Below are 144,179 nucleotides of genomic sequence, written 5' to 3'. Positions count from 1 at the left end.
ACTCTTATTGTGCTGCATACTTTTTAATAATTTGTTAACATAATTTCTGTTCCATTCAACTTTATTTTTTGTTTGTTTGTTTGTTTTTCCCAGACATGGTTTCACTGTGTAGCTCAGGCTCTTCTGGAACCTGCATTGTAGACTGGGGCTCTCAAATTCACAGAGACTCCCCCTACCTCTGCCTCCCATTTCTGGAATAAAAGGCGTGTACCATCCACCCTGCATTAACTTGGTTCTTTAAAGCTTTATTAGATCCTTAACACTGTGTCAAAATATTGACTTTTATTTCACCTTTTATTTTAATTGGAGAATTTGAATTTTTTTCTTATAGGCAAAATATCACAGATGTATTATTGAATAGATCATATATGGTAAACCCACTTAATCAAAATTCCTCTGAATAAAACACAAATCTACAGCTTTATTTTAGGACTAACTCAATCCTCACTTGTATAGATAAATTAGAAGTTATTCTAACTTTCAGAAATTGCATGTTACTAACTAACATTTAATTCAAAGTTGAAAAATAAAGGCAGCACTCAACTCTTTGTCTCAATAGTTATCCAATGACAATGTGTCCTTTGAAATTATCTGTATTTTTTTTTTAATTTTTAATTCCTTTTATAGATTCATGTCATATTGTCTAAAACCTTTAGGATTGTTTCTACTGGATATCCAAGAGTGGGGATGCTGTGGAGGAGGACCACCATGCCTTCTGATCCCAAGTAAACCCTGTTTTTTTATTTCTCCAATGGAAAATAATTCATGCTGAAGTTTATCTATGTGTTCTGGTAAGTAAAGTTGTTAAGTGTGTACACCCTTAGTACTAAAGCATTAACTTAGTAGAGTGTTGCTGACAAAGGGTTGCCTCTAATATTAGAATTTTTAAGTAATATAAGTAATGACCAACCATTTCACCCCAAGTTCCTCATCTTCTGTTCAAGAGTTCTCGGGTCATATTCTTCCTGAGATAAGTAGAGGCCTTTCTAGAAACTACTATCACCATTATTCAGTCTGTAACAATTAGTTGTATTAGACATTAGAACAACAAATGGGAAACATTAATTATGCCTTTCTTGGACTCCTCAATAGTGGGTTTTTTGGGAACTGACTAGAACCTGTTAATACTAAGACCAGTATTTGTTATTTTCCCCCAGAGTATTGTCCTTCCTTCTATGTGACTAGCTTGGCTATCTCACTCTCAGTTTAAACTCTGATTGTTTACTTTCACAGTATACCTGACATTCTATTTTAATTCTAATATCCATGTTAAACATATCTGTTTTAACCATTAATATTAAAATATCTTAACATAACTTTAGGGTCCAAATAAAGTTCTTACAATTCAATCCTGTCAATGTCTCGTATACTTAGACCTATATCCACTATTACCTTAACACTGAGTTGTCTCACATGATTGAGACCAGTGTTGTTACTTTATGGTTATACATCAGATAGACATTGACTAAAGATGAGTATAAAGATGACCCAAGGAGCTGGTTAATGATATTGTAAAATTCATTATAGCCAGCGATGTTCTTTGTTATAATGTAAGCACAATAACAGAATAAAAAGTGAATCATGGTGACAATGAAAGGTTTACTACTTGGAAACCTCTTGAAAGAATTCTAACTTTAGGTTGATGAAGCAAAATCAATATTAACAACCACAAACCCCTTATCTGGTGCTACTTCCAAATAATGCACCGTCCTTCATAAAATACTGAGGCATAAAATCTGTCACTGCTATAATGCTTCCTAATTAAAAGGAACAATTCTATTCAACTTTATAGAAACAATGAAAGCTAGAGTGTTCTGTAAAGACTGGGAGAAACTGCTTCTGTTCTCATAATACTGAGATGAAGTAATTGAACACATTCATTTATTTCTGATGATATATTCTTATTTCCCCTCTCCGAGTGATGTCATGTGAGAAAACAAATATTTTTGCCAGGGGTTAAAATTCTTCGTTCACAGTTATATGTGAATAAATCAGTGACTCTAATATCAGTGTGCAGTAAATAGTTATACTTGGAAGTGCTAAGTGGTGAAACACAGGACAGTTTAAAACAAGACAAAATTAAAAACAATATATGTCAAGTATACCACAAGAATTTAATACTGATTATTAGGAATTCCAAAGGAAAATGTAATAAATTATTGTCTACTGAAACTCAGGTCTTTTTATGCTTTATATAGCTATCTCTGAAGCAAGTAGAAAAGTGATACTGCTAATGTATACTGAGAAGGACCAGTGTATGAAGTTGGTTAGTAAGTAGAGATTGAAGTAAAGGCTACATTTGATATGGTCAGAATGTTGTGGTCGAAGACATTTTCAGAAAGCCAACAATCATGCAAAGGATTACTTGCATCAATGTGTTTCTTGGTGAAAACATTTGTGCCAAATAGTACACAGACAAGCAACATAGATCACCCTTGATATTTTCCTCTGGTATTTTTGATGTTTCAGGCTCTTAAATATATCTCTCTTCTGTAATATAAGTACAGGACTAAACCATTTCTTGTAAGAACCCAGGTCTATAGACTGTCACTAGATACAGGGCTTGGAGTGATATAACAGTGATGGAATAACAGTTTAGTTGGGACACAGAACTTCAAATTCTATGGTTTAACCCACAGGTCTTGAAGTAAAATGTACCTTGCAAATGAGTGGCATTTCCCTATGTTTTCTGTTCTGTTTTTCTGTAAATACAAATAAGAATTAGGAAGGGTGGGGAATATAGCATTCATTGTTTGCACTAATTTGTAATACAAGATACAATTTTAAATAGAGAAGGCGAGACTTCAAGTGATCTAAGGCTTACTTTAGCCAGCCAAGGCAATGCTTTTAAGTGGCATCTTCTGCAGAATCAGACCTTCATGAAACAAAACCTCTCTGGAAATCTCTAGAGAGAAGGGATACTCACTTCTTCTCTGGATGCTCCTATTGAGTTATTGCTTGAAAATGATGGAAGGATAGATTGATTTTATTCATTCCATGGGTCTATTTCTCTGTTTCTAGAATCTATGGGTAAGGATGAAAAAGAGAAATCAAGAGCACAGCTATTATTCAATGCAAACTATCTTATGTGCTTTTGCCATCTGCTTAATCTTTAAGAATTTACAGTGGATTATGCTCACAGAAGATGAATGTGTCTAATCTCAGTTGCCAGTGCTGACCCTCCAAAAGTCACAATCTCATTGCAGGAACAACCAGCTTCCCTGAAGAGAGACAATACCTCCTTCAAAGTAGATTTGCACAGCCTTAGTTCAAATGCCCATTCAAACATCAAGGATCCTATAGAGAAGAATCTGAAAGGGGGGGGCGATAACTAAATTTCTTCCCTGCACCTGTTTGCCCATGGCTTTCCCATAGAAATTAAACTAAGAATTCATGCCATAAGACTAAAGCTAAAGTTTAAATGTATGCAATTTTGAAATGTACTGAGAATATGAAGTGTTTTTCTTTTTTTTCCAATTTCCGTTTCACTAAAAGGTTTTTTATTATTTCTGAATAATGGTGGTAGTATCCCCTGGGGAAATGCTATTATGAACCTCTTTGAGATCTGTCAAAAACCACACTGGAAAAATTTACTGATTTGTTATTCAATGTGCAAAAAAAGTACATGTATTATTACTCTTGTGATATTGGAGTAATGAGGTTGTTGGGGGTTTAACACTGTGCAAGACAAATGTTGGGGGCCTTCTAGAAATGACTGAAGTATAATTCTCAACCCAAAATATTCTTAATGTTGAATAAAAATCATGTGTGCATGTGAACTTGTGTGATGATTTCATCAGCCTGGCTATATTTTAGATGAACTCTTTGCTGTGAACCAGAAAGTGAGACAGGAATTTGCCAGAGGTGCTTACATTTGATTATTCTCAAGAGGCAAAGAGGAATGAGATAAGAGCAGAAAGAAGCCAATTCAAAGATGCTTTATTGAAGTCATTGCCTCCCATGGGTAACCAGGGATTTATACTAAGACACTGGAATATCTATGTAAAATATGTGCCTCAGCATTGTTGCAGCAAGAGAAGAGAGGAAAAGATTGTTCATTCACTGGCTATTGTCTCTTTAAAGACATCACATCAACTGTTCACTTCCTTTCACTTCTTTTTAATGTATTAGAAAATTTGAGAGGCTCTTTGGAGACATTTTCTGAAGGGACACTGAGTGCAATGCCTAAATAAAGGAAACATAGTACAACTGGTATGAGTTAGTTTTAGGATATGTTGGTATATCATATTGTCTCAACAATACCTTAAGTCCGGGGAGATCCGATCTGACATATAGCACCAGATCAGTCCCAAAGTCTAGACAGATAAAGTATGGTGTAAAGGGGACAGAATGCTTTGGGGTTTCCATTTATAAAGCTTTGATGTGGATTAATATGGAGACCATGCTAACAGTTTTAACAGAATCCCTTGAAAATGGCAGTGTTGATGAATAAGCAGCTTTAAATCCATCTAGAAAAGTGCTGGTCATTTAGAAAAAAAATAAATTCCCAACAGTCAGTAACAAGGCTGGCTGAAATAAAGATGAGAGGCAAGGGATTTTCCACCTCTATGGGGATTTTTCAATCACTAATACTATAACCCAAGATGACATAGAGAATGTCTCAACTGGTCTTCCAATGTGCAAGCCTGCTGAAGCAGTGAGTAAGTAAAAGAGGGTGGAGAGTAGACCCAGTGATGTAAACTAGAGTTCTCTATCACAGTGTTTCAATGAAGATGTTTAACTGAACACCAATGTCAATCTTTAATGATCTTGATGAATGCTACAGACAGGAAGTTTCATGCCATTAAGCATGGCTTTAGAACTCTAGAACATCTTTCAGGTTTTCTTTAGCATTTAAAGAAATGAAAGTTTTGCCGTATAATGAAGTTTATTCCATTTTGGCTTTGAACTCATAATCCTCCTGATTCTGCTTTTTTTCAGTAAATGTTACTGGTGCATGAGCCACCATTGCAGAACTTGGAAGAGTGGGTCCTACACCTAGCCTAGGCAGTACAGTTGAGCTGATTCTGCATACAGGAGCATTGGTAAACTGCCCCTAGAGTGTGAGCTTGGGAGATATTTCCTCCCTTTATTCACTATCTCTTGACATCTCTAGCAGCTGGAAAGGCTGGTGCTGAAGTCATTAAAGCTGAAGAGCTGTTCTTGCCCTGCATCAGCTGCAGCTCTTGAAAGAATGGCCTCTATATCTCCTCTGGGATATACAGTAGAGCTGGCTCTAGTGTAGGTATGGGTGGGCTGGCCTCGAGGGCATGAATACAGTGGAACCAGGATTTATCCCTAGTACACAAAAGGACTTTGGGAGCACATTCCCTATGGTGGGATACTCCCTTAGCCTAGAGGCAGGAGGGAGGGTCTAGACCCTACTCCAAATGACTTGACAGGTTTTGATGTTCCTTCCTGGAAGGCATCACCCTCCCTCTGGAGTGAGAGGGTATGGGATGGGATAGGAGGTTGGGGAACATGGGAGGGAGAGGGAACTGGGATCAATATGTAAAAAAAATAATAAATAATAAATATATAAAAAAGAAACAGGGTATGGTTGATTAAGATATTGTATTGTGGATAAGGCCTATGTTTAAAGTCCTTCTCTTGTGTATTAAAAAGCCCACATGAAAATATACTGTTAAAGTTTCATTCCCTCTACTTGCAAAAACATTAACTTATTTTTTTCTCCCAACCCTCTAGTACATTCTTACAAACCTTCTATCCCCCAAAATATAGCAGCTGCCCAGAATGGAATTTTTAGGCAGCTGCTGGGGATGCCTTTCAACCACAGAGAAATTTAGGTTGAAAAGTTCACAGCAAAAGTTTTCCCATTCTCAAAAATTGGGAATTGTTATATTTATGATAGTCATAAACAGATGATTTTGGTCCTTTTAAATAAAATTATTTTAATTTTGAGTATTGTTTCCTGGGTCCATATAGATTATTGTTGCCAGCCATTTGTTGGAGTCAGGATTTTGCTAATATTTAAGCCCATTCTTCTTTTGTAAAATAATCATAGTTTGATTTAATCTATTGTAGCGAGTACGGTTTTTCTGCCTGCCGCTGGTCTGGTCCCGCCACCATGCCAGCCCCAATTAACACACTGAGACTCTGTATTTTATATAATGCTGTTGGCCTGTTACTTGTTTCTTATCGGCTAGCTCTGTCTTAAGTATTAACCCATTTCTGTTAATCTAATATTTCCACGTGGTCTTCTTACCAGGGAAAGGGGCCAGAGACTTGTCTCCCCAGTCTCTCCATCTTGACCCCTCCTTCTTACTTCCTCTTTCCTTCTTGTCTCCTAGTCCCGCCTATCTTGCTTTCCTATTAGCCAACAGTGCTTTATTCATTAAACCAGTATGAGAAACATATACAGAATGACATCTCCCATCATCTCCTCTTTTCTGTCTAAATAAAAAGAAGGGTTTTAACCTTAACATAGCAAATTATATCACACAACAGTTATCAAATAAGAATCACAGTTAACAATATTTAGTCCATTAATTTTAGCAAGATTAAAAGAAACTATTCTATCATCTATCCTATATTTGTGAGTCTAAAGTCCTATATGTAACTTATCTTTAATCCTAAATAAGGAAAACTATAACTATCTGTCTTCAACTCCTTCAAAGACTACAGAAGGATATTATATAAACTCTAGAAATGACAGAGATATCTTGCCTGATCAGTCACCTGAAGTTCTTCTGTAATCTTCCATCTTCAGCCCATAGACCATAGTATGTCTGGCAGACTCTTCAGCAAAGCAGGAAACTTTAAACTGTCTTATTGTATTGGAAGTTTGTCAATCACTTTTTTCTGTGTCCTGTAGACTGTCTGGCAGACTCTTCCATGAAGCAGGAACTCTATAGCAATGTCCATCTTGAATAATCAATCACTTTTATGTGGGTCCTGCATGTCCAGTTTATATAGCACAAAGTCAAACAGTCCAGACAAGAGCAGTATCTTGTCCAAATGGCTAGTCTTGCCCTATTGGAAGTAAACTCCATAATGAGTTTCTTCAATGTCCATCTTCATCTTCCTTTCTGACTCAGGTGGTGTTGCCAGGAGCAATTGTGCCTCACTGTCAAGAAAAACCCTAAAACATTTTAAATGCCATATTCTGTAGGTCTTTGAAAGGTTTGAAGAATGCCTATCTATCTCAAATACATCTCTGTGTATCTTGAAAAACCTAACTAAACTCTAAGCTTTGACTATCATAGGTAATTATCTATAATATGTACTACATTATACATTATATTTCTGAGCTCAATAAACACAATACCTAAACAAGAGAAGAAATATACAATCTATCTTTTAAAAACTGTTTTGCCTCTATATTTTGGTACATATTTTTTCCATGAGAGGCTGTGCTCATGGTGCTTTGTCATAACCATAAAAAGGTAACCACGACACCAAGATTTCTAAATAATGTGTGGAAAAATGAGATCTTCGTCAATGTATTTTGTTGTTGCTAAAAGGGGAAAAGAGAGAAATAAGGGGAAAGTAGGAGCAAAAAAGAAGGGAAGAAGGCAGGGAAGCAAACAATGGAAAGGAAGAAGAAAACAGGTTAAGGTAGATCAGCAATTGAGTGTATATTTCAGCAGAGGACATTAGTTACATATTCAGCACCTATGTCTAGTGGGCCATAACTGCTTATAATGCCTGTTCCAGGTGTTTTATGGCTCTGACTTTCAGACACACACACACACACACACACACACACACACACACACACACACAGAGAGAGAGAGAGAGAGAGAGGAGAGAGAGAGAGAGAGAGAGAGAGAGATTCCAGGAGTATAGTTTCTAGTATCAACACATCTAGTTATAACAATATTAGGTCCATTTATTCCCAGTAGTGGGAAAGTATGACCTTTCCTTATTTGAAGAGTCATTCAGCTCTCTTCCCTCTGGGATTCTTTATATTGGAAACCTTCCTACCTCACCCCCAAGCACCCTTTTACACACACAGCCACACTCAACAAGTTAAAGCTCAGTTCATCTTTCAGGGCTGGCTGGCTGCCAATGCTGCTTTGAACTGTGGAAACTCTGGGAAGTGATTGCTCATTTTTTATATAGCTGGGTTTGATAGCAAAAACTCTTGAGTGTAGATGTTAAGGCAACAAAGCTGCAGCTCACAAAGAATGAAAAATAATAGTAAAAGAAGTCCCCATAGATTAGGAGTGAATAATCTGTGAAATGCTCAGAAGAATTTTCCTATTGTTATTCAGTGAGTTACACAGAATGTCTGATTAATTAAGGTTCAGGACCAAAAAGCAAATCTGTCATCAAGCTGTCATTCATCTTGTGTGCCTTACAAATTGCTCCCATAAACCATCTCCAAATCTCATCATCTCCCACTTTCCTTCTCAAGTGAGTTTACACACTGGTTTGTTCCATTAGCCTGTAGTTCTTCTTTGAGGGGAGAAAAAAAATGGTTTAGGCTTCAATTTTCATGTATCTATGAAAGCCGGCTTTGATAGATAATTAACTAAGACCTATGACCATGTTTTTAAGTTAATAGGTTTGTTATTGTTGTTGTATGATCTTGAGTAGGAAGAGAGACAGAAGGAAAGAAAGGGACCTGCCCAAGTTTGTACAATAAACATCTATCAATTCTTATTGATTAAGATAATTTCTCTCCAGAAGCTGCTAACACAAAACAGGCTATGTCCTCCCATCATCAAAAATCATATCTTCTGCATAGCCTCAGCATTTGTTCCATGCCTGTTTACTTCACACAAAGCATCCTTAAAGTGAAGTGGGGAGCACAGGTGAGTATAAATAAATGGAATTATACCAAATAGCTTAGAAAATTCATTTGTCTTTAGGACTTTAAAGAAATAGAAGAAGGTTCATACAGCCAAGTTTACACAGCATAGAACAATGGCAATACACAATAATTGGAGTTTATCGACACAATCTAAATAAAAAGACAAGGTCCTTTTTTAAATGTTTATTTTTTTAAAATGTTTTCTTATTTTACATATTGATCCCAGTTCCCTCTCCCTCCCTCCCAGCACCCCCCCAGTCCAAATTCCCAACCTCCCATCCCATTCTGCCCCCACTCCAGGGAGGGGAATACCTTCCAGGAAGGATCAACAAAATCTGTCATGTCATTTGGAGTAGGGACTAGGCCCTCCCTCCTGCCTCTAAGTTAGAGGAGTATCACTCCATGGGGAATGTGCTCCCAAAGTCCTTTTGTGCACCAGGGATACATCCTGGTTCCACTGCCAGAGGTCCTTTAGACTGCCCAGGCCTTCTAACCGAAACCTATGTTCAGGGGTCTGATTTGGTCTAATGCTGTTTTCCCGGCTATCAGTGTGTGGGTCCATTAGCTCCCCCTTGTTCAGGTCAGCTGTTTCTGGTTTTCTGTACCCTGGTCTTTTCCCCATTTTCTTATTACTCCTCCCTCTCTGCACCTGAATTCCAATTCGGCTCAGTGTTTACCTATAGGTGTCTTCTTCTGTTTTCATCAGCTCCTAGATGAGGGCTCTATAGGAGTAGATAAGTTAGTCATCAATCTCATTTTCTGGGAAGGGAATTTAAGGTAGCCTTTCCACTGTTGCTCAGATGGTTTAATTGGGATCATCCTTGGAGGTCTCTGGAAATTTCTCTAGAGTTAGTTTTCTCTTCAAACTTACAATGGCTCCCTCTTTTATGGTCTCTCTCTCTCTCTCTCTCTCTCTCTCTCTCTCTCTCTCTCTCTCTCGCTCTTGTCTATTCCTCCCCTGATTCAACTCAATCTTCTTACTCCCACATGATTTCCTCTCTTCCCCTTTTCTTTCTCCTAGCTCCCTCTCCACTCATTGACCCTCCCCCCACTCTCAATATGCTCAGGAGATCTTGTTCCTTTCCCCTTCTGTGAGGGACCTTGTATGAATCTCTTAGGTTCCTCCTTGTATTCTAGTTTCTCTGGCAGTGTGATGTGTAAGCTGCTAATCCTTTGCTCTAAGTCTAAAATCCATATATGAATGAGTATATACCAAGTTCTTGTCTTTGTGACTGGGTTTCCTCACTCAAGATGACCCTTTTTTAACCTGTCCTATAGTTTTACTTTTGATTTCAAGAATCCTTTCAAATTCTGTAAATTCAGAATCTTACCAGGTTGATTTTGAAAACTGGATTCCTCTGTGTTCCTTGAGTTTTGACTCTGCAGCAGCACCCATATTGCCCATGTATTTTCAGAGAATCAATATCTCTTTGCTTAGTTTTGTTTTTTTCTGGAACTTTTCGGATCATTTTTCATCTTTCTGTGGCTGAACGGTAGGATTGGAGAGGTAGTGGCTAATCAAATAATTTGGTTTTCATGACATGTATGGGTCATAATGTTTCCCTCCCTTGATTTGTATATTCAATCTGAGAACGATTATTTGCTTCACAACTTCACTATTCATAAACATCATATTTTATAGAGAATCAAATAAAGGGAGTTCATCAGTGTGGACTGTAGTGCAAATTCCCAGAGGTCTATACAAAGTGTGAAAATTTGAATATAGGCATGTGTAAAGAGGAAATTATATTAACTATAAGTCAGTTAGGAGAAGTCTTCCCTCACTACTCTCTGAAGTAAGCAAATCAGCTACCTCTTGAGCTTTGGTTTCTGTTCCCCAGTTCTGTGGATAATAACCTCTTCTCAAGGTTACCCAAATTGGATAAGTTTTTAAAAATCATCCTGGAAAACCTATGCATTTAGTTATTGAGTCCCCAGAAATTCTGGAGAAGATAGTTTCTTATCTCTGGAGCAGACTCAGCTTATTTAAATACTATGTAAAAATAATCATACCCATCCAATCTATTTTGAAGACAGTGGCAAAATAGCCCATGACTATAGAGAAGGGTATAAGCTAATGCAAATATATATATATATATATATATATGTACACACGTACACACACACACACACGTACACACACACACACACGTACACACACACACATACACACACACACACATACACACACACACACACACACCATATATATGAATGTCACATTTGGTTGATGCAATATTTACCATATTACTACATAAGTGTATAGGGTTTGATTGAGACATCATAAAAATACATACAGTTTTCAGAATGTTATCAAGATAGTCCACGAGGAAAAATAAAGATCTCAAACAGAGATTAAATGATTTCAGAAAAATATTAGTTCAGAACTCTGGCCCACACCCATAATCCAGCATTTGGAGACTGAAAAAAATGCATGCCTGCTTAGTGAGTATGAAGTCAAACATGAATACTTGGCTTTCTCAGAACAAATCAAAACAGAAAATAGTATTTCCAGAAGATTCAAACTTTGAAGAACAGCAGAAAGTTATCATGAATGTTACTTGAACCATACTTGCTTTACTGAGTTACAGTCCTATATTCTAACCTGCACATTTATCAAATTTATATTTAATAGCATTAAGTTTCCTGGGGCCTAAATTCCAAGGATACCAATGTTGTGTTTACACTCACTGAAATTCATAGCCATTCTTGTGGCTTCTACTGTTTGATATTTGGTGAATGGACAAACTTTCCACAGGGAAAGGATCATGTGTCAGATAATTATTTCCTTTTTTTTTTTTTTTTTTTTTTTTGAGGGGGTTTGTTTTTGGTTTTGTTTTTGTTTTGAGATGGGTACCTCATACATCTTAGGCTAGCTTGGAACTAACGGTGTAACTGAGGCTAGACTTGAACTTGCTTGTTTCTACTTAATAAGTTCTAGGATTTCAGGCATCATTGTGCTCCCACATTTTTACTGTAAGTGAGAATCATACAAGAGCAGAAACAGGTGCATCACGTATGGATAGAAAGGCACAACAGGGATAGTAGAGGGGTTGTAAGTAAACAAGTAAAAATTATTTAAATCTGTAACCATGGATTTCATCAGGTTTATCTTTCCATAAAAGTATGTTTTGTCCTATAGCCTCAAAAATATTCTACATCTCTCTAAATATCAATTATAGATAGTTCACAGACATTGTTGTAGACAGACTAAAATTCTAAAATTTCCTTACTTAGAATGTTTGGACATTTTATGTTCTGTGTTTCTTGATGTGTGATATAATATTTAAAAAGAAAGCAGTATTTTAATGCCTTAAAAATTTATAAAAACAACATATAATCCATATATTCATGAGGAAGTCCTTATATATTTAAGAACTGAATATTATTTTAAACATTTTGGGCAGTGGCATAATCTACTAAACAACAATATGTTATAAAGCAAGATTCTTCTGTGTTATATCCTTGGAAAACATACATAATAGCCTGTAAAGTAGTATAACATGCTAGAGATTAATCCAAGGCCACCTAATTTTAGAAAAAGAAGCTGACTGGAGATGCATCCACACAATTTCAAGAAGATGACCCTCACATTTTTTTCTTGAATCTAAAAGGAGCCTTATTACAGAGGAGGTTAGAGACATCTCTGCTCAAAGGTAAAATGTTGTAGCTCAATACTACTCCTCCCTGATTTCAGTTTAATTTCCTGACTTTGGTTCTCAACCCACTTGCCAATACTGAAACAGCTTGAATGCTTTCAACTGTCATGTTAACTCAGCCAAACTGTCATTTGATGAACCTTTGCAAATTCACTTTGTATTGAGCTGGTAACATCTGACTAATTTCTGCTAATATTGCAGAGCTGATACAACCATGTCTGCGGAGCATATTAGCTTTGTTTAACTGGCATCATAAATAATAAATTCAAACTGCTGGGAACTGACTTATATTCTATATTGTGTTGGGACATGTTTTTGGAACCAGGTACATCATTTCACACTAATGATTCTGCTAAACCCACAGGCTTTTGTCTGTTATTTTTATACCTCCAGAAAACACTTTAAAGAAATAATGCATAAGATGCTCTTTTTCCCATAATCTCTATCTTCCAAATTTTCGTCTTAGGAAAAATTGTATGATTAAGGAACAGCTCTTTGGCAGGTCATGTGCATCAAGCATCTTCAATCCTTACCAGCTGTACCTCATAAGTCTTGACATTGAGGTACAGGAATTTCACAGTTGGATCAAGAAACAAAATAAAGACAGAGATTAATGGAGGCCACAAAAACAAATTGCATCCAACAATTTGTTAACTCTGAACTTACCTACTTACTGAAGCATGGAAGGAAAGCCTATTGACTTTGGTTTTGGGATGTAGAGGGACAGGGGAAATTAGGAACCAGCCTCTTGAAATGGCTGCAGGATAAGAATAATTAGTGTTCTGTAGTTTTCTTTCTTACTTGTGTCTTTGTGAGGCTTGGGTACCAAGGTTATTGTGGCCTCATAAAATCGATGCAAAAATACTCAATAAAATACTGGCCAACCAAATTCAAGAATACATCAGAGAAATCATCCACCATGACCAAGTAGGCTTCATCCCTAGAATGCAAGGATGGTTTAACATACGAAAATCTATCAATGTGATCCACCATATAAACAAACAGAAAAAGAAAACCATATGATTATCTCCCTAGATACAGAAAAATCCTTCGACAAAATTCAACTCCCTTTCATGATGAAGGTCTTGGAGAGGTAAGGGATAACAGGAACATACCTAAACATAATAAGAGCAATATACAGCAAACCAACTGCCAACATCAAACTGAATGGAGAGAAACTTAAGCCAATTCCTCTAAAACCAGAAACAAGACAAGGCTGCCACCTCTTTCCATATCTCTTCAATATTGTACTAGAAGTCCTAGCTAATGCTATAAAACAACAAAAGGAGATCAAGGGAATCCAAATTTGGAAGGAAGAAGTCAATCTCTCTCTATTTGCAGATGATATGATAGTTTACATAAGCGACCCAATAAACTCTACTAGGGAACTCCTACAGCTGATAAACACCTTCAGCAAACTAGCAGGATACAAGATAAACTAAAAAAAAAAATCAATAGCCCTACTTTTTTCAGACGAAAAAGAGACAGAGAAAGAAATCAGAGAAACATCACCCTTTACAATAGCCACAAGCAACATAAAGTATCTTGGTGTAACGCTTACCAAACAAGTAAAAGACCTATATAATAAGAACATTGTGGCGCTAAAGAAAGAAATTAAAGAAGATACCAGAAAATGGAAAGATCTCCCATGCTCTTGGATAGGTAGGATAAACATAGTAAAAATGGCAATCTTGCCAAAAGCAATCTACAGATTCAATGCAATCCCCATTAAAATCCCACCACAATTTTTCACCGACCTTGAAAGGATAATAATCAACTCTATATGGAAAAACAAAAGACCCAGGATAGCCAAATCAACCCTATACAATAAAAGAACTTCAGGAGGCATCACCATTCCTGACTTTAAGCTCTACAACAGAGCTATAGTTCTTAAAACAGCCTGGTATTGGCATAAAAATAGACAGGTAGACCAATGGAATCGAATTGGAAATCCTGATATTTACCCCCACACTTATGAACACCTGATTTTTGACAAAACAGCTAAAATTATACAATGGGGCAAAGACAGCATCTTCAACAAATGGTGCTGGCACAATTGGATGAGGGTGTGAAGAAGACTGCAGCTAGACCATGTCTGTTGCCATGCACAAAACTCAAGTCCAAATGGATCAAAGACCTCAACATCAATCCAGCCACATTGAACCTCTTAGAAGACAAAGTAGGAGGTACCCTTGAACAAATTGGTATAGGAGACCGCTTCCTGTACATAAGTCCAGGGGCACAGACACTGAGAGAAACAATTCATAAATGGGACTTCTTCAAAATTCGTAGCTTCTGTAAAGCAAAGGACACAGTCGACCAGACCAAACGGCAGCCCAAAGACTGGGAAAAGATTTTCACCAATCCTATATCTGATAAAGGGCTGATCTCCAAAATATACAAAGAACTCAAGAAACTAGTCAACAAAACACCAAAAAAAACCCTAAAAATGTACCCTAAAAAATAGGGTACAGAACTGAAGAAAGAATTCTCAATAGAGGAAATCAAAAAGGCTGAAAGATACTTAAGAAAATGCTCCACATCCTTAGCTATCAGGGAAATGCAAATCAAAATAACTTTGAGATACATCTTACTCCTGCCAGAATGGCTAAAATTAGAAACACCAATGATGACTCATGTTGGAGAGGCTGTGGAGAAAGGGGAACACTCCTTCACTGCTGGTGGGAGTGCAAAATCGTATTGCCATTTTGGATATCAGTATGGTGGTTCCTCAGGAAAATGGGAATTAGTTTACCACAGGACCTGACAATCCCCCTCTTAGGCATGTACCCAAAGGATTCACATCCATGCAACAAACACATCTGTTCAAGATGTTCATAGCAGCACTATTTGTAATAGCAAGAACCTGGAAGCCACCTAGATGCCCCTCAATTGAAGAATGGTTAATGAAGATGTGGCACATCTACACAATGGAATACTACTCTGCAGAAAAAAATAATGGTATCTTGCAATTCGCAGGCAAGTGGATGGCACTTGAAGAAATCATCCTGAATGAGGTAACCCCATCACAAATAGAGGAACACAGTATGTACTCACTCATATATGGATTTTAGACCTAGATCAAAGGATCACCAGCCTATAATTCACACCACCAGAGGAACTAGGATACAAGGTGTATTCTAATAGATTCATATAAAGTCCCTCACAGAACTGGTAAGGGACAAGTCCCCCAGAGCTCAGGGGAAGGGGGGCAGTGAATGGAGAGAGAAGTAGGAGAAAATGAGGGGGAGGAAAGGAAAACATGTGTGACCAGGAAGATTGAGTCTGTTTAGGAATAGAAGACAGGAAAGAGAGAGAGAGAGAGAGAGAGAGAGAGAGAGAGAGAGAGAGAGAGAGAACATAAAAGAGGGAGCCATTATTGGTTTGAAGATAAAATTGAATATAACGAAAGGTCTAGAGAACTACAAGACTGCTCTCAACTTACAATTTGAGCTTCCATGGAAAGGCTATCATAAATGCCCTTGCCTGTGAGTGAGATCAACAACTAACTTATCCATGGAGCCCTCAAGTAATGCCTGTTGGAAACAGGAGCAAACACCCATACATAAACACTGAGTCGAAGTAGAATTCAGAGGCAGATGGAGAAGTCAAGACCAGGTGCCAGAAACACATAGAGACAGCTTACCTGAACAAGGAGGATCTAAAGGGCTACAGACTGATAGCTGGGAAGCCAGCATGGGACTGACGAAAGACCCCCTGAATATGGGTCTCAGCCAGAAGGACTGAGCAGTCTAAGGGACCTCAGAATTTCTGACTTGCTGATTCTGTTTTTGTTATAAGTTACCTGACAAGGAATTATGTAAGGGTTGGAATCACCTGTACTCCCAATAGCTACTCCATCTCCTGTCTGCAGACAGGGTGCTATGTGTGTCTGAATTGAGGCATTCTCACTCTTCCACATTCAGCTTCCGGAGTGCTTAAACAGGAACTAAACAAGGCTAACACCAATAGACAAACAGATGTGAAAGGAGCAAAGCATGGTATGCTTCAACACTCAAAAAACTACTGTAATATAAGGAATTCTGAGAGGTGGCGAAACAGTCTTCACACAGAGGAGCATACTAATTGATAACCCAATATCAAAATGAGCAGTGAAACCATACATAAATATAACATATGTACTAAGCAGATTACATTTTACATTTATATATTCAAGAGTGTATATGTGTAACATAAGTAACAAACACACATACACACACACACACACAGAGAGAAAAGTTGAAGGACAAAAAATTGTGGTCATGTAAATGGGAGAGTTTGGAGAAAGAAGGGGAAAGATCAAATGATGTAATTACTTTATAATGTCAAAAGAGTTAAAAAAATATTTTTAGGTCATTTATACACTTCATAAGAGTTAATTATATAAAGAGATATCTCACCATATCTATAATCTTACATAAAACTCATTTTTAAAAATAAAAATAAATTACTTGGATGAATTTCTACTCATGTGCATTTCACATTCATTGTCTTATTTCTATACCTTACAATAAATAATATTTGCAGAGGAAAAAGCTTATCACATTGTAGTATTTGGAAACATTTCAGACACATTTACTCCTTTGGTGTTCAAATAACATTTACAATCCATCTGAATGTCCATGAATTTGTGTGAGGTTGACCAGAATTACAATGATCTGTGTAGACAGAATTGTGGTTCATAGTGTGTAAGATGGCAAGGTTTGTTCATTGGATCATGATATTTTGACAAAAAAAAAATCATATCCTTATGCCCAGATATAGTTTCTATTTTAGACTTGGCTGCATCAATATAACAGGGCAGGAACAGAAGGTGCTATTCCCTTCTGTGGCACCAAGAAATCTGAGGATGGGGTAGAATATAACATGGAGAATCCTTCCAAACTCTCAATCCCACCCTATGGTGAAAGGTGTGCTCAACTGATCTAAGCTGATATGCATGAGCTTAAGCACGCATATGAAAACAAAACCAAAGTCAGTTCAACTGACAACATCATCTTTGTCAGCATAGAACAAGCCCAAGAGGAGGTAGCTCCTTTCCATGTTCAAATATTATATACCTCAGCTTCTCCTTTGCTAAAGGTGTCTAGTATTCATGTACAGACATACCTGTATGCCCAATCAATATTACTAATTATTCACAAGAAAAACTTAAAAGTTAAAAAAGACTAGAGAAGAGTCTTCAAATAACACAGATACCTTAAGCAATTTTACCACCACTTCATGAAATTCTTGAGATTAAGATTCTATATGATATTTGAGGTTTCTGACCATTGAGCACAGCTACAAAATTGTTGCCTTAAGAAAATCAGTGAAAAAACAAACAAACAAAAAAAAAAAAAAAAAAAAACCAGAAGGGGTCTATATGGGATGGCCAGGTAAGCAGAGTTTAGAAATTAGAGTGGGTATGCCAGTACAATGTAGATAAGGCCAGTCCATCTGGTCAGGCATCGCTGATAAAGAGTGTCTAAATTGGTTGGATGTAAAACCACAAGAAAGAAGTTTATGACTCTGGGTACTCGGGTAAATTTAAAACTAAGGATAGACTAAGAGAATTTATGACCCCGTCCAGACTCCAATTTAAGAACCTGATGGCAAATGAATCCCACACAAAGAGCAAGCTGACCCAGTTCAAGTAAAGGTGTGTCCAAAAGAAGAAAGAAAGAAAGATAAGGACACAAGTATGCTGCCTACAAGAAGCCTACATTTCACATAAAGATATATAGGTTAAAATATAAGTTTGAGAAATAATATTCCTCAGAGTTTGCTCAAAGGAAGAAAATTGATATGTCAAAAGACACGACTTGGGGAGGGGAAGTGATACTCCCAATAAAAAGTTACAGAACATAATAGAGAGAGAACTACACCCTTACTAAATATGCATGTTCTTTAGAGCAAAGCTTTAAAACAACAATAACAATTTAACTAGAGCAAATCCACATTACAGAAACTTGCACTTTTTTCTTAGTAATTCATGAAAAAAGTAAGAGAAAAAAATCATTAAAGCATGTATAATACTCATCTAGCAGCATGAGCTAATTTTACATAGACAACTTTACAAACATCATAAAATAGAAGTACATTCCAGTGTATTTTGCATATTACCAAGGGTTATGTCTGGATCTGAGATCCTGTTGCAGCTGGGGTCTGCTTGATATCTGTAGTACCAGCTACTGCTGAAAGTCAAGTTAAAGTTTGTGGGCTGTGCTATGTCAGAAGGCATACTGATCTTAATGTTCTGAGGTGCCTTCTATGGCCTTATTTGGGTCCTTGGTCCTGCTGCAGCTGGGGGGGGGGACTTGTTTTTGGTCTGTGATGCTGCCAAAATCCATGTGGTAGCCCACCATCATGTCCCTGCTAACTGCAAAGAGCAAGGTGCTGTTTTTGCAGTGATAGCTATACATGCAGGTGTACATTTGAGAAAGAGGGACATGGAAGGCTTGTGTAATACCGCACTTCCCCAACCCCACCAAGGAAATGTAACAGTCTAAACAGGAATTCATTGAAGAGAACTTTTTGAAAATGTGATAAGGATGGTAAAATGTATCTCTCTATAATTGATGGCCTCCAGCATGGGAATAGGAGAAAAGCACTTGGTCCTATTTAAGGTAGAGGCCATATAGATATATAGAGAACACAAATTATATGTTTTTCTATTTGTTATATTTGTTTTTAAGTTTGTTTGTGTTTTGGAGGGGAGATCATAATAAAGGGGTGGGGCAGAAATGGAAGGACTAGGAAGTGAGTGTGGTCTTTTGTGGTTCATGATGTGGAATTCTCAAAACATCAGGAAAAATATTATGTTATAGGAATATGTTAAAAGACACTAGTGCATTTAAAAAGACTGTAACATTTGAAATCCTGTAATCTTTCTTATAGTGTAACATAACTCATTGAAAATATCAATGGTTAAAGAAAGAGAGAGAAAATCTCCAAATATGTGTTATCTGAACAGGAAAGTATGGTAGTCACAAGCATTTTGAGCTGAATGTAAATAAAACCAAAATGGAGTATAACATGCATTACAGACATGCTTAGGAGGCAATAGAAGCAGAAAATTGGTATGCATTAGAAAGAGAAATACTAAAAATCAGAACCTGAACTTCCAACTGATGAAAAAAATCAAAAAAACAAAAAACAGGAATATAATCTTAAAGGAACAATGTGGAAGGAAATAATCACAATAAAAATATAAACAAGAAAAAAAATTGAATACATGAGATAATCAAGAGACAAATGATAGCCAGAGAACTTATCCAGGGAATCATCCATGAAGCATTGTAAAAGTGAGGAGTTAAAAAGACAAAATTTTAAATGAGATCCAAGTTCAGAGGGTCTAAGTTGGTCCTATGCTGGAGTCCATGTGCTCCCCCTTGTTCAGGGCAGCTGTCTCTGAGGGTTTCTGCAGCCTGGTCTGGATCCCTGTGCTCATCACTCCTCCTTCTCTGCAACTGGATTCCAGGAGTTCAACTCAGTGTTTAGCTGTGGTGTCTGCTTCTGTTTCCATCAGCTAATAGGTAAAGATTCTAGGATGGCATATAAGGTAGTCATCAATCTCATTATCAGGAAAGGGCATTGTTATTTGGAGTTATTCTTGTAGGTCTCCAGATATTTCCCTAGTGCCAAATTTCTCTTCACACCTATAATGGCTCCCTCTATTATGGTATTTTTTTTTTTGTTCTCCTCTATTCCTCTCCTGACTCAATCATCCTGCTCCTTCATGTTCTTCTTTACCCTCTTCTTTCTCCTAACTCCCTCTCCACTCATTGCTTCCCTACAATATACTCAGGAGATCTTGTCCCTTTCTCTGTCTGTGGGGGACCATGCTTGTCTCTTTTAGGATTCTCTTTGTTTCCTAGCTTCTCTGGCAGTGTGAATTGTAGGATCAACCCAGACCCCTTGCACATGGGTCTCAGTTAGAAGGCTTGGGCAGTCTATGGAACATCTGACAGTGGAACCAGAATGTATCCCTTATGCATGAAAGAACTTCGGAAGCACATTCCCCATGGAAGGATACTTCCTTAGCCTGGAGACACAAGGGAAGGCCTAGGCCCTACCCCAAAGGATTTGACAGGTTTTGATGATCCCTCCTGGAAGGCTTCACCTTCCCTGGGGAATGGATAGGGAATGGGAGAGGGTGAGGTAGGTCAGGGGGGTTAAAGGGTGGCAGGGAGAGTGGGATCCATATGCAAAATAAGAAAAGTAATTTAAAAAGGCAAAACTTTTAGGAAAAAAAAATAAAGTATGAGAAGGCCCAAAAGCTAAGAAAAATGTAATTCTAAGCCTAATTAATTCTGACCTCACTGTGATCCTATAAACATCTTCAGTAGAATTTATACTCTCAGCTTATGCTCCCTCCTGGAAAGGATGCAATTTCAATGCTATGCTTCACATACTTAAGATTGTGTTGGGTTGGACACAGAACAGATACAGTGACTATTAAAAGATCTGGGCACTTTCTACTGCAATATGATTTATCTCATTTTTGTAGGTGGAAAATAATATTTGAAGGATATCATATTACTGTACTACAGGTCACATGTCTTTCTACTTCACATTTCAAAACAAAACTTGCAGGTTGAGTCCTGGCTGTGTTATTTCTTCACCTGTCTTCGCAGGTGAATAATGGGTGGTCATGTTGATTCCACACCTATTGTTATTCCCTGCACTTATTGTATTGATCATAATCTATTAAGAACAAATATGTGCTTTTCCTAAACCAAATGACATCTACCCATGCCAGTGCTTAGTTCTCTCCATAATGTATCTTCATTCCTTTCCTAGGACTATTTTCCCACACATTCCATGTCCAGGCTATTGACAAATCTATTACTTTTAACTTCTTCCCAAAGTGATATTGTAGTGAGATACACATTCTGCTCACACCTCTTGTACTGACCGCACCCACCCAAAGGGTTTGGGACAGGAGTGGGCATGACCAGTGGAGTCTAGGTCTGGTTCCTGATGATCTTACTTACTTCTGGGTTGGAAAGTAGAGGTCTTGGAGGACATCCTTGGAGCTGGAACCCACAGTGGTTGTCTGTTTCTCATGTAAGTGAATTCTCCCTGAATAAACCTTAATCAGCCTGTATTGTGTCCAAGAATCTTATTACCCTCTGTTTTTTGTTTGTATGTTTGTTTGTTTTGTTTTGTTTGTTTCTAAAATCCCCTTTTTAGCTTTTGTTAAATTTTAAGTGGAATTTCTTACTACTCATATTGCAGGCAACATTTTGTTACAAGCATTTTCCTGCCAACCTGGTTCCAGAGCTATGTCATCCACAAATAACACACAGAGACCCTCTATTAATTATGAAACTGTTGGCCAATTACTAGCATTTCTTATTGGCCATCTCTGTCTTAAATATTAACCCATCCCTAACAATCAAAGTATTTCTATGTGGTCTTTGCTTACCAAGAATGTCAGACCTGCATCTATTTGCCTGCTACATCTCTGCAAAGAGCAAGATTCCTGCTTGTCCCTGCTTATATTCTGTTTGTGCCCAGCTACATCACTTCCTGCCTGTCTGTACAGACCTCCAGACTCATATGGTTAGCTAGAGCAGCATTTACCATGCTATGTAACTTTCTGCCTGGCCAAATAGTGTTTTATTCATCAACCAATAAGACAAACATATATACAGAAGAACATTCCCAATCATGATATCCTTTGCCTATGTTTCACATGCCTGGGGAAATCATATTTGAATATTTAATCAATTTGTGTTAAGACAAAAAGTTTAATTATAGCACCATTGAGTTTTAATTAGGTAATTATTTTCTATGTAGAACATTCTTATAATCTGCTTGATTTTTAGCTTTGTCCTTTTCCTATATTCAACTGTCATAAAAAGTATTATCTCTGGACATCAGAAAATAATTCCTGGAGACTTTAATAGCTTCACTTGAAAATTATCCCTCTAGACCATGACTTACTTTGTATTTTATGTTGATTGACACATGAATATGGTGTGTGTGTGTGTGTGTGTGTGTGTGTGTGTGTGTGTGCTTGTGATACAACCCAGTGATCAGGTCAGAAGATGACTTATGAGAATCAGTTTACTTCTTCCATGAAGTGGTATCAAACTCAAGCTACCAGCATCAAGTACTTTTATCTACTGTGATATCTCACTAGACTGATACTGACTTCTTAATTTTTTTTCTTTTTTTTTTTTTTCTTGGTATCCTGAGGCAGGGTTTCTCTGTGTAGCCTTAGAGCCTCTCCTGGCACTTGCTCAGTAGACAAGGCTGCCCTTGAACTCATGGAGATCCACCTGCTTCTGTCTCACAAGTGCTGGGATTAAAGCTGTGCAGCACCTATGCATGACAACTGTTTATTAAAGAGAAGAACTTTCTATGATGATGGAAATAATCTTTATCTTCTTGATATATATTAATATTAAGTTCTAGAAATGAAGTTATTGGGACATAACACCAAATAATTAATTACATTTAGTTATGACTAATGATGTTGGAAAAACCAAAGCTATTATTTTTTAGACCTGTAAGAATTTATAATAATCCCTATAATTTTCCTCTGAAATTTATTTTAAAATTTATTTCTCAGCTAGTTGATTTCTGGAAAGAGGGCACTGCTACATAATCCAGAATGGCCTGGAACCACTATGTGGATAGAGTAGCCTTTGACTCATGCCAATCTTTCTATTTCTGCATTCCAAGGTCTAGGATGATATACATGAGTCATCACCCTCAATTCTTTTTATTTTTATTTTATGTGTACAGATGTTTTGCCAGCATTTACAGCTGTGTATCATGTGTATGTAGTGTCTCTAGAGCTCCGGAGGGGGAGCCAACCTTGGAATTGGAGCATGTGGAGGTATTGGGAATCAAAGCCAGAACTTCATTAAGAAGAGAGAATACTTTTGATTATTGAGCCATTTCTCACATCTCTTCCCAACCAGAATTCTTTTTTGTACATGAAATATCTTATGGTATGATGATAAAATAAACTCATTATAGAACCTTGGCTAACAATATAATTAATACTGACACCCTTTAATTAATTTTAATATACAAGTATTTTTATTGCATTGTTCAAATCCAATTTCACTCTTTTTAAAGTATTTAATATTTTTTCCTGGTATGAGAACTGGTCCAAGTGCTTCTACACTTCTATAATTAGTATACTGAATAGTTTTGTTCTAAATACATGTGCTTAGACTCTGACTCCACATAGGCAATGAGGTGGTATACATTTGTTCTCATGTTGGTACATGAGACTCTCTGTGCTTCTTTTCATTTTCAACATTTTTCTAAGTGCCTACCTGGGATATTTTTCTGGCTGATTACTGCTAATTTTAAATTCTATGCTATGTGCAACCTTTGTAGATGGCATTATCACATTATCAATTGCATGTTGATTTGACAATTTATGTTACTTTTATATTTACATTTTACCTTCTATAGAATTGAGTATTAAAAATTACAAAAATTAACCAACCAAACAAATCAATAAAATACCTTTAAAGTTTAAACTTCCAGGATAAATATATCTCAATTTGTACTCTTTTCCAGAAACACACAAGATCTACTCAAGTAAATTTAATGAGAGAACAATGAAAAAATCACTTTCTTTATACTTTTAATAATAATATTTTTGTTACTTGTAAAATAACCTTAGGTTTCTAATAAAATGCTTTTGGTATTAATTGAAACATGAGCTAGGAATTATAAAGAAATACCTTAGAAGGTCAGTATCAATGAATAGTAGAACTAAATTATTAAGAAAGCTATTTTGCTTCTTAAGCAGATTGTTCTGGTTTGTGAACCAAGAAGCCATTAAAATCAACTTGTATTTCCAAAATATTGAAATATACTACCAATTCAGAGCTTACGGTGTTTGTCATTAGTAACATGGAATTGGTCTAGTAGTTTTAAATTTCATTTTGATTAGTAAACACTCACTCTTCATTTTGACCCCCAGGTATATTTTTCATCTGAAAGCAGTAATAGAACCTTATCATATCAATTAAATTCGATACTTACTTCACTATAATTGAATGTACAAATATTTTCTCTTAAGCTGGACTATGGTTTTTCCAATCCCTTTTGGTCAATTACAGATTTAAGCAGCCATTATAGTTATGAAAAACTAAATAAGTATTAATCCTCTGTGTGTGTATATAGCACATATTTCCAAATTCCCATTGTCATTATGCTTTTTAAAGTCAACAAAGCCATTTTAAGATAATGCTATTTTAATTATAATCATTTGCTTACTTGTATTAATACATATTTCTTTGAATAAGTGTGTTGCTTACAATTAAAAATCACAGTATGTAAATGATTACAGATTGTGGAATAGATTTCTATGTTTTCTCAGATTTCTGTGTGCTCATGTTGCCCAAGGAAAATCAATTTAAATGAATATATTATGTGACAATGCTTAAAATTTGGAAGAAACATTTCTGTGGATGAGTTATTAACTGAGGAATCTTCAGTTCAGTTGCATTTTATCAGATTGGTATACTGCTTGATATCTAGTATTTTAAAAAGCACTTCCAGAGTGCTTGCTGAGATCACAGGGGATGGAACAGTCCTGGACCAGAATCAGTGTGTATCTCAGATCACGTCAGAATAATTTCTCTGTTCAGTTGACTATGATTAAAAGAGTAACTCACAACCAGTTGAAAGGAGGTGGGGTGGTAAGAAACAGTATAATGCTCAGTCACAAACAGGACATAGGTCACTTCCATCTACCAGCCCTCACAATTGAGGGACCATTAATTGCCATGGTGTAAAAGATACCAAGAGTCAGATATCAGGAAGTACTTGGGTGAAATATGTCTTCTGGATATATAAGGACCACTAACTTACTGTACATGTTATGATTTCTATAAGACCTGTATAATATAAAGCCATCCCATCAACATTTAAATATAAAAGAGGTTCACAGCCCATTTATCCCCAACTGAGGAGATAAGAACACTGAACAGATTTTGGATAGGGAGAGCAAATTTTCTTCAAGTTATGTACATAAATTCATTCATCTTCATAATACTGAAATTCTGTCTTTATTTGTATTAGAAACTGAGAGCTTGATAGTTTTGTTCTGTTTGTTTTTTGAGACAGGGTTTCTCTGTGTAGCCCAGGCTGTCCTGAAACTTAATATCAGGACCAGGTTGACCTTGAACTTTGAGATCTGCCTACCTCTGTCTCCCAAGGACTGAATTAAAGTCATTTAATAACTTAAAAATACAGCAAATGTTCTTAGATTTCTAGAAAACTGGAACAAACATGAAAGATGCATCTTAACATCCATGATAAAATTAGACATTATGAATTACAAAGGAGTTTGAACATTGACATTGCTAGTAATCTTTTCCCTTCATTGAAGCCAGAATTTTTAAAGATGTGGCTTCTTGTAGGTTGACCATGCTCTGGGAGATGTCCTCATACCTAGGAATACATGCACAGTAGAAACGGGCTTCTTAAAATTTCTTTTTTAATAAAGAGGAAATGAAGCTGTAGGGTGGATCAAGAAGGAGTTCAAAGTAGAAATGGAAGATTATTATGATCAAATAAATTGTAAAAAGTTTGAAAGAATTAATATAACCATGGAAAATAATACCTCTGAAAACACATTAAAGACTCCGGCTTTGCTTCTTTGTTTAAATTGACGTATTTTTCTCTTTTTATTTTTCACATGTTTTTAGAATTGGAAATGTCTGGAATACAAAGGCATTCAAATTTCAGCTTAAATAAATACCAAATCATGTTCAACAGTGTACATTTTTCTTCTCTGATACTTAGATTGTCAAAACACTTTCCTACTACCTCTTTGATATTCATGGTAGTTGTTTTCTTATTTTGTCTTGTAAGTCATGGGATTTTTTTCTTTGGGAGGCGGAAATGATACTCCTCCAACAATCTACAGAACATAGTTCTCTCAGATTCTTATTAAAGGTTACAAATGAACTCTCCATCCACCTTCTTCCCAGTTTGATGAGATACTTTCACACTCTTGTATGCCAAAGGCAGGCTCCACTCAGGGTAACTATTGATTTAAACAGCAATATGGAAGCATTTTTTTTTAATTTAACTTGTGACAATGGATGATAGGTTAATGGTTGTAATTGTTCACCATTTTGCAAAGAAAAGAATTTGCTCAGTAAATAGGAGTCTTTGTTTCCAGCCTAATTTAATGGAAACACAGAAGGTATACGAAAGTAATGTGCCAACTGACACTGGAAATAAAATAAGGCATTCCAGAGACTTTTGTGCAAACGTCCATCAGCAGACATCTGTCAAAGCAAATGCATGGGAAGGCTTCAGAGCATATCCATTTATCAGCAGCAAACATTTGGTAGTTTCACTCTCAGAGGAACAGACTGTTAGTTTGTTTTGCTGCATAAACTTTTTGAAATAATCCACTCTTTGCACCCCCACTCCCAAACTGCTGTGTAAATTCTATGAGGCCTACTTAAATAGGGATAGGAACAGACTTTTATACATATGGATACTGCTCCTTTGGACTAGCTGAGAGGAGATGAGAGCAAATAAGAGGGAGTCAGTCACATGATACAGCAATTTTTTAAATTGTAGACTGGAAAGTGACTGTAAGGCCTAAAATTTATTCCTTCCACTAAATACATAAACTTAAATGGATACCAAGCTGCCTGCAATTTACTAGAGTATCTAGTTGGTTTATGGTTTTATGGCTGAACTAATTTCCATTGCACTTTCTATATGCATCAAAGTATAGAATATAAAAGTACAAAAATTAAGGCTTGCATGCCGTCTCTAAGAATAGAGAATGTGCCTCAAGTGTAATCACCGAATTTCAGATCCACAAAGTGCACATGTATGCCCAAGTGGACATGGCAGCCATTTGTAATCCTATACTCTAAGAATTAGAGATGAGGGCTCTCAGGGATAATTTAGCTAGCTGGACTAAGCAACTCTGAAAACCCATTTGTCAGCAGGAAAAACTGCCATAGTGAATGCAGTATAACTTGATGGAAAAAAAATTCTGATGCCATCCAATGTATTTACCACAAACATCTACAAATATGGATGCATACATGCATATATCTAATAAGGCCTCTATGATCAAACAAGACAAAGATCATAGATATTGAACAATTTTCAATTATTTTATTATTGTGTGTGGTGTGTGTGAGAGTAAGAAATCAAGAGATAAAGAGAGAAAAAGAGAAAGTGAGAGAGAGAGAGAAAAAAAACCACACTAGGGTCAGTATCTCATGCATGGGCGTGAGAGGACCTTTCAAGGATTGGTTCGCTCTTTACACCAAAAGACCCAAGAACCAAAGGCAGTTTTTTAGGTTTTTACAGCAAGCCGTTTTATCCTCTGGGTTATCTTCACAACTCTATACTCAATGAATTTTGGGTACCCCTCAAAAAGTGAGAAGAACATGATTTGGTGAGATTATATCTATATTTATTATTCATCATTTATGATTATGGATCTATGGAAAAATATCACATAGGAATCAAACGTGCTATATTATTAATGATTAACTAAGTAGCTAAACTAAGTAGCTAACCTCAACTCTTGTTCTGCTCTTATCCAGGCCAATATTATGCTCTGACCTTGAGGCACTGTTTCAAATGCAAATGTCTATAGTATAACATTTGCAAATACATCAACTGTATAGCAGCCAATGAAATTTAATATTTATTGAATTTTAACAATTAAGTTTTTTATATTATAAATTTTGATAACATATGCTCCCATGTAAATTTACAATAACATGTGGTTCTTAAAAGAAATGGTCTTAAATGTACAAAAGTGTTTATATGTATTTCAGAGACACACAAGAAAAGACATTAGCTCCGTTTACAGAGAGGAATTGCTTTGATAGTGAAATGAATAGGGATGATAAAAGAAAAAGAAAAAAAAAGAAAACATGATGGCTAATCTAGTTATATATCACAAATGGATAATTCCTAAGTAAAAACATTTAAAAACTAATTCTAGTGGCTGGAGAGATGGCTCCATGGTTAAGAACACTCCTTGTTCTTACAGAGTGGCCCGGTTTGATTTCCAGTTCCCACCATGTCAGCTCACAGCTGACACCCACCTCTGACCTCTGTTATCACTAGGAATATACATGGTACACAAATATTCATGCAAGCAATGCACTCACCCACAAAAAATAAATGAATGGTTCTAAAACTACAAAATAAAAACTTACAAACAAGAGTTTATTTCAGGAGTTAAGGAGCAAAGGATAGATCTGTATATTGGTATATGAGCATATTACCTGAAGGAATGAAAATATTTCATTGTCTCAGTGGACATAACACACTTTACTCTCAGTATCTAAGCTGGAATACAGAGCCCAAAGCAGGGGTAACAAAGTTAATTGTTTGAAAAGTACTAGTCCCATCAGGGAATGTAAGGAAAATGGGGGAATAGATGGCAAAGAGACATGTGAAGTAATTATGTTGCTGTATTGACCTTCACTTCCAAATAAGTAGCAAAGCTACATATATACAATCATTTTCCCACAGCTAATAAAAATACCTCCAAAAAGTAAAACTCTTGTATTGGTTACATCTCATAGCACAGAGACATCAGGCTTTTTATATCTGGAAGTGTGTGTGTTTCTGTTGCTATATGTCACCTGTGACTAGGTGTCTATGGAGGCCAGCATAGGATGCTAGATTACCTAAAGCTGGAATAAGAGGTTGTTGTGAGATACCTGAAATGAATGCTTACAACCAAATCTGGTCCTATGAAAGAGCAGAAATTATTCTTTTTCACCAAATAGTATCTCAAGTCTTCATTTCTTTCTTTTTTTTTTCTTTTGGTTTTTCAATGGCACAGGGTTTCTTTTTGTTGCTTTGGGGCCTGTCCTGGAAGTAGCTCTATATACCAGGCTGGCCTGGGACTCACTGAAATTTTCTTGTCTCTGCCTTATAAGTGCTGGGATTAAAGGCATGTGCCACCAATGCCCAGCTACAATTCCACTGCTTTAAATGGTTCTTTACATTATTACCTCAGGAATATGATATATATATATATATATATATGTGTGTGTGTGTGTGTGTGTGTGTGTGTGTGTGTGTGTGTGTGTGTATCCCATATTACCAGCATTTTCAAAACTATGCAATTTCTGTCTTGGCAAGTATTATGTTATATTCATTGTTTAAATAACAATGGCCAATTTGATTGAACCTCAAAATGAGAGGTCAAATACAAAATTATTTAGTGTTTTGAAATAGAGTTACAATGATGTTCTGGTATGCTTGGCATTGCTAATATGTAGACCAAAGTATTAGTGGCCCAAACTCTTTTATTCTATATTTTTCAAATATTCACATGTTCTTATTTGAATTTAATTTCTGTAAGTACAGACAAAATAGTAAAGCTAGTGCAAAACAACATTTTTCAAGTATACATGTTTCTTGGCTTGTTTGCTATTCCAGGTTAATGAGTCATCTACTCCTTCAGAAACACCAGTGCCCAAGGAGTGACCCAGCATGAAAACAACAATCTCCCTTGGGGGAACCATTTGAGTTTTATTTATTGAAAATCATTACTAGTTAAGCAAACAGTCACCATTGATTTAATGCCACTTTTCTGGATATCAGGCTTAAAGTGTTTAATGCATCTACTTTAATAAGAGAAAGGTATTTTGATTTTGCTAATTTGTATGTTTTCTCTCTGTTTTTTGGTTATTTTGGATAGAGGTATGCCTATCTTTTTGATTTTCTAGAAGAACCATCTCTTTGTTACATTTATTCTTTGTATTTTTTTATTTGTTTCTACTTTATTGATTACCCCCCCCCAAAATAATTACTTTCTGGCATGTACTCATCAGTGGTGAGTTTACTTCTTTTAATTCCAGAGCTTTCAGTTGTGCTGTTAATTGCCTAATGTGACTATTTTCCAGTTTCTTCATATGGAGACTTAGTGCTATCAACTTTTTTTGTTAGCACTGCTTTCAAAGTGTCCCATAAGTTTGAGTACGCTATGTCTTCATTGTCATTCAATTCTAGGAAGTCTTTAATTTTTTTTTTACTTTCTTTTTTGAACCAGGAATGGAGTGTCGATGAGTTTATAGGGCTTCTGCAATTTGTGTTGTTGCTGTATATTAACTTTAAAACATGGTGGTCAGAAAAGATATAGGGGATTATTCCAAATTTTTTGAATCTATTGAGATTTGCTGTGTTGCCATGTATGTGGTCAATTTTAGAGAAATTTACAAGTGGAGCTAAGAAGAAGGTATATTCTTTTGTGTTTGGATGGAAAGTTCTATAGGTATGTGTTAAACTCAACTAAGTCATAACTCCTGTTAGTTTTTTGTTTCCTCAAGAAAATGGAAATAAGTCTACCACAAGATATAGCAATTCCACTCTTAGGCATATATCCACACAAAGCACATACATGCAACAAAGACATCTGTTTAACAGCAGGATTATTTGTAATAGCCAGAACCTGGAAGCAACCAAGATGCCCCTCAACTGAAGAAGAATAGATAAAGAAAATGTGGTTCATTTATACAATGAAGTTCTCCTCAGTGGAAAAATAAATCATCAGACTCTTAAAATTTGCAGCCAAATTGATAAGAAACCATCCTGATTGAGGTGACCCAGTCATAAAAAGACAAACATTGAATATACTTACTTGTATATGGAGTTTTAGATGTAAAACAAAGGATCACCACCCTATAACTGATAATGCCAGAGAAGCTAGGATAAAAGGAGGACCTTAAGAAAGACATACATGGTTCCCCTCAGAAGGGGAAAGTAACAAGATCTCCTAAGCAAATTAGAAGCATAGGGAGAGGGGAGAGGGAGTTAGAAGAAACAGAAAGGAAGAAGAGGAGAGGCTCAGGAGAACATGAGCAAACAGAAAAATTGAGTCAGGGAAAGGATATAGGAGAGCAAGAAAAGATATACCATAATAGAGGGAGATACTATAGGTTTAAAAAGAAATATGGCACTAGGGAAATGTCTAAAGTCCGACAAGGATGACTCCAACTAACAATCTAATCAATAGTGGAGAGGCTACCTTAAATTCCCTTCTCTCATAATGAGAGTGATGGCTACCTTATATGCCATCCTAGAGCCTTCATCCCGTAGCTAAAGGAAACAGAGGCAGACACCCATAGGTAAACACTGAGCCAAACTCCTGGAATCCAGTTGCAAAGAGGAAGAACTGATTAGCAAATGGGTCAAGAGCATACTGGAGAAACTCACAGAAACATCTGACCTGAACAAGAGGGAATGATAACTATGAAGCCCGCATAGGTATGACCAAATCCCCCTGAATGTGGGCCTCATTAGTTGGCCTGGGTAGTCTATGGAACCTCTGGCAGTGGAACCAGAATGTATTCCTAGTGCAGGAATGGACTTTAGGAGCTCATTCCCCATAGAGGGATACTCCACTTAAGGAGTAAGGTTTTTCTGCCCGCCGCAGGTCTTGTCCCGCCGCCACGCCAGCCACAAATAATGCAAAGAGACTGTGTATTTGATATAATGCTGTTAGCCAGGTACTAGTTTCTAATCGGCTAGCTCTGTCCTAATTATTAAACCAGTTCTATGTATTTCTACATGGTCTTATCTTACTGGGGAGAGGCCAACCGGCATTCTGCTCTCTCTGTCTTCCATCTTGACTACTCCTTACTCTACTTCCTCTTTCCTCCTTGACTCATAGTCCCTCCTCTCTTCTTTTCCTATTGGCCAATAGAACTTTATTCATTAACCAGTATGAGAAACATATTTACAGAATGACATCTCCCATCATCTCTTCTTTTCCATCTAAATAAAAAGAAGGGTTTTAACCTTAACAAAGCAAAATATATAACACAACACTTATCAAGTAAGAATCACAGTTAACAATATTTATTCCATTAACATTTAGGAAGATTTAAGAAAATATTCCATCATTTATTCTATTTTTGTGAGTCTAAAGTCCTATATGTAACTTATCTTTAAGCCTAAATAAGGAAAACTATAACCATATCTTTCTGTCTTCAACTCTACCAAAGACCACAGAAGAATATATATAAACTCTATAAATGATAGAGAAATCTTGCTTTGTCAGTCACCTGAAGTTCTTCTGTAATCTCCCATCTTCAGCCCATAGGCCATAGTGTGTCTGACAGTCTCCTCAGCAAAGCAGGAAAGTTTAATCTGTATTCTTGTATTGAAGTTTATCAGTCACTTTTTTCTGTGTCCTGCAGACTGTCTGGCAGACTCTTCCATGAAGCAGGAACCCTGTAGCAATGTCCATCTTGAATCAGCAGTCACTTTTCTATGGGTCCTGCAAGTCCAGTTTATACAGCATAAAGTCAAACAGTCCAGACCAGAGCAGTATCATGTCCAAATGGCTAGTCTTGCCCTATTGGAAGTAAACTCCATAACGAGTTTCTTCAATATCCATCTTCCTTTTTGATTCAGGTGGTGTTGCCAAGAGCAATTGTGCCTCATTGTCAAGAAAAAAACCTAAACCATTTTAAATGCCATATTCTGTAGGTCTTTGAAAGGTTTGAAGAATGCCTATTTATCTCAAATACATCTCTATATATTTAGAAAACCAAAGTAACACTATAAATATTGACTATTAGGTAATTATAATCTGTACTAAATTATACATTACATTCCTAAATGAGCTATATAAACACAATACCTAAACAAAAGAAATATAGATATCACAAAATTGACCTTACATTGTATCAATAAATGAAAATACATTCTGAAACAAAGTATTCATATCTATACCACAATTACCTTTTCACCTTTAAAAGAGATTGGTTGTGGTCATTAACCATTTATAACCAACCCCATTTAAATGAAAACAAACATTTATAAACAATATTTGGGAATTTGGGAATTGTTCTTTCCAAACTACTTCCTGCTGATTGGGGGCGCTGTCATGGGGATCCTAAGAAGACAGAAATCCTGGCTGTAGTCTGCAAGGCTGCCTTGTCCCAGTTGTTTTGAATGTTGGATCACCTGGCATTCTGTTTCAGGGGGTCTGGCTTGATCAAACCGAATTAGTCTGGAAGGAATCCACAGCTTTTAATTTTCTGTGGAAACAAAAATAGAAATCCTTTTCCCCAGTAACTTGTCCTTAGATTTAAATTTTGGAGTCAAACATTTTTAAAATATATAAATTGAATTAATCCAGCAGTATTTATTTTATCAGTTGTTATTTCCTCAGCAGGCAAATAATTTTAAGACAACAGAATAGCATATAGTTTCCACAATTTCCTTGTGCTTTTTATCTATATGTGCTTTTTTTATTACTCTGTTTTTTTACTTTTTATTTTTTTTTTTTTTATTTTTTTTGAGACAGGGCTTCTCTGTGTAACTCATATCTGTCCTGGAATTTACTCTGTATACCAGGTTTACTTTGCAATGACAGAGATCTGCTTGCCTCTGTCTCCCAAGTGCTGGGATTAAAGGAGTGTGCCACCACACTGAACTCCTCTTTGTCTATTTAAAACCATTTTATTTCTTTTCTCTCCCAAGCCTACATATATTTTAGAACACACTGTAAACCTTTAGTGCTTTTTCTTAAAGTGAATTTGTCTTTACTGCAAATCTTTATCTTTTTGTGGCCATGAGTCTTTTTTCTGGTAAACAACAAAAAATTGCTAAAACGGAAGTCATAGCTGCATCTGCAGCGGTTTATCAAAGATGGCGGCTGGTAACTTTACTGCCAGCATTAAGACTGTGCTAACCACCTTGGTCTATGCTGCATCCAGCAGCATGCTGCTGGCTTGGTGATGTGGTCACTGCCATTGCCAGCTTTCATACACACCAATAAATTTTTAGCAGTGCTTCTTAAAAGCCTTGCATTTTTTTTTGCTGCTTATGCTGAGTAAGGGACCTTCTTATAAAGGAACCATGGAAATATTTGCCTGTCTCTTGCAAATCAGAGTACAACCAAGAAAAATGCTGTTACTAAGAAACCTTGTTTGTAAGCTTTTCTTACATTTTAAGTGGAAGTTCTTATTAGTCACGTGGGCGCCATATGTAAGGAGTAAGCTATGACTTTCATTTTAGCAGTGTTGTTGCTTATCAGATATAAGACACATGGCCACAAAAAGATAAAGATTCATAGTAAAGATAAATTCACTGGGTGTACCAACGTTGCCTTGAGACCTTGGGTGACTGTCCAGGTAGCTTGATATTTCTCTTTGCTGCACCTTTTGGAAGTTGCCCATCTGCACTTCCTGTCTATCCTAGTATCATTATTTTCCTTCTCAAGTCTTGATGAGGTTGAAGATTAAACTATCACAGCTATTATTTTCTCTTCCTAGTTAGATATACTAGGTACTAGGCTTACGTTTTTCAGCTTTGGACAACTCTATTGTAAACTTTGTTATGCCTTCACCCTAGGACTAGATGTGTAGGTTGTTTTGTTCTCGATTTTCCTTTTCTTAGAGCACACTTGTTATTCACTGTTTTGTATATAGATTTGTATCAAGCCTAAATCTTTTCTTCAGACTAAAAGGAAAATTATAGTGGGATATTCACTTTATCTCCTTCTGTAGCACTGACCATGCCCATTGGGGGGGTGGAGCAAGGAGTGGAAATGACCTGTGGATGAGGTCTGAGGAGGAGCCTGGGAAAGCTCTCTGGCTGGCAGGACACAAAAGGGAGAGCATCCGGTGGAACTTGCTGGTGTTCATCTGTCTAGGTTGTAAGTTATTTCTCCCTGAATAAACATCTATTCAGCCTATTTGTTTATCCTGATCCTTATTTTACCGCAAAACTCCCTTAGCATAGAGACGCATAGAGAAAGACCTAAGCCCTATCCCAAATAACTTGATAGATTTGAATGATTCCCTCATGGAGGGCTTCACTCTCCCTGGGGAGTGGATGGGGGATGGGATTGGGTGATCGGTGGACAGGATGGGAAGATGGGAGGGAGAGGTAACTGGGATTGATATGTAAAATAAAAACATATTAAATTTAGAAAATGAGAATCTATTAGAGGTAATTGGATGGTTGCGTTGGGTGTCAAGGATGATTGTTATTCCATAATAATTTTATAGAGTTTCAAAAAACATAATGTAAGACCTTAAAGAGTTTCTTCCTCTATATGCTTCAACTTCAGTAGTGCCCATTTTATACATCAATTTTTGAATTGTTGATAAGGAGTAACAGTGAACTTTTTCAGATTTAAAGGGCAACCATATAAACTTGCAAACCACCTCAAATATATGTACAGTTTCTCACTTTCAAATTAATTTTACTCCTGCATCAAAGTCATTAGGTTGAGATAGACTATACATTAGTATGTACATAACAGTTTACAAGGTACTTAAATATGTGTTATTTCATTTATTTCTTACCATCCAGCTATGTTTTATGGCAAGGATTACAATGCAAATGCAAGTCTTATGTTGAATGAAACTCTCATTGATTTTTTTTAACATAGTCAAAATTATGTGCTTTCTGTAAAAGCAGATCCTAACTTCTGAGTTTCCTGAAAATCTCAAACATCTTTTTTTCATAAGGTTGTTTTCGAATCCTGCCCCCTGAAATATATAATAAACATTTTATCTTAAAATCTGATATTGAATTTTTCTGAAAAGTTCATACTAAATATTTCTTCACTAAAGTAGTTTCTATTGAATAAGTTTAGTACTTTTCTTGAGGGCTGCTATATTGTAATAATTGATTCCAATTTATTAGCATAGATTGGTGGATATGGAAATATAGATTGAAGTGCCCCCATTAATCTATCTGTTGTTCCTAAACTAAGAAGTTTTGGAGATATTGTATTCTATGTCCATGACCATTTATCTAATGAGTTGATTTTCTCATTAGCTGTTAAACATGTGAATAAAAGCTGAGTTCAATTCTGAGTTGTGTGTAGGAGCTATCTTAACACTCTCTATTATGAATATGGTAGTTGGACAATACTAAAAATAGTAGAACGTGACACCTTCTTTTATTAGGGTACTTGAACACAGAAGTGGTATATATTATGAAGGAGATGCTGAACCAATTAAGTGTATTTTTGATATGATGATTTCTGTTGTTGAGTCTTAGTTCTTTTCACAAACTTCACTGTTATTCATGCAAAGTTCATGATTCATCATGATATTTAAATCAATTTTTGAGCTAGCTGCTTATGAACAATGCTGAAAGTGGATTCCTGGTGAAGAACTAGTTTTACTTATGGAGCATGCACATTTTACTTTTTTGTTTATTTTCTGTAGTAGGGATTAACTCTAAACAGTTACAAATGTTAGAAAATATCACAGCATACAACTCTACACCAAACCCTGTTTTTATGAAGGTGTAAGATTCTAAAGATGTGAAATACATATGTGATCAATTAATAAATTAGAGAAATCTGACATATCAGTTTAGGGCTAATCTATGTGAATTCTTACTAAAATTTATGGTGGTATTCATTCTGAATCCAGGCCAGAATGGTTAACTATAGAATCAAAATACATTCTGATCAGAAAACATTCTACCTTGGAAAGGTAGATGTAACATTTTGAGATATATGCAAATTTCAAAATCACATTAAAAAATTATAGTTTCAAACCATGATATTAAGCTTTATCCAAAGCTACATATTTAAATTTATTTTTGATTTCTGACTTTTTGAAATTATATCTGCAATGTAACAGAGTTTTTTAAGTTTTTATTATTAATAAAAAAGTAGTCTAGTATAATATTCATCATGAATTGGTGATTTACTGCATGACATATTTCTGAACTTTATTTTTGATATTTCTACTCTAGTCATAAGGGTACACCTATTTGGACACCTGCACCATGTCTGATCTCTGTCCTTTAAATCTAAACTTCATTTTCTCCTACAGATTGTCCTTCAAAAGCATTTGACGAACTGGCATAGGTCAGCTTCTTGCTGCAAGCAATTGATGGGAAAACATCACTTCCTCTTTCTGATCCAACCATCCATATCATCAGTTTTCATCCTACATATTTAGGAGCGATGCCTGTTGTGTGGTGATATAGGAGGGTAATATCCATTCAGTGTAGGGATCATTTGAGTCAAGCCTAGCAATAAAAGGGGTGACAGATTTCACAGCCTACCTCACTGTGATTTGTGTCTAAGACTTGAATTTGGGAGGTAGTCAAAATCATTGGCAGCTGCAGCTATACAGTATGATATATGATATATTTAATATATTTTCCTGCATATAAATATGTTGGAAGTAAGTGATTTATTGAGTGAATAAATGTTAAATAATTTTTTCAATATATTACCTTATTTGATATTAAGGACATTATTTTTAGCATATCTCCTCAATATATCATTTAATGATCCTCATGTGTTAGAAGTTTTATTGACAAAGATCTAGATTACACTTTTTTTTTTTTTAATTTAGTTACAGCAATGAAAACAGGTAAGACTAAATGGATCTGATATGGTCTTTAATGTGTCCCTATTGTGATCTGGTGATTGCTGCCTACTGCTGTACATGGTTTATCCATGGGTACTCTAACACTGAAATTATATATCCCTACAGTTTCTGGAATGCATAGTCAGGTTTGAAAAAGTGAGAATGGCTTGTAAAAGGTTACAAAGGTCAAGCGAGTTCTGGCAGAGGAAATCAGATCTCTCTGAACATGGTTTCTGACATTTAATTTAAAATAATTACCATTAAGGAGCCAAATAGAGCATGTATATGTTCTGAAGTTCAATTTAAACATACAAAAGATTTCTTAAAAATCCAATACTCAGAGGCTACTGACCCACTTCATATCAAACATCTTTGTCAGCTTTCTTCTGTGTGTGTGCTCACGCAAGTGCTTGCACATGCACGGATGTGTGTTATATGAATACTATATACATGCTAGGACACTATACAAACAAGATTCTAGTGGTGAGTTGTCATTTCTAATATCACATGCATAATTACAATTAAATTATTTGAATCCTGAATAGTTTTCTTTTTAAGAATGCAATGTTCCCCGTGGCTTCAGGTTGTCATCTATTTTCTGACACAAAAAGCCTGATTTTAATATGACATATTCAGTCTGTGCCTGCTCTTTGCAGACTCATTTACAGTGACTCCATTTAAGTCACACTTTTAAAATTGTTCCCAAGAGACTTGGCTCAAATAGAGCGGAGCCGCCTGCATTAGGAGCCACACACAGCCAGCCTGAGTGACAGGCATGCTTAATCTGTTCATTTTAAATCTCTTTGGTACTTTATTCTTTAATGGGGGTGCTGCTTTTAAAAGCAAGTTTCTGTGTTCTTCTGATTGGGCTTAACTCTATCCAGAATTGACAAAGGTTAGAAGAAAGACAGAAAGTATTGTATTACTGTACATGCTGTGAGTATCATCTCTCTTTGGAGATAAAGTCTTTATCTCAGGCAAAGGCTCCAAATAATGCAACTAAGGTTGAGGCTTCGTACCAGGAATAGAAAGCCCATTCATAATCTATTCAAGTTCACACTGTGTCATTCTCAATAATTCTTTACTCTGTATAACTTTTTCCTTACTCCTTTCCCCTTGACACGTTCACTTTTGTTTCTATACTTTAAGTTGCTTCAGTCTACATCCCCGTAGTGAGCATGAATTGCTAAGATATCAGAAAGTATGCATACCATTATGTTGCTATATGTTTCCTTAATTTATTCACAATGATCCTAATCTACCATCCTCTGAAAATATTAACCTGGCAGCAACTCCATGAACCTAAATATCTATATAAAATGGGAAACATCATATCAGTTGTCTCATCTTTCTCTGCACTCTTTGTCTATTTAGCTTTATAAAGCTGTTTCTGACAGAAATATTGACTTTACATCTGTGCTGGTTCCAACAGCAAAGATAAATCCTCCTGATAATAAGTGAATCCCTCATAAGACTTCTGGATCCCTATACCATGCTCTATACCCTTGGGATCTGGACAAATCTTATGCCAGTTTTATGAAACATTGATTTTTTTCTGTCCCAAAATACCTTTCCTGTCTGTATTTCAACTTTTCTTAGTGTACAAATAAAATATTTTAAAACATCAAGCAAAATAAGAACAGTCTTCAAATTTATTGTTTTTATTTTACATAGTTCTTCTCTCAAATATATGTATTACAAAGGAAAATTACATATTTAAAACCTCAAATCTCAACTCTTCTGGGTAAGGAAACCATAGTTAAGAAAAAATTGGGGTCATAATTTTATCTAAAGATCTATGGTTCTCCACTGAATATCTGTGACCTTTGATAAACATAATTGCCACATTGCTTATCAGCCACTGTACTTTTCAATACATTCTTTTAATTTGTCTCTGTGCATAAGTACATGTGTATCCAAATGCCCTTGGAGGTCATATAGAACAATGGATCCCTTGCAGCTGTTGCTACAAATGTCTGTGAGCTGTTGGCTGCTTGGAATCTTGATTTCATTTCTAACACACATGAAATAAATGATATTGGTTTTTCTATTTTAACTTTTTTTTAATTTTAATTTTGTGTATGAATTTTATATGGCTTAGTGGGGTTTGAATTTCTGCATCTGGTTCTGTGGGACTAATTTCAAGTACTCCGGAAAAAGAGTACTTGATCTTAGCTTCTGAGCCATCTCTGCATTCCTGGCTCTTCTCTGCTTTTATCTTTATTAAGACAGATCATGGGGTGGTGTGTACATCCTAGGGATGCAACAAGAGTTACAATCAGAGTGCCAGGTAAGACTTTTAGCACAGTGCTTGCACATAGCTTAAATGTATTCACTGCCATTTATATCTTCTGCATCTCCTGCAAGAACGGCAAGTCTATATAATCTTTATCCCTCTGTTTTATAGTTGAGTATACTGGAAAGATTAGAAGAGTAATTATGTAACAGCACATCGAGTTGTATTGTACCACTGAAGAAATTGAGGTTTTATTTAACTTTAAATTTTCTTCTCTCACTGTATAAAACTGTATTGAGTGATATTTTTTTCTTTTTTCTTTTAATAGCAACTCTCTGAAGTTACTCAATGTTTATATAATAATGTCTGTTTTTTTTCCTACATCTGTACAAAGAAGTAACACACAATTGTCTTTCCACTGAAATGTTCCTGGGTCTTAAAACAGCATCTGCAACATAAATATTTGCAGAATGTGTGAGTGATGGAACTGAACCCTGGGGGTTTGAGGATATTTTCAACCTGCCCTTTGCTTACAAGACAATTTATCCCATTTCCTCGTGATCCACAAGCATATGCTAAGGGATTGTTGCTATTATGACTGGCTAGTGCTCAACAGGTTGAGATTATAAATTGAAGAGTTAAGCTTCCTTCACTAGGAGGTTTTAAAAAAAACTATTTCTTTCCCAGTTTATGCATCAATAAATCAACTAAATCAGAGGTTTATTGAGACTTCTACTTTTTATTTGCTTTGGTGAGTTTCTGTGATTAAGAAGATGAATATAATTCATTAGACTAACATTATGATACTATGCCTTTTGTAGAGATTTGTGAAAATTTAGATTGTGGATGTGTAGAAGTTGAGAATTTGTACTTTGGCATAAGGCTAATTCTCTGTCCCAGTGTTAACAAAGCTGCATGAAATTAAGAAGGACTTGTTTCTAGGTTTGCCATTTCTATTTCACATATAGGTCAAAAATCAAAGTAGACAATCCTGAGTTCTCAGTCATGACAGTAAATATTTAGCTTCTTCGTTTGGGCTTTATCTCTTCTGCTGCTGTATCCAAACTTGTAATTGCATCATTTTTTTTTTTTTGAGAAAAGAGAGATCACTGATGTGGCCTCCTTCTTGAGGTCTAGTTCCTATGGTTCCAAAAAAAAAAGGGACAAAATCATTTAAACACCCCTATACAGCCCCAACATGTGTGAATCATAGCAATCACCAGAACATCAAGATGACATAAAGGAACAATATGTGGCATGTCACTAGCAACAAACAGCTGTCTGATTAGACTAAAGGACTACTGAGCAGGAGAGAAATAAAATCCAGTTCTGGAAATGTAGATATCTTCTAAGAACAAGAGAGGTTATGGATCTAAGGAAAGAATCTTCCATCACCACTCTGTTAGAACAGAATTAATACTTACTACAATCTAAGTCTTATCCACATATCCATTGAACCATTGAAAAGAGTAGGGAGTAGATGAACTCCTTCAAAAAAGAAGCCTCTCTTTATGGCCTCTGTGAAGCCTGAAAAAAAAAAAAACTGGACACAATGCAGATTAATGGGTCATTGGGAGCACAGCCACAGTGCATTCATCTATATCACAGCTTCTGTATCTATGGGTCTGGGAATACTATAGAAGAAGAGATAAACATGCCAGAAAACTTTTTTTTTTAATTTAACACTGGTGAAATAAAAAATTTGTCCAGGCCCCTGCAAAAGAATTGTAAATTAATCAATTTGTATGTATACTTAAAATTTTCACTCCTACCCACACCCACGTAACACCCCCTATATACACCAGTACATACACACACCCCACACTGATACATTAACAATTAAACATTGTAAAATTATATACATACATACATACATACATACATACATACATATATATATATATTCTGTAAAACACCACACACAGGTAATGAACTCTTGTGTGTACCAATATGCTAAAAGCTTTACATAGCAAACAAATTTGCACAATTAGATGTTCTAGGCTTTAGTATGAGAAAAAAGTTGGAGGTACTTTATATACTTTGTAACAAATAATTTTACTTGTAAGGGCTAAGACACCTCCTCCAGCAACTATTTAGGATCCCATAGGTGAAATGCTCCTCAGGAATCAAGTGGGGCAGGTAAAAGATTTCTATAGTAACTTCACATATCTGAGGTTCGTATTCTTTATTTCATTTGCTCTATTTTGTTTTGTTTATACTCCTGTAATAATCCTGTGCTATTTGTAACTTTTCTATTTCTATCCTTCTTCCAGCTTCTTCTATTCAAAAAAAAAAAAAAAAAAACTTTTCCTTAAGAAGCTTTAAAGTATTAAAGTTATTTTCACTTATGTTATAAGCACATTCCTTGAGCAAGTGATAAGGAGCTGACCTGATTACCATGACAACCCAAGTGTCCAAGGCCACAGGAGCGAAACCATGACCAGACAGATGAGTTCATAGTGCCCAGTGACAACCTTAAGACACAGATCTATTGTTAGTAAACTGGCAAGTGAAGAATTAGCATTCTTAGTAACGTTAGTACAAATCTGTAGCTCTGTCCTTGTGCAAACTGTAACATTTTCTTTTTGTTTTGTTTTGTTTTTTTACAAAAAGCCTTTAGTCCAGTTTGATATTGCTGTGAGGGGAAAGTGTATTGTGTACAGTAGTCTAAAAGACAGGCTGTTGAGAGTCCACACTCCTTGTGGGAATATAGATCCAATTTTGAAGAATGTCCCAGTATATATTCTTATATCAAAATTACATAACTAAACAAAAAGTCATCTTCCAGACCATCTACAGATGCATGTGCTCAGTAAACAACTGACACACAGTAGTGCTGTGGGAAGAATCCCCAAGCTGCTGTACTGTGAGGGAAATAGCTCTTCACACAAGGAGTCTGCACTTAGGACAGCTTAACACATTCAGAAGGGAGTATACATTATCACCTTGTTATATAAAGTATCTCCATCAGTGTTCATAGCCTTGCTAAATGAGATCTATAGCTCCATGAGATATGCATCTCTGATGGGAAGACCCCTGAAGTAAGCACTGAACTGCCATTGTGTAATTCTGCAGTCCATAACATTTACTAAGATTTTATGTCCTCATCACTAAGCTACTTATAATGTTCAAAACTACCTGTGACTAAGTTTGAAGAATATGGACTATTCCATATGGATTTTGTATCAGTAGTAAAGTGTATTCCTAGGTCTACATTTGAGGATGAGGATACAGAAGGAAATCAAGTTGTTAATCTTTTTACAAAACCTGGTTTTGTGTTCCTTGCTGGAATAGTCAAAGGAATGCTAGGACATAGATATACCTAAAGTCATAGACATAAACAGGAGAAACAGGAAGCAATACATTTCATGATTGAGTTCATGAATTGCTAAAAGGTGTTAGCCGCTACCCATGGTATGTTTTTGTGAGAGGAACCATGAGAACAGTGAAGACAATCAAATGTTCTGATAAACTCTGCTGTGTCTTCATCCCAAACCATTGGCTGAAGGACAGAGGTGGGTTCAACATGAAGCAACATGTTTTAAGCTTCATGCTGTGTTTGCAAATATTTGCCTTAGCTGACAAAAAAAAATGGTTTGTTTTGGTTGTGGGAAGGATTTGAAGAAGATGAAGCTAATCTATTACATTCTTTAAATTTCCAGAGCCTCTTTTGTTTGTTTGTACTTTTACACTTCTTGAAATTTCTGCAGTGCAATCTGTGAGTCCTCTAGATGAAGTTCCTTGGGAGATATTGAAAAAACTGGAGGGTCTTGTAATATGTTGACAGTGAGGTCAAGGACTCTGTAATCTGCTTCATGTAGGTTTGGCAAAGGTTATGGAAGGACTCACTCAGTGTGGCTATCACAGTACAAGATATGTCAGATAAATCAGAGGTGGAGATTTAATCATATGTTTCTTACCACAGCTTTGTGCAAGTTGTCTTATTTGGGAACTAACAATACAGTTACTGTTGGAGACAAGCTTTAGCCATTTTACCTGATCCCACATCCAGCTAGGAATTACCCAAGTCTATTGTCAAATCTTACTTGTATGGGCTTGGTTTTAAACACTCATTTTCAAAAATGAGGATTTGGCCTTACAATACTGAACCATGGCAATTCCTGAAATATACTATGTGTTCTCCTGTAGAGGTATATACAATGAATATTTCAGGAAAATGGAAGCTAATTTAGGAGACCCCTGATCACGACATCTGACTGTGAGGTTCTATGTCTTTCCATAGAGGGCCATTAGGACAACCACTGAGTTTCTTTCATTTTTTCATGTTAATTTTATTTAAATACACGTTTTTCATTTAGTTTACATACCTCCCAACCAGTTTCCCCTCCCTCTTCCCCTCCTGTCCTCTCCCCTTTCCCATCTACCCTTTCCCTATCCACTCCTCTTCCATTTTCATTCAGAAAGGGATGGGCTTCTCATGGGATTGCACAATGCATGGCAAGTCAAGTTGGGGCATAACCAAGCTCCTCCCCTTATATCTATGTAATCAGGATGAGAAACAGGTTACCAAAAGCCAGCTAAGCACCAGGAAAAGAACCTACTCTCAGTGGTAGAAGCCTTACTAAGAGTCTAAGCCACAGGATTGTCAGACATAAACTGAGGGCCTAGGTAGGTTCCATTAAGGCTCCCTAACTGTTTGTCCAGGGTTCATGAGCTCCCTGGAGCTCATGTCAGCTGTCTCTGTGGGTTTCTCCTTCTCTCCCCCCCCCGTGAGGGGGGTGCTCATACCGTCCTTCCTCCCATTCTTTCTCAAAATCTTGGAGCTCAGCACAGGGCTTGTTTGTGGATCTCTGTATCTGCGACCATCAGTTAATTGATAAAGTATCTCTGGTAGCTATTAGCAAGTGTGCAATTTCTAAAACAAGCATGTTTTTAAAGTTGTAATCATGTCTTTCAGTATTACATTACCTGCAACTACAAACATTTTCATGTCAATTTTATTATTAAACTTAAAATTTCTACTGTGATATTTTTTAATCTCTGTTATTTCATTTTGGAAATGATGATGAGTTTCTTCCAAATATCCTGGGTACTATGATTAAAATTGTATTCTGTGGTCTAAGTCATGTTTTATCTTAATGAAATTTTCTATTTGCATTTGAATAAGAGATACAGTCTACATTGCTGGGTGGCTAAAATATGAACTAGGCCAAGGTGTTTGACAGTTGTGTACATACCTTATCACTTTCAAATGATTTAACAACTAATTAAGTAATTTAATTGGTCTACTTTGTTTATCAGTTACTGAGAGTTCCATAAAACCTTCAGTGAACTTGCATTTCATCTTTCAATGAAATATATTATAGAATGCACATACAATTGAATATGAGTTTCTAAATATTTTTCAGAGTATTCTGTTTCAATGGGGTTATAAATTATGATCCTTCTCCTTTTAAATATTTTCTGATTGATTGGATATAGTAAAAAATATTATTAAATGTCCCAGTATATTTTAATAGCAATAGTATATAATATAGACTAATGTCTGTACTTGGATTTTTCAGAGAATTCTAGAATAATTGCTGGTTTTTTTCATATTTTTGCTAATGATTTATTGATTATACAACGGAACTAAAAAGCTAACTCTGCTCCATTGAAATGTATTGTATAATTGGTTCTAACTAAATAAAGACATTATGGTTAATGGGCATAAGTTTGTAATTATTGCCTTCACAGCATAGCAAATTAAAAGTTCCATGGAGTTTACAGTTTATTCAGTACAGCATCTAAAAAGGTAAGTGGAAAAAAATAAAGATCTATGAACTCTTTCAGTCTTAGTGTTTATGATTTCAATCTGAGCACTCAGTTATATTCAAAATAGGCTCTCATGGTAGCAAATATTCAATTGCAGTACTGATATGCTTCACAAAATATATTTTACATTGAAGATGAAAGGGTGAAAGAATATCGCCGGAAATATTATTGGGGGTTGAGCTTTGCTTTGACAATAATCCAACCCTTTTAGAAACTGAACTCTTCATCTAATGTATTTGAATAATTAGATAACATTAGGCTATTTTATTTTGACTGTTTTATGTATTCACTGTGGATAATATAATTCAACAATAATTTACAATGATGGAAAATTAAAATATGTGCTTTTGGTCATAGGCAAAACAAAATTTCTGAAGTAAGTAAATGGTCACCAATTTTATAATTTTTATTGGCACATTCTTTATTTTAAAATTTGAATAGACAGCGAAATATGATGCTATTATTAAAGATATAATGCAGATAAAAGGGAAGAAATACTGAAGAAAATGGAAGAGCAGAGAATCTGGATGAGACAGGTGGTAAAGGGAGAGACAGGAAGAGAAGAGAAGGGGGATGTACTTTATAAAAGAATAGTAAATAAAAAGAAAAAATCAGATGGAAATAACTTGAAAAATTTAAAATTGAATCATAGGTTCCCAAAGTAATTTGGTGTTGACCATGTTAAAATGATCTACATTCTTATTAGTTTTATTCATTTATTGTTAATGTAGCCATTAAACTTTCACTTTTATTTTGTGGTAGATAGCTTTAGTCATACAATATGTTATAATTAAGGTTTCCCTCAACCTACTCTTCTTAGTTCATGCCATCCTCCTCTCTCATCTGGATTCATATCCATTCTGTCTCATCATAGAAAACCATCAAGCGTCAAAGAATTTACAATAAAATAAATTATAATAAAATAAAAATCAAGCAAATTTGAATGTGACAAAACAATCAAACAAGAAAAATAATCAAAGAAATGCATAAAGCACAGGGGCATACATGTTCACACGCACACATACACATACACACACAGACACACATACACCATGAAATCCCATGAAAATCCAAAACTTCAAGCGATAATATATAATCAAAGGGCAAGTAATTTTTTAAAATTTTCTGACCTTACGTTATGATATAGAGAATTTCTAAAGATGGCACTGAGCTTATTTCCTGTTAGTCTTGTTTTGCTGGGCATCAGTACTATCCTTAAGAGTGGTTTTGTTTCCCCAGTGCAACTTCATTAGAGAAAACTAAATTTTCATTTATAATTGGTATGGCATTCAGCTGGAAATAGATTTTGAGTTAGGGATTGCTGTGTGTCCGCTTCTCCTTTCAGCCTTAGCATCCCACTTAATGGAAACCTTTGAAGCTACATGTCACCTCACTCTCATTTGTATAATGAAATGTTATTTCTAAAATTATGGGTAGAAATGTGTATCTTTGAGAAAGAATTGGCATGTGAGTGGAAGGCCTTCAAGAATGGATTAAGCATCATTGTCTAGTTCATTATGAGGGGACATGGTGAAGAGTCACCTCTATAACAAAGGAAAGGAGAGCACTGCATTGTTTTTACCAACACATCATTCTTGTCCTTCCCATCCTCCAGAGGCATGAAAAATAAATTGTGCTTTGTATAACTCACCTACGTTCTGGACATATGAGGAACTGAACACATACACAAATATACCATAAAAAAATAAGCATAGAACCAAATATCCTGCATGTGTAATCTTATTCTAATCTTAAATTGTTTTTTGCTTCTTGTATTGTTTCCAATAATAATATTAAACCCAAGAATTTGATATTAATTTTATGCAAAACTGGAAAGTATAATAGTTTTGTGTGGGATTGAAATTTTACTTTTGTGGACTTAGAATAAACAGCTTGCTCTACTTAAAATGGCTTGGTTTTTCTCAGCTAGGTAATAACTGAAATAAAGCAAGACTTGCCTTCTTGTTCTAGAAGTTGTCTAATTTGCAATCTTCAAACTAAAATTTCAACATTATTTCCTTGCTGTGTAGATGCCAAACATCATGCATATTTGGGCCTGCCAATACACATAGTCACATGATCCAATTTCTTGTAATAGTTCTTCTTTATTTTAATTATATGTTGGAGATGTATATATATTTGTGTTAATATCTCTAGGAAGAAGATTGATAAACTATATTTATAGAATAAAATTCCATATTACCATCCATATGCTTACCCATGAATATCTTACAGTTTAGCATAAAGGATTCTAAATTAAAACAATCTTTTATACAAAATATCTATTCCTTTCCAGGTTTTTCCTCAAGCATCACTGTACTGGACTCCTGTCTATATTAAGAGCATGTGTTGATAAACATTACTGGTAAGATTGTGAATCAGATAGTTTGAAATCTCACTTAAACAGTGCTTGGGCCAAGAACATGATCTCACTAAATGTTGGCAACTCTTCACTTGCTGGAAGTTCCCTGCTGCAATGAAGTCCTGTCAATGATTTTGTTTTCAGTGGCTCTATTCAATATTCATGATGTACTGCACATACTGAGAATAGATTTTATAAATTCCATTTAATGTCGAGAAACAGACACAATGTAATTTGAAACTCATTCTTGCAAAGTTAAGAAATGTGTCCTGACTTACATTATGTCATATGTCTTTGCTCCTCATGACAGAACTATCCAGTCCTAGATGAAGTTAATAACAACCAAAACCAAGCATAATACGTTAATTCCTACTATAGATTTTGGCCAACATATCTTAGAATGAAACACATGAACACTTGAAGGAGAGTTTTGTTTATCATACAAATAAAGGTAGCATTAAAAGTAAAATACTAATATGGAGACCCTCTGACACCAATGCATAGTCATTGTTTCCTCCATCTCTAGGTGGGTGATGATCAAAGTCTGGTTCTTCAAGTACAGATTTCAGATAGTTTAATTATCAGAGAATTCTAGTTCACCAGCTGTTTTTGCCCATTCTTTAGTTTAAATATATTGAGAATACCAAGATCTTACTGCTGTATTGAAATGAATTTTACATAATTGAGCAATAGTTAAATTAGGAAATTATAGTTAATAGTAAAGGTTTTGTACTTTACAACTGGTAACATGCTTGCTTCCCAAGCATATAGATCTCAGTTGAGATACCCCATAATTGTGTAAAAACTCAGGCGAGGCATAATATGTTTTTATTTTCAAGATTATATTTGTTTTATTTACTTTTTGAGGTTATACTTTCCTTTCCTTTTTACATGTCCTTCAGTATGTACTACCCCCTATTATATATTCATTTTATATAATGCCACTTGTATGAATGATTTCAGGGATGACTGTTTGGAACTGGACAAACAATTGGCACACTCTTTCCACTCCCAAATTTTCTCAACTGCCTTCTGTTATTTATATAGGAAGGCAGTGTCATGGAATCTTGCCAGTTCATTTCAGCATGTCTATTAGTGTTGGCATTTTTCCACTTACATTTGGGCAAGAATTTTGGTGAGAATTTGTGGGTACAGCTTCTGATATTAGTAGGAGACACAACCTCACGGAAAATTCCCTAATACTCTGGTTCTTACAGCCATTCTGCCTTTCTTCTATGATATTCCCTGAGCCTTTGGTATGGGAGTATTTCATAGATGTATCTCTTGGAACTAGACTCCAAAGCTGTATAATTTTGTTGATATTGTGTTTTGTAGTGGTCTCCATTGGATGCAGTTTCGTTGATGAGGAGTGAGGACTACATTTCTTTCTAGCTCTAAGAACAAATGTTTATAAAAAATTGTTAGGGATTATGCTAATTTAGTGAATAAGTTATTGTAAATTTTCCTCAAATAACCATGACTTCAGTAGCACTGAATACTTAGCTAGGATTCTAGCATCATGCATAATTTCCCTCTTTTTGAGCAGGCCTTAAGTCCAAGTAGAGTACTACTAGTTAGCATCAAAGTATTTGTTTCACAACTTTATATGAAGGGTTAATGTGTTATGATGCTCATCAATTTGGTTCATAGGCATCATAATTACATGACCTCTCTCTTTTGTAAGCTTACAGATCAGGTTATTCCCCATCACTGAAGACTGTGTGCATGTCAGAAACATGGCTGTGAGATTCCTGAGTTGGAACTGAACTGAATGCATGCTTTGTAGAGGACTAGCTTTCTTTCATGGCACCATACAGAAAGAATGCCATTCAGAATACCAGCTCCTTGCTTTCAGAGTCACAAGGATCCCGAGGGCTTGCTGGACAACCAGCTAAGGCAGCTGTTGAACTTCAGTTTCAGTGAGGGAATCTTATCTCAGAAAATAAGGTGAAGAGCAATTGAAGAAGACTCTGACATTAAGCCCTGCTGTCTACTGGCATGTAGACATGTCACATAAACATTCATCCATGCACATACACTGAAACACCTACATACTAACATATAGAATTAACATTGTGACTATATATCTTTGTTACTTGATACAACACAAGCTTTTGTGCGTTAATATTTGAGAAGTGTTTGTACACTTCTAGCTAATAATCAATGTCTGTTATTAATATATTATTTATTATTAAATTATTAAATTTGTTATTAAATGTGTGTAACTATGGTAAAGTTTATGCAGAATGTTGCCTATATTTCTAGGAAAAGATGTCCTTCAAGTTTAAAATTTCACAGTGCTTAATGGTTGTAATTGCTTCCTGGGGCTTAACTCTGCACATGTTACCAAAGAAAAAAGAATTGAATTGGTATTACTGTTAAGGGTATAAGAATCCTAAGAGCAAAAAAGACACCCACTTTATGACCATAATCCATATGCATAAATTCCAGCTTTTATTTTAAAAGAAAAGGGGATCACAATGCACTTTGAAATGACTAGTTGCTTTCTTCTTACATGGGCGAAGGTTCTTCTCTTTAAAACAAAACCTAACACACTATCACAGAAAATATAATCGCCTTTTCATGTTCTGAACCCAAGTATCATTAACATGTACATCTTCATAATGTACCCTGGAATAAGGACAATTGTATTTTGTTTAAAAGACATTGTATGTTTTTCTAGTTTTGCATTTGATTACCAATTCAGGGAAGACAAGTGGTTCAAATAAGAAAAAAGTCATGTGTTAATTAGAAAAACTGCATTAGAAATGACTAACAGGCAACTTTATTTTCTCCATTCTCTCTATGGAATTTTCTTTGACTACAGTTATTCTTTTTATAGTCATGAATGATAACTATTTTACCTAATTATTTCACTGACAATCTTAAAAATGAATTTTCAGTAGATCTTAAATTGTAACTAATATGTCAATATTTCCTAGAGCTCAAATATAAGGTTTATATCCATGAGTTCAATATGATCCATAATACCAACTTTCTTTTATATGGGGAAAAAAGAAACTCCCAGAGTATATTTCTTAAAAACATAGTTCTCAAATTGTATATTTATATGATACTTTAAAAATATGTTATTAACATATTTTACCAATTTTCTATGAATGTCTGTGTATTGTTTTTCTAGCTGACTTAGACAGCCACGTCTTCTCCATCTTGGGATCTCAGTTGAAGCTTACAGGATAATATGTGAAAGCAAGAAAATATCATTAAACAAGGCATTTCTGGGAAATGAATATTAGAGAAATACTCACAAATTGCATTCTACAATATGGAAAAACAGTGGAGATCTGTTTATTGCTCATAAAGTTGAAACAAATTGCAATTCTCCAGTATAAAGAACTCTCGGGAAATATGATATCAATTTTGGAGTTGAGATCAATTCCTATTACAAAGCAGACAGTTGCAAAAAGAAGCACCACATATGTGAGACACATGGAAAAGCATATTAAACACATTTTATGTCAAACTGAACATCAGGGCATCTAAGCAGGCAAATTGCCATGGAAATAATGAATGTGAGAATGCTCTCACCAAGAACTCAATTCTTGCAACATCAGAGGCTTCAAAATTGAGGTAAATACAATGGATGCAATGCAAAATGAAGAGTGCTGAACTGAAAGGAAGCAGACAGTATCCAATGATGGAGTCTGAGCTAAAGATATGTCCCATAAATTCAATAGATTTGCAAGGGCTGTCTTAAAAAGTTTTTACTAAACATTAAAAAACTCGTCATATACTGGTTTTCATTTCACAGAGTCACTTTTAAGGATTTCTGAAATCATTTTTCTAATGCAATATTTGAATTATACATTAGTGTTGGTGAAGATTTTTGACATATAACAAACTTCACTTAGAAATAAACTGAATTATGGGATGTCAACAATAGGACTAACATTTGACTTACTGAAGATATTTCGTGTTCACTTAAATTGAAATTCTCTTAATTAGTGTGTCATTCACATCATTATGGGAATTCAACAGTGATTCTTGCCATTTGTTTACATCTAGTGGTCAATATGTGTCGGTTGTGTGAGCGCACTGAATACTATTAATATATTGAAATTTTGATAAAAAGTTATTAGTAGGGACTTTAAAAAAATCTGTTTTTAAGGCATGTCTCAAACTATTTCTAATACATCAATGTACTGTTGAGTTTGGGTGAGTCAGCTCCAGGTATCAAGGAAAAACAACACAGAAAATAAATGAATAGTTCTGCTTTTTGTTTGTTTGTTTTAAGTACTTTGTCAATGTCCATAGTGGATTTACTGAACCTATAGTCTCTGAAAAGCTAGCTAAAAATTCAACAGAGAAATCATAGCAAAGCTGAGCCTAGAGGGTAATGAAACTGTCTTCATTCTTAAATTCCCACATAGTAATTTATGTTAATGGCAGCCTTGGGTATCTAAAGAAATCATCAAAATTCTGTATAATAGGTTGTTCAAAAGATTCTGAGAGTTTTATATAGAATTAGGACTGACAGATGAGGGGAAGCCAGAGAGTCAAACACACTCATCAAGAGAGTTGAATTTTTCTTCATTGATTTCCAGTAAATGATATTTTTGTTAATTTTGATGATGGTGTAGTATGAAAAGTTTCCCATATCCTCACATGCAGGGTAGAACCTGCTATAGTACAATCTATCTTTCCATTCCAGTATCTTTCTTGCTATCTCTGCTTAGTTATGCCTTCAAGTACCTCCAATGTATAACTTCTATTGAGAAGTCATCTCTGATTTCTCCACCTGTCCAAATTTTAGTGTCTTGTACAACTTCTTCAAATGACGTCACACAACTTTGTCCTGTCTACTTCTTGGAAGGTTTTTTCCCTGTGTGGTTTGCCTTTTGTGTTATATAGATTTCTCAGACATACATTTTAGTGTTCAATGATTTTAGAATCTGAAGTGAGGACAAACCCTGTGTTTCAGAAACTGAAGATTTCATGCAGTTCCCGGTGAGGTTAGGACATTTGTTTTAGGCAAACTAAATCAATCTTTTTGGTTTTACTTGCTTTCTGCATACTTCTTTTCACTTACGTTAGAGAAGTGCTTAAACTTCCTAAGACTCCTGAAACATAAGAGAATTATTAAAATACTCTGTAACTAAAGCATTGATGACAATAATGCAAAACACTCCTTTTGTATATAATGTGTCCATTCTAAAATGATTAGAGTATAAGAGATTATCAAAATCCTTTATATATATATATATATATATATATATATATATATATATATATCACTTTATTCTCTTCAAGTCTTACAAATATGTTAAGGTTAATTGGACAAACCAGTTAGCCTCAGAGAAACACATCTTGCACAGTCACAATTGGTTAATAGTATTATTCCTAACCTAGTTTTGAACGATAACGTTGAAGTATTTAGAAAATGCAGGCTCTCAAGTTTGATTTTATATGCTATTTCACAGGACTGATCTATTGATATAGATCTGAACACTGTGGTTGAAGAATAGTAAACAACTGGACATGGGCCTTAGAAGCTCTTGATACTTTTTAATCTACTATATAAACAAGACTTTGGTTTTTCTTCTCTGGTAGTAATTATGGAGAATCAGATGTTTTTGAGAAGTCTACAAGGGTCTTTGTTTCAAAGCCACATAATATCAAAGCCCTGGGAAGGTTATCCTCTAGAAATATAATTTCCTGCACTTCTTTAAAACTGAAGCAAAAGAATGAAATGAGTATAATGTCTAATACAAGAAATGTAGGTTTCATTTACCAGGAAAGCACACATCTATTTATATAGCCCTAGCACTTAAGATTGGATCCAAAGATTTGACTGACTAATCAACGGAAACAAAAAAGCTCCACCAATGGTTTCCTGAAATGTGATATGAAAAATTTGTGCCAGTGAGTAAATATGGAAGTAAGACTCTGAGAACCGGCAGTGCCACTGAACTTAAGCATAGAGGAAATTCAATAAAAAATGCAATCTGACAAGAAATTACTTTTTATGATAATTTTCATTAGAAATAACATTGAAAGGAATGCAGAACTAATTAAGCATCACATTTTGTTTTGTAATCTTCTCACCTAATTAAGAGGAGTATAACTGAATGGGTATAGATGAATTAAAGTGATGAGAGATGAAAATTCCTCAATAAGACAACTTCTTAAAAACCAAAAGTTAAAAAAAAAAAAAAGAAGAAGAAGAAGAAGACAAGAACAGTGTGACAGTGTGATTCAAACTCCACATCATCAAAAAATGTCTGGAAATTCAAAACATCCTAAATTCATGTAATAATTCATTCTAACAATATCAATGTCATCATAAGAATGTAAACCAGACACCCACATTGACAAATCCCCAGATGTTCTTACTGGGAACTTGCCCTTGGATAGCTTAGTTGCAAATGAAATACTCTGCTATTTCTCTACAATAGAGTTATTAAACTACTTAGTAAACTATTCTCCCTGGCAGCTCTTATATTGGGGATGAAGAGGGATGATGCAAGACTGATGATAATTAATAGTGGAATCCTTTAAATGTTAGGGATTGAATTAACTGAATAGGAGCCTACTATCTGATGATCAAAATCTCTCATAAAACTTTGTAAATGTCATCTTTGATCAGTAAAATAATTTATTGATCTGAATTTTAATTAAAAGCAATGAAATATTTTACTGTGGGTTTTGAAACAACATAAAATGACTAACAAATGATTTGTCAAGGAACTGTGACTGATTGAAGGGAAATGACCATTTTTCTACAAATTTCTAATAAATTTAAAAAACAACAAAGTCTGAGTATCCTAGCAAATACCCTTTATTCTGTGGAACTGCTGCTTGCCTTCCTATAACTGGAGATGTGCAGAATGAAAGAATGAAGTACACTGTAAATACCCAGTATTACTTTTGAATGTGATGGCCTGCAGAGCCATCAGGGATAGTGTTTCCAAAAGGGCAAGGGCATCATAAGGAAAGAAAATTTGAAATGAGCTATCAAAATCAGTGTTGAGCTTTCGTAGAGCTTTACCTTCACACAGAGAGAGGTTGCTATACTCTGACAAACATAATAGTTTATAGGCAGCAGATAGTACAGATTCAGGAAATACTATTTCTAAGCCTCAGAACACATTCAAAAGTGAAGACATGAAATCCCCATCATGTCACCAGGGTAGCCAGATTTCCCAGGGAGAGGCAAGTAGATACGCTTTTCTCTTTTTTGTCAACCTTTCTACTACTGTGATATTCAGGCTACCTACAGAGTTTCGGTTGAATGTACTCAGATCCTAGCTTTATGTGCATCTTTGAACCCAAAAAAGAGGTCTCTACACTCCTTGGAAAGTAAATATTTCTTCTCTCTGCAAGAATTTTTGATCGATGAATCCCTTATATCTCACCTGTGGTCATGAACTTGTAAAGGACTATCTAGCTGATTTTGAGAGCCTGCATCCAAAGATCAAGTTGAAGGAATGTTTGAGCAGTGGCATTTATCATCAGCTAAGATTTATTCTACCCTCCTACATTTCACCTCTGGCATGACCCTACAATGTTAACCACATCAGAGTTTGATTCTGATTCTCTGAGAGGGCACACATGTTGCTGGCTTCAACAGACAGATTGCAAGCACTATAGAACAACTTGTCTTAGAAGAGCTGGGCAGGAAGCAGTAATTTATTCAATGAAAATTTGAAAGGGCTATAGGGTTATGAGTGTGGATAACTTTTATAAAGTTGGTGATACTCATATGAAAATTTTGACAACATTAATCTAAGAAACAGAGGCTAGTATTTGACAGTTTGTATTCTGCAGCTCAGAAGAGCAATTTGGCTAGATTTGTAATTTCAAAACAGTGACATGGATGGAAATAGAAGATGTATATTGGTGTGATGTCATCCATTAAAGTCCAATGGAGTATCGAAATATTATAAAGCCTGAGTGATCTTGACTTTTAAGGCACAGGTACAGGAAGCAAATCAAGAATAAAATAGAGAACAAAAACAAAATGAAAAACACTAACATATTTTTTATAAAGCAAACACATAATTATTAAGTGCTTAAAACTATATATTTTCAATAACTGTATGAATAAAATGACATTATATATTTAAATTAGAAATCCTGGAATTTGATTGTCATATTGATGGGTTTGATCTATATATGGAAGCTATATTTGAGAAGTAAATGAAAATATGTTTTTCATACTTATGTAGAAAAGTAGCCTAGACGTGTTCATCTAGTAGCTGATGGAAATGGAAGCAGACACCCACAGCTAAACATTGAACAGAACTAGAATCCAGATACAGAATGGGAGGGATGCTCAGAAAATGTGGACTACATCAGGCTACAGAAACCCAGAGAGAGAGTTGACCTGAACAAGGGGGAGCTAATGGACTCCCAGACTGATAGCTGGGAAACCAGCATTGGACCAACTCAGACCCCCGGAACATGGGTCTCACTTAGAAGGCCTGAGCAGGCTAAGGGACCTCTGCCAGTGGAACCAGGTGTATCCCTGGTACAAAAAAAAAAAGACTTTGAAGGGATACTCCCTTAATCTAGAGACAGGAGGGTGGACCTAGTCCCTACTTAAAATGACATGACAGATTTTGATGACCCATCCTGGAAGAAATCACCATCCCTGTGGAATGGGCTGGGGGAATGTGATGGGAGGGTGGTTGGGGGTCATGGGAGGGATGGAGGAAAGGAGAGAGAGAGGGAGGGAGGAATTATGGAAAGAGAGACGGAGGGAGAGGGAACTGGGATCATTATGTAAAATAAGAAAAATGAATAAATACATAAATAGAAAAAAAGAAAGAAATGTGAAGAGTCATCTAAATGATAATTATTGAGATATAAAATTCTTATTTTTGAGTGTATGTGTGTATATGTCTTCACGTATTTATGGAAGGTTGTGTGTAAATGTGTGAGGTAATTTATAAATATCAATTATTTTCCTCAATCTCTTTCCAATCACCTCTTTATTTAGGATTAGTATTATTGGTGTTAGTTTTAGTATTATTGATTTTATTAGTATGCTGTGTATTTTAGTATATCATTAATATTTTAGATTTTCTTGCATGTATGTCCATGTAGTGTTTATATGCTTTGTATCTATGGAGATCAGGTCTGCTGGAAATCGATCTACAGACATCGGTAATTCAACTTTTCTGTACAGGAAATCAAACCCAAGTCCATTAGAAGAGTATTCAGTGCTCTTAACCACTGAACTATCTTTGTAAACCTTCTACCTTAGTATATGAGATAGTATCCATAAAATAATCTGGACATTGTTGATTCTTCTAGGTTGGTTAAACCATTAACCCCAGGTATCCTTCTATCTTTTATATATTCTTCTATCTTTTACCTCTAGAGCACAAAGGTTTTTCAATGTATTCTGATAGTTCAAACTCAGTCCCTCCGGTCCCTGCAGGTCACCAAATGAGATATCTCTCTAACCCAAAATATATATATGTATATATTTAAGGTTTTATTCCAGAAAGATATAATCAAGAGTAAGGAACTGAGTCATAACAAGTGGAGAGGATTTGATTTTTTTTCTTTCTTTTCAGGAGAGAATATACATTCCCTTATATTCTGCCATAGTTAAGATTTATAGAAACCAACCACTTTATTCTTGCATAGTCCAGTGTCATTTTCTTTTCTTTCAGAAAAATATTAGACAATATACATAGGAGAGAGTCAGAAAGTTTTTAATCAGGTCATTTACTTTTATCGTATTTAACTTTATAGTTAGGACATAAATCCTACCAATTTTTCTTGAATATGCCTCTGACTGTATTCTGTTTTGTGTTGTCTCTCACACATTTATGCCCTGTGAATTTACAATTTACAGATGTTTGAATTTATGGCAACTCTTTACTTTGACAGATCACTATAAGTTGAGATATGTTGACTGTTGATTTTATGAGAGCATATGCTTATCAGGTTAATTTTCTCCACAAGATAAAGCATACTCTCTGCATGAGATCAAGGTCACCCAAATTATGTGCATATTTGAAGATCAAGCCAATTCTATCTTTAGAGATTCAAATAAAAATGTATAATAAAAGCAACTCTAATGTTTTTCTTGTAAATTGGCTATAGAGATGCTATACAATTGTGTTAGCATTTCATGGAAAAGGATTGCAGACTCAGCTTGGAGAAGAGAAAATTAGAACCTAGAAGACAGGATTAGACTTGTCTAAATGCACTCATGAAATTTCACTTGGAACTCCAGGCTGTCACATGTGACTTTTACATTGCCTATAACCATACTTCATCATGTAAAAACAATATCAGCTTAGACTTTCGGGTATTAAGTTCTGACAATTGTTTTCTATAGGGCACTAGTAAGAATATTGCAGTGATATCATATTTAGTTGGTATAAAATACATGATTAAGGTGACGCTATATGGGACCACCATCTCCATGCCTCTACCAGAGGCAGTCCATGACCAGTTCAAGTTGAATCCTTCCCACAGCCTACCCTGGGAACTCCTTAGAATAGCCCCAAATCTTGCTTCACCCTATAGCCTATCCCTAGCAAGAACACTCTGAGTTCTCTGATCCACAAAACCCTCAATCCAGAACCTGCCCTTCCCCCCCTCTGCTCTATTAGTCCCTATGCCCCATTGCTCTGGTTGAGCACTGGGCCAGAGTGCTAATCCAATGATCCTTCCAGCACCTGTGAACTTCTGGGATCTGTTCTGAGCACACTAGAGCCACCTATCCTGGCAGGACCACTCTTAGTCCCTACCTGCCTGATCTTTGACCCTCATTGTCAAGTTCTTGCCTGAGGAGAGACCTCCTAGAAAGCATAGACCACCAGAACTACAGACATCAAACTCCTGACTCACCTACTCACACCAGGAGAGTAGCATACAGAGAGAGAGAGAGAGAGAGAGAGAGAGAGAGAGAGAGAGAGAGAGAGAGAGAGAGAACATAAAAGAGGGAGCCAATATTGGTTTGAAGATAAAATTGAACACAAAGAAAGGTCTAGAGAATGACAAGACTGCCGCCAACTAACAATTTGAGCTTCCCTGGAAAGGCTACCATAAATGCCCTTCCCTGAGAGTGAGATCAACAACTAATTATCCATGGAGCCCTCAAATAATGCCTGTTGAAAACAGGAGCGAACACCCATATATAAACACTGAGTCGAAGTAGAACCCAGATGCAGATGGAAAGGACAAGACCAGGCGACAGAAACACATAGAGACAGCTTACCTGAACAAGGAGGAGCTAATGGGCCAACAGACTGATAGCTGGGAAGACAGCATGAGACTGACTCAGGCCCCCCTGAATATTGGTCTCATCCAAAAGGAATGAGCAGTCTAAGGGACCTCAGACAGTGGAGCCAGGATGTATCCCTGGTGCACAAAAGGACCTTGCTAATACATCCCCCATGGAGGGATAACTGCCTTAACCTAGAGACAGGAGAGAAGCCCTAGTCCCTACTTCACATGACCTGTCAGAGCTACATGACCCCAACTGGCTGCCATTCCTCTACACATGGAATTGGGGTGGGGGATGGGAGAGGAGGGTGGCTAGGGTGTATGTGAGAGGGCAGAGAGGGTAAAAGGGAGGGAGGGATGGAGGGAAGGAGGGAAGGGAGTGTGGAAACAAGGGAGGGAGGGAGAGGGAACTGGGATCGACATGTAAAATAATAAATTAAATTTAAAAAAATGCTTTGACTCCAAAATTTAAGTTCAAGGACAAGTTACTGGGGAAAAGGATTTCTATTTTTGTTTCCACAGAAAATGTAAAGCTATGGATTCCTTCCAGACTAATGTGGTTTGATCAAGCCAGACAGCCTGAAACAGAGTACCAGGTGATCCTACATTCAAAACAGCCAGACAAAGCAGCCTTGCAGACTATAGCCAGGATTTCTGCATCTTCTTAGAATCCCTCATGACAGCACCCCTTACCAGCAGGAAGTAGTTTGGAAAGAACAGCGCCCAAATTCCCAAATATTGTCTATAAATGTTTGTTTTCAGTTAAATGGACTTGGTTATATAAAATAAATAAATAAATAAAATAAAAAAATGAAAACACAAACTCAGGGAATACTGGAAATAGAAAAACTGCAAACAATCAGGAAATACACATACACTGTGAAAAGGCTAAACTTAAGAATAATAGGCATAGAAGAAGGCAAAGGAGCTCAGCTCAAAGGTGCAGAAAACATATTCAACAAATCATTGAAGAAAACATTCCCAATCTGAAGAAGGACATGCCCATAAAAGTTCAAGAAGCATACCAAACACCAAATAGCCACATAATAATCAAAACACCTACCATACAGAATAAGGAAAGAATATTAAGAGCAGCAAAGGAAAAAGGCCAATTAACATATAAAGTCAGTCCTATCAAATTTACACCTGTCTTCTTCATGGAAACTCTCAAGGCCAGAAGGTTCTACAGTACTAAGAGTCCACTGATGACATCCCAGGCTACTATACATGCAAAACTCTCAATCACTATAGATGGAGAAAACAAGATGTTTAATGACAAAGCCAATTTTTCACAATACGTATCTACAAACCCAGCCCTTCAAAAAGTTCTGGAAGTAAAACCCCAACCCTAGGAAGTTAACTACAGTCACAAAGACATAGGAAATAGATAATCCCTCTTCACAAGAACCCAAAGAATAAAGCAGCCCAAATAAATTCACAATACCACCACCAACAACAAATCTAAAGCAAACAAGAATTAATAATCAATGCTCCTTACTTTCCTTCAAAATTAATGGTCTTAATTTGCCTATAAAAAGAAACAGGCTAAAAGAATAGATAGGAAGACAGAATTCATCATTCTGCTGAATACAAGAAATGCATCTACATCTCAAAGACAGACATTACCTCAGGATAAAGGGTTGGGAAAAGATATTCCAATCAAATGGACCCAAGAATTATCTAACAAGTGAGACTTCATACCAAAGTCAATCAAAAGAGATGAAGACCGTCACTTCGTGTTTATCACAAGAGAAATCCATCAGTACAAAGTATCAATTATGAACATCTATTCCCCAAATACAAAGGCATCCACATTAGTAAAAGAAACACTACTAAAACTCAAATTCACATAACAACTCACACACTCATTGTAGGAGCCTTCAACAACCTGCTCTCACAACTAGACAGGACCACTAGACAGAATCTTAACAAAGAAACAAAAGAACTAAAAGAAGTTATGTCTCAATGGGTTTAACAGACATCTATAAAATATTCCATCCAAACACAAAAGAATATAACTTCTTCTCTGCACCACATGGAATCTTCTCTAAAATTGACCACATACTAGGCAACATAACAAACCTCAAGAGATTTTAAAAAAATGTAATAGTCCCCTGTATTTTATCAGACCACCATGCATTAAAGTTGGAATTTAACAACAACACAATTCACAGAAACCATATAAACTCATGGAAACTGAACATTGCACAATTTCACCATGTGTGGGTCAAAGAAGAAGAAAAGAAATTAAAAACTTACTAGAATTCAATGAGAATGAAGACACAACATACCTGAACTTATAGGGTGGATATCTTGAAAGCAGTGCTAAGAGGGAAGTTCATTGCACTAAATGTCCATATGAAGGATAGACACATTAGAGAATTAATAGCACAACTGAAAGACTTAGAACAAAAAGAAGCAAACTCACCTCAGAGGAGTACAAGCCTGGAAATAATCAAATGAGGACAAAAATCAATAAAGTAGAAAGAGGAAAACAATACAAATAATCAATGCAACATATAGATTTTTTTTGAGAAAATCAACAAGATAGACAAACCTTTATCCAAACTAACCACAAAATAGAGTGAGAACATGAAATTAACAAAATTAGATACAAAGGGGGGACATAACAATGACACTGAAGAAATCCAGACAATTGTCAGGACATATTTGAAAACCTGTACTCCACAAAATTTGAAAATTCAAAGGAAATGGACAAATTTCTGGATAATTATATTTTACCAAAATTAAATCAAGAACAGATAAGCAACTTATATATACCTACATACCTGAAAGGAATAGAAGCATTCATAAAAAGCCTTCCAACCAAAAAAGTCTAGGGCCAGATGGCTTCAGTGCTGAATTCTACCAGAAATTAAAAAAGAGCTAATACCAATACTCCTCAAATTGTTCCCCACAATAGAAGCCGAAGGTTCATTAACAATTATTTGTATGAGGCCACAATTACCTTGGTACCCAAGCCACACAAAGACACAACTAAAATAAATCTACAGACCAGTATCACTCATGAATTTTGAGGCAAAAATACTCAATAAATTATTGCCAAATAGATTCCAAGAACTCATCAGAGAAATCATCCACCATGACCAAGTAGGCTTCATCCCTGGGGATAGTTCAACATATAAAAATCTATCAATGTGATCCTCTATATAAACAAACTGAAAAAGAAAAAAAAATGTGATCATATCACAACATAAAGTATCTTGGGGTAATGCTTACCAAACAAGAAAAAGACCTATATAGCAAGAAATCTGTGTCTTTAAAGAAAGAAATTAAAGAAGATACCAGAAAATGGAAAGATCTCCCTTGCTCTTGGATAGGTCGGAGAAACATAGAAAAAAATAGAAATCTTGTTAAATCTACACATTCACTGCAATAACCATCAAAATCACAGCACCATTCTTCACTGACCTTGAAAGTATAATAATCAACACTATATGGAAAGACAAAAGACCTAGGATAAACAAAACAACCCTGTACATTCAAGGAACATCAGGAGGCATGACCACCCCTGACTTCAAGCTCTACTATAGAGAAATAGTCCTGAAAACAGCTTGGTATTAACACAAAAATAGAGAGGTAGAACAATGGAATCAAATTGAAAATACTGATATTAACCCACACACCTGTGAATACCAGATTTTTGACAAAACAGCTAAAAGTATACAATGGAAGGAAAAAAAGAATCTTCAACAAATAATGCTGGCACAACTTGAGGATAGTGTGTAGAAGACTAAAAATAAACCCATGTCTATCACCATGCACAAAACTCAAGTTCAAATGAATCAATGACCTCAACATAAATCCAGCCACACTGAATCTCTTAGACGAGAAAATGGGAGGTACCCTTGCACAAAGACAGCTTCCTGAACATAACTCCAGTAGCACAGACACTGCGATCGACAATTAATAAATGGGACCTCCTCAAAATGCGAAGCTTCTTTAAGGCAAAATACACAGTTGATACGACCAAATGACAGATCACAGACTGAGAAAATATTTTCACCAACCTTACATCTGACAGAGGGCTGAACTCCAAAATATACAAACAACTCAAGAAACTAGTCACAACAACACAAAATAACTATATTAAAAAGTGAGGTACATAACTGAAGAGAAAATTATCTAAGGAGGATATCAAAAAGGCTGAAGACACTTAAGAAACTGCTAAATATCCTTATCTATCAGGGAAATGCAAATCAAAACAACTCTGAGATACCACCTTAGTCCTGCCAGAATGATTAAAATTAGAAACACCAATGGCAACTTATGCTGAAGAGGATGTGGAGAAACGGGAACACTCCTCCACTGCTGGTGGGAGTACAAACTTGTACAGCCATTTTGGAGATCAGAACGGCTGTTCCTCAGTAAAATGGGAATCAGTCTACCACAGGACCCAGCAATTCCACTTTTAGGAATATACCCAAATGATCCACATCCATGCAACAAAGTCATCTGTTCAACTATGTTCATAGCAGCATTATTTGTAATAGGAAGAACCTGGAAGCAACCTAGATGCCCCTCAGCTGAAAAATGGATAATAGTGTTAACAATATTCAGATCCTAGCATCGAGTTTCTCCTTAGAGGACAGAGAAAAAAATGATGTGACCAGAGAATTATTTCTGGGCCTCCCACCTGGGCTGCATCTTTGGGTAGAAGGGGAATCTTTATCTGTCTCTGTATCTATATCTATATCTATATCATCTATATCTATATCTATATCTATATCTATATCTATATCTATATCTATATCTATATCTATATCTATATCTATATCTATATCTATATCTATATCTATATCTATATCTATATCATCTATATCTATCATCTATCTATATCTATATCATCTATAATCTATCTAGTATATGTGTATAATTTTTTTAACATATCAAATCTAGTTTTCTCTCCCTCCCATGCACCCCAAACCCCCTTCTATCCCCTGTCTGCCCACTCAACAAGGAGGGTGATGCCTTCCAGGAAGGATCATCAAAATCTGTCAAGTCATTTGGAGTAGGGTGTAAGCCCTCCCCCTCTGCCTCTAGGCTAAGGTAGTATCCCTTGATGGGGAAGTGCTCCCAAAGTCTTTTTGTGATATTTTTTAGTCATTAATTGTGTAGTACCTACTCAGGGTACTGATTGCAAGAACTGGGTCTTTTTGAAATCTAAAGCCTAGAACATTGAAATATAGGCATGCTTGTACAGTGAGTGCCATCCTCAATGTATTCATCATTACCTAACAAGTATTATACTAAAGCAGTATGGATACAGAATAAAAGATTATAATGAGGGTAAAAAAAAAAAAAAACCCTAATGTAGAAATTGTACACACAAATAATGCCTTTCAAATTACAATTGATAACCATGCTTTTTTATTACTAAATTGTTTTCTTAGAGTACTAGAAACATGTAAGCTGTGGCACTAATTAGCTTTGGACCTTCATTGGTATGGAAATGTAATTATATAAGTGTTGTATATTAATTATGGTACAGGCTTAAACAATTTAGGGAACAGTTATTCTTCCAGAGGTTGATTAGTTTTGGCAGAAAGTGGCAGGATTACTTTGCTTCAACCTTAACAAATGCTAACAATCTTTCAAATTCCTCCTCTTTATCAAAACAGTCTGTTTGGGTAATCAGGGTCCTATCAGTGTGAGACAATTAGATGTTGCTTCATGACAGCAACATGGCTAACAAAATAGTCACATATCTTTGATATAGGTAATTAGTACTTTCATTTGACAAATCATATATATTTAATGCTATTAATCTTATACTTAGGTTTGGCCTGGCTGTTTATTGCAATTTTTTCTACAGTCCCCATGGAATGCATGTGCAGAAGGTTTTGTCTCCTTGGGACTGCTACTGGAATGTAGTACAATATTTTAAAAGTAAATACAACTAGAAGACTTTGAGGTATTCAGATATGTGTCCTAAAAACAGATCAATGTGTCTTGTTTGCAAATTCCTGGTAGTTCTTAAGTGAGTGCTTACATAGAGAATATGCTTGACCCTATCCTTCTGACCTTATTTCTTGACTTAAATTGTCATTCTTCTTTTAATAGGCTCACAGCCATCACCCTTCATTGTGTCGCTGGGAATATCAATTGGCAAAACTGAAAATAAAATAAAGTATGCAATTTACTTGTATCAGCTATGTTATTATGCTGAATAAAGTTGACTAATACAATTTCACTTCTGAAGGTGAATGAGTTTTGTCTAGCTGTTCCTTAAATTTTAATACTTTGTCTTAATGAATGCAGTATGAAATAAAGAATGATTATTAAAATCATTTAGTCCAAGTAACTCAAGCATGGTTTAAGCTTAATTTTGTTATTTCTAAAAACAAACAAACAAATGTGGTATAATTATTTTGATAAGTTTCCGTTTGATATGCTTGGAACTGAATGAATGTAGTCCCATGTTTCAGAAGAATGAGAGAGCTCTAATAGTATAGAAGTCTTCCTTGGGCTTACATTGATGTTCATTATCATTTGAATGCCTATGAAAATTTAAAGTCAGCAGAGTGCAAAAGAAATGCCATCTTATATGTGACAAACCATTTCTAATATCGATGTCAAAAATCCCCCAAATAAATACTATTAAAGACATGTGAAATAGCAATAAATGCATGCATGTTGTATATTCAGAAAAGAGAAATAGATTTAGACTGTATTATTTAAGAAGATTTCTCATCTTTTCAAATGTGATGTATATTCTGGGTAAGATTTTTATGTTATGAAAACTAGAGGTCTGATAAAGTAAGATGTGAAAATTGTGCTACAATAATTTTATTCATAGTAAGAATACTTGAAAGTAACTATAGATCATGAAATAATGTATTATGATATTTTGATTGCATTATACTCTTAAATTTTCTTGTATGAATGAGGACATAAAAATATTTGCATGGGTTATTGAGCACTTTATGGAAATTGCTTTCTATTCCAAAAATTTTAAGAAAGAATGTGAATAAAAGAGAAGTATGGAGAGACAGAGAGACGAGAGAAAAAGAGGTGAATTTTGTTGTTGACTAGAAGTCATAATCCAAATGCCAGTTTTTACTATCTTTCTATTTGATCTTCATCAACAGCCAGCAGAAGCAGAATTCCTAAAAGGGATATGAGGGTGCGATGTTTTGATATTTTTTCCACTTCCATGTCTTTTTACACGGTCAAACCTTGCTGAATGGCCCACACTATTATCACCTTCTAATTAGCAGAGAAGAGAATAATAGACCTCATAAAGGAAGCATGCTGCCTCACATTATTTTAAATAAAATGTGCTATTTTCCTAGAGAGCTGAGGGATGCCACTGCTTCTCAACTAAACACAAATTCTGCAAGTATATCAGCAGGCTCTCCGAATACCCCATCCTGTATATAATACCCCACTTAATTACTCAGCAGATATAAGCCATTTCTATTGTATACATCTTCAAAGTACAATGGCATGAATACAGGGAATTATAATAATACCCAACCTAATAGTCATCCCAAGACAGATATTGCCATGTAAAAAATATTTAGTAACTGTGTTGTGATTATGTTAAGGTGGAGAGGCATTAAATGGATAGAAGCAATTACTGTTTACAATACATAAGAGTCATAGCTGTAAATGAAGAAAATAAGCTTAGCAACGGAAGTGTATGCATATGTGTATATGTATTTTCTGTTCAAAGAGCAATGAAAACACACACACACACACGACAGACACAGAGAGCAAAAGAGAGAATCAAAATAAAGATATCCTATAATAAAATGAACAAACACGGCAATCTTGTGGTAAAGCTATCTACAGAATCAACATGGTAGAAAGGTCAACCACTCTCAATAAAAATCCCTATTTATTACTGTTATTATGCCTAAGGCAGATATATTTATTGCGGTAAATAAGGATCAGGATAAACAAATAGGCCGAATAGATGTTTATTCAGGGAGAAATAACTTACAACCTAGACAGATGAACACCAGGAAATTCAACCCGATCCTCTCCTGTCCGAGTCATGCCAGAAAGAGAGAGCGCCTTCCTGGCCCCCTCTGACCTCCTTCCTCAGGTCACCTCCGCCCATCGCTCCACCCACCAATGGGCGTGGTCAGTGCTACAGAAGGATTATCTCACTACATATATTAGTTTGTTTTTTTCTGCTGCTGTTATAAACACCATGACCACAACAAGTATATGGGGAAAGGACTAATCTTACAACTCTCAAGGCTGCACTGTGAGTAGTTGAAGCAGGAGATAATGACAGGAACCAAAATAGAAATCATGAGGAATGCTACTTCCTGGCTTAGCCTCCATGGCTTGCTCAGATTTCTTTCTATACATTTATGCAGTTCTAGGAACACATACAGTGGACTGGGTTCTCTAACATCAAACAGTTGTTACCCAATCTCCATAGGTTTACCTACAGGACAATCTGATTAAGGCATACCCTAAACTGAGGCCTTATGTTTCCAGACAAACCTACCTTTTATTAGGAGGGTGAAAACCTAACCAGCAGGAGCTAGCAGTCCAAATGAAGTTTTAGAATTAAGTTATATTCAATTCAGTTTTCTTCTTATCTTGATCAATTATAATCCACAATTCACTAGCCATGGAAGTCCTCTTAGGTGACCATTATTAAGATTGTTCACATTGAACCAGAGCCTCTTGAGCCTATTCTCACATAAGACCTCCAATTACTAAACTGCCATATTATCAAATAAGGAAATAATTAGAAATTAAGCAGACAAATGAGAAACTGTAGACTCAGATGAAAATAGAATGAGCAATTTTAGGGAAAATTTCTACCTTTGCAAAACTGTACAACCAACAGGCACAACTTCTCAACCCTTCAGCTCTAGGAGATTATTAATTGCTCTCTAGTTACAAAGTCTGTTTTTTTGTTTGGTTGTAATTTTTTTTTTTACAGTGGGGGTGGTTCCAGAAAGGATTTCTCTGAGGCTATTTTTGAGGCAGTCCTGGAACTAATTCTTGTAGACCAGGCTGGTCTCGAACTCACAGAGATCCACCTGTCTCTGCCTCCCGAGAGTTGGATTTTTAGGACTTCCTAGACTCATTTATTATTATGGGCCCACAAAATGATTCTTGTTAAACTTTCCTTGAAATTAAATGCCATATAATTTTCTTGGAATTTATTTTGTTATTATTTTTTCAATGTTTTTAAATTTTAATCTCTTTATTAGATTAATTTTTATTTTTAGTTTTATTTTACACATCGATCCCAGTTCCATCTCCCTCACTCCCTCACGCCCTCTTTCCCTCTCTCCCACCCTCACATGTGCCCATCCCACCCTCCTCTCCCACCCTACCCCCTCTCCACATACAGGGTTATGCTCTCCAGGAGGGGTCATCAAAATCTGTCAAGTCATTTGGAGTAGAGTCTAGGACTTCTCTCCTGTCTCTAGATTAAGGTAGTATCCCACCAAGGGGAATGTGCCCCCAAAGTCCTTTTGTGCACTAGGAATAAATCCTGATTCCACTGTATGAGGTCCCTTTGATTGCTCAGGCCTTCTAGCCGAGACCCATGTTCAGGGGGTCTGAGTCAGTTCCATGCTGGATTCCAAGCTATCATTCTGGGGGACCATTAGCTCCTCCTTGTTCAGGTCAGCTGTCTGTAAGTGTTTCTGCAGCCTGGTCTTGTCCTTCTGCTCGGCATCTGGATTCCAGTGCGGCTCAGTGTTTAGTTGTGGGTGTTTGCTTCTGTTTCAGTCAGCTACTAGATGAGGGCTCCAAGATGGTGGATAAATAAGTCGTTGATCTCATTATCAAGGAAGGTAGCCTTTCCACTGTTGTTCAAATTGTTAGTTGGGGTCAGTCTTGTAGGTCTCTGGACATTTCTCTAGGTTCAGTTTCTCTTCTCTTTTATGATCTCTCTCTCTCTCTGTCTCTCTCTGTCTCTCTGTCTCTCTTCTATTCCTCCCCTGACTCAATCTTCATAGTCCCACATGCTTTCCTCTCCTCCCCTTCTCTTTCTTCTAGTTCCCTCTCCACTCACTGCCCTACCCTCACTCCCCATGTGCTCTGGAGAACTTGTCCCTTTCCCCTTCTGTGAGGGACATTATATGAATCTCTTAGAATCCTCCTTGTATCCTATTTCCTATGATGGTGTGAATTATAGGCTGGTGATCCTGTGTTCTATGTCTAAAATCCATATATGAGCGAGTACATATCGTGTTCCTCTTTTGTGACTGGGTTACCTCATTCAGGATGGTTTCTTCAAGTTCCATCCACTTGCCTGCGAATTTCAAGATTCCATTTTTTTCTCTCCACAGAGTGGAATGAAACCCAATGTTGGGTGCATGCTAAGCAAACATTGTTCCAATTGAACCATAGAAACAATCCCTTTGTTCTTACTTTGTGTGTGTGTGTGTGTGTGTGTGTGTGTATGTGTTATTGGCATATTGGAATACATGAAATTATTAGGCTTTTCCTTTAAACCATACTTCACACACATGCATGCATACATATAATCCTTAGAATGTAAATGAGCTAGAGTTTATTTTCTATTAAATAACCATTCATTTATGGGCAACATTTTTACATTTATGCTAAACTAATTTGTGTGATTATTAAATTACATAGTATTAACAAACCTTTAAGTCCCATTCCTAGAACTTTGTAAGAAATGTTTTACTACTGGGTGACAAGTGATTTGTGACATAGTAAATTTAAAAAAGGAAGCTGGGCAGTGGTGGCACGTGCTTTTAATCCCAGCACTTGGGAAGCAGAGGAAGTCAGATCTCTATGAGTTTGAGCCCAGACTGGTCTACAGAATGAGTACTGGAAGAGGCTTCCCAACTATACAGAGGAACTTGGTCTCAAAAAACAAGAAAAAATAAAGGATTGTGGGTTATTATTCACATTTTAAAGTCCTGTATTCATCTCGTTATATGGTTGCCATATCAAAATGTGTCTGTGTTAGTCTTCTTTCTCAAACCTAGAAAATAGATGAAAGAATCAATGATAATAAGATTATGGATAACTGATTTTGCTTTATTGATATACTGAAGACATATTTTCATATCCCAGTGATACTGTACTAAACATTTTTAGAACTAAGACACACTCTTAAGTTTTAAGTTAGGAAAACCATGACAAGAAAGGAAGTAGTCTACTTCATTACACATGTAAACTCTGTGTATAAACTCTTTTATTTATTTATTTATTTATTTATTTATTTATTTTATATAACCAAGTCCATTTAAATGAAAACAAACATTTATAGACAATATTTGGGAATTTGGGCATTGTTCTTTCTAAACTAATTCCTGCTGGTAATGGGTGCTTTCATGGGGGATTCTAAGAAAATGCAGAAATCCTGGCTGTAGTCTGTGAGCCTGCTTTGTCCAGCTGTTTTGAATGCTGGATCACCTGGTAGCTGGGAAGCCAGCATGGGACTGACTCAGGCCCCCCTGGATATGGGTCTCAGCCAGAAGGACTGAGCAGTCTAAGGGACCTCAGACAGTGGAGCCAGGATGTATCCCTGGTGCACAAAAGGACCTTGTGAACACATCCCCCATGGAGGGATAACTGCCTTAATCTAGAGACAGGAGAGAAGCCCTAGTCCCTACTTCACAGGACCTGTCAGATCTACATGACCCCAACTGGCTGGCATTCCCCTACATATGGAATTGGGGTGGGGGAATGGCAGAGGAGGGTGGCTAGGGTGTATGTGAGAGGGCAGAGAGGGTAAAAGGGAGGGAGGGAGAGGGAACTGGGATCGACATGTAAAATAATAAATTAAATTAAAAAAATGCTTTGACTCCAAAATTTAAGTTCAAGGACAAGTTACTAGGGAAAACGATTTCTATTATTGTTTCCACAGAAAATGAAAAGCTGTGGATTCCTTCCAGACTAATGTGGTTTGATCAAGCCAGACTGCCTGAAACAGAGTACCATAGTATGTATTTTAAGCATATTTTAAAATGACAAAATGGGCAGTCAACAAAGTCTGGCACATCAATTTAAGGTAGGACCATATCCTTCCCAAAGCGCGCACACACACACACACACACACACACACACACACACACACACACACACACACACACACACACACACATCTAGACTAAGCAAGATAACCTTCTGAAGGGAATAGGCTCCATGGAAACAATTCAAGCAATAGTGATGAATCCTGGTCCCACTGCCAATGGCCCAACATACTGTTCAAGCCATGGAAAAAGGAGAAAAGATTATTTTAAAATTTAAAAACAAGACTTAAAAAATGACAAAATAGAGGAAGTCTAATTATCAGTGAAAAATTATCATGTTTCATTGTCTAAATTGAATGTTTGTAATAACATTTTATTGAAATTATTATATATAAAACATTGTCGAATTAGTGAAATATCATGTCTTTCCATAAGAAATGCCACAGATGGCTATTTATCCATATATATATATATGTCCCCTTTCAACTATGCTTGAGGGTTCTAGTCATTGAGATACCAACAGATATAATGATATGTTACACAATGAGATCACAACTTAATTTACTCTTTTCTGGGCCTGACTCATATGATCCTCATGCTCTTGACATTATAAGCATGTGATGACACTAATTCTATATTTTAATACAAGACTCAGTAGAAGCATACAAAAGATTCTTACACAAGGTCAGACTTCATATGCCTAGTTAATGTCATCACATTGTTCATATTTAAATAAAAACTAAAAATAAGTATGCATTTTCAGACAACATAGAAGCATGAATGATTGCTTAGTATCCAATGTTTCCTCTATTTATAAATTAGCAAAACGTTTCCTTTGTGGTTATTACATTTTCTACACAGTGAACTAGTGTTTTGAAATAGCAGTAGGGCATGGTACAGTGGATGGCACACAAGGAAAGAATTTCTATCCCTAGGCAAATAAATCAGACAAACACAACTGAGTTTAAATACTGGATTTCAGAAATGAAGAACTAGAAGACATGCGAGTTTGCCTTTTAGGAATGCTTCAGCACATTTCATATTAAGGTCAAAAGGTACAGATGCCAGAAATTCCTCACTATTCCTGCAAGGTGGGATAAAGAAGGAACAGACAAGTTATTCATTAAGAAAGAACTCTAGGACAAAAATAAATAAACCCAGGTAGTAATGTCATGAGTAAATAATTGTGGTTCTTTTATCATAAAAGTACAGGTTATGGTTATGATTAAATAATGAAATAAAGTAGTAATTCCCAAAAGAAATGTGCCAAAAGACAGTGTACTGTGCTGTACTAAAAATACAAATTCTTACAAAAGTCTAATATTTCATGATTATGTGTTTAATTAGTAAAACTTTATGTGACAGATTATTTTTTTAAACTTGAGAGGATGGGACTTGCTGTTCTTTAACCCTTTATATAGTCATTGAGGTATTGATTTGGACTACTCTTTCTGAGATTTTTCATAGATAAAAGGGTCAGAAATCCCATTGCTTCTCTCTCTCATTTTCTTTTTCTCCATACACACACACACACACACACACACACACACACACACACACACAGATATATGTGTGTGAGAGAGTGAATATATGTGTAATATATTGAAATCACTTTTCTCTCTATATGTGTGTATGCAAATATAAATATAAATATATATATATAAAATGTTGAAAACACTTTTCCAAAATTAAACACAAAATTTTAAAAGTGACTTGTCACTTCTTAGGGAAAATTTACAGTTTGGCATATATCTTTCACTGAAAAATGGCATAGTATCGTGGGACTGCATAGTCTCTTTACTGTGTGACTTAGCAGAGGAGTATTTAAGGTCAATGGTGTTTAACAGTATGTTTCCCACTGTTAAAACGCTAATCTATCTGTTTTGTGAAACTTTAGCCCTAGCTTATCTAGAATTCACTATGTTAATGATGCTTGCCCCCCCCAAAAAAAACATTATGCCTCACCCTCCCTTCAATAACTTGTTATAGGCACAAGATACCACATCTGACTCATAATTACTAATTACTTATTTGTAATCTAATGGTGATAGACGTAGCACTCGTCATTCATTTTGAGTTAGTAGAACATGTATCAATATTATTAAATGATTACATATACAAAAAGATTATAAATACATTTCACAAAGATGGTGTGCAAGTCCCTGTGTCAGGCAGTTCTTACACTGTATTTCATCTATTTTTTCTTAACATTATGAGATAGGCTGTATTATTTCCCCTGTACATAAATAATAGAAAGTTGCTAAGCAATGTGAGTGACTCTAGTAAGAAAAGCTATAGAGTATCGAATGTCCCAATTCTACATCTATCTGAAAATATATAATAGTCCGGAATAGTAATAACATATTTGATAAACTGCTATACAGTGTGCTATTTCATAGCACAGTTTGCCATCTGTAGCTCTCTATACTATGCAAGTGAATACAATAAGATTCAAGGCTTCAGAGTTTTTCTGCCTTTTGTTTTTATAGTTTTTTATCTTATATTTTTAAATTTACATGTCGATCCCAGTTCCCTCTCCCTTCTCCTTCCCTCCCTCTCACCCTCTCTTCTCCCTCACATGCACCCTGATCACCCTCCCCCCACCCCCCACCCAAATTCCCCATGTAGGGCAATGCCATCCAGGTGGGGTCATGTAAATCTGACAAGACATTTGAAGTAGAGACTAGGAGTTCTTTCCTTTTTCTGCCTTCTTTTCATTCTTGTTCCTATTTTTTAATTATCTTTTCCTATGCAACATCTGAAAATGACCTTTCTGAAATATGAATGGATCTCAATTATATATATATATATATATATATATATATATATATATATTAAAAAATAGTGGCCTCTTTGAACTCCATGGTAAAATACTATGCAAAACATGAAAAGCATGCATTCCAATTGCTCAATAAAGCACCATTTCAGTGTGCATATTTGGCAGTGGCTTTCAAGGGAAGTGAGATAATAAAAACTGATTTTACAAATGAAGGGACTAAGACTCAGCAAAGTTGTGACTACAAGAAGTGGACTCTGAGAGCTATGTACCATCCCTAGAAGGTCTGAGTATGTCCAAGAGCAAGAGTATAGCTTCACATTTGAGTTTAAAGGGCAATGCTCAATGTAGAATGAGAGATTGTGGTTAATTAGAGCAAAACATAATCTTTGGAACTACTTGAAAACAGAACTAAGTCTGGATGTCGCAATAAGTAGAATCTGTCTTTTGATCCATAAGTCAACCAAGTAATGCACTGTTGAGACCCTTGAGATGAATTACAAAAGATGGAGTTATGAAATACATTCTGAAAATTTAGACAGTATTTGGATAATCCTGAGGGTCAATTTGTAAGTTTATAAAATATAATTATATATTTCCTATTCAATGTAGCTTAAATATTGCAACAATCATTTCATATCCTTGTTTTGCATAACATGTAGATTTACATACACATAAGCATGAAATACTATACAAAAATTTGCCATATCATATGTAATTAAACTAGTAAATATAAATATTTTACTTTAGAAGTAATATTAATAGTTTGTAACAAGAGAAAAATAACATATGTATGTAAGAGCTACTTTGTCATGAAAGAAATAAATACAAATCCCTATAGCACAATACCTAAAATCCTATATTCTGGGAATTAAAGCACTCCATTACTCCACCTGCACAGTTCTCCATTGGACTAAATTCCTGTGCCCTACACTTGAAGGCCACTGATCCTGCCTGACACTCTTTGTCTCTTTCCTGTCATCAAAGTGGTTCCTGTCAGCACCTCTCTCGTTTCCCTTACCATAATAAAATTTATAGGACTCAATATTCAGCCTGCATTTTAAAGACACAGGACAAAACAGGGACCCACAGTTCTTCCCTTCTTATCCAGACAAAAGAATCCTTTCTCCAAAATTTACTTACATTTGTATCAAGATTTTTTTTTTGTCTCTTCTTACATGAGTATTCAAACTGTGTACCAAGGCCTGGAGAGATAGCTGATCAGGAAAAAGCATCAGTTGCTCTTTAGGAGAACTAAGGTTTAGTTCTCAATATGCACATATTGGCTCACAACCATGTGTGACTCTAGCATAAACAGTTCTGAATCACTCTTCTGGCCTCTGAGGAACTAGGCAATTGAGTGGCACATATATCAGCAAATAAATACTTTTAGACACAAATTGCTTTTTAATTAAAAAATAAAATTCCTTTCTTAAAAATTCAGAGTTATTTATGATCTGTATTTGTTAGAAGATTTTTCACAATTTACAACTATGGGAATGCAGATGAGTGCAAACTTAGCATATATTCTGGGAGATTCTAAAGGCCACTTATAATTTGGGTATCTGATATTATAAAAGATAACATACAATATCAAAGATTATTTTTTTCTAATGATGCAAATCTGTAAACAGTATTGCTAAGATTTATTTCAAGGATATATTGTTAGGAGTTGGGATATTGGGGAAAGAACAGATAAGCAAATTTCTGTGGGTGCAAAGTTCAGTCTTCAGAACCAGTTGCTATGAGTGAATATAGCACTATATTAGACTCTGGAGAGAAAGGATTTGGTGACAGATTGACAAAGCTCTTCAACATTCATTACATCGTCCAATAGCAGTCAGAAACATAAAGTAATGAGATGCTCGCCAAGGATAATTACTTTCGTACACTTGTAAGAAAATTGTAACTGAGCTTTTAAGTGAATGACTAGATTAAACCATTGTGTTCATTTAGTTAACTTGAAAGATGCTGCTGTGAAAAAGATGTTTACAAAATACTTTTAGAAAAGCTCCTCTAACACATTAGCCAAAAAGTCATTCTCTAGCTGTGATTTTCAAAAAGTTCTTTCACAAAGCATGAAAGTATTCTTTCATTATATATATTTAAATTTGTATGAATATCTACATATTGTGTAAGTCAAGATTATTTACTCACTATAAGGAGATATTTGGGAAAATAACTTAAAATTAGAAAGACTTATTTTATCTTTATTATCTTCACCAGTTTCAAATCATGATCAGTGGACTTGGTTACTATTTGTATGATGTAAAACCCTTTAGTAGTAAGTAGGGTATGATGGTACAAACCTGTTCATAGTATTATGGCAAGAAAGTGTAAAATAAACATTCATGCAAAATAAAGGGTTTAGAACAAAGTTATAGCCATCAAGGTCACCTGCTTAATACCTACAATTTCCAATTAGGCCCTATCTCCCAATGGACCATTCAGCTAGGAAAATACACACATACAAACACACACACACACACACACACTAAGGCTTTATTGACTATATCCAGAAAAAAAGAAATAGGTGTTCTTCAACAGAAGAATGTATAAGGAAATTCTGGTATCATTCCACCATACAGTATTTCTCAACAGTTAAGAAAAAAAAAAATCAAATCATGAAATTATCAGGTAATACTCTGGTTTTCCTTCAGATCATATAAATCTTTTGCCTTTACCTTTTTTATGTTTTTTAATTTTTGAAATTTTTATTTTACATAATGATCCCAGTTCCTGCTCCCTCCCTCCCTCTTTCCCTCTCCCCCACCCTCTCATGTAACCTGACCAACCCCCCTCACATCCCTCCCCACTCCACATGTAGGGTGATGCCTTCTACATCTGTCAAGTCATTTGGAATATGGACTAGGACTTCTCACCTGTCTCTAGGTTAAGGGAGATGTGCCCCCAAAGTCCTTTTATGCACTAGGAATACATCCTGGTTCCATTGTCTGAGGTCCCTTAGCCTGTTCAGGACTTCTAGCTGAGACCCATGCTCAAGGGGGTCTGAGTAAGTCCCATGATGAATTCCCAGCTCTCAGTCTGGGGTCCCCTTAGCTCCTCCTTGTTCATGTAAGTTCTCTCTATGTGTTTCTCCTTGTCCTCCCTCTCTGCATATGGATTCCAGTTCAGCTTAGTGTTTACTTGTGGATGGTTGCTTCTGTTTCCATCAGCTACTAGATGAAGGCTCCATGATGGTGGATAAGTTAGTCATTGATGTCATTTACAGGGAAGGGCATTTATGGTAGCCTTTCAACTGTTGCCTATATTGTTAGCTGGGATCAGTCTTGTATGGCTCCGTACATTTCTTCAAGTACAGTTTTCTCTTAAAACCTATAATGACTCCCTCTTTTATGCTTTCTCTCTCTCTTTTCTCTCATCTTTTCTCCCCTGACTCAATCTTCCTAGTCGCACATGCCTTCCTCTCCTTCCCTTCTCTTTCTTCTAGTTCCCTATCCACACACATACACCCCCACCCAGGACCAATATGCTTAGGAGATCTTTTACCTTTTCCCATCTGTGAGGGACTTTATATGAATCTCTTAGAATCCTTCTTGTATCCTAGTTGTTCTGGCGGTGTGATTATAGATTGGTGATCCATTGCTCTAAGTCTAAAATCCATATATGAGTGAGTACATACCATGTTCATCTTTTTGTGACTTGGTTACCTCATTCAGGATGGTTTCTTTAAGTTCCATCCTCTTGCCTCCTAATTTCAAGATTCCATTGTTTTTGTCCACAGAGTAGTATTCCATTGTGTAAATGTGCCACATCTTCTTATCTATTCTTCAGTTGAGAGGCATCTAGGTTGCTTCTAGATTTTTGCTATTATAGATAATACTGCTATGAACATAGTTGAGCACATGTCTTTGTTCCATGGATGTGGATCATTTGGGTATATGACTAAGAGGATGATTGGACCACAGTAACTCTTATAAAAGAAAATATTTAATTGGGCTGGCTTTTTCAGAAGTTTAGTCCGTTATTATCATGGCACAACAGGGTGAGGCATAGGCAGGCAGGCTTGGTGCTGTAGAAATAGCTGAGATTCCTACATCCTGACACAAAGGCAACAGGAGGCATCACCATCCCTGACTTTAAGCTCTACTATAGTTCTGAAAATAGCGTGCTATTGGCACAAAAGTAGACAAGTAGACCAATGGAACCGAATGAAAAAACCTGATATAAACCCAAATACCTATGAACACCTGATTTTTGACAAAACAGCTAAAATTATACAATGGGGGGGGGTGTGAGGAAAGCATCTTCAACAAATGGTGCTGGCACAATTGCATGATGGTGTGTAGAAGACTACAGATAGACTCATATCTATCACCATGTGCAAAACTCAAGTCCAAATGGATCAAAGACCTCAACATAAATCCAGACACACTGAACATCTTAATAGAGAAAGTAGGAGGTACCCTTGAACAAATTGGTATAGGAGACCACATCCTGAACATAACTCCAGGAGCACAGACACTGAGATGAACAATTAACAAATGTGACCTCCTCAAACTTAGAAGCTTTTGTAAAGCAAAGGACACAGTAGACAAGACCAAATGGCAGCCCACAAATTGGGTAAATATTTTCACCAATCCTACATCCGACAAAGGACTCATCTCCAAAATATACAAAGAACTCAAGAAACTAGTCAACAAAACACAAAATAACACTATTTAAAAAATGGGGTACAGAACTGAAGAAGGAATTATCAATAGAGGAAATCAAAAAGGCTGAAAGACACTTAAGAAAGTGCTCAACATCCTTAGCTTTCAGGGAAATACAAATCAAAACACTTTGAGATACCATCTTACTCCTGCCAGAATGGCTAAAATTAGAAACACCAATGAGGACTCATGCTGGAGAGGATGTGGAGAAAGGGGAATACTCCTCTACTGCTTGTGGGAGTACAAACTTGTACAGCCATTTTGGAGATCAGTCCCTCAGGAAAATGGGAATTAGTTTACCACAGGACATAGCAATCCCTCTCTTAGGCATATACCCAAATGATCCACCTCCAAGCAACAAAGACATGTGCTCAACTATGTTCATAGCAGCATCATTTGTAATAGCAAGAACCTTGAAGCAACCTAGATGCCCCTCAACTGAACAATGGATAAAGAAGATGTGGCACATTTGCACAATGGAATACTACTTTGCCTTTGCCTTTTATTAAAGATTAAATTATACATCAAGTTCCATGATACCCCAGCTATAATCCATAGAGAGATTAGGTATAAACTAAGGGACTATATAGGAAGGAATATTTCCTTAAGAAAGGGAAATAGAATTTATAATTATGGATATATCAGAGGCAGGGACAGACTGGAATATAAGGAATGAAGTGGACAGAGGAGAGAAAAGGGGATGAGGGAATTAACAGTGAACAGACAGTTAAAATTATGTACCATGTAAAGGGTAGTATGAAAATACAATACAGTAGAAGCATCCTAAAATATATGGATAGATGAAGGCTATCTATATGAAATCACCAAATAAATGGGAAGACAGAGTCCAAACTGGCCATTTCTTGTCATCTGAAGTACCAGAATGGGCCTATATTGAATTGACATGTTGGCCAAAGGGAACACCAAAACAACATAGGCTGTTGACAAGACTATAGGTTAGTCTCTACAAACTGATAGCAGAACCCCGTTGCTGAAGATAATACACACACAACTCATTGAACATGGAGAAGTTGAAGTTGAACATACATAGAGACTCCACCCATACATTCTTGTATCTCAGGTAAAAGAAGTTACTCTATATCCCACCAAGGGTTAAATGTAATATCAAGACAGCCATAAATCATTTGATCAAAAGAGTGTCCTCCTTCAAGATATGCTAGTTCAATAGTGGCACAATGCTTGTGGAAGTAACCTGGGATGCCTGATTTGAATTAAGACCCACTCCACATATGATGGAGTTTACACCCATCACTACTTGAGTGACCAAGAAAATGACATTACATAGTTCAGGGAGTTAGGGTAAATATTACTGCTTTAATCAATCAAAAAAACAAAAAATAGAATTAAACAGTATAACCACATTCTAAAACATTTGGATGAGTACCTTGCTTAAATTCCTTCAGAATTTAAGAAAAATACAGAGACCCACAGACAGACCTTATGCATGGAATGTGAGATCTTGGAACACCAAACACTTTACAAGATGTTTTCATCAAATTCTTCACTTCAAGTATCCTCATGGAAAATAATACAGAAAAAATATAAGAGTCTGAGGAGATGTGTAGTGATATATAGTTTATGATCTAATAAAGCTTACCTGGAGATCAAAAAATTATATCAGGCCACCACTTCTGAGTTCTCACTGTGTTCAGATCAAACAGGAGATCCACTGAAACTCGGAATGCATTTCCACACTACACTAGTCCTCACCAAATGTCAGGCTGCTTCCTGTGATTGCACTGAGTTTCTTATATTCTCTCTAGTGATGGGATTAAATGCTTAAGCTCTGTTTCTCTTTTAGATTAATTCACTCTCATGTCAGAGTAAAGGGTTGAAAACAAATTTTCCAAGAAAACGCACCTAAGAAGCAAGCTGGTGTAGCTATCCTAATATCTAACAAAATAAACTTCAAACTAGGATTAATAAAAAGAGACAATAGAGAGCAAGAAAAGGACTGAGAAGCAACAATAAAAGGAACATATTCTGTTAGGAACATGCAATAATAATGTGTTCTACTTCATTGATAATCAGAGACAATAAGACAAAATGGCCAAAAGTTATTTTTCAATATTAATTTTTAATAAAAATAAATAATTTAAGCAAACAGATAAGAATTTGCAAACTCAGGAATATACACACACATATATGTACATATTATTGATTATAAAAATATATAAAATATAAATATAAAGCAAATATAAGGTACAAAATTATATATATATATATATTGTCAGTAAGATAAACATGTATCCAAATATGTTTATATAACTTTGTTTTTAAATGAACATACCAAATAGAGAATGATTAAACTTATATTAAAAAATAACTTCTTAAATATAAATACTTTCAGTAATCAAAATTGTGGGTACTGAGGAAGATATGAAATTTAAATTTTTAAAGAAATTAAATCAGGCAAGAATAGAAAAAGAAATTATGCAGAGTACAATGCATTCAACAGTAATACTGGAAGAGATAAAATACACTATAAGAAGATGACAAAGAATAAGGGTTGTTTTGGTAGATATGTGCATTAACAAGGATGTGAAGAATGCTCAGAAAAGGAGATGTTCTACAATGCTGTGATGGCAGCATACTGAGATTCATCTTTTTCCTTGAACTAAATGTTTGTGTAGTTAATTTAAAACCTGAATGATCTTCCTTAAATCTGGATGCATTGCCTTTATTATTTCTTGAATTTTTCTCTTTTCTTTAGTTTGTCTTTTTTTTTTTTTTTTTTTTTTTTTTTTTTGAGAGTGAAAATATTAATGGAAAAGGACACAAAGCTTCTCTTCCAGTGTGGATTCCAGAGTATGAGGTAGGTTAGCAATATGTCAAGGTTATTAAGATAATAATATGGTCACAATTAATTAAAATGTTCTGTCAGTGATCAGTTTTAATATAATAAAAATACAGTATAATAAAATCTGTAGTTGAAAACCATAGATACATATTTGAGAAAGTAAATTAAAATGGATACATAAAATAAACTGTAAGAGTGGAAATGTAGTTCAGTGTTAAAATGCTTATTTTGCAAGCATGAAGACCTGAGATCTGATTCCAACTATCTATTACAAGAAAGAAATGTAGATTAACACCTATAGTCTTAGAACTTAAGGGCTGACTGAGGCAATGATTCTCAGCTTCTGGATTGCAAGCCCTTTGGAGATCCACATACCTTTTCACAGGAGGTGTATATCAGATACCCTCCATATCAGATATTTACATGATGATTCATAGCAGTAGAAATATTACAGTTATGAAGTAGCAACAGGCTGTGGGACAATCTTTATGTTTACTATAAGTATGTATTACTCTCACTGGCTAATAAAATGCTGATTGGCTGTTATTCAGGCAGGAAGTATAGGCAAGAAAACCAAGCTAAGGTCTCTGGGAAAGCGGGGACAGAGGAATCACCAACCAGATAGAGAATGAATTACACACAAAAAAATGAGGTAGAGGTAAACGCTAAGAGCCTCAGGGCATAGATTACGAGAAATGTATTAACTTGTAAGAGGTAGTTAGTAACTAGTCTGAGCTATTAACTGATCATTTATAATTTATATTAAGTCTCTAAATCAGTAATTTTTGACGCCAATGCTAGTTATTTGGAAGCATCCAGTTGTGACAGTGAAAACTCCATCTACAAATGACACCCAATGTGGGGACAGAATTTCAACATAAAATCAGAAAAAGCAGGCTGGGCATTGATGGAATATACCTTTAATCCCAACATTCAGGAGGCAGAGACAGGTTGATTTCTATGAGTTTTAGGCCAGCCTGATTTACAAAGTGAGTCCCCGGACAGGCTCCAAAGCTATACAGAGAAACCCAGTCTTACACTACTACACACAAACATATACACACACAATGGAATAAAATACTGCTTCTTGGTAATCACCTTTTCTCAAGTAGCAACAGAAGCCTAGTTCATGCTAGTGGCATGGGCAAGGCTCTGTTCAGAATTCCTGCTACAGAACACTTAAATAGGGTTAACAGCAGAGGACAGCATGCTACTTTGTGTCAGTATGGACCTAAAGACTAGCCCGAGTTCGGGCAGTAAATATGGCTCTAATGCTGGTAACTGACATAAAGCTAGTCTGTCAGGAAAAAAAGTGGAACAAAGTCAGCCACAAAAGTTCTGTCTTGGCCCTAGCCATACTGCTTAACAGTGTCAAGGCTCATGTGGTCAGAAAAAGATTATAGATATGCAATAAAGAAAGATTAAGATGAAAAAAAAATAGGCTTGGGAATGAAAAAAATGACATACAGTTATAAAAAAGAAATTTTCAGTTTTAAAACGAGTAAAGTCATTTTATTAAAAAGGCCACCTAAAAAATGAGCCGAACTGGAACCCAGATGCAGAAAGGGAGGACAAGACCAGGCTACAGAAATCCATAGAGACAGCTGACCAGAACAAGGAGGACAAATTGGGCCCCAAGACTGATTGCAGGGAAACCAGCATTGGACCGACTCAGAACCCCGGAACATGGGTCTCAGTTAGAAGGCCTGGGCAGTCTATGGAACCTCTGACAATGGAACCAGGATGTATCCTTGGTGCACAAAAGGACTTTGGAAGCACATTCTCCATGGAGGGATACTCTCTTAACCTAGAGGCAGGAGGGAGGGCCTAGTCCCTACTCCAAACGATTTGACAGATTCTTTTGTCCCCTCCTGGAAGGCATCACCCTCTCTGTAGAGTGGGGTAGGGGTGGGATGGGAGGGTTTGGGGGGGCATGGGAGTGAGGGAGAGATGGAGGGTGGACAGCCGGGAAGGAGGGAGGTAGAGGGAACTGGAATAAGAGCAATAAAATTTAAAATAAAAAAATATATATAGAATATTGACAAACCAAAAAAGAAAGAAAGGAAGAAAAAAAGAAAGAAAGAAAAAGAAAAAGCCCAGGTAAAGATGGAAAATACACAGAGTATGGGTCCTCAAGACACTGAATTATGAAGGTACTAGACTAAAGAAAGCTATTTTTTCAAAAAAATATATTTACTTCAAAATTTTAGTCAAAATATGTTACTTTTGGGAAGATGTGATGCTTTTATTTCTATAGGAAAGGAGAAGCTATGAATTCATACCATGTTAAAGAAAAAATCACTTTTAGAAATACCCACTGGAATGCTGACTAAAGACATACAGTAGAAATGAAATTAAACTCAAGCACTTTCCTAGTAGCTCGTGTTTTTGCATTATCTAATGCATTTGAATTATTTTAGATAAGTCACTAAAACAAAGTTGTACTTGCATGAGGCATGGAGGGGTGTGAGGAAATAATTAGCAACAAAAATTGCGAAATGAGATAAATGGCCTATTAATAATGTTAAGTACTTAAAAATTCAGAAAAGATAACAACTAGAGGTAAAATTCATGTTAAAATTTGGAGAATTAATGAGTTTATAGCTTAGAGGAATAAGCTTTATAATTTTATAATATGGAATGAGACCATGTATTCTTACATAATCTTAGCTTCAGTTTCCTCCTTGATTTCCATGTAAATTTGCAGCATTGCCAAATGTAATCATCCTCCAATCTAGGAACAGATTTCATGTCATATGCCTTCACTTGCTATTATTGTTCACTTATAATTTGGCAGATGGCTGTCACATGTTGACAAGCTGTTTCTGTCTTCTCTTTTGTGCCATACATTTAATTCAAATTTATGTAATTACTGTCTCTTACTATGAAAATCTCAGGATGCATAATTTAAAATTTTCCTTTTGGCCATAAGATGAGGTATCATATTGAAATCATCTTCCATTATTACCAAGTTTAGAAAAAGAACTTGTGCTATCTTCTTAAATGTTTCCTCAAAGACACAATATTTTTGTATGTTTGCTTTTTACAACTTTAATAATGTATAGAACAAAAGTAGGCTTATCACTTAGGTTATTAACATTTTTTCAGAAGTGTGTTATAGAAAGAGTTTAGAAATACAAGGATTTCTGAATATTCTTTTGGCATGAACAAATTTTACTATCTACTCTGTTTTCAAACTTGTTCTAACTCTATTTTGTTATTTGTTCTGAACAATGTGAATAGATTCAACATTCATCAAAATCCTGGATTTTATATTAATAACTGTGTTACATTTTTTACTATGTAAAATTTAAGTCTGAAAGTAATATAGAAAGATGTTAATTTTTATTCAGATTTACAGAAAAACAAAACAAAAAAATGAAAAATTAAGTGCATTTGTGAATGCTTCATAGATGACAAGCATCAAGCCTGGGGGAAACTTAGGTTTCTGTGGTTTGTTGAATTGGTACAGTTTGACAGTGCTCTTGTGGACTATGCATCCTTTTGGTCATTGTGTTCTTCTAACCATCCTTGAATCTTTATGCCTAACCCTTTGACTTCAAATCTACCTATGACACTCATTATACAACAATCATCCTTTTGCCTTCTGGTAATTAAGTATTACTGTCCTGTCTTTAACAATTCAAATGGTATCTTCTTCCCTGCTATTGTGATGGAAACTCTAAATGACTCTATAATATTTGCCCTACCTCATTGAGTCACCAGGAAACTGATGTGAATGGTGAGGGTTGTCTGACCCACTTAGAGAGTTAAAAGGCAAATATGTCTTGTCAAAATATCACTAAGTAAAACTAGAGTTGGTGGTAGAGTTGGGTTCATCTAAGGAAACGTATGACCTTGAATAAGCCCATTTCTGCAGAAAAATGTAATCTTGAAAGTTTCAAACACTGCAGATCCTGGCACAGAACAGCTAGATGATTAATATTTAATGAATCGGTGTAACAGTGAAAGGAGTGAAGGCACCAGTGGGGAATTTCAGTAAAAAAACATAGTTAATAAATATTAAATTTTAAAAGACTACAAAGCTATTTACAAAAGTATTACCTCTGTTATGCCTACTGAAGTTATAAAAACTTAACTAGACTATGTCAATCACTCAAATGAATTGGCAAACTGATGAAAATGTATCATCTCATCCCCAGAAAGCTGCTAAAGTGCTTTGCATCCTCCTCCCTGCAGGATGGAATGTAGCTCCTTACAGAGTAGTTTGGCTCAGGGTAAACACAGCTGGGTAATCCCATTGGAAAGTTCTAACTGTGAACACTAGAGAGTGAAATCCTTCTTTCCACATAAAATACCAAGATTTGTGCCAGCACTTCATAAAATTTCTAAGTGACATTTTAATTGTTAAGATTTTTCACAGAAGATTCGTGTTCTTTTAGCTTTTCTTTTCCTTGAGAATTAAAAGAGGGAGGGAGGAAAAAACTGAGAGATTACAATCTTCAGTTAAATGATCAGCTTTTAATAGGGGTTGTTACTGAAAAGTAGCAGACTTCACTTTTGAACGCAGGATCATCTTTCCACTTTGAAACTAAATGTGTGGTCTTCATGGAACTGGGTCTCTTCATTGACGAAGGCTATCCTTTTGAGAATGTTCATGTGAAATGACAGCAGAATTCTCTCATTTCAAAACCATTCTTATATCCTTCAGATGTCAAATATGATTATGGATTAATGAAGAATTGTGACAATTATTAAGTATTAGAATATTTGTGAATAAGTTCATTTTACTGGACAGCCATACCTGAGGACCAATACATGCTCATAAAACAACAACAACAAAAAAAAGCTTAAGCTCCAGGTATTGATTCCTCCTTTTATTAATGTCTCTAGTAAAAACTATTTTGCTTTCTTTTCATTCCTGGTGCTTGCCACCAACTATTGGTATTCAGATAGAGCACTTCAACATCTGTCATGATTATATATATATATATATATATATATATATATATATATATTCAAAAATTCACTTGTTGAAACCTAATGCCCAATGGGATCATAGTAGTAATTCAAACTTTTATTAAGTTATTAAGTCCCGAAAGAAAAGCATCATAAAGAGGATCAAATCTGCTACATGAATTAGAGCCTGAATGTGTGCAGCAGTGAAACAATTCTTCAAGGAAAATTATCTCACTAGTCACCAAGCTAACAACTTGAACTTGGTCTTCTTTGTCTCTAGTATGGTTTGAAATAAATTTTCTTGCTTATAAGCCATTTAGGTCAATACATTTTGTAATCACAGAACAAATAGACCACTACTTCCCTTCACAATTAACCTGAATCTTTTCCCTATGTTTCTATATTTCCAGATTTTCCATTCTTGCAATGTATTATTCACTGTAATAGAACTTATAATGCAATATATTTTAGTATTATGTTCTTCACTTGATGACCTCTGTCTGCATAGTCCTTATTTCAAAATATGTTCATGTTTACTAGGACCTTTTTTTTTTTTTTTTTTTTTTTTTTACCTCTTTTTACATTCCAACCCTGGTTCTCCCTCCTTTCTCTCCTTTTTCCTTCCTCCCCCCAACTCATCCACAGTCACTCTTCAGAAAAGGAAAGGCTTCACATTGAGTTGAAACAAAGTCAGTTGAGGGAGGACCTAGTCTCCTGCCTTTGTAGCCCAAGGGAAACTAATTTCCCTCCTCCACTTTTTCATTCTTGAACCCAGCACAGAGTCATTTAACTTAGTATTTTTTACCTTTTCTTTCATTTTGTATCTGTCCTCTTATATTTTCCCTATTATTTTTAAAGTTTCTGTGTGAAATAAAATATGCACATATGGCTTTTCATATGTCTTCACTCCCTGCTGATTTCACCAACTCCCATGCCCCTCCCTGACTAATGGCTTATATCTTATACCTCCAGTATTTCAGTTCCTAACTACTATTGCTAAGTCTATTGTCTATTGTTAGCCACCCTAACATTTAGCCCTTCAGAAAATGTAAGAAAGATCCCTTTCTAGTTTCGTGGATTCGACTATTGCCTATGTTAAACACAAAACAATGAATTGATCCTATGAAATGCACATGAAAAAGAAGATGTGGCATTTTTCTTTCTGGTGCTCGCTTATCTCACTGCGATTTTTCCAGGAATATTTTGCATCTACCTAAAAACATCATTATTTTACTTTTTTATAGCTAAGTGTATCTCTTCTATGTTTTCTTATTCATATATGTGTTGTTGAACATGTAGGTTTATTTCATTACTTAGGTATTGTGAATAAAAAGAAAAATGAATTATCTTGCCAAAGAATTTAAAGATTGGTACCTCCTCAGGAGTGATACAGCTGGGACATAGTTCTATTTCTAGATTCTTGAGAAACATCCCCATTTGATTTCCATTTACTTTTCTTGTTTATACTCTTAATAAATTTATATTAGTCCTTTTTACCACATCTAAAATAGCATTGGTTGTTATATGCGTCAATGATAATGACCATTATAATTGATTGTGGGTGGAATCATAAAATAGTTTTAATCTGTCTTTTGCTGATAGTCAATGATGTGGAAATATTTTTGAAGTGTTTCCTAGCTATTTACATTTCATGTTTTATGAATTTCCTATTCATATTCTTGGCCCATTTTTCAGCAAGTGGACTATTTTCTGAATGTTTAGTGTTTGAAGTCCTTGAAAATACCAGACACTAATTTTCCGTGGTATGATTAGCTGCCATAGTTCTTCTTCTTTCCTTTGGACTTGCTGTTTATTTACCCCCAGAATCTCTTTCTGAAAGAAGCTTTTTAATTTCCATATTTTTGCTTGTTAATCTAATTTTCTATCCCATGGGAATCTTATTTTGAAGGGTCTTATCTGTGTATAAAATTTGAAGTGTGTTCCTTTTTCTTTTAAGGATAGATACAATAATCTGCTCTTTTATACTATCATGTCTGTGTGTCCTCTTCTTTTTCCTTCTAGAAGTTTCATGATGTTAGTTCTGTTGATGAAGTTTTAGATCCATTTTGGGTTGAGTGTTTTACAAGGTGAGGTATAAAGAGCTGATTTAATATTTATACATGTTGAAATACCGTTTTCCAGCACCATTTGTTTAAAATGCTGACCTTTATCCAGTATATATTGTGTACAACTTTTTATGACATCAACTAACTATATTTGGTAGAGTTGAATATGGGATCCCAATTTTATTCAACTGATCTGTCTGTTTTTGCATGAACAGTGCTGTTTTTATTACTATGGCTCCATAATATAATTTAAAATAAAGACTGATGATGTGGCTTCTATTATTTTGTTAAGGTATGCTTCAGATATTTTTGGTTATTACTTTTTTGTTGGTGTTGTCTATTTAGTGCTTACATAAAAAGTAGCAGTTTCTATTTCTGTGTAAATTAGCTTTTGATTATTTTTAATGGGAATTAATGTATATTGCTTTTGGTACTATGCTCATATTTTCAATATCAATTTGTGTTTATATCATTTAGTGTCTTCTTGAATTCCTTTCTTAAGTGTTTTAAAATTTTCAATGCATAGGTATTATATTTTCTTGTTTAGAATTTTTGCAAGTTCTTTTTTTGTGTGTGTGTATGTGTGTATGTGTAACTGCGTGTATGGGAATGTTTTCCTAATTTCTCTTTCAACCTATTTATCATTAGTATCAAAGAATGGTACTTATATTTGTGAAAAGGAAGAGATTATGGCCTTATTGTAATACACTAAATTGTAAGCTAATATCAAAATGGTACTCTAAAATAAGAGACTATGAATAGAATTCTTCTCCATATGTAAAGAATATCACTCCCAGAATACATGGGAAACTTCTCTGTGATTTATTCCAAAGGAGGCTCCAGGGGTATTCAAATCAAAACAGGTTATTCCACTCTGTAAATTGTAGTAAGATATTATTTCTGAACACATCACACATGTTGATTGCAGGACACAGAGATATCAATCTCAAACCAATTAGAAAGCTTCATCCCTGCTATCTAAGGTTTATAATGTCATAAGTACTTTATGCCTGCTCTTGCATCATAAATTATTAATGGTCTTTTTCAGCCTGGGCTCGGAATGCTGCAATACTGAGACAATATGTACCTACTGGTCCAATAACGGCATGGATGTTACGGAGAAGTTAATTGTTTTCTAATTGGACTTACGGACATCTCAACAGCAATTAGTTTCATGTTTAGTACTATAATCTTGATTAAGAATCATATAGACTCTATGGTAGAAATTTCTTTGACTATTTTACTTAATAGCCATGCTGCTGAATCTCCTTCTGTATATTTATGCTAAATCTGTAAACATTGATTTTTCACAACTTTTGTCAGGTAAAATATTTGTCAATGAACAACTACCAACTAGTCAAAATTAGACTAGGAGACTCAGTGTTTATACTAAATGTGCATCTATATCAAAACACACTAACACAAAGTCTCAAGAAACATCACAGAAGAGGAGGTTGAAAGTGAGGAGTAGTACAATGAAATGCCTTCTTTTGTATGTGGCACTGTTATAGTATTTAAAATCTCACAAGAGTTGTAGCTATCTGGTTAAGGTCCATGCAATATTAAGTCAGTCAAAATCTTATCATAAATGGGTATGTAATCAGTAAGACCCACCTCTACCTCTGGAACTAATATTATTGGTTAGTTCATGGGGGGGGGAATAATTCTTTCTGAAGAAGTAGCCACTGATAGGTTTCCATTTCCACATGCAGGCCTCCCTAAACATCCACATACATGCATATGCATAGTACGAGAAATATTTTTTAAAAGGTGGTAAATGAGACATGAAAACATAAGAGGGATATAGAGGGAAACACTGGATATTTTGAAATAGGAAGGAAAATTTTATTCCACTCTATACATCTAAAATTTTCTCAAAACTAAGTTTGTAAAAAGGGAAAACATAGACAGGACACATCTGCAGCCCCAAATGAACTTCAAAAGTAATGAATGAGAAGTTATACTTGTTCTTATTAATAGATGAGGACTTACTGAAAGTGTATGTTGCTTTAACAATTTATCATTATTGTCTTTTAGAGAATAAAGCTTACAGTGCTTTACATTTATCAGTAAGACAAGAGAACAATACATGATTTGGAGCGGGGGTAGAAGTGAGGTCTGATTGATTATTCGAAGCAGTACATGGCTCAGATAAAAGGTCAGCTAACTAAAGACAATTACACCATTTCTTTCGCAGCCTTCACGCTTTATTGCTGGTGATAAAGGAATGACATGAGGATATGAAGATGTCAAGAATGTGCAGATTTTGTAATTAAACATCTTATATGTTTATCGAGTCTAGCTATTTATTAGAAGAAAAATAGTTTAAGTGTACATCTACTCAAAATACAAGACTGAATGATTTTCTTTTAATTAATTTTATTTCAATTAAAAACAGTCTTATTTTACATACTAACCCCAGTTCCCTATCACTTTCTTCCTCCCATTCTTCCCCACAAACCCCCATCCCCATCCCATCACCCATACGATAGGGGATGTCTTTTCTTTTTTTAATATTTTTTCTTATTTTGCATATTGATTCTAGTTCACTCCCCTTCCCATCCTCCCTTGGTACCCCCAACAATCCCCCCTGTCCCAGTCCTATCCAATCCCTAGGGAGGGTGAAGCCCTCCAGGAGGGATCATCAAAATCTGTCAAGTCATTTGGGGTAGGGCTTAGGCCTTCCCTTGTGTCTCTAGGCTAAGGGAGTATCCCTCCATGGGGAATGTGCTCCTGAAGTCCTTTCGTGAACCAGGGATACATTCTGGTTCCACTGTCAGAAGTCCCATAATCTGCCCAGGCCTTCTAACTGAGACCCATATTCAGTGGGTCTGGATCAATCCTATGCTAATTTCTCAGCAATCAGTCTGGGATCCATGAGCTCCCCCTTGTTCAGGTCAGCTGTCTCTGTGAGTTTCTGCAGCCTGGTCTTGACCCCTATCTCATCATTTCTCCCTGTCTGTAACTGGATTCCAGTGTTTAGCTGTGGGTGTTTGCTTCTGTTTCCATCAGCTACTGAATAAAGGCTCTAGAATGGCATATAAGGTAGTCATCAATCAATATCTTTATTAGGGAAGACAATTTAAGGTACCCTCTCTACTATTGCTCAGATTGTTAGTTGGGGTCGTCTTTGTAGGTCTCCGGACATTTTCTTGTGCCAGATTTCTCTTCAAACCTATCCTCTATTATGGTAGCCCTTTTCTTGCTCTACTCTATTCCTACCTTGCCTCAATATTCCTGCTCCCTTGTGTTCTCCTCTCCCTTCCTCTTATCCTCTTCTCTTTATCCTAACTCCCCTTCCACTCACTGCCCCCCACATTTCCAATATGCTCAGGAGATCTTGTCCCTTTCTCGTCCTGTGGGGGACCATTTATGTCTCTTGAGGGTCCTCCTTGTTTCCTATCTGGTGGTGTGAATTGTAGGCTGGTGATCCTTTGCTCTAAGTCTAAAATCACAGACTTTGAAAGGACAATACTCAACTTTATAGATAAAAACAAAAGTCCTAGGATAGCCAAACCATCCCTGTACAATGAAGAAACTTCTAGAGGCATCACCATCCCTGACATCAAGCTCTACTATAGGACTAAAGTCCTGAAAACAGCTCGTTATTGGCACAAAAATAGACAAGTAGACCGATAGAATCAAATTAAAAACCCCAATATTAAACCCCACACATATGAACCAGCTACTTTCTGCATTACTACACACTAAGGTGTTCACGAGGTTTGATTTTCATGTAAATAACTTGTGTGTTATTATTGAACTCAAATTTCAAATTTAAAAGTATTGTAATGAAATGAGTTCATCATGAAAAAAGAAGATGTTCCTGAACAAATTTATAACCTCAAGTTAAGTGATCTTTGCAAAATGAAGAATCATTTCACAAAGTCATATCAATTTTCTTCACTATAGCAAGTAGATTGAATGTCTATGTCCATGATGGACATATATACAAATATCCTGTAATTATCATGTGTTCAAGCTAAAATACCTATTTCTAATAGTAATTACATTAATTACAAATTATAATTTAGCATCTACTTTAAAATAATTTTTTAAATCACCAAACTGCAAGCAATCAACTACAAAAGAGAAGTCAAGATTTTGGAGGTCACAAAATTCTGAGTTAGATACATAAATCCAATTTCTATTTGTCTGCTATTTATGAGAATAGAAGTTTTTATCAGGGCACCATAACTTCACCCAGGCTTAGAATTAATGATCTAATAAATTTGGAAGTATATGTACTTTTTGTAAGGGCAAATAGAAACTGCTGTAGGAGAGAGATAGGCAAAATGAGAGATTGCATTTTAGTTGCTACAGATTTCTCAGATGCAGTGGATGAGGAAAAAGTGTACTGCTACAAAATAATAACCTTACATATTTAAAAATTCTCTAATACTGAATGTTACAGGATAGTTGTATCCTAAAGAGGAATATAAAAAATGTAATAATACAGTAAGGCAAAAAAAAAAACAAATAAACAAAAAATCAATCAACACTATCCAACCAACCAAAAGAAAACAAAGGGGAAAAAAAAAGCTTAATGTATTCTTGACAGTTCTCTGAGTTATAAATAATTTTCTATAAAGATATATTTTATTCTTAAAGCTTTATTGGAATAAATGCAGAGATGTAAATTTATGTTGCAGGTAGCGAGAAATGGACTGAAAGTTGTTGAGAAACCCATTCAGTTGCATAATTGACAAACAGAGTCCATCTAAAATCTGATTCAGTGGCGAGTCACCCTAGTTCTTATATGAGTGAATCTAACACAAGTTGAAAACTATATCCCCACCACAATATAGGAAAGTAGGAGCTGTGGTGGGCAGTATGGGTATTATTCCTATAGGAATAAATACAAATTATTTTAGAACCAAGAGTTTCTTAAGAAAACGTCTTTATGTTTACATCTTTTATAAAATACCAGCTAAATTGCAAATATTCCATTCATATTCTCTTACTCAGGTCAGTGTCATTTAAGAATTAACTGGAAAAGAGTATTGATACCTGGCAGAAGGAATTTGTGATTATACCACAAGAGCTGATAATTCAGCAGAAGCTACATTGTTCTGTTTTGGATAATCATCAGCTTTATTCTGACCTAACTCCAAGAAAGCCTGCTTTTGCATAATTACACAGAATGGAGCTAGGGGACATAACCTGGGACTTTTACTACTTGGTAACTGCTACTGGGAACAGAAATATTTCTATACAATAAATGTAGACAATTCTTCTATTGTCTGATATCACAGATTTGTGTCTCCTACAGTGTTACAATCATTGTCTAGATTTAGTGTGGCCTGGCATGGTACAGGGAGCTCAAAACTTTTATGGACAATATAGTGACAAAATTACAGAATTGCACTGAAACTGATCAGAAAAAAAATAACTCTCTGATAAGAGGAGATAATCCAGTAGAGCCCCAGAATCATGTGGTCATAAACAGCATCTCAAATAACATGTAAGAAAGAAAACACAGCACTATACACATGTGTCTTATACTTTAGAAGTAAATATCTTCAGTATATACAACCAGAATGAAAGCTTGAGGTTTTTGTTGAGTAGAACTCAATGGAGTTCTATTTGTTCTGTTGGTACAATAGGATTGTAATCTACCATGTTCATCACTGTTTTCATTTCATTCTGTTAGTCTTTCTGATCTGTTCAGTTTTCATTTTATGCAATATTTCATCTTTTTTTAGAGCCCAAATTCAAAACCTCTTAGGTTATCAGTCATAACTCTAACAAACAAAATGCTTATAGATTTGCAAAATACTTTTAACTTTTCTATTTATTATTTTTTTATGCCATGGCACACATGTGAAGGTCAGAGAGCTAGTTGTGGGAGTAGGTTATCTCCTGTCACATGAATTCAAGAAATCAAACTCAGGTTGTCAGGCCTAGCTAAAGTCCCTTTACCTGCTGAACTATCTCACTACCCTCACTCTTCCTTGTGGTAGAATCAAATGCTGTTGCATGTTCACATCTCATTTCCTTTATGCATTCATATGGATGGGGGAGCCTGGTCCCATTTTTCAGCTGCTACAAATAGTGCTGTTGTGTGTAACCTACAGTTTTGCATCAGTACAGACAGATCATATGGCAGTTAAGTGTTTTGCTTCTTGAGGAACTCAGTACTGGTTTCCATTGTGGCAGCATATTTCACATTATCAGCTTGGTGTTTATAAGGCTTCCTTTCTCCACACAGCCTTCTCACTTCTTCTCTCCTCACACTGTTTTGAACATTTGAAGTGGCTTGTTTTCTTGATGGTACCCATTCTGACTTGAATGACATGAAATCTCGGTGTAGTTTGCATTTTCCTTAATCCTTTTTCAAATATTTACTGGCCATTTGTGTTTCTTCCTTTGTAAGCTCTCTGTGCAGTTAGCTTGTCTGCTTATTGATTGGATGGTTGTGTTGGAGTGTTCAATTTTTGGAGTTTAATTGATTTCCCAGAGAGAGGGCCCGGTGTTCTGCTCTGTGCATCCTTCATGTTGAATCTCGCAAACTACTTTTAAAATCAGTTTCAATCAACCTTCAAATTCACAGATCATGCATGTTATATATGATTAGTATTGACTTCCTGTCTATATATTAAAATATGATTGTCAATTACTGCAATTTATATATTCACAGTCCAATGGACAAATTCATATATAGAAACTCTCATATTGCATAAAAATGAGTTGCAACAATAAATTATCTATGATCTACAAATCCACTTGTTAAGATTTTTATTAGAAATGTGTTTAACCTGTACTTTTATCAAGTAAGAATTGGCATTGTACCAATACTATATAACGACATACAAACATCTCCACATACTTAGGTCTTCTTTGATATCTTTTGTCAAAATTGTGTATTTTTTTTCGAGTGACACCAGCACTTTAAAAAAGATTAATATATGAGCCAAAGTTAAATTTTAAAATGCCAGAACAATTATGCTATGTATCTATTTTCAAACCTTAATGCCTTGTATATAAACACAATATATTAGGCCATTAAAGAAAAATAAACACATCTACCAGTAAATTTTTACTAGTATTTGTAAGGTGTACGGGTTTAGCGGCAAAGATCTCCTTTGCAGTAAGGAAGAGGCAAATGTCCCAAAGCTGTGGTGAGTCCACCTGGTTAAACCCAGCCCGTTGGGGAAGGTGGGGGAGGGGGACGGCTTCTGCCGCCTGGGGGCAAAACCCAGGTAAATCCCGCTTCTGACACCAGATATTGCGGTAAATAAGGATCAAGATAAACAAATAGGCCGAATAGATGTTTATTCAGGGAGAAATAACTTACAACCTAGACAGATGAACACCAGGAAATTCAACCCGATCCTCTCCTGTCCGAGTCACGCCAGCAAGAGAGAGCGCCTTCCTGCCCCCTCCGACCTCCTTCCTCAGGTCACCTCCGCCCATCGCTCCACCCCCCAATGGGCGTGGTCAGTGCTACAGAAGGACTACCTCACTACAAGTATTTATATTAAAATGTATGTGTTAGAAAAACAAATAAATGCACTTTTTTTTACAAATACTTTGATAAAAGATATTTTAATGGATTAACAAAAAAGTAATTAAAACCAGTTCCTAGAATACAAGACTTATTACTCAAAAGTGTATAGTGTTTTTTATACCATCATTAAAAATTTGGGACAGATATCTTGAAAAAAATATCATTTACATTACTCCTAACATGAATTAATTTGTCATTAACCTTTCAAATGCTATGCATTGCAGAACAAAAAATAGTAAGTCTTATTTATAAAATTGGATATTACAAAGTAGCAAAAGCATGTGGTATTTCTTAAAAATATACATTAAATTTTATAAGCAGATACATACATAGATTAGAAATAGATATTATTATAGCAAATATAATTAACAATGATGTTTAGTTACATAGACGGAGGATAGATATAGTCAGTGTCATCTTTCTTCTTTTAGGTTTGAGGGCAGAAAATTAGTTCAAGATAAAAATCAGAATACTGATTGGCACAGATACTGAATGACGTGACATGAAGGAAGACCCTGGGGTGCCAGAAATTTTCAGTACTTTGGTCTGGGTGGTGTGTAAGTGTGTGTGCAGGCTGGTTAACAACAACAGAATTCTGTTTCTACTTTAGAAATAAAACAGCAAACTATTAAGACCTAAGCAGTAGCATTGCTATTGTCAAAGTTTTAAGTTATAACATCCTTTCTCCAATATTGGAACTGAAAAAATGAATATAACCATCCCTTCTGACTTACGTTTACAAAACATGAAACATTCACAGAAATAGATGTATCTGTCAGAAGGGGTCCATCTTATAATTAATTAAAATTATAAAATGTCTACAGATACTCTAACAAATATATTGTTTTCCTTAAGAAATAATTTTTTTATGAAGGCAATTAACATTAGCAACTTACATTCATTCTAATTCAATCTCATGTAGCCCTGGGTAGCCTGTCTACTTCTTAATCCTAAATCCTGTGTACCAGCACTGCATAGTTATTATAGCTAAATAATGTGTCTGGTTTTGACACTGATCTCCAGTGTCATAAACAATATATTACTACACTACATTGCATATTTACTAACTACATGATCATATAACAGCCACATGCTCAAAAATGTCCCAACATGAACACTCTAGCCAATCCAAGAAATTTGCTTAATTGCCCTAAGATTACCTTCTGAAATGCTTAAAATTTCTAGCAGGAGTGGAAAAAGTACATGATATGCTTTAGATGATTAACTTTCTTTAGCTCTTATTCTATTTTCAGCTGACAATTTTTTTCCTTCCTGTGATAAAGCATTGAAACAGGTTTCCTTAACTATAGAAAATGTGACCCTATGTAACCTCTCATGTCGCAGTTTTTCTAAGTTTATCCTTAGCAGCCTTCAGATGAATTTTAAGCAACTGATATTTAATTGTGATAACCACATATCTTATATTATTATATTTATCATAAATCTTACAATCTCGATTTTATATATTTATCATTAATAATTTGGAGATACTAATTATATGGGTGATTAATATGTATTTACTACACAGATAAATTAATATTACATTAATCTCTGGATGGAAGTAGCTGTGTAATTGATTTTAATGTTGTGGGAACCCACAGAATTGACTCCATTCCATTTTGACTTAAGGTCAGAGAGATTTTGCCTGCCCTTGCTCTTCCAAGGTAAAACAATAAGGACGTCTGACCTAAGATGTGACTGCAAATGGATTCATGGTGTAGGATGTGGTTGCTGTATGTACTGCCTAAACATCAGAATACTTAACTTAGGAGATACTTAAACTGTGTTTTGGGTATTGAGAAGATAATTATTCTTGTTTTTTCATTGTATCTTGGTAAGGAAGTCTTTTTCCTTAACCTCACCTCCTCTTTTCATGGGGTTATACAAAGACTGTTAACAATAAACATGCGTGTTTCAGTAGATTCATTATTCACTGGATGGCCTTCTGACTCTTTCTCTGACTCCTGTTTGTCTATTCCTTTCATCAATCCACATTCCTATCTTGGGACAATGACAGATATCCCTCAACATGGGGCAAAGACAGAATGTATATTATGCAAACAATAAAATCATTTGAAACAAAATTTAGAATTGAATAAGCAGCTTAGTCTGCATAGATATTTCTATAATTCCTTCTTACCACTATATCCTGATATTAATATTTTCCCCAAGTTCTGTACATATATATATATATATATTGCTCATTGTATTATTTAAACAATTTCAGAGCTTTTGAAACTTGAAGAATTACTATTTTATTTCATAGCCTCAACTCCCCTCTTTTGTGAAAGTGGATTATGAAAATAATAATGAGAAGGAATGAAAATATTCTGAGTCAATTTTAAAACCTATGCTCTAACAATTGAGCATATGATATATAACTTAGGATCACATTGTTAATTGCTACCCTACTGTTAATTACCTGCATGATGTTTTGAGAAGTGTTTGTCGAATTTCCTCACTTGGAAAATGGAACATATTAAAGTACTGACTATTTATAATAGGAAGCTTAGGGGAGGCATCAAGTTCTTGAGCTGGCCGATTAGTCAATTGGAACATGCCCTATTATTATTATTTTATGAGACAGATACAGTATAAAACTATGTTTTGAATGCTTGTATTTATATTAACTGATTAATCAGTCTCTCTTAGACCATCAGAACTAGAAAGACAGCAATTAACATAGAAGCTCACTGCTATCAGTCTGGTGGCCCATTAGCTCCTCCTTGTTCAGGTAAGCTGTCTGTATGTTTCTGCCGCATGGTCTTGTCCTCTCCATCTGCATCTGGGTTCTACTTCGACTCAGTGTTTATGTATGGGTGTTTGCTCCTGTTTCCAACAGGCATTAGTTGAGGGCTCCATGGATAAGTTAGTTGTTGATCTCACTCTCCGGGAAGGGCATTTATGGTAGCATTTCCATGAAAGCTCAAAGTGTTAGTTGGCGGCAATCTTGTAGTTCTCTAGACCTTTCTTTGTTTTCAATTTCATCTTCAAACCAATATTGGCTCCCTCTTTTATGTTCTCTCTCTCTCTCTCTCTCTCTCTCTCTCTCTCTCTCTCTCTCTCTCTCTCTCCTGTTTTCTATTTCTAACTGGGCTCAATCTTCCTGGTCGCACATGTTTTCCTTTCCTCCGCCTCATTTTCTCAACTTCTCTCTCCATTCCCTGCCCTCCCCCACTTCCCCTGTGCTCTGGGGGACTTGTCCCTTCCTGATTCTGTGAGGGACTTTGGGACTGACTCAGGTCCCCCTGAATGTGGATCTCAGCCAAAAGGACTGAGCAGTCTAAGTGACCTCAGACAGTGGAGGCAGAATGTATCCCTAGTGCACAAAAGGACATTGCGAACACATTCCCCATGGAGGGATAACTGCCTTAATCTAGAGGCAGGAGAGAAGCCCTAGTCCCTACTTCACATGACCTGTCAGAGCTACATGACCCCAACTGGATGGCAGTCCCCTACATATGGAATTTGTGGGGGGGATGGGTGGGGAGGAACTTTCCACACTTATTTGGGACTTCACTTTCCAAGTCATTGTATGGTGGATAATTGATGTGACACAAAGTTACAATTGGAACAATTAATTAAAATAGAAATACATTACCAACACTGAGGCACGTAAAGGAAAGAGAGTTTCCCTTGATAGCCACAGGCCCTGAGTCAACCTAATTCACCCCTAGCCACATCAATGAAAGTAGCCTCATGTTCTGAGGAGTGGTAGACTTTCATGTTAATTCAGATTTTTCTTCTTTCTGCTTAAAAACACTTGACTGCAAGTTTTGTACAAAGAGAAAATTGTCTAATACATCATGAGGATCTCATCAATTTAGACAAAAGCATAAAGTTAAGAAATAACCTTGGCTATTATTCAGGAACAATTAATTTCTCTGCTGTGCCTCTTAATAAGCAGATTCTTCTTTCTGCCATTAAAGCAAAATGACTTGAGTTGCAGATTGAAGACTCTAGCCACATAATGAGAATCAAAGTTATACATAGTGCAAAAAATTACATTACTGTGTTGCCCCAACTGGAATGGCAAACAACTTTGTTATATTAAATTGTTTTAATGCTGCCAACCATGCATTAATGACAAAGTTGCCTCTGTCAAATAAGTGAATACCTCAATTGCTCAGGTACATTTTCTTATTTTGTTGAATATGTTGTATATTATTGCAGATGTATTTCCATGGAACTGAACAACAAATAGATGCTGCAAACAGTGAATATATTTTTCAGTTAGGTGATCAAAGTATTACACACAGTCAGCACAATGTACACTTGCGCATTCTCTCTCTCTCTCTGTTTCTCTCTCTCTCACACTCACACACACACACACACACACACCCCACACCACACCACACACATACACACACCCACACCACACCACACCAACACACCCTACTTTTTGTTACGAAATATTGGGCAAATTTAGATTACTTGTGTTTGGGCTCAGAAAATAAAGAATAAGTGGAAGAGTGATTATTTTATTTCTAGGTCTTCTAGTCATACATGGCTCTTCAGGAAGGTTTAAAATGGTGCCTGCTAAAAGGAGTCTTGGCAGGGCAGAGAGGTAAGGGGTACACATGGAAGTGTTAAGGATCACCTTGTAAGATGTACTTATACAGTAAATTCCACAATTGTGTCTTGAGTACAAAAGTAAGGATACAAATAATTAACATGTCATATGAATTTCAATATGAATTTTAGAATGGTAATCTATTTTGAATGCTGAGAACCCATTTTAGAAACACTTTTTTCTTGTGGGACAAGATGTCTGTACTCAGATTCTAGATTCAGATTTGTCTTTGATACCACTGATGCTACTAGAAGTTAATAAAAATAATAGATTAGATCTGTGTTGACTGATAATATTTATTTATTTTGGGTATGTATTTGGATGTGAATAAATTAAGGAGCATATATATGGGATTTGCTGCACATATATCATGACGCACATGTGAGGGTCAGGTGAAAATCTGAATGTGTCAATAGTCCCCGCCATCCATTTCTGGATATCTATCCCAGGTTATAGGCTTGGTAGTAAATGCCCTCATTTGATTACCCATTTATCCAGCCTGCTTGGCCACATTTCTATTAATTCAGTCCTCACAATCCATTTCATAATATTTCTAAGTATTATAAGACTCTCATTAATAAATCTATAAGAAGGATGGCTTTATGTTTTCTATTTCTAACCCCATCTTACTAACGAATAAATAAATATCAAGAATGCAAACAAATTAAAACTATCAATTCTCCAAAAAGGAATTCAATTGATTATTTTTTCTAAATAATCTAGTATACCTTGAAAGTGTTTATACAAGTAAGTTTATAGATGCAGTTGATGTTTGGCTTGAATTATTGTAGTCATCAATTATGGTTTGCATCAGGAACTCCTTAAGGAAGGAGGAGACATGCCATCATTGTCTTACATAGGTCAGAGGGACATTTTAAATCCTCTATCCTTAAACATTACTCATTACCCATACCCTGTTTGGCACATTGCAGGTAAGTTTAATAAATAAATATTGGGGTGATCTGTCTCTACTTTGAGTTATCATTTATGTTAAATATATGCTACACACACACACACACACACACACACACACACACACACACACATATAACCTAAACAAATACATTGAGGTTTTTGTCCCCAGGACTTCTAATTAACATTCTGTGTTGAGAGGATAATATTAATGATTTCAGGAAATGTAATCTATGAGCACAATTGTTCAGAGTAAGTTATAAATAATTCAGGTGAGAAGAATATGATCATTGCCTGATGAACAGAGATTCCTTTTATGACTTAAAAATTTAAAAATAACTAAAGAATCATTGAGGGGAAATTAATAGTTGTTGGGAATGGTTTATAGTGTACCAAGTCTTAAACTATGGTAAATAGACTACCAGGTAACTAAGCAAGTCATTTGATTGGTAACCATAATTAGAAAACAGAAGATTTACTGTTATTATTCTCATAATTTCAGCAATAAAAGAAATATAAAGTCAAGAATAATGTCAAGAATATGTTCAACAGGAGTAAAAGAATAAAAATATATGTATTTTACTATAAAAGTAAATATTGGTTAATATAATGTACACAAATCTCTCACGTGTGTGTGTGTGTTTGATATCAGTAAGAGATTCTAACATAAAGAAGCTTACCTAAAGGTGTCAAAATATCAGGATTAATTAAAACTAGACTGCACAAACTGACATGGAAAAATAAGGTGGACAAATTTATTTTCTTGGAAAAGTAAATCTGTTGTGTGTGGCCAGTCAAGTTGACAAGCCAGAGAATCCCTATCCTTTAAATTTTATAGTTCCTTTAGTTACTGATAATTCATGCAGAAGGATATAGGAGCAGAATTTATTGGGAAGTTTTTGAAGGTCATGAATAACAAATAATAAAAGAATTAACAAACAAAGCTGAATATTTTAAAGTTAAAAAATGAAATACAAATTCAGGTCATTTCATTTACTATGTGCCTCCCATTGGCATTTGTGACTCTCTCATACAGACACATTCATTGAGGTGACTTTTTTGTTTATTCATGAAAATTTGGTTAAAAATGCATGTATCCATAATCAGTAAAATGTTTTTTTTCTCAAAATAAATCATACAATGTATGCATGTTGTTAATTGGAGCTCATATATAATTAAAATGCCATTTTTGCAACATCATACTAAACTTGTATAAAATATCACAAATACACAAAAATATAGAAAATATAATGAATGAAAAGGGCAAGATATGCAAGTATTAAATAACATTGCATTAAAATATGATACATGGTGACAGTTAAGTATATTTCAGAAAATATAAAATAAGGATTATGCTAGGTCTACTCAAATTACTGATTCACTTTCATTTGCACATTTTCTCAATTTAAAATACAAATTCACATTGATATCCTATCTACATTTTCCACCCACAGATTCAAGGATGATCAAGGAAGAAAGCCTTTTAAAAATTGTGTGAAGGACAACTGGGATAAATGATATGATGACACCAGGCCATGGCATAACTGTTACATACAAAACATGGTATCGTAGTTTTTTTCATGAGATCAAGTAATTTAAAAGTCTAGCATTAGTTTGGTTCCAGAGGTCTCATTTTGAGCTGAAAAGCCACTGGAAATTCATATCTACTAGAGGAGAAACTTTTATTTTTCTTCTTTATTCGGTCATTCCTAGGCTTTCCATATCCTAATGGTTGGGCCCATGATTGTTCACACATAGACAGAATAATCTGGATTCAGTGTGTTATGTTGGAAAATGGTGTACTTCTGGATATGACATCAGACTTCTCACACATGAACTCCTAGAAGCTGTAACTGCTCGTGGGAGAACTAAGTAATAATTGTGGAGGTTTTCATAAATTTGTACCCTTAGCTGAGGTGCTATTGACAACTGATTGTTACTTGCAAAGGGGATTCATTTTTACTTTAACAATACAGATGTAATGTTGGCCCCTAGAGGCTACCCATGATCCTGTAGATGTATAATATTCTAATACAAATAAAAATAAGAGGATTTATTGAGTTTATGTAGAAAAGAGTAATAAATTAAGAAATTGGAGTAGTAGAGAAGATAGGAATTAAAAAGGAGAGGAAGGAAAGAGAGTTAGAATTGATAAAAAAAGTAATATTTTATATGCATATGTGAGACTCTCAAACAATGAGACAGATGCTACTAGCAAAAGGAAGAAGAACAGGAAGAAGAGGAAGAAAAAATTCAAGATAGGTAGGTGGGAAGTGAATATATTACAGGATACTGAAGAGAAGATAGAGGGAGAGTTGGAAGTGCATGTGACCAAAATACATCTTATCCATATATGAAAGTTTTAAGCAACAAGTACAAACATTTTAAATGATAGTAGTGGTATTATTTTGTTATACCAGAGACTGAGCTAATAACAGAACTTAGAAATGTGATGTTTATAACAGACTGATGATCAAGGCTTGTTATTTATTTTCTTCAATGAATACTTGAGGCTGTTTGCTGTGTATGAGTCATTGTCTTTGTTGTTATTTGTGTGGTTTTTTTTGTATTTTTTAATTAATAACACAAGATTTAAATTTGAGGTACTGTTTAATATGCATCAGTAAACTGTGAAGACAAAGTAAATAATGTTCAAGGAACTAGAGATCTTTGTTGATACACGTGATAATCCCTAAATATTCAGATTAAGACATCCCATTGACATTCCTGGGTAGCCCTTTGTTCCTTCATGAAAAGAAGAGGAGTATCCCATAAAAGTCAGGAAGCATTGAAATTTAAAGCACACATGAAGCCCACAGTATTACAGAGGTCACAAGGCCCTTCCTCATGTTAAAATAGTAGTCAGCAATTGCAGGGAGAAGGAGGGGTTCATTTTTCATAAATTATCAAGGTAGGGTTTTACAGCCTTTCAGTTTTCTTTGAATAACCTATATTCTGGTAACTGAACTCAGGTTCCATGCTTCTATCTGTAATCCCACAAATTCATTGGTTCAGCCTGTAGATTGTTGATACTATTGTTTATTAGGTCCATGGCCAGTGTTCTATGTAGACTAAATACACATTTGTTCATGCTTCCTAGGAAATGCCACTGTGTCATGAGTGCTGGCAAGATGGAATTTGCTGAGTTTCTTGTAAGTATTTAAAGTAGCGTGTCGTGATATCCTCAAGACTGCAATTGCCACTGGTGTCAATTCAGTATAATTACTTTTTGGAGTTGTTAGTAATTATTAGCCACTTTTGATACAAGCTAATATATCTGATGGAAACAGGATTATCATCATGGAAAATTCCAAATTGTAATATTCCTCTAATGAGCCCTTATATGTAAATATGGGTTCAGCTGATTAACCATTAAGCACTAAGGTTACTGCTTTCTAAGTACAAAGTTCCCAGAAAGTCTTGTGGTAACTCAAACTAGCAAGTAAATAGAAGTAAGTAGTGTAGAAAATAGAAAATGGAAATTGGTACTAGATTTTAGTCTCCTTTTGGTTGACAAACCAACAAATAAACAAACAAAAAAACCTTAGCAAATAGTTCCCTGATTCTGTGAAAAACATTAAATTTATATTTTTTGCTCTTCACATTATTGTTCTACCCTCTCCTCCTTTCATTTTTCTTTGCTAACAATCCATGAGAAAGTAGCTATTATTTTGCAAATTATTTACAGTAACCTATTTCCTCAGTTTGCTGTCTTTGACATTTTTTGAAGTGGCATTAAATATTAAATATATATCACATACCTTCCTGAATGTGTACTGTGAATAATGAAATAGTCAAACAGGTTTATACACAGGTTTAATGAGACAAATTATTTTTATTAAATTTTTAATTATTTTCATATATATTATCAATATAAGTACAGTAACATAACTAAAGTTCTATCATTGAAAATAGTACACTTATAATGAGAGAGTAGACTTTTCACACAAATACAATTATGAAAATAGATTGCTTTTTATTTAGAATTTATCTTACATTAGTTAGACATATATTATAGATATATTTACCACTTTACTTGGAGAATAGTGAAAGGGAAAGATATAAGTTTCCATTATACTGTTTTCTTCAGTACCAAGTATTAGAATCATATTTCAGGGAAGGTATGCAGTACTCGAATCAAACAACAGTTGGTTAACAAATATTCTCTTGAGCATGGATTCGCAATCTTTGTAGAGTGACCTAAATACAATACAATTTATCATATTTTTTTTTTGTCATTCCTACAGAACAGGTACAACTAAAGGTTTTTATTTAATTGGGAAATGAAGAGCTTTCTCATCTTTCCCATTTCTACATTTGAATAATTTTATGTTCAGTACAACATGAACTGTAAGTAATTTTCTCTTACAGTCCTTATGAAGCGGAATTTCAGTCCCAATATAAAATCATGGACTACTCTACTCTAAAGAAATTGCTGCTGGGAAGTTGTGGCACAGGCCTTTAATGCCAGGACTTGGAAGGCAGAGACAGGTAGATGTCTATGAGTTCGAGCTGAACCCAGTCTATATAGCTAGTTCCAGGACAGGCTCCATAGCTACAGAGAAATCCTGTCTTGACAAACCAAAAAATCAAAACAACAAAAGTTAAGCAAGGGGAATTCTGTTTTCTGCAGTCAGAGGGATCAAGGGTAGCACAATAAACCCCACAGAATCAACTAACTCAGGCTCATATGAGCTCATGGAGTCTGAACAAACAACCTGGGAATGTGCATGGGTCCTATGTAGGCCCCTGCAAGGATCATAAATGGAGAATCGATTTTCACAAGGCCCAAAATAGTGCTCCATTTTTTAAAACTGCAGTTAGCACTTATCTAAGAAACAAATACATGTATGTATATAGTAAAAGTATTTCTAAATTTCTGCATCTCCCACTTTCAAGAAACTGTTTAAAATTTTTGATAGTCTCCTTCCATTCATGAAGGGAAATTTAACCCTATGATTTTTTTATATATTTATTTTTTTTCTTATTTTACATACTGATCCCAGTTTTCTCTTCCTCCCTCTTTCCCTCCCTCCCTCCCATGCCCCACGATCCCCTCCTATTTCACCCCCCCACTCCACAGGGAGGGTGATGCCTTCCAGGAGGGGTCATCAAAATATGTCAAGTCATTTGGAGCAGTGACTAGGCCCTCCCTCCTGCCCCTATGATAAGGGACTATCCATCCATGGGGAATGGGCTCCCAAAGTCCTTTCGTGCACCAGGGATGCATCCTGGTTCCCCTGGTTCCCCTGTCAGAGGTCCCTTAGATTGCCCAAACCTTCAAACTGAGACCCATGTTCAGGGTGTCTGAGTTGGTTCAATGCAGGTTTCCCAGCTATCAGTCTGGAAGTCCATTAGCTTCCCTGTGTTCAGTTCAGCTGTCCTTTTGGGTTTCTTTAGCCTGGTCTTGCCTGCATTTTCTTATCATTCCTCCCTCTCTGAAATCCTGGAACTCTATGCTTTTAACATGCAAGCAAAAGTATTTATAATGATTTGTAGTATTTCTAATGAATAATGAGGTGTTATTCATTTACTTAAAAATTCATCCTTTTCATGACATGCTTGATATAAGTTTTAGTATTTTATTTAGGAATTAACCCAGATTTTTTATTAGATTTTGTGTTTATGCTGTTCTGGAACTCAGTAAAGATCTTGCCCATTGCATTTAGATTTGCACTATTCACAAGCCTTGGATACACAGTGAATGACTAGGAAAGAAAAGAATCTCTTCAAATTTGTTTTCCAATGCTTTAAATTTAGGTATTTATTTAAATTTTAGTGTGCATATCCTATCTTCCCTTGTCATCTGTAATGATACTTTATCCAAGTGCACTGGTCTCATTTCCAAACAGGAGATCTGAAGTGTTGTCATTTTAAGTCAAGTGTTTGCACCACCCACCCTGTGATTCTGTTCTTAATTTCAAGACCCACATTACTAAATATGCTCTTGTTAATAAGCTCGATCTGGAATGTTAATGTAAGAGACTACTTGATTAGAGTACAATTCTTCACAGCTGCAGGCATGTGTGAGTAGTTATCTGTCTATATGTGTACTGAATGTATGCAAAACTTAGAAGACAGTATATTTCTATGTATATTGGTAATAGTAATAACAACAACAACAACAATAATAAAATCTCTGCTAAGGCTTATAGCTTAGCCAGCCTAAGCTTTTCTGTCCAATTAACAGTTCCATGTGTGAGTTGTGACTTGCGGAGTGGACTTAAAATGTAAAAAGACTCTCCAAAAACATTAATATCACTATTGTAGTAGTAGCCGTATTTTCCAGCTCAGGTGTTGATTATACCTCTCAGGGTTTACATTTCACATGTAAGACAGAAAAAAATATTATTTAAAAATCTCTGCATGAATTTCTTGTTAAATATTATGAACTGGTTTCAACATTGAAAAAAAATATACTTTAAAATGGAAGAACAACTTTGCTTGTACACCTTATGTAAACTTAAATTCAAGAACATGGTACTGATGTCAATACAGACAAATTCACTATAAATATTGAATTCAGAAATACCTACAAAAATATTTTCAAATTTTTATGTGTGGATATTTTGCCTGAATGTATGTCTGTGGATGTGTGTATGTCTGGTATTTGTGGAGGCCAGAGGAGGGTGTTACATACCCAGAACATGGAATTACAGATAGAACCTTTGCTTTCATGGGTTACCATGGGGGTAAAGGGAATCAAACATAGGACTCTGAAATACAAGCTTGTACTTTGGTCTACTGATTCATGGTTCAAGACCCTGACACACTTTTTCTAAAAAAATATTGTTGACTGATCATCTCTCTGTGGAAGAATATTTCATATAGTGTAAAAATATGGTCTTCTAACCATGCCTCATAATATTTGGGAAAATAAGCTTGAAATTCTCACAGATCCATGTGTGCAATTGAGAATTTGGAAAATGATGAAAAAAGTATTATGCAAACGTTGAGTTTTTATGTAACACAAGCATAATTCATAATGAAAGATTTACAATGCCCTATTTATTTACAGATTTTCATATTGTAACACAAAGATAGCAAATTGAATTGGGGATTCAAATATGATGAAATGCTTTATAAATTATATAATTAATAAGTTAATATGCCTCAAAAACATATATCAGCCAATCCTGACTCAAATAAGACAGCATGGACTTTGGTAATACATTTTCAGATGATATGCACATTTAATTACAGAAGTTTTGTGAAAGGCCATTGAACACTTGAGATAATATCCAGCATTGCTAGTTATTTTAGAACTGTCACTGAAATGGCACAAGATTGCTCCTCTAAACTCCAGTCATAACAGTCTAAACTCTAAGACTGTTGAACATGACCAGTATTAGCAAGGCAATTCTGGAATATTCAGGTTGCAATTTGGAATAAATAATTGTAAAACATTTGGGGAAAAAGATTTGGCTAATTTAAGAAGGCATACTTCACTTTTATATTATCTAAGATTCAGGTTAATCACCATGATGCAATTCCCTTTTTATTCCTATCTTGGAAGACCAATAGAAGTGTACTGGGACTGGCAAATATCTGAGGAGGGAAAGGCACTTGCTGCCAAGTGAGAGGACCCAAGTTTGACCTCATTGATTCACACAGTAAGAGCAGAGATCTTGTTCCCACCAATTGTTCTCTGACTGCCACATCAGTCTGTGTGGTATAGGCACACACATACATGCTCACACTCAAACACAAGTATTATATACACAAATAAAATAAAATCAAAATTTTTAAATGTGGTTATTCACTTATTTTAATGGAGATAAAGTTCAAAGAAAGCAGTGAAAATCATAACACATTTATCAGCCCCTCAGGGGTAGATGAGTCAAATTACCTATCATCACTGTAGACTAATCTTACACAGTATCTTCAGGGAAACATTTTACTACTAGAGAATTAATTATACCCCATATACTTTGCTGCCTATGTATACACATTCCTGGCATGGCAGACAGGGTGATGATGAACAAAGACAATCAGATAAATAAAAATTATTTACAACCTTGATTCTTCAATGTGATATGTCAAACCTGATTCTTAATCAAAGTCATGCTCCAGAATTTAAAGTTCCAAAAGACAGTTCCTTTAAAGGTTAAAAGACTTCTTTCCTTTATCACATTCCTTGTGAAAGACATGAGATGAAAGAGAGGTGGCTAAGAGAGTAGGAGGGGGAGATTAAAGAGTGCTGGTATTTGCATGAATGATACACTTTGAAAATTAGTCTTTATTAGGATGTAAAACTGTATTTCTCATTGTATCCAATTATGTCCTCCAAAAACTATGATAGTTTTAAAGGTTTCAAGGCTTTATTCTGTTTCTGCTGGAGTTCACCCATTGTTTGGACATTATGATATGTGGTTTTTTTATCTCATACTGTATAAAAGCTAGTGTGAAAAACATACTCAGTTCCTCACAGTCTTTTTTGGCATATTGACACTAACTTGCTCAAGTATCTGATATTAAAACTCTGGTTTCAGCTGTGGTTTTTTCTTCTGTCAGCATCAGTCATCTACATTTATTTTTCATGGATCCTACCCCTCTCTAGACACTCTTCCTTTCTGCACTAATAATATCTTTTATTACTTCTCACAATGTATGAAAAGAGATAAGTGTGTTCTTATATACAGGAAAGTAAATATGGATTATATAAGGAGTAGAAAAAGGAAAGCTGAAAAATAATAACATATATTGTATTTGTGTTCAGTTAGCTGACCTGAACCCCACTTGTTCCATGCATGCACTGCCAAGGCCATAGGAGAATAAATGAACCAGATATAAATCTTATTTCCTATATGTTCATTCTTTATCAGGTAATTACTTTAATCATTTGCAAGCACCTCTGTAGAAAATTCCAACTGAGAATGTACTTATACAAGCAATGTTCTACTTATCATATTTACTGTAAAAACTTATCATGTGAAAGAGCAAGATAAACACTTCAGTGACTTCATCTGAAGTGCATACAAATGAAAAAAATTATTCTCAAATGGGGTGATTTAAGAAACATGTTAGATTGTCAAGTGTTTATATATGTCAAATGACAAACATCTATATAAAATACTTTTATTTACCAAAAGTAATTGTGAGGTTTTCCTCTGGGGCATGGATGAGTGAAAATATGGACAAACCAAATATGTTTGACTGTTTTTACTCTAAGACAGAGGTATTTGCTTCCATCCACTCATCAGTGAAAAGAATATAGAGTTAATTATAGAGTTAATGAAAAATTCAGGAGCTACTTGTTCATAAAACCTTAAATGCATTGAAACATATTAATACAGATGTTTTATATTTTCGATCTCAAATAATTGGCCAAAGTAAAAATGTAATGGTTCATGATATATAATTTATCTGTCAAATAAGAGTAGTTTCCCAACAGAAATGAGGGAGAGAACACTATTGGTATCTGTTCTAAGAGTTCAAAGTCCATTATATCCTAAGAGAGTTCCACCTTATGAACTAAATACTTCCCAAAGACTGCTCCTCCTAGTATTACACTGCTGTTTAGGATTTCAACCTGGGTATTTTATGTAAACATGGGGAAAATTCAACTTGCTTATCACTCTAGTATGTTAAATAAAATATGCTAACTTACCTAAAATAAAAGAATGGTAGAGAACAATTGTAGTTCTATTAGTTATCTTTCACACAGAAGCAGAACAAGTAACAAGACACATCTTCACAAACATGTATACATGCCAGAGTGATCCGTGTGAAGATGACAAGACTCAAGATGATTGAAACTACAAGCTAAATATTCAAAAGAGAATGGTTTCGGTAAAAAGGTCAATTAGTTTAAGCCTCAAGATCCCATCAAGATGTTCCAGCTTCAGGCTTGTTCAAGGTGCCTTGGGGATCCATGCAGGGTCCTACACCCATATTTCTATTTGAGCTTGAAGGCAGGAGAATTCCCTTTTGAAAGGCAGTCAGTAGAAGTCATGATCCCACACCGTGGCAGGGACAGAAATTTGTTTTATTTAGATCAGAACCTAATATAATTAGGTCTATCTACAATTTTTAAAAACAAAATATATCCTGATTATATAAATCTTAAGGGCCTGGGTCAAAAACAGCTCATAGCTTGTAAATAATAGAAGCTTATGACCATGGGGCCTGTTGGGAGATCCTTCCCTGTCATATGCTCTTGAAGGAATTGTGAAACTCTGGTATCTCCCTCTGTTTCTTTCACTGCTTTGTCATGTTGAAACACGCTTTTGACTTGCCATGTTATGGTGCCTGACCTCGGTGTGAAACCCTGGGGAAATGAATCAGGTCAGAATCTCCAACACTGAGCAAAAATAAGCCTTATATTGAATCATGCAGTGATTTTTTTTTTATTTCTTCCAGGAAAATGCTATGCTAATTCCCATATGGCTCTACTAATTGGCATAACACCAGAGATATCTGTGAGTTATTTTCTCCTACACCTCACCACCATTTGTTTTCATTTGTGTTGTTGCTATTGTTGATGTTCTAAGTGCATCAGCCTGGTTCATTTGCACATTTACAGAAAACTAAGAGACGTATTCAGGGAGAATATTAGTAGAGTCCAATGATACAAACTTCTTGAAGTGCCTTAAATGAGACTACTATTTATTATTATTTATTTTATATATTATTATGTATTATATAAAAATAATAATGTATTTATTATTAAATATTAAAAATTAATGAAGAAGGAGAAGGACATCATCCTTTAAGTTATCTTAAGGAAGTCCCATTCATGTCTAAAATGATTTCTTATTTTATGGGCTCCCACTAGCTATCTCTGTGGTTTTTCCCATCATGCTTTTGACCGTCCTTATTCATATGATCCCTCTTCCCTCTCTTCAACCAAACTCCAGGAGCTCGGCCCAGTACTTGACTGTGGGTCACTACATATGCTTCCATCAGTTCCTGGATATAGGCTCTATGATGATAATTAGGATACTAACTAATATTATTGAAAGGGAAAGGCACATTCCCATACCCTCTCCACTATTGCTAGGAGTCTTAGGAGGGGTTGCATTCTAAAAACTGAACTCATTTTCAGTGAATTTGAATGGAATGCATTATTTTTGGAATGACAGTTTTTTTTCTGTGTTAATTTATCCTAATCTTCCTTCGTGAACAGGTATCCAAGTGAGAATTGAAACACAATGTGTAATGCTTAGTTATTTGGAATAACCAACAAGCAAGAAATATTTAAGCCAAAAAATCAATGATCAAGTAATAAAATATTATATTACTCTGTAACAAACTCTGAAATCAAAATGTAAATATTTTATCAAGTTGTCACTTTGTTTCTATTATGAACTATAGAGAATCAAATTAATATGCAATTTACAAAAGAAATGAGTAAGTCCAAGCTATGAACTTTTATTAATTATGTACGTGATTTTCAATATATCTGTATGAATTTTATTCTTTCAATCAAAAAGAAAGCAGGATGTTAGCAAGAATTAATATAATTAATACTGATGCCCATGTGTCCTTTGTAAGTCCTGAAATGCATATGTATTTATGAGTGATCAATTTATCCCACTGAGGAGAGGTATTAACTACTTCTTTCATTTCTTAATATGTTGTTTGCAATGAATTATTTAAACCAGAGAAATTTGACCACCCCGGAGGTCAGAGAAACTCAAATTGCTTCCACCTCCCCAGAAAAATCTTAACAGCTAAGTTGCTAGCCAGAGAATGACATTTTTATGTCCCATTAGTGATAAGTGTTTTTCTTAAACTACTCACAATTTCTCACTCTGCTGATATGGGAGCATTTATCTAGCCACATTCCAATTATTTTCAGTTGCAGGAACTATGTAACACATCTTCAATTTCAAGTGTGCTTGCAGAGTGAGCAAAAGACAATGTTAGGGTTGTGAATTCTCATAAATGAACTAATAAATAATCATTGACAGTTATTACCAGTGAGGACCTTGGTGGCCAGGATGTAGTAGAAAAGATTGTTTTCACATTAAAAACAGGCTAGGTACTCATTATGAATCTTAGTGTCTTGTACAAACATAGAATCTTCCAGAAGCATAAATAATAGAGATTTATTTCATGTTCATCTTAAAATACGAGTGCATCTGTATAGAATGGCAAGTAAAGAACTTCTTATAAATAATCCAGTAGTTGTTATAGGGAACTTTCTACTTGCTGCAAATGAGTTCCAATGATTTCTCCCCAGATATATGACATGTAAAAATTTTAGTATGAACCATGAAGAAGTTACATTTGATCCTATTGAAATTCCTGCCTTGCAGGTATGCACACCTGATTCTGATTCATAGCTTACATGTGAAATGAATGTTAAGTGGAAAGCATCTGAGGTGTCAAAGCTAATAAAGCACAGACATGTGGATCAGACTAGCACAACTGGTAAGTTTCAGTTTCAGCGAGAGACAATGTCTCAAAAGATAAGGCAGAATGTCACTGAAAGGTACAGGTGGCTTTGTAACCTCTATATGGGTGCACACTTTCATACAAGCATGCATATCACATAAACCAAATCACACATATAACACACACTCACACATACTGACAATAGAAAAAAAAAAACAGATTTAAGAAGGAATTGGCAATATTAACCTTATCCATCATTCCATTTTATAAAACTGAAGTTTCAGTTCAAGAACACATGAAAAAAAAAGTGAGGATTATTTCTAGCCCTCATGCTCATAGTATGTACTTTTAAATTGTTATTTGAAGAAATAAAATACATTTAACTATATTTTGTCACATATATAATCTTATTAATCTTTTGTCTGTGATGTTCATAGTCTCTTTATTTTCTTTGTTATTTAAATATTTGATTGCTACTATGTTTCTTAATATGATACACATTTGTGTTTTACAAAATTAAGTAAATTAATAAGGCCCTTAACATTATGGGCTGATAATACTATAAAAAAATGAAGAGCAAGCTATGCAATGACAATGAAATGATAGGTATCATCCAAAGAATTAAAAATTAAACTTCAGCTTTTATTTTAGTTAACATTCAATTATTTTTGGCATTTCAACTTTTATTTGAAAACAACTTAAAATTTTAGACAAATGATTTTAGTATATAAATTTCATTTCTTTTTATGCAGAATATAAAGATTTCCCTTATTAATCTTCCATGTGGAGGAAATTACAGGCCAGAAGAAAGACACACTCTGCACACTTAGTACACCTCATATGTGTGGCACAGCCGACAAATGGTGTCATGCACCTTGCAGGATGAAATAATAGATAAAAGCTATACTCCATCTGAAATAAAAAGTTCAATTTTTAAGTGGATTTTTTATGGCATAACAGCGTGCACACACACACACAAACACACACATATACTTTATAAACTATACATTTGTCAAAAGTTAGGATTTGAAACAAGGATTAGCCAGTTATTTCTGTCAATCATTAAAGCTCCCTACACCTTTACAAGAATCTACATGTATATTCTCAATAAATTAATATAACTATCAAAATATTAATTAATTTTACTTTTCCCTATACTTCCCTTCAACTTACCTTCTCCCCATGCCTTTTTTTCCCTCTTGTTTACCTTCCCTTTTCACTTCATGGTGGTGACAATCCTGGTAAAGGCCTGGACTTACCAACTCAGCTACTATCCAGGTCCATACTCAGATATTTGAGTTGACCTACCCGAACATCTCACCCATCTACGACCTGCTGGAACACATAAAGTGACCAGTCCTAGAGAAACCTAGCCTGCGGGTCTCCATGACTCAGGGAAACAGCAGGATATCTGAGAGAAGTTTCAGTGATGGTCCATTGTTGATTATGTACAAAAAAGAGCGCTTTAAGAACTCACTGCAATAAACAGTTGCAAGTAAAGCTGCTTGGGCAAATGGTAAACTGAGAGTCATGCTGCAGCTCCCCAGGCCACTATGAGAAAAGAATGCACGGCGGAGTGGTGAAACAAACAGAAGAATACAGTGGTTTTTTGTTTGTTTGTTCTTTTTTATTTTGCCTTGATATATATTTTTTTTATTTTATTTTATTTTAATTTTAGTTTTTTTGGGGGAAACTAAAAGTGGAAGGCAAACTTGGAAACCAATAGAATTGGGGTCTATAATCTGAAATCCCTAACGAATCAATAAAAATAATATAAAAAAACTACTGAGCCATATTTTACTTTTAGTTACTAATGAGAGTAATTATTGACAAGGATAAAGACATTTTCTGCTGGTATGTATTTTCCAGAGAGCAAAATCCTTTGCTTTCATATTGCTTAGTTGTTTAGCATTTAATTTAATTTTGAAAAATTTGTATCTAAACCCATTTTTCTATTTTAAATTGCTCTACATCTACCCTTCATATCTTGCGTTCAAGTATCAAAAGTATTTTTTTTTCTTTCTTTTCTTTTTTTCTTTTTTTTTTTTTTTTTTTTTTTTTTTTTTTTTTTTTTGTATAACCCACTGAGCCCAGTTAGTGCTACTCAGATATAAACAGAGGTGGGTCTGTCCACTGGAACATGGAATACTCAGCAGTACCAGCCTGACAGCATCTTCAGAAGGGACAAAAAAAAAAGTTCAAGTTAAAAATAATTATACATCACAATATAACGCTTTTTTTCTTGTTTATGTTCTGATTCTCCTCAAAGTTGTCATAGCGTTTCATGTTTCTCATTTAATGACCTTGTTGTGAAAGACGTTAAGCTTGTTTTCTATGTGTATTACTGATAATTTTTAAATAAAAATAGCTTGTTGGATCCCAATCACTAAGGCAGGATGCCATGTTCAGCCTTAATGCATGGAACAGGGTCCTGGCCAGACTAGTTTAATTCCTCTTGGAATCCTTTAACTGTGAGGGGGAATGGATTGGGGGTGGATTTTGGGGGAGCAGTTAAGGAAAACAGGAAGAGGTGGTTGGAATGTAAAATGAGATTAAAAATAAATAAAGATTGAAAAAGTGAAAAGAAAAATGAATAGGTGAAAAAAGAAAAAATGAATGTTTGTATTTTCTTTTAAAGAAATAAAAAAGCATGAGAGACTCCTCTCATGTTTTTCATATGAGAAAGAAAAAGAAAAGAAGAAGAATAGAATCCAGATTGTTCACTGTCACTGAGTTCAAACCCTGGATAGGGCTTACTCTTTTCTTTTTCTTTGACTATGCAATTGACAGAAGATAACTGTGATAGAACCTAACTTCTAACCTTCATAAATTACTGACTGTTAATGTTAATATATGAACCAATAGAAAATATATATATATATCTTATTTTTAACTACCAGTATTGATGAAGACATCACTGAGTAACTAATATGGTCAGAACCTGAATGATCTCTATTCAATATTTGTAATTCATTTTATTTACAGTTAACTAAGAACAATAAGCTACACAAGCTAATAAAGTAAGATCATGAAACACATTAGGCTTCAGGCATCAGGAAGGAAGATTGATGAAGACTGAGAACAAAGAGAAAACAATATCTGTTGAAAATTCCATTTATTAAATTTGGTTTTGAGATTATAATATAATTACAATCTTTTCCTCCTTTTAAGTCCTCCCATATGCTGTTCTCCAGGATCCCTTTGTACAAAGAACAATCTCATATGGCCCAGTTTAGTCTAGTGCCCCATACACTTTTAAGGATAATCTGGAACCAAAACCAGCAGAAAAAAATCTACTCATACATAATGGCGTCCAACACAGACCGAAGATTTTCCACCATAGTTGGAAATAAAAAAGTAACAAATGTAATTTTAATAAAAATTAATGAATTGATACAGTTGTTTAGAGAGTAATTGTAGACAGCAATGGTCCTGTTAAATACAATTGTAGACAGCAAATGTCTTGTCACACTCAATAACGTAGACAAAATTTAGGTTCCAGAATATTGCACACAAGTTTCAGGTAAAAGAACAAATAATATGTGATCACTTCTTATACAAAACTAGTGATATATCATTCAAGGGCAAATGTATGTGGTTTACTAAATGGAAATTAATGCTTTCAGTAAAGTCCAATTCAGGACAAAAGCTGTCCATGAAAGAGGAATGGGAAGGAATTAGAAGAGATAGAAAATTTTATTATTAAAAATTATGGGTTTTTAATATGTAAGTAGTCTTACTTACTCCATATGTAGTCTCTCTTTTGTTGCCCACCTAAGTTACATGTGTAATCTTTATATTCAATCAATATGAATAAAATGGGATATTTGTATTTGTTGGCTTACTAGTGTTTGGAATTGAAAACAGAGCCCTGTACCTGCAAGGCAAGTTTTTTTTTTTTTTTTAATACAGTATGTAGTAATAATTCTTAGGAATGAATTTCTGTTTATCAAATTTGTTGGCTGTAATTGCCAGAGATTAAGGCAGGTTCATAATTCTGATATTTTCTGACCCAGAAAACAAGAAAATAGCTCCAATTTAAAGAATATTAAACTTTATAAATGGAGAAAGTAGAGAAATGTTATTTGAGAATGCAAATGTCAGTAGCAGTATGTGGAATAAAATCATGAATACTCATTATGAATTTCCGAAATACTATAGCAAAATGTTACTATTACATCTGATAAGATAAATGGACAATACATGAAATGGCTCAGATTTGGGGGACAAAGAACATTGGAGAAGATAATGAAACTGCTTTATGTCTGTGCAGCATCGGTAAGTGCGAAATCCATGGAGCATATAATCAGGAAGTTTTGTACTTGTTACACTCTGGGTCCACTTCTTTCAATGGCTGCTATTGTTTAGTTACATTCCAAATAAGTACAAGTAGAAATTATTTAAAACCTTGACAAAACATATTTTTTAATTAAAGGCATACATGACCACTGATTAATAAAATAACCATGTAAATATAACTGTGATTTTTCAATTGTAAATTCAGAAGTAAAAATATTGCAAATATAAATGTAGAAGGACCACACATTACAAAAAGTTTTATTGACCTGGAACTTCTAACAGGGGTTAAGGAAAGAGCGAATAACTGATATAAAGTTCCATTTGATCAGTTCAATAGCAGTAAGTGTGACCAGGAAGGAAAGGGAACTTTTGAAAAATCATTTGTTTCAATCATGAAAATTGATACTTTTTTTTTAAGAACAAATGAAATTTAAATGCTTAGTGGTTTGGGGATTCTTCTTTATTTTCATTTTTTTTACATTGCTTCACTGATTAAAGAATATATAGAATTACAAGTGAGAAATATTTCACATGTTTAAAGATTTCTTTCTCTTAATTCAATGAGCAGGAATTTGAAGATTCAACATTTTAGCATCATCTCATTAAAATCAAACATTCTCTTCACTGAAACTATGTTTCTCCCTAACTGTCTCTCTGGATCATATCTATGTTTTCTACATTACTGAATTTTTTTGAAGCTCACATATCCATGTATACTAATGTGAGAGGACACCTGTGGAGGTCAGACAAAGATGTCAGATACTTTAAAGCTACAGATATAGTGTTGTCTGGGAGCTGCCATATGAGTACTGAGAACCAAACTTTGGTCTGCTGATAGAGCATTAAGAGCTATTTAACTGCTGTGCCATCTCTCTAGCCCTGCTCCTTCTGTACGAAGTACAGTCTCATGTGGCCCAGTTTAGTCTAGTGCCCCATACACTTTCAATGATAATCTGGAACCCCTGATCATCCTATGCTACAGCTCTGCTGTGCCAGGATTACAGCTATGAACCATCAGTTCTACTTTTAGTATATTTTGTTATTTCTCAGACTTGTGAAGTGTTAGAAGCAGTTTTACTGCAAATATAATGGTACAAACTGTAATTCCCTTAGAATTTGTCTTTTAAATATTAAATATCACCCATAATGGCATGGTTCTTCACAGTGCACTTCCACTTTTATAAAAATTCTCCTTGCATATCTGTATATTTTCTTCATGCTGACATTCTATTACCCAGTTAATTTTCCATTGAAAACATAAACAAAACAACCTGGGTTACAAACAATAATTAACCTGAAATTCCCTGAGGAATTTAAAAACGTTCTAATCTTGCTTCCAGCATTATAGGCATTTCTTATAAAATATCTGCAGAAGACATTTAGCATATATTTAAGAACCAAATCAGGACAAAATTATAGCAGCAGCTAGTGAACTAAGTAATTTTGAGGCGTTGGCCCTAGAGTTTGAGTGGTATTATTTGGTATGAGATTATTAACCCCTGACCATCAAAGGTACTTTTCCTACAAACTAAATCATAATTAATGTTAAGTAAAAACAAATGTAAGTATAATTCATAGATGAATTTTGTCACCTTAGTAATATTGTACCTGGTAATAAAATTTTTCCAAACAACATCATTTATAGGATTGTGCATACAGATATATATCTGTTAATTTTTTATACAAATATACAAATTTTATGTTTATTGTCCTATGAGATGGAAAATATATAAAATACATCTCTACAAAGGTTAATATCATGCCTCATTGTATGTCATTCCAATAATTGGTTTAAGTAAATGCAAACTGGCAAAAATCCAAATTCCAAGATATTTAAAAATTAAATTTAGTAACTTTATTAGACCAAAACTTAGAAAGGTTTTAAAATGTTAGTAATTTCTCAACTTACCTCAATTTAATGACTCCTAATACTTATAAATTCATCAACTGCACAAAATATTTTTGAAAGCAAACAGTATGCTTGTAATAAATAAATTGATGCTAAACTGAATTTTTGTCATAAATATTGAAATTTGAATCTTTTTCCTTACAAAAGAAATAAGCTTGTTACCAAAAGTCAGAAGTAACATTTATGCCGAATAACAATTTAAACCTAGAAGACGTAATACTTATATTTCCGGGGGGGAAAAAGTAATTGGACCACCGAAGTTAACATTACAAATTGGGAAACACAAATTATCAATAAAGATAATATTTAGGAATCACAGCTTGTGTCCTGAAAAAAATATTCTGTGGCAAACAAGGAATGGATGAGAATATGTTCAAATTTGGAAGAAAGCAAATTGCTGTGACTTAAAAATATTTGTGTTCTCACAATTTGTAAGAATGTATAAGTGGAAAAATCTATCCCCCAAAGAATGCTCTTGGGTGCCTGTCAACTTTAATTAGCTGAGGAGGACTCCACCCTCAACGTGCAGAAATTTCACTCATAAATTTGTTCTGAGAGAACTTTTTTCCCTTTCTACTTGTGGGGACACAGCTGGTTGGTGATAACTTCAAGCCTTCATGTCAAAAATCAAGGTCTTGTACAAGATCCTGAACATTTCAGTTTCCATTAATTCTAATACTTTCCTTTGTTTCTGTATATCAATCACTTCAGACTAAGGGGAGAAAGTTGTAAATCAAATGCCATGTTCCTCATCAGAGGGTTAGCTACGGGTAAACTCTAATCTTTTCTTGTCTCAACTGGAAACCATTTTGGAAACTGTGTGAAACTTGTTATTGAGGCAAAGCCCATTTATCTACTGGTGTTTCTCCTCCAATCCAGGTTTCTTTTCTCACTTTCAAAATCACAATGGATGGATGCTTTCTGCATATTCCACAATCCTACCAGAAAAAAAGACATGAGAGTTAGAGTCATCATTGTCATCTCTGATCAACACTGAATTGCCATAAATTTCCTGGGACTCAATGAGACTCTAAGTATTTCTTCTTTATCACACACATAACAGACAAGAATTCTATATTTTTTGTACATCTGTACTTCCTGTGAAAATATCTCTTTCCTTTATTTTTTTTTCTATACTGGCATCTCCTGACTGCTACAAGGAGAATGATCCAAAACTTGAGTCAACAATACTTTGCCTACATTCCAGTCTGCATTATTTTTGTCATCTAGTTAGTGCCTCACTATCAATCTCAATTAAACTTGATATCAAAATGAACATGTCAGCAGATGATTTCAAATATAGTGTTTATCCATGTCCATATAGATATAGATATAACGTTTTAAAACATTTGAATATGTTTTATTTGTTTCATGGAATAATGGAAAATGAGTGCAATCTCATGGATTAGTAGAATTAAGCAAAGGGACTGATGGGGGACACTATTGCAGTGTTGTGACTTAATAATTTTAGGATCTGAGAAAAATTATTACTAAAATACACAGCTCGAACTTTGAGAAATAGAGATGCTAAGCTTTTCTTAAATTATTACAAACAGGGATGACCACTGATTTTAAAATTGATGGCAGATTGTGGCATAACATTGATATCTTTTAATATGTTGACAAGGCCTATAACAGGGTTCTCATTTTGCCTCAGAGAACACATGAGACCTATTTAGTATGAAGGTATGAAGTATAAATGAGTTATTTATTAGATATTATAACTCAATATTTTCCTGCTCATTAATACAAATGAATTATATAACTTACAATCATATAATCAGCAAAACAAAAAATAATTGATCACACTTGAAAAGAAAATGGTGCTTGATCATTTTACCTACACTAAAAACATTTCTTTTACTAAAATAAAAATTATATTTATGGACCCCACATAAATATGCTTGTGTGAATTTACATACACAGCCCTGTTTATAAGTTAGAAATAAATGATGTCTAGATAACATTTCTGTGAATAAAATTATATATTTAAAAATACACAAAATGAAATTATATTTTCTTTTAACCTTTGTAAACCGTTTTACTCCCCCCGTCTCCATTCTTAAGGCTTTTCCTTATTTTTGTGAAAAGAATATTCAAGAATATATTTGTAAATGATTCCATGAGAACTCTTTTAAAATTGTATCAAGGATTTATCAAGATATAAAAAGAGGGAAAACACTCACAAATACAGGTTATGGTAAATCCAGTTAAAGAAACTTTGGAAAGCAATGGACAGATCATGCTACTTCACACTGTCTGATCTGGTCTTCATCACCTAACAGTTTCCTCCCTTCCTCCTTTTAACGAGTTCACATCCATAGGCAAGAAGCACCACCTGTCAACTAGATAGCCCAAATACCCACTATAAATGTCTACACAGCACAGGTTGGTTAATTTTGGCTGTCGAGAGACAATTTTCTGGCCAGATTTCAGCATATAGTACTGGGATACTTGCTCTGATTTCCCCATTTACATAGTACAGGAAGGGGATAGAGTTATAAAGCTGCTAACTCATAAGGGACCTTTGTGTCTGAGAAGAGTTGCACATTGTGTGCTTATACCTGTGCACATTCATGGACAGATCAGAGAAGAATACTGGGTGTCTGTCTGGCTTTATGACTGTCTCTGTTATTGCCTTTGGTTGTGTCTCTTAATAAAAAGAGTTTACAGCTGATGAGAGATCCTCCTATTCCCTGACCCCAGTGCTGGGGCTCAGGTAGGTATGGCCATAATGACTTTCAAGATGGTGCTGTGGATCTGAATTCACACACTCATGCTTGCACAGCAACCCTTACCTACTGAGCTATCTCCCTGAGTCCCAATAATTTTCAAAATAATAGATTCGAGGTATTCTTTTTGAGTGCATTAAACTGTAGTGCTTTTTAGGCACCCCTATGCCTCTAGAGATGACACTGTATTACAGTGCTTTGATCTTTTTCTGTCTCTTTCTATATTTAACACATTTGCTACTTCAAAAATAGTACAGATTTTCTTTCTTCTTTTTTTTTTTTTTCTTGTCTTAAACAGTGGTTTTGATCAGACCTGCTATTGTACTCCTTCTCAATGGGAGAGAAGTACTCCTCACACCATGTTAAACACTTCTAGACAGAGTCATGACTCTTTATCCTGTTACTTTCTGCAGAGTTTTGAATAATATCTTGCTCATGAAAGCAGAGATTTTTGACTATATACAATTTCTTCTTATAGCTCCAGTTCAATTTTCCTTGGAGATTCTAGAAGCCCTGCTTTTTTATTCTGGCATATCAAAATTTACATTTTATTATAGTTGTTAACATAAACCATCATTACTCAGCAAAAAGAAGTTCAAGAAATAAGGTCTTTCCTTTACCTTATTTTTAAGTCAAATTTTATCAGGACATACCCATGCACATACATTTACATGCTGTCAAAGATTATTGTCAGAATACAACAGCAGCAATTACATGCCTTACTAGGTGAAATATTTTTATTTGTGTTTACTTAAAAAATATAAATAAATGAAAGGTTTAGAAAAAAGGTTATTTATGCACAGACTCAGTCACATTGTGACATACAATGTATCAGGAACTTCCTTTGTACTTTTTCTGGCCTCTAACTATGTGAATCATTTATGTTCTCATATATCCAACTATTTCTTGCATGAATTGAGAGTCAGAGATGAATCTGTCTGCAGACCAAGCAGCCGCAGCCCTATTATCATAATTCTCCAATCCACTTACTTGCATTTTAGTGAATCTGAAGGCATCATTACATGGATGTTCAAGCTATTCATCTGTCACTATAAAATAAAGCTGAGTGGACAGACAGATAAATGAAGCAAATATCTGGAGCTCAGGACAGATGAAATTTTAATTTTAAAAATAAGTACAAAGCAAGTGTTAGTAAAATGTGATATGGAAACAAAATTTACTAAAAGAGAAGAAATACTGAAATGCAGTTTTTCACCTTGACTAATTGCTCTGTGTAAGAAGAGATGGTTGAATAAATCCTCCCATCAACATCTGCAGCATCTGTCTATCTCTCCATGAGGTTTTAAGATGAAGTACAGGCACGTATTTTTAACACAACTCATAACATGATTAATAAGGGCAGCACAATACAGGAATATAAAACTGCCCTGTATCCTTCATCTGCTCTTCTGGAGCAGTGATTAACCTTTGAGTTTATGAGTATTTTTGTACTTGCTTCAGATAAAGTATTTTATGAGTTCTTTCCTCCCAGGCAACTTGGATTAAACTTATCAAGTTCAGGAAGATAGGGACCCATAATTACTGTTCCCCTTGAAATAATAACATTTTTGCCTCATCATCTGAACATTCTTTTCAGAGACCAGATGGAAACATCAAGGTGCAGACAAGATAACTTGTTAAGGTCACATTCCACCCATATATGTGATTCATGCTTAATTGATGTACAGGCACACCTAAAGATAGAATGTTGACCCTGATAAAAGGCTGAGAATATGGAAAGATCATTGTTTGCACCCCATTAATTCCAGTTTGGAGTGGTTCCTGACTTTACAAGACTCTTTGCCAGGATATTCACTGATGATGAATCACTCCACAGTGTGCAGATATGGCAGAATCAGGCAAATTTATCTTTCAGTAAATTCCTAATGAAATAGAAAAGTGTGATGGGGTATCTGGAACATCAGTAGCATATCTCCCTCCAAAACTAACAAGTTTTAAAAAAAATGACTGAATTTGTCAATATCCTATCCTGTAACTCTGCAGATATTTCACTTATGGGAGGAATGCCTGGCCCAGCTTCAGAGGTGGTGCTCTGTCTACAATAAAGGACACAAAGTAAACCCTGCTTTCCGTGTCCTGTCAGTTTACATCTTCATAATATTTTAGCAATCACCCTCTATTTTCATCTCTCACACACAGACTTTCACTCTAGGATCAGTGGGAATCCATTTCAAGCTAAGTCAGCATCTCTGTATCATTTTTTCCTATAAATTTTCTTGTTTTTCTTTAATCTGGATAATGAACTCTCCTGGTATGATGACAGATATGGAAAAGTATTTCCAGCCCATAAGATTCACTGTGTAATATAAAATTTGACGCACCTGCACAGCCAGAGTACCAAACTTGGAGGAGGGTGTCAGGATTGAAACACTTAAAAGACCACCATGAGAAGTTAAGAAGAAGCTGCTGCAACCACCACTTTTTATTACAGAGAATAATGGGCTTACATACCCAAGCCAGGGGACGGGATAAGCATAGGAGGAAGTCATGCACCACCTACACCTGGGGTAAAGGTATCTGCACTGCACACCAGAAAGTTTTGAAAACAACCTTGTTTGCTCAACCTTGTTTTCTTGGAAGTTCAACATCTGGGTGGGGAGAAGAGAGCTCTAAGGGACAAGTACTTAAATTTCCCAACAAAAATTCATGATGATGTAGTGTTCTGGGGAAATGAGGAGAGACAGAGTAAGAGACAAAGAAGAAAGAAGAAAGACACAGAGAGAAATTCAGAGACAGAGAGAGAGAGAATATGATATATATATATATATATATATATATATATATATATATATATATATATAATACTACAGTGTTGGGAGACACACGGTATGCAAACTTCAGAGAAATCATTTTCAGAGGAGATGGAACAAAATCATATGAAAATGAAAACATAAAGTAAATAATTATAAGCACTCTATCATGATGGGGAATGTATAAATGTCTAAGGGCTTGTACTAAGAGAAAGCTATAGAAGTAAAGTGAATCAAAAGCACAGGAAGAAAAAGAAGAAAAACTTCACATGACCACTTGCTAGTGTACTAAGCATATGATTGGCCATTTTCCCATGCAGGGGATAGGGAAAAGTGATATTCAATATGTTTTTCTCTCTCACTGTATGAAATCTTGCAGGTCATTTTTGTTTAATCATAATGCTATATTAAGCTTGGGCCTTAAGTTTGACAGATATCCTTAAAAGGTCATTTGTCATTTTGAGAACTTTTTAAGGATCACAAATCTATAATGAGGAAGGTGGATAATCTCAGACTGATAAATGTTACAGTTTAAACTTCTCATTCTCCTAATTATCAGCTCCCAACACACACACACACACACACCACAGACACACACAGATACACACACACACACAGGGAAAGAGAGAGAGAAAGAGAGAGAGAAGGAGGGAGAGAGACTGAGACACAGAAAGCTCTAAAAATGAAAAGAAAAATTTTGGAACTCCCTCTATTACTCTCAAAATAAAATTTTGAAGTTTGTCATTTTAGAGCTAACCTAAAATATACAGGAGTGGGTATCTTCACAGTTTTCAATATTGCAGCATTTATTTGCTAGCAGTTATGTTAAAAGATTATATGTCAGCATAACACACCAAAAGGTATGTCTCTCATGGGACAACTGCTTTGCTCTCATGTTAGAAGCACCAATGATTGTTATAGGACAGAGAAATTATTTCCCTTCTCCATCAATATCCACACCACACATTTCACACATTTATTTCTATAATGATAGTAAGCACTGGGATTTATCACATTTGGATATAATTTTTTCTCACATTCCTACTTTGTCTTCCTTCCTATTACCCTCTGCAAGTTGCTATCAGTCAACAACAAAATACTCAAATTACAAGTCACAATTAGTAACACTTTAAGTACGTTACTTGCAAGAAAGATTATATATGTCTACATGCTATATTTATGTATCATCTGTCTATCTATCTTATATCCATCATACACCTTGCTTTTGTCAATGGGTGACAGAATCACTAAGTGATGTCTCTGATCTGAAAAGGCAGCTCTAAATCTTCATCTGTGCTAACTAGTGAAGAAAAAGTCAGGAGATTTGTCTTCTGTCTTTTACATTTTTGTCACTCTTATTATTCTCTATTTCCTCTAGAGTATTTTGATAGCTCAACACCCACACTGCTGAAATTTCCAGTAATTTGGCATTTCAGTCTCTCACCAATGCTGTTCAATTTAATGGTTATTTGATGGTAAATCTTGACCCTACCTGGAAATTCAGCCTTAAAATCTATGTCAAGATGCCACATCCCCATAAATAATAGGTGATTCAGTCCATCAGCTTTTTGTGCACAACAACCTTTGTGCACTTGGAGTAACTGACTGTGGTAGTTAGTATAAGCATGTCTTCCATAGGCTCATATATGTGAATTCTTTTTCATCAAGGAGTGACATTATTTGAGAAGGATTGGGAAGTGGTATCTGGTTGAAATCAGTGTGGTACTGCTGGTGGAAGTGTGTCATTGGAAATACCAAAACCTAGGCCAGATCCAGTGTAATTCTTCTTGCTGCTTGTTGATCCAGACATAGAACTCCTCCAGCCCCTTGTGTGCCTGTGTTCTGCCACCATGATTATAACAGACTAACTCCTCTGAAACTATAAGCAAGCCTCAATTAAATGCTTTGTCATATGAGAATTGCCTTGGGCATGGGGTCTCTTCACAACAGAAGCCCCAACCAGTGTACTTGCTAGTGTAAACTTTTAATTTACCAATCTGCCTTTTCTGAGAGTGCTTTACACTATGGCATTTTTTACACACAATGCATCATCAGTCAGTTTCACTCATCATTTTCTGATGACCTCATTTCCTTGATTTTGTCTATTTTTCTTTTTGTCTATTGAACAATAACACAAATTTCTCCTAACCCAATTATTTCCACATGTGTCCTCTTTTTTGGTAGTAAGCAAGCACAAAAAAATATACAATTTTGTTTCTCATGTTAAGTTTATAATTGTTCCCTGATTTTAAATCATATTACTGTCTCAGCTACTCAGTTTCATTGATATTATCACTTATTTTCTAAACTTAGCAGTGAAGTTTAGAATTCATTTCTTTCTACCCATGATTCTACATTAGATAATGTATTGTTTACCTTTGACTGATACTATAATGAGAAATGATATACTTTATAATTTGCCAAATTACACCTATTTTGCTATAGGACTATACATCTAGATATGGTCTCTTCTTTAGTATATATATATATATATATATATATATATATATAGAGAGAGAGAGAGAGAGAGAGAGTCTTTTTGTTCTTCGATAGTTAAAATGTCACATGTTTATATTTTCAACTACCTCATCAGTTAATTTTTAAACTGAATCATTCTACAAGTATTAAATTGCTTATAACTTTATTATTCTAAACACTTTTTTTTTATAAATTCCCTATGCTGAAACTAATTTTTCTCCATTCTTTTGGGATAACATAATTGGAAAAGAAATGCTTCCTTAGTACCTTGCTCTGCTATGCAAATTGTCATTGTCATTTTATCATTACCATTTCTAAAATCAAGAGCTTAAACTTTTTTCTTTTTTCTCACCAAACCACAACTGAATTAGTTTGACCCACTCAACTATACTGTCAGGAAAACAAAGCATTTGTAACAGAATGCTACTTCTCAAAATTGTAAATAATATACAAAAAAACAAAACAAACAAACAAACAAAATACCAACCCACAAAACTCAATGTAAACAAGTTAGATACCCAATAGTTGCTTTGATAAGAGTGTTAGACGTTTCATATGCATGACAATAGGATTGGCCAGGCCAGGAGCCTGGCTTCCAAGCTTGGGGCTCCTGGGAGCAGATCCAGATTTTTACTCTTGATTGTGGGGTGGGGAAATCACATCCAGATATTATTCATATATAATCCTCTCCTAAGTTAAAAACATTTCTCCATGAACCACGTGGTTCCAAATACTCCCCCTAAACCCTTTTAGCTCTGCCCCCAGAACCTCATCTATATTCTTCCTGGGAAGGAGTGTGGCCCCACCTGCCTTACCGAGGGCATCTACCCAATGTGGTGGCCCTAGAGAAAGAAGCCCAGACTGTCACTTGGCTTCCTTTCTTAGTGCTGGGTAGAAAGGACACCACACAATGAGCATAATCTTTAAATTATTATTTTACTAATGTCATTTGAATATTAACTTGAGATGTTGTATGATAATTAACATATATGTATACAAAGCTTAGTCTGAGGTTGAACTTCTTGTTTTTTGATTTTGTACAAAACTCCTGCAATGGCTAAGCTCCACTAAGTCATCTATTGCTCATCCTGGTTTCTCCAAGTTCTGTGACCAGAGTGTGTAATGTCTTTTGTCAGTGAGGTCTTTCCTACAAACTGTGGCAAACAAGCAAGACCAATGTAAATTGTCTATATTGTTTTTTTCCTTATTTTATTTAAATTTGAAACAAGGTTGTTTTACATGTCAATCCCAGTTCCCTCACCCTCCTATTCTCCCCTCTCACTCATACCAAACCCCAGCCCATCCTCTTTCTTCTCCCCATGGAGGGTTAGGCCTTTCATGGGGAATCTACAAAGTCTGTAATATCATTTGCAGCAGAGCCCAGGCCCTCCTGTATGTGTCTAGGCTGAGAAAGTATCCCTCTATATGGAATGGGCTCCAAAAGTCTATTCCTATACTAGGGATAAATACTGATCCATTACTAGAGGCCCCATAGACTGCCCAGTCCTAGTTAATAACACCTATATTTGGGGGTCTGGGTCATTCCTATGCTAGTTTCCAGGCTATCAGGTTGGAGTTCATGTGCTCCCCCTTCTGCAGGTCAGCAGTAATAGTCTGTTCTTATGATGTAGAGGAGTTAACAGGGAAGAGACACAGAGAGAAATCTTTGGTTCCAAGATTATACTGCACAGATTTTGTTGCCTGGCGGTGGGACAAAAGCATCATGAATATAGGAGATAATAATGATACTTCAACTAATAGAAGTCATTTTTCTTACATTTAAAGTGTTTAACAGTTGAAGGTTATTGAACATAGAAAACAAAGAATTTAATTCAATCGGGAGGTTCCAAGTGTCATTATTTTATCCATATTTACTTCTGTTAATAAACAAAGACAGTCAAAATATTTATATTGTTTAAAAGTATGTGTTAAGTGCATATTTACTATGCAGTGGGCCTAATAAAACCAGAGAATGTAAGTTACCATTTCTCCACCTTATAAGAGGATATACAGAGGACAGAAATTGTTGTTTTATTTTCCCTACATCTAAACAGAATGACAATGTTCAGTCAGGCTAACAGAGACAGCATGAATGATCCAAGTTAACATGCCCATGTCACTAGGGCCAACTGCTCTGTTGTATTATCTCTTTCTAAAACTGTAAAACAGATGTTCTCTGGTCATATAAGACCAGGACTCAGATTCTAGATGACACCCTTGCCTTTGTTCCTGTCTGCTAGTAACACCTGTTTCATTACCTTTAACTCTCCCAAGAGTCTGTCCAGGGCCTTCTTAAAAAAATAAATAAATAAATAAAAGGCTCATCAGGAATTTTGCAGCAATGAACACTGCTACTCTGCTGTGTTCCCAACGATCACAGATGTTAAATATTCAGTACCACCGCTACCAACAACAAGCAACCTTAGCATGGTGGAACTCTCACTGCAAAAGAGGATATACATTGAGCTAAGATATTTACTTACATCAATAATTTCTTCATAGAAGATGTCCCTTTATCTCCCTTACCCTGTGCAAAGGCTCTATCATGTTAGGAAAAGGGGAAGAGTGAAATGGGTGCTTTGTTCCAATTTCCTGGTTGGGGGGGAGGGTGGTCCTGTTGAATTGCCAGGCCTGGCCTTCTGCTTTCTGCATCAACAGATGGCAGATGGCTGTTTGCCTTGTGTTTGTTTCCAATTCAGAAAATCACAGGTCACATCTGGTCTATCCTTTGCTTGGTCTAAGCAGATGAGAGTTCACATGCTTTCGAGGAAGTTGACTTAAAATAAAAATAATGGGCATCAAGCAATGAATAAAGAAAGAACCTAGAAATATATGAATATGAAGCATTTAGAAAGGTAGCCAGAAAACCATCCAGCTGGGATATTTTCTGCAAAAGAAACTATGTAGAAAAAATGTACATTCCTGATGTATACATGAGACTAATGCTGACTATAGCCAGAAGCTGAGGAAAATGGAGAAAGCTTCTAGAATACGCAAAAAACAGGAAAACAATTCAATTTACAATCAAGGGATGTTGTAACTATACATTTTTTTTCTTCCTTAGGTTTAATAAAAATTTAAGAAGGTTACTGTCGTTGTGTGTAATTAAAATAATCGGTTCTTCTATGGTAAATCACTACAGCTCCTACCTGTAGGGTTTGTAGCTTATTACATTACAACAAAACAATCCTGCTCAATAAAATTACATTATACAGCTCTCAAATTTGAATGCTCAGGACAATCACTGCTATTGGTAATTAAACACACACAAATGCATTAATGCACACACAGGGAAACAAATGCAGACTTATAAATTACATGCACACACACATAGACACAGAATCACACACACACACACACACACACACACACACACACACACACCAAGATACAGCACTACACAGAGAGACAAACATAATCCACATTTGAACACACACAAAGACATACCACACACACCAAGATACAGCACTACACAGAGAGACAAACATAATCCACATTCAAACACACACAAAGACATACCAAACTATACACATCCAAACATGCAGACACAGATGCACACAGTGGTCATCCAGTAGCTGATGGAAGCAAAAGCAGCTGGAGAACCAGCATAAGACCAAACCAGGTCCCCTGGATGTGGGTGACAGTTAGGAGGGCTGGACAGTCTATGGGGCCTCTTGTGGTGTAATCAACATATATATATCCCTTAGGGAGCCCATTCCCCCATGCAGGGACACTCTCTCAGCCTAAATTCATGGGGGAAGGCCTAGGCCATGCCCCAAATGATATGACAGACTTTTACAATCCCCCATGGAAGGCCTCATTCTTCCTTGGGTTTGGATGGGGGTTGGGATGGCGTGTTAGTGGAGAACATCTGAGGATGGGAGGGAGAGGGAACTGGGATTGATATGTAAAGTAAGATTATTTCTAATTTTAAAAGAAATATTTTTAAATATATCAAAAATAAGAGAGGGATTATACTTATTAAATAATGTATTCTGTAAGAAAATGAAGGGGATAAATTTCAATCCTTGTATTCATATCTACAGTCAGATGTACTTGAATCATTGTTTTGAAGTGTGAATTTCTCCCAGTGCATTCAAATAGTAGAACGAAAGTTGTGCATGATGTAGGATTTATGATTTCTTATGCACAATTTTTTCTGCAAGCAGCACAGGTAGTTGGATGTAGAAACACACCTGGCCTAGATGAATATATAAGAATATTAAAAAATATGTAAGCTTTAAGCCCTCATGTACACTCATGCCAAGTGCGCCCTGTCTTGCTCTTGTCACTTCCTTTTTCATACCCACAGCAGATACCTGCTTGCCACTGGAAAGCAGTAACTCATAGCAGATAGTTCTTTGACATTTATATACAGTTATCCATTGAGTTCTTCATTCAATAACTTAGTTATGTCACTTTGTGTCTATGGATAAAAGAATTTACTGCATGACTCACTAAGTCACATGTTAGCTTCCATGATGAGATTTTTTTTTTTTCGTGTCCCACCTTCTTTTTTATTTTATTTTCTTTTTCTCTTATTGTTATTGCTATCTGGTGGGGTGAGGTAGGGTTGCAAGGGTAGACACAGAAGAGAGAGATATTCAAGACTTAAACTAGACAAATTTTCTACTATAAATTGACATTTCAGCCTCCAACTCCAATTTTCAGAGTCCTGTTAATTTTTCTTTCGTTATACTTTCCTTTTACTTACATAATTTCGGTAAGTTGTTAAGAGTAGGTAATTCACTCTTGGTGTGACCTGAGGAAGAAGTGCTAAGGAGAGAAAGTGGCATAGGTAAGAAGTACGCTCACAGACTGGAAAACTGGGGATGTTGAAGAAAGTGTGGAACACAGGTCAGAGTGTTCAATCAGAATGCAATGGTGTGATAGTGGTCTTCAAGTCCAATATATCATCAACCAAGGGTAGCAACTTCTAGTCACTTCTGACCTACTAAATGAATGAGGATAGATATAGATAGAGAGATAGTGGGACAGACACTGAAGACAACAAAAGAACAGACACCTGCTGCAAGACAGTAAATCCTGGGAATGCGCTATAGACATTGGTGGGAATCTGATAGAATCTGATTTGGTCACACTCTCCCATGCTGGTAATGGAATTCTATTCTATTCTCCTTAAGTAGGTCATCCATTTAACTTATTTATTGTTTCAATTTATTTATTCTTTATAACTCAGTTCAAATGATGCTGATGCTATGATGTTTTCACAATATGTCCCAATAATGCAGGCATTCAATTGTTCTGTGTTAATAAAAATTTTGGCTACAATGGAATTATATTTCCTTTTAACTGTTACATTATTTTACCCTAATAATTTCCATTTGTATTTTCTACTTTATCAGACTTGGACGATTCAAAACTAGAGGCACCATCTAGGCTTCACTTTAACAACTATTAAAGAAATACTTAATTTTTAATTGCCAGATTTCAAACACTTCTGATTTAATCAAGGCTGATTAAAATAACATTAACTGATAGGGTATGAAACAAATATGCACCAAAGGTTAGAAAATTCATTGTTTGCAAATGAATACATGAATATTCCTAATTGTGATATTTCAGCAATCATAATAGGCATTCTTTTTTATTGTAAACGTTCCAAAGCATAATTTAGGTTATTATTTTTTCTCCTTTATCATTCTCTATGTTATTTTTACTTGTGGCATATATTCTCCTTGGTGTCAGTTATTTTATATTGTGCCATTGTTGCTTGGAAAGGTTAAAATTAGCTCATGCTATGGAGTTCAGAACTGATCATGCAGTGTTCTTTGTTGTTCACAGGAGTGAAGAACAGCATGGGAACTCCAATCTTCCATCATTTTAGCCTTTATTCTGAGTACAAGAGCTTTTAACACCCCATCCATGCAAATCATGTATCATAAGGAACAGTTTCTAGTACCTGATCATTTACTACATTTCCATAAATATCACGGTAGAACAAAAACAAAATAAGACAATCTTCTACAGAAAGAGCAAAAGGATGATGTATCTGTAAATGTCACACACTCTGTGTCTATTTAATAACACACCCTATATGTCCTCATCAGAAATCTGAGGGGAGACTAGGAAGTGACATCACAAATAAGATGAATATTAAGTTTATAGATTTTTCTTGCTGGTCTGCTATTTCTTCTCTCATTGTGTTAACGTTCTTTAGAATATTTAATTTGACTTAAATATTGTTTAATTATTTGAGAGAAAATTGTCTACAAATACAATAAATAGGCATCTCTAGGTTTTTATATTTGTGACCCCTGTTCAAGATATAGAAGTTTTGAAGTTCAAATCTACCTGGGCAAAACCTCCTGTATAGATCAATTGTGAGGCCAGCCAGGATTGACTCTGTTGTCTGATCCTAGTAAAACATATATGCCCCCCCCCTTTTCTGGCTTCTTTTAAAACACAAATTGTAGTATGAATTCTAATTGTTCTTATTAATAAAAACATGGAACACGGAGTCAGCTATTAAAGGATGAAAGAGGTAAGATTAGAGAACCAGAGCTGCCAGTCACTAGTTCTTACCTCTACCAATGCTCGACAAAAGGGGCAATCCTATCCTAAGACTGCATCTTCAGACCGACTACTCCTCAGACTGGTTCAGACTGCTACCTCAGATTCCACTGTTCCTCTGACTCCACTGAGTTCCTGTCTCCTCCCACCTTATATTCCTCTTTCTGCCTAGTCATATCCCTCCTTTTTCCACCTCCCCAGTACTGGGATTAAAGGCCTGCGATCCCAAGTGTTGGGATTACCTTTGTATGAGTTCTGTTTGTCTTTTAGACTGGATCAATTTCATGTACCCCAGGGAGCCTTGAACTAACAGATCTGTCTGTCACTGACTCCCGAGTGCTAGTACTAAAGGTGTGTGCCACCACTGCCTCTCCTCTGTGGCTAACTAGTGTGGCTAGCCCTGTGCTCTGATACTCAGGGAAGTTTTATTTGTGAGATCATAAACAAGGTATCACCACAGAATAGGCTATAGCCATGGCTGGGCTCAGTGTGGGGCTTCTTTGGGCAGAGACTATGACTCAATGGAGATGGGTGCTCTGAGTTTCCTAAGGCAAAAATGTCTTTCTGCATTTTCCAGAATTGGTCTGTATAAGGCTTTTCCTTCCACTTAGCAGTAGAGGTTTGTCATTAAAAAACAAAGAGTTTATGACTGTAGTGAGGTAGTCCTTCTGTAGCACTGACCACGCCCATTGGGGGGTGGAGCGATGGGCGGAGGTGACCTGAGGAAGGAGGTCGGAGGGGGCCAGGAAGGCGCTCTCTTTCTGGCGTGACTCGGACAGGAGAGGATCGGGTTGAATTTCCTGGTGTTCATCTGTCTAGGTTGTAAGTTATTTCTCCCTGAATAAACATCTATTCGGCCTATTTGTTTATCCTGACCCTTATTTACCGCAATATCTGGTGTAATGGACTAAATATTGTTAACTGTGATTCTTATTGGATAACCGTTGTGTTATATATTTTGCTGTGTTAAGGTTAAACCCCTTCTTTTTATTTAGACAGAAAAGAGGAGATGATGGGAGATGTCATTCTGTATGTTTCTCATACTGGTTAATAATAAAGCACTGTTGGCCAATAGGAAAGGAAGATAGGAGGGACTAGGAGACAAGGAGGAAATAGGAAGTAGTAAGGAGGAGTCAAGATGGAGAGTCTGGAGAAAGCAGTATGCCGCCGGCTCCCCGGTAAGAGAAGTACATAGATCAGCAGAAATGGGTTAATAATTATGGCAGAGCTAGCCGAGAAGAAACAAGTAACAGGGCCAACAGCATTGTATCAAATACAGAGTCTCTGTGTATTATTTGGGGCTAGTGGCACAGCAGCAGGACAAGACCGGGCGGCGGCAGGCAGAAAAACCATACTCGTTACATATGACAATATCAGAATCAGAATCATGGAGAACTAAAGAACATTTCAAAGAACTGCGCAGGTTTGCCACACCACTTTGAGGCTGAAAAGTGAATAAGTTACAGCACTGTATTCGAAGGAAGAAATTTCTTTTGAAAGCATTCTATCAAAATGCTGGTTTAGAACCCCTGAGAATATAATACCTTTTGGAAGGAACTAGGAACATCCTAGTTAACAGCACACATTCATTCCAGGCATGTAAATAAGATTAAAGAATGGTTCCTTCCATCTGCAACTTATAAGTAAGAGTTAACAAGGCCACAATAGGAATGTTCCAGAGAAGCAGCTCTCACAGTATCAGACCATACTTTGCAATTTTCCAAATTATAAGGGCAATCTGTAACCTTAATTGTAAACCTATGGTTTTCAATAAGACTGTCAGGGAAGACATCTTTTAAGGTACAGTAGTGGTATTATTATATGGGGGTTAAGCTGTCTTTTTGGAGTTAAAGCTGGCTTGATAGAATAGAATTCATGGTTATTATTGTAAACCTAGATAACTATCAATGGCAGGGGAGGGCATAGATGATAGATGAATAATACTACTGACATTGAAGGAATGAGAATTCAAGTCATATGACAATTTTTCCTTTCCATTGTATATTCATATTCATAGTGTGAAGATCTATGCACCATGCCGGTTAGAAGAAAGCAATCCAAAACTAGTGACTCATAATTGTGTAGGAGTATACTAATTAGTTTTAGATGTATGAAACTATATTTGCCCTATCCTGGAGTGTTCCACCTTGACAATTAGCCCCTTCCATGGATGTGCAGAAACATCCCTAAAGGAGGGATGTCAACAATTTCATTAAGATAATATTTTTCTCATGTTCATTGTCTAGCATTGTAGCTATACTGTACAAATTTGGCTACAGTAGCCAATGCCTTGGATATCTCTATGTCTATAAAGTTTCAAATTAAATAAATTGTTAGTGAGATGCTAAATAGTTAATACTCTTAAGAGAACATTCAGATTTTGTTTTAGATATTAGAGTTTGAGTAAATAAAATATAATTATTTTATCTAAACTTTCAGGCATTGTGTTATGAATTCAATAGAATAAGGTTTGAATGTGGCAATAGAAAACTGTAAAATTAAACAGCAACAAAGTGAACAGTATATTTGTAAATGAAAAAATAGAGATGCATTTAATTAAATAATGAAGTTGGAAATATAATTCATTCTTCATTCACTATAAAGTTATTTCATAACCAGTGAAATGAAGCAAGCATAATTAGGAAAATGCTTTTTTTTTCCTTCCAGACATTTTGAGTGCTTATCTCTGAGGTGCTGTGCACATGATGGATCTTTCTTGGTTTTATTTATTTGGTAAATTTAAGTCATTAAGTAAGTCTGCTAAAGGTTCCTTCAAATCAGAAAATACTGTTAGTATTCCCTATGGATTTGAGTTGTGTAAATCCATTGTGATAAAAACAGTCACATTCCATCTTCATATGATTCAGTCAGACAATAAGTAGTCAATTTTATAGAGTTCTCAATTTTCCTGGTCATTATGTGTTTTCTAAAATGGGAATGTACTACCACATTAAGTAGAATTTTTATTTTGCATTTAAAGTACTATAGATCACAGAGTGCCTTGTTCATTGTTTCTTCACTGGCAGTGGCTAGAAACAGTTCACACCAGGCAAATTACTGAAAATGGTTGGGGCTTTTTTGTCGTCAATTGGACTAATGGCTTAGTATGTATGTTGAAGGCAAATGGCAGGCAGAAAAGACTTGTGAGAACGATAATGATCCTAGAGAGAGAGAGATGCCAAACACATGTATCTTAATGTCTGCATTGGATCAAAGGTTGCTATCTGTTAGGCATGTCCTGAAAAAGAAACATAGGTGAGGGATTATTTCTACTACACACACTTATACTGGGAGACTTCAATACACCACTCTCAACATTAGACAGGACCACAAATCAGAAACTCACGAATTAACAGAAGTTATGTCTCAACTGGGGTTAACAGTCATCTATAGAACATTCCATCCAAAGACAAAAGAATATACCTTCTTCTCTGCTCCACATGGAACCTTCTCTAAAATCGACTACATACTAGGTGACATAACAAACCTCAACAGATACAAGAGAATAGGACTACCATGCTTTAAAATTAGAATCCAACAACAACACAAATAGCAGAAAACCTGCAAACTCATGGAAAGTAAACAATGTGCAGTTGCACCACTCCTGAGTCAAAGAAGAAATAAGAAAGAAATTAAGGACTTTCTAATATTCAACGAGAATGAGGATACAACATACCCAAACTTATGGGACACCTTGAAAGCAGTGCTACGAGGGAAGTTCATTGCACTAAGTGCCCATATGAAGAAAACAGAGGATAATCACATAAGAGAATTAACAGAGTAACTGAAAGCCTTAGAACAGAGAGAAGCGAATTCACCCTGTAGGAGTAGATGCCAGGAAATAATCAACTTGAGGGCCGAAATCAACAAAATAGAAACAGGAAAACAATACAAAAAATCAATGCAACGAAGAGTTGGTTTTTTTGAGAAAATCAACGAGATAGACAAACCTTTATCCAAATTAATGAAAAAGCAGAGAGAGAACATGCAAATTAACAAAATCAGAAACGAAAAGGGGAACTTAACAACAGACATAGAGGAAATCCAGAAAATTTTCAGGTCATACTTTGAAAATCTGTATTCCACAAAAATTGAAAATTCAAAGGAAATGGACAAATTTCTGGATAACTATCACAGAAAAACAAATAAAGATGAGAATGAGGAAGTATACATAATTAAGATTCAATGCAATCCCCATTAAAATCTCACCATAATTCTTCACTGACCTTGAAAGGATAATAATTAACTTTATATGAAAAACAAAAGACTCAGGATAGCCAAACCAACCCTATACTGTAAGGACTAAGGTTATTCTTCCCGCTGCTGGTCTTGTCCCTCCGCCACACCAGCCCCAATTAAAACACAGAGACTCTGTATTAGATATAATTCTGTTGGTCAGGTACTAGTTTCTTATCAGCTAGCTCTGTCTTAATTAGTAACCCATTTCTATATATTTCCACGTGGTCTTACCAGGGAGAGGCGGCTGGCCGTTCTGCTTTCTCCAAACTCTCCATCTTGACTCCTCCTACCTACTTCCTCTTTCCTCCTTTTCTCTTAGTCCCTACTATCTTCCCTTCCTATTGACCAACAGTGCTTTATTCATTAACCAGTATGAGAAACATATATACATAATGACATCTCCCATCACTATACAATAAAAAAAATTCAGGGGGCATCACCATTCCTGACTTTAAGTTCTACTATGGAACTATAGTTCTGAAAACAGCCTGGTATTGGCACAAAAACAGACAGGTAGACCAATGGAATCAAATTGGAAATCCTGATATTAACCCACACACTTATAAACACCTGATTTTCGACAAAACAGCTGAAATTATACAGTGGGGAAAGAATAGCATCTTCAACAAATGGTGCTGGCACAATTGGATGAGTGTGTGCAGAAGACTGCAGATAGACTCCTGTCTGTTGCCATGCACAAAACTATAGTCCAAATGGATCAAAGACCTCAACATAAATCCAGCCACATTGAACCCCTTAGAAGAGAAAGTAGAAGGTACCATTGAACAAATTGGTATAGGAGACTTCTTCCTGAACATAACTCCAGGGGCACAGACATTGAGAGCAACAATTAATAAATGGGACCTCTTCAAACTTAGAAGCTTCTGTAAGGTAAAGGACACAGTGGACATGTCCAAACGGCAGCCCACAGACTGGGGTAAGATTTTCACCAATCCTATATCTGACAAAGGGCTGATCTCCAAAATATACAAAGAACTCAAGAAACTAGTCAACACAACACCAAATAACCCTATTTAAAAAATGGGGTACAGAACTGAAGAAAGAATTCTCAATAGAGGAAATCAAAAAGGATGAAAGACACTTAAGAAAGTGCTCCACATCCTTAGTTATCAGAGAAATGCAAATCAAAACAACTATGAGATACCATCTTACTCCTGCCAGAATGGCTAAAATTAGAAACACCAATGAGGACTTATGCTGGAGAGGATGTGGAGAAAGGGGAACACTCCTCCACTGCTGGTGGGATTGCAAAATGGCATACAGCCATTTTGGATATCAGTATGGTGGTTCCTCAGGAAAATGGGATTTAGTTTACCACAGGACCTGGCAATCCCCCTTTTAGGCATATACCCAACTGATCCACATCCATGCAACAAAGACATCTGTTCAACTATGTCCATAGCAGCACTATTTGTAATAGCAAGAACCTGGAAGCAACCTAAATGCCCCTCAATTGAAGAATGGATAATGAAGATGTGGCACATCTACACAATGGAATACTACTTTGCAGAAAAAAAAATAATGGTATCTTGAAATTCACAGGCAAATGGATTGCACTTGAAGAAACCATCCTGAATGAGGCAACCCTGTCACAAAATGAGGAACATAGTATGTACTCACTCGTATATGGATTTTAGATCTAGAGCAAAGGATCATCAGCCTATAATTCACACCACCAGGAACTAGGATACAAGGTATATTCTAATATATTCATATAAAGTCCCTCACAGAAGCGGGAAGGGACAAGTCCCCCAGAGCACAGGGGAAGTGGGGGGGGGCAGTGAATGGAGAGAGATGTAGGAGAAAGACAGGATTGAGGAGAGGAAAACATGCGCCACTAGGAAGATTGAGTCTGAGTAGGAATAGAAGATAGTAGAGAGAGAGAATGAGAGAGAGAGAGAGAGAGAGAGAGAGAGAACATAAAAGAGGGAGTCAATATTGGTTTGAAGAGAAAATTGAACCAAAAGAATGGTCTAGAGACCTACAAGTCTTCCGGCAACTAACAATTTGAGCATCCACAGAAAGGCTACCATAAATGCCCTTCCTGGATATCGAGATCAACAACTAACTTATCCATGGAACCCTCATCCAATACCTGTTGGAAATAGAAGCAAACACCCATACCTAAACACTAAGTCAAACTAGAACCCAGATGCAGATGGAGAGTACAAGACCAGTCTGCAGAAACACATAGAGACAGCTTACCTGAACAAGGAGGTACTAACGCCCCCAGACTGATAGGGGAATCAAGCATGGGACTGACTCAGCCCCTCCCGAATATGAGTTTCAGCCAGAAGGACTGAGCAGTTTAAGGGACCTCAGACATTATACCAGGATGTATCCCTGGTGCACAAAAGACCTTGCAAACACATCCTCCATGGAGGGATAACTGCCTTAACCTAGAGACAGGAGAGAAGCCCTAGTATCTATTTCAAATGACCCGTCAAATCTACATGACCCCAACTGGATGGTATCGCCCTACATATGGAATTGTGGTGAGGGTATGGGAGGGGAGGGTGGTTAGGGTACATGTGAGAGGGCAGAGAGGGTAAAAGTGAGGGAGGGAGGGAGAGGTAGAGGGAGGAAGGGAGAAAGAGGGAACTGGGATTTACATGTAAAATAAAATAAAATAAAAAGAAAGTACTTGTAAGGAGTATGGTTTTTCCTCCTGCTGCTAGTCTGGTCCTGCCTCCATGCCAGCCCCAATTAACACACATGGACTTTGTATTTCATATAATCCTGTTGGCCAGTTACCAGTTTCTTATCGGCTAGCTCTATCTTAATTATTAACCCATTTCTTTGTATTTCCACATGGTCTTACCGAGACCAGAGGAATGGTGGTTTTGTTCTCTCCAGACTCTCCATTTTGACTCCTTCTTCCTACTTCCTATTTCCTCCTTGTTTCCCAGTCCCTCCTATCTTCCTTTCCTATTGGCCAACAGTGATTTATTCATTAACCAGTATGAGAAACATATACAGAATGACATCTCCCATCAAGTACTCTCTTTTATCATCTTTAAAGTATAGATATTTTATATAACTGAGCAACCATCAATTATTGCTCTTCTATGTGGAATACTGAGGATTCAGGGATGCTTGTCTGGAGCCAAGAAGATCACTCAAGACTTTCCCCAAACACTCAGTTAAGTAAGAGAATAACAGGAAGTAGTCCTGCTCTAAAAGGTTCAGAAAAAGAGCATAGGTCACTAACATAGGAACTTCCAGGTGTCTTGATTCAAACAGTTTATTTCTAGAATAGTGTAATTTACACTGCCTTTTGTTACTTTCCCAAACCTCTTCATTTTGACAACCACTGTTCCCAGATCAGTTATCTGAGTTTGTTTTATTTAATCAATTGACATTGTTCAGGTAGGGTAATTATTTACATACAGTATCTTGGGAAATAGTCAAATCACCTACTTTGCCTATAAATATATTAAAAAGAATTATAAATTTTAGTTTGTCTGACTGATAATTCCAATCAAACAGCTTTCTAAATATATATATATATATATGTATGTATGTATGTATGTATGTATATATTTTCTTTCCATAAGCCTTTAGACACTCTAGCATTACTTTTATCTGAAAGGGATAAAACTTTATCTGTTTAATGAAGACCATAAAAATGTCTGACAACTTCTAAGACTGTGTTAACAAGATAAGAACCTGAAGGCAGCTATGAGAGCAAATACCCCTGCAGTTTTGAGGACTGGCCTCTTGTTGAACAAATATAGTTCCTACCAGGAGATCCTGGATCATATATCAGGATTCCTGACAAGACTAGAAAGGATGGAGTCAATAGTTGCTGCCTTCACAAAAAGTACAATTGTATTGAATGTATGCATAGTTTAGTATCCAGCATTTTCAATGAAAGTCACAAATTTTGAAATAGACTCCAGACCTAAATATCTGCATAGTTGTCTTTGCTCAAGTGACAGCAACTGGGTGTTTTCGACCTCAATTTGTTTCCATAATCTACCTGTAGATGTGACCTTCCTATTTCCCCAATTAATATGTTTACCTTATATAAGTTATTGCGAGGAACACCGGCCACTTTCCCAAACGTTTACCAAGATTTTGTTGACAAATTCTGATAATTGTAACAGTTATTAAATGAAGATTTAAAAACATTTAAAACATATATGACATTAAAATTTTACAATTGTGGGGAAAGTAACACCTCAGGGAGTATTGCTTTTAGATGACATCCTGGTATAACATTGTTCATGTTTATAATTATTATATAAAATTACATAACTTCTACAAAAACTATAAATTTGTTATGAAGTTGGATTCTGTTATAAAGCCAGTTATAGGGAACTAAATGCAAACGGGACAAAAGCTTATGTACATGGAAATTTGCATATTTAGATGTCACTAGTTCTAAAATAAAAATGTTTGAAAATATAATTTTTGTATTTTGTATTTTTTTCTGTTGTTTTATTTTTACTTATTTCCCAGTTTACTTCATATGGAAGGGTAGGTTTTGTAGCATTTTTATTCAGGCCCTGCTGAGGATGTAGCTTAGTATTTTGTACAAAGTACAAAAGTCAATCACTTTGCAGCCACAGTCCTAGTTTTCTGTCCTCCTTCCTTTGTCCCTTTCCTTTTCACTTGTCAAAATATTTATGGAAAAAATTCAATGAAATTCAAGTATAAAATTTGTCTACAAAACTAAGAAAGGGAAAGCAATGTCAAAAGAACACGATTATCACTGTAAATCAAAATCAACAAGGCTTTTGACTTTGAGAGTAACCAGGATTTTACAAACAATTTTGAAGTTCACCTAATAGTGGTGAAGAATGTAAAATGGACTAATTTGTTGGTTCATTATTGATTTGATTTTGATTTTTCTTCCCCTGTACCACAAGATCTAATGAAAACTGAAAGCATTATATATCCTATTGAACAAATTAATGGAAATTGTCAAAAAAAAAAAAAAAAAAACTAGCTAGTTGGCAAGCTTTTTTACTATTTGGCCAGAATATTTGATATCTTGTGTTAGTTATTATTTTTAGCTGTAATTGACATGGATAAAACTGTTTATAGACCATGGTGATAACCTAACATTCTGTAAGAATTTCCTTTGAAAAATAATTCAAAATAATAATAGATTCATAAGAAAGAACTTTCTTACTATAACCTTCTGTTATTAAATACAAACACAACATCTATGACAACTTATCCTGAGCAGGACATATTTTCCATTCTGTGAGTATATTTAAAATTCTCGTTATGAACAGATTAGATACCAATATCTGTTACTTTGAGAAATACACAGAATTTCAAC

Source organism: Phodopus roborovskii, unplaced genomic scaffold, assembly GCF_943737965.1.
Source record: "Phodopus roborovskii unplaced genomic scaffold, PHOROB, whole genome shotgun sequence".
Taxonomy (NCBI): Eukaryota; Metazoa; Chordata; class Mammalia; order Rodentia; family Cricetidae; genus Phodopus; species Phodopus roborovskii.
The sequence above is the reverse complement of the archived record's forward strand: the minus strand, read 5'-3'. Positions refer to the sequence as shown.